Below are 144,179 nucleotides of genomic sequence, written 5' to 3' on the forward strand. Positions count from 1 at the left end.
TTTGGAAGACAAACAAGCCCTACAGTATCGAACTCCCGCGGTTCTGAATCTGATCTCACAAGTGCAATGTGAAATAGATAAATATCAAAGAATCCAAATCCGAAAATCTTTTAGAAAATCAATTTTGAATCAAATTGCCAAAAAAGGGACTGCTTTGCCAAATACAAAGTCGCTACCTAAATATTTTTAGAAAATTTAGGAAACCCGTGACTCGTGCCAAAGGCCACATGTCCGTCATCACCAAGATTGTGTCAGCTCGGGAACTTAGGTATGAGAGAGGAAGGTCATGAATTGAGCACCCCCGCTCGCCCGATCAAAAGATCTGCCTCTACTAATCATAATGTGATTCTTATTTACATTATATGCCCTTGTTCCAATTTATTAGCTATATTACTATGTGACACACACACAAGTATAGACTAACTTGCAAAAATTTAAACATTTGATTTCATGTTTGTTTTTGGAAAGAGTTTGAATATGCCACTTGAAAAAGTGGGCTTAAATGCGCATTAATCAAATTAGTCCAATTCAAGCAACTAGCCTTCATCTACAGGCATTCAAGCAGTTTATCATTTAGGCACTTAGCCTCATGCTAAGCGTGTTAAACATGGCAACAATCACACGCATGCGATATGCTAAAGCGAACAAAGGCTCACCTAGTACTCCAAGGCGAGAAAAATGACAGAGTTAGAATAAATACATGATCCCAACTATGCAAATGACTAATGCAACACATGCTATATGTAACTAATAGGCTTGGCTACTAATTATGGCATATAAATCAATTTAGCATGCAGTCTAAGCACATATTCAAAGAAGCATTAAACTAACAATGTAAGTTAGCATGATAAATCAGGCTCTAGTGCATACAATATAAGTGTATACAAATATGAGATATACTAAACGAAACATGATGCTCTAATCTAACCATCAAAAACAGGTAAATAAAAGGGAGAAAGACGTGGGGTTGGAAGACATACACATTATTACAACATTTGCGCCCTCGTGAAGGAGGGTCCAAATAAATGTCCGAGAGTCTGAATTTAGGCTAACTATTACAACACTGAATGAATGAATACATTAACTAACCATACTAAGCTAATTAATTATTACAACAACGAATTAACTAACTAATTAATTAACTAATCAACTAACTAATTAATTACAACATGAATATACTATGAGAAAAGTACTAAACTAACTGCTTCGCCTCAGGAAACGAGGAATGCTCATGCACGTGCTCGGTGTCCACCTGAAAAGGCCACTATTTTGTTTCCAGAAAGCCTCTGTTGCATAGTAGAACACTTACACTTTTGTCCACCTCCAGACTAGCTCCGTTCTACCTCAGAAATACACTGTTGAATTCTGCATCAGTGGCCGGCCGGCCAGGAGTGATGGCCTGCCGTCCACCAGTGATGGCCTACCGGCTATTTAAAGTGGCCTGCCGGCCACTACTGCTAGGTTCATCTTGCTACAACAGAGAACAAACAGAGCATGCACAGGGTATTCTTAAAGATTGTATGCACACCTCACTCCTCATTATCATTTGAACAACTCAAAGGAGTAGTAGTTTAATTCACAAACCACCAATAGATGCAATTTCATTGCATGATGGCTTATGAATCAAGTGTGCAAATTCAATGAATGCAATAAAACAAGACTCTTAAAACCACCTCCCTATCATGAAAAATCAAGAGAACTAGTTGACTATGAACCTTGAACCGTTTACATCACTAATGAGTATGAAACGACTCAAGACTCAAGGGTTCAATTAACGTCCGATTAAACCTTACTAAATTATTATCTTGCACCCTTTTAGCCTCAATTTTAATTACTCAATTTTAGTTACCTTTCAATTCTTTAATCAATTGAGTGCAATGGTGTGTTTAGCCCTGTAATGGAAAGAGGGCTCAAACCACAAGTTACTTTGGGCATGAAAGAAGTATCACACCATTGGTAATGAACCCCTAAAGGGATTAAACCATCAAGTATGACTCCTGAATCTCGCGTTTTAGCAAACGAGTAGTTTGAAACCACTTTCAAAGCAAAACAAAAGCAAAGAAAAGAGAGAGGTTGTAGAGGTGACTAAAGCTTAAAATAAGTGTGAAAAGCATGAAACAAATACAATCAACTCAAATAAATGGTGTCTAAGACCTAAAACATCAAACTTATGAGGACAATTACACTATAAGCATGCTATACAAAACTCAAATGCAACAACCACTTAGAAATAGTCCTAAAACAATCCTAAATATGTCCTAAAATATGCTAGAATTAAGCTAAAAATAGCTAGAAAAATAAGCTAAAACATGGAGCATGTTAGGCTAGTAAGTAAGACACAAGGAGGGGAGGCTGACCCCTCTAATTTTGGACTTCAAACTATGTTTTTAGCCACTAAAATAACTCTGAAAATCAGTGTTTAAAAGCCCAAAAAAAGACAGTGTAAAGGTGGAAAACACAAGGGTAAAGGCCTTGAGAGCAAGGTGTAAAGAATGGTGAACCACCCCTCAACCTTTATTAGCCTTAAAACCCAAGTTTCAGCTCAAAAATACAAACTTTATACAGCCCAAAATCAGTGGGAAAACAGTGGGAAAAACCCCAACTAAAGCAAAGCAACAAGCAAGGCTTTATACCTCTTTAAAAGAAGACCAATTCTGGGCAACAAGTCAAGGCTTACACACCCCCTAGAGCTCAAACAAGGCTCAAGAGTACCTCAGCTCCAAGATAGTAAGGTTTGGCTTAGAGAGTATAGACAAAAGCTTGCAAGAGCTTAAGAAATTTCAAGAAAGAGAGAGAGAGAGAGTTGTAGAGAGAGAAAAATAATTTGCTTCGAAAATTTCCAACCTTAGAGCGAGAAGGGGAGGTCTTCTATATATAGAAAACCAGCTCTCTCCCTCAGAAATATCTATACATACACGTGTATGGAGATGTAAGCAGCTGTGACAACAGCTGCCGGAGCTGGCAAAAAATATCTGCAAAAAAACATTGGTGGCCGGCAGGCCACTAGCCCTAGCTGGTAGGCCACATCAGTGGACGGCAACCAAGAAAAGTGGCCGGCAACCCACAGGGGTGGCCGGTAGGCCTCCAGGTGTTTCGGGTTTGAAAAGTTAGGGTTTTGGTCCAAAATAAGGCGAGGACTTTCCAGGTGTAGGGTTTTGAGGCTCAAACTGTGGCATTCCACCAAGGACTTTCGAGCACTAACCGAGCTTATACATTCATCATTAGGTGTGCAAGCGATGGCGTCCAAGTCGTAAGGATGGTCAAAAATGGGATGTCTACAATTTCCCCTCTTTAACAGAGCTCAAAGTCATGAAATGATGTGAGTGAATGTCAAAGCCCGAAAACGACCCATTTTGACAATGCCGTAAGACTTAGGCAAACAAACAAAATACAGATGCAGTTGGCTGAACCCGAGGGTTGCCTACGTATCCCTTTGCAAGGAATCAAACCAGTGTAGTTTAGAGACAGGATGCAAAATGATTCACAATGTAATGAATGCAACGAAACAATCAAACCACAAGTAGTGCAAAACACACAAATACCATAAAGGAATAGAGATGCAAATCAAACTACGTTTTATATAGAAAAGCTGCCGGAGCACTCTAACCACAATTCTTGCGGAATAGGCGCATGTACATGCAGAACTATGTTTTTCATAGAAAAAGAAAGAGTACAAGTATTTGGGTGGTATGATATAAGTGAGGCATGATCTGCTAGGAAAAGATAATGATCCTAAATACTGAATACAAAAAAATAAAGTACGATGCAATGGATGCAGTCAATAAAGGGCGCAAGTCGAACTACATCTTACCTAGAAAAGGCATGGACACAAAACAAACCACGTCTAACACAGAAAAGGTGCCAAAATACCCTCCATAATGGCCTCAGCGCAACACGGGTACTTACACATGACAGAACCATGTTTCAACGAAGGAAAGGTATGAGCACATGCCAAACTAACCTTAACATTGAAAGGATGCAGGCGATAAAATGGTATGATGTAGTAAATGCATATAATAGATGTATGTGATTGATGTAATAGATGAATAGGGTGACATACTCCAACCACGCTGAAATCATGAGAGGAGGAAGAGCAAATCCCAAACACGCTGAAATCGTGTGAGGAATGGAACACTCAAACCACGCTGAAATTGTGAGAAGAAAAGAAAGACTGCTCAAGCTCGCATTTCTCACGTCCTGAGATAACTCGACTCACGCTGAAATCATGAGAAAAGAACAAAGACGGCTCAGACTTGCGTTTCTCGCATCCTGAGATTACTCGACTCACGTTAAAATTGTGAGAAGAGAAGAAAGACCGCTCAGACTCGCGTTTCTCGCGTCCTGAGATAACTCGGCTCGTGCTGAAATCATGAAAAGAGAAGAAAGACTGCTCAGACTCGTGTTTCTCACATCCTAAGATAACTTGACTCACGCTGAAATTGTGAGAAGAGAAGAAAGACCACTCAGACTCGCGTTTCTCAGGTCTTGAGATAACTTGACTCGCGCTGAAATCGTGAGAAGAGAAGAAAGACCGCTCAGACTCGCGTTTCCCGTGTCTTGAGACAAAACACGCCCAGGGCCGCACTTCATGTATCTTGAGAAATAAGAGAAAATACTCAGGCTCACGCTTCACGTATCCCAAGATAAGTTCCAAACACACTAAAATCATGTGAGGAAAGGACACTCTAACCACACTAAAATCATGAGAAGAGGTCTAGAGAAAATCGCTCAGGGTCGCATTTCTGCACGCCCTGAGATAAGTTCCAAACACGCTGAAATCGTGTGAGGAAAGGACACTCTAACCACGCTGAAATCGTGAGAAGAGGTCCTAAGATGATGCGATGGATGCAAAGAGTATGATGAGATTGTGCGATAGATATACGATGTAGTATACAATTATGCGATAGATGCACAGTGTGATGATCGTGCGATAGATGCACAAAGTGGTAAGATTTGTACGATAGATGCATGAAGTAATTTGCATGACAAGCAATGTAATGGATGATGTTAAGAAAATACAATAAACCAACAAAGCGGCACTTTAGAAAGTGCCTCACGGGGCGAGTGGCGATGAACCGCCCTACTCTGACAGGGATCTCCCCCTTGTGTTCTTCAAAATTTCCACCTTCAACTCATAGTTCAAAGCTCCTCAAATGCTGACAAGGGGAAAAATCTGCATGCGGAAGCCACAGATGCCGCTTTTCTCCCTGATCATGCTCACAACTTTCCCTATTCTCCAACGAGATGACAGACTAGGTGGATTCAGTATCCAGAATTGAGGCGAACACATGTTATCTCAATCTATGGGGCTGCCATACAGATTTCATGGTGGGGATACACCCCTGGGTATTCAAACAGACTTTAGTCTCAGAAATTCCAAACTTTTGTGTTCTAGTCCTCGGCCATTCGAACTCTAGTTTCCACCGTCATAGTTGATCTCCTAAGAACTCATTGCAAACACAACCAAGACGCCTATGGCAAGGAATGGTGTTCGAGGATAGCACTTTTGATCGCCATTTTGGCTTGAAGCAGGCTTGAGCTTAAGGTCAGGGTTTAATCGCCATTTGGCTTGAAGCAGATTTTGAGCTTGAGATCAAGGTACACTCATACTTCAAAGACATGACAAGGCCTGAAAAGGTGCATTCGGAATGCAATCTCGAAATTTACTGAAGTTTGAAACAAACTCAGATGCTCCAATTTTCCCTCTTTTTCTTTTGCTTTACAGTCCAGAACCTATATAGCTTTAGATAGGTCCTTGTTCTATTACTCTCTCTTTTGATTGGGGTTGAACCCTACACTTTATGAAAGAAAGAATCCTGTTTTGAACACCATGTTGGAAATGGCACAGCACTTTGAGCACAAAAATGACTTGTTTTTGAAATTGAGAATAAGTTCTTAACGGGGTATTGAGCCTACGACTGACCAAAGTCAAAATGACTCAACCAAGGGAAAGACAAAAACAACCTAAACACAAAATGACTTAAAACAAGAATCGAGACAAACAAAAACAACAAAAACAACACTTGAATGTTTTCTTTCCAATGGCGAAAGACCTCTCGATTCACGAGGAGCCCGTTTCTCCAGGCATTATTTCCCACACTTTCTCATTTATGGTTCTCACATCAGTTTGACACTCAATCTCTATTTCTCTGAAAAAGACTTTTCCTTACTTTTTCTCTCAATGCACATCTCTGTATTCTTTAATCTCAATTATTTTTTATCCCTCCCCAGGTGTGGTTGATGGATAAGTTGAACTTGTGGACCCTTGCTCCTAGTATTTTGCTAGATTCTCCTTCTTTCGCTCACAAATAGTGAGTTTCTCTCGCAGAGGGGTTGTGGTGTGGCTGGATGTGCAGCAGATCTACAGCTAACATCGCTTGGAAATGCCCCTGGCTTAATTTGGCCGAGATAAGTTACAACATGTCTCCCCAGTCGAGTGTACAATTGATTAGTACTTCCCATTGCATTTTCTACGTCCTCATTCTAATTTAGACGCCAACTCGGACATGATCAAATCTGTCCAGATGACGGAGGTGGAATACCCAGCTCTATTACCAGTTTGTGCGTCACACTTGACTCGATATCTCACTGCTTGGAGGATGAGAGAGTTTTTTTAGCCTCTGTTGTTAGCTTCAGTTGTGCCCTTTCTAGTGAGTGCGTTGATGACGTGGAAAAGACAAGAAACCTAACTCAACTGTGCGCCCAGTTCATTACTTTGACCATTTTTTTTTTTTTTAGCTTTCTACTAAAACAATTTTAACTAACATGAGAGTTAGATTAACATGCTTGTTCGGCTTTCTGCTTTAAAATCATGTAAGTCAGGCTGTGAGCACTAAAAAGTTTTCTCTTTTTTTGGGTCCAAGGAACGGTCTGATTTTTGACAAAAAATAAAATCATTGTCGAGAAAATTAGTCAACCTCTTTAAAAATCTTCAAAAATTATTTTTGCAAATAGCCACTACCCGACCAACATGGAGTTAACTCTTGACATGCACAACCTCATATCTGAACTTGATTTGTCTTGCAGCTGAACCTTTTAACGGAATAAGACAACCGAATTTGAACGAAGATGAGCCAATTGGACATGGATAAGATGGCCGAGTTGAACAAGGATAAGCCAATCAACATGGATGAGACAAGCAGGTTGAAAATTGTTGGGGACGAACTTCAGGATGAAGTTGCCTACGTATCCCAAATATGGGGATCGGGCCGTACGTAGTTCCCGGTTAAGGTACACTCGGCTATTAACACTCTCCTTTTGCATTCTAACTTTTGCCAAGGCTGCCCTTCTAGGTTTTCAACCTTGCGAGCTCTATTTTTGTTTTCGTTTCATTTTTCCTTTCCTTTTTCTTTTATTTTTTTTTCATTTTTCTTCATTTCCACTTTTTCATTTTTCTTCTTTTTCTTTTTCTTGCTCTAACTTTTGATTGGGTCACCCTTCCAGGTTTTCAGCCCAATGAGCCTCTCAAGGATAGAAAAGTTTAACTTGTCCATGTTGATTGGCCGTGGGATCTCTAAGCCATCTATATCCAGGAGAATGGTCGTTGTTCACTGATGATGTAAATTTGCCCCTAGTGTCATGGGTAGGAACTCGATTGTTCTTCAGCAAAAATTTTCTTCTTTCAATTTTATAGGATTTGGCTTTCTTGCAAGTCTCCATTTGCTTGAGAAATGACCCAATTTTGAATCTTCCAGCACATTTGACATTTTTTGCCCCTAGTTCAAGGGTTGCTTCAAATCCAGACATGCAAGCCTTATATTGTGATTGATTGTTGAACATTCTGCATCAAGGTTTCGAAAGCAAAGGGGTTAAGTCTTTGAGGCCGAGAGTGATCCTATGTTGTACAATCTCAAGATCAATTCCATGCATGTCTTCGTAGGACCACACAAAAATATTTTTGAAATCTTTTAATGAAACGACTAGTCTCTCATGCTCTTCTGAAGACAACGCAGAACCAATCTAGACTAAGCCAGGATCCTTCTCAGTACTCACATTAACAAACATGATCTCATTCATTAAGAGCTTAGCACGCCTCTTCCTCTCAATCGATCAAATTTTGCAAATCCTGAGGAATTCCTTCCTCTTTGTTTTCATCACGGTTTTGGAAAAAATTTTGAAAAATTTTGGTCAATGCAATGATTTAAAGGCACATAGAAGTAGGTGAAAATTACTACAATTCCATTCAGATCTTTTTGGCTCAACTGGCTCCATGATAGAAACAGACTCCTTAAAAAAAGTGCAAAGACAAACATAAAACAAGACAATGATATCCGAGGTAACACCCGCAGAATCACCTGACTCGAACACAACAAGACAGACTCAATACAACGAGACAGACTCAATACAACAAAATAAGATTGACTCAATACCCAAGTCTGAAAGTATAATAAACAACATTTTCAAAGTGCTAGAAAAGTGCATGCCATCCACCATATCTGGAGTAAAACGAGTGCCATCAGCAGGTGGTTCATCCCCGATCACATAATCACACTATCCCCCAAGTTCATTAATCTAGTGCTGATAGACTTTGCAGGATCCGGTGGAGTGATGACCTTATTGTCAATCAGGTCTTGAATTTCATGGCGAAGAAGAAAACAATGATCAGTGTCATGGCCAGTTTGTTGATGGAAGGTGCAGTATTTGGCAGCATTATACCTAGATGGAAGGGGATTAGGGAGAGGCCAAGGGTCAAGGGGTTTGAGATGGCCTTGTCCTACGAGGATTTGGAAAGCTTTGGATAAGGTCATGAAAAGGGAATTGTAGGTGCGGTTACCAATCCTGCAAGGCAGTGTCCCATATACCCAAATCAGATCGTCAGTGTTTCAATTTCCGCTGATCTTTCGCCTGCATAAGACAATGTTGTGTGTATAAAACATAATGTCAGTACATACACATTTGATTACTGAAATGACGATAATGATGATTGAATTTTCATAATGATCACATCTTCTATTAACTGAAATAGTGGGTAAGATAAAGAGACTATGCATAGTGGTGCATAGTGCGTAAGTGGTGTAAATGTACAAAGAAAAATACATACAAACAAAGATTTGCAATGTTATGACATAGAAATGAAAGGCTACCTGAAAACTAAATTGAGGTAAATTGGGTTGTACCCCTCACCGTAGACTAAAATGGGGGTTTATGTGGTTTTTAGTTAAATCAGAATGCTGTAAAATATAACTAAGCCGTAAAATAGAATTACCACGTATGAAGAAGTCTAATCTGAAGGCTATATTTCATCATTGAGGTAAGAATTAAATAAATTGGGCATCAAATGAATACAATGATATATTACTAACCAATACAACATATAATGAATACACTTTCAAGAGTGTAAAGTCCTTTATTTTAAAATTAAAAGTGTCGCTCGACCTATATTAATGTTATTTGTTGTAGTCTAAAATAAGTTAAAAGTTAATAATGTAAACGAAGAAAGTAAAATAGTCAGTTTGTCAATAATTGAAATTGTTTTTGTTCTTATTTTATGAAATTATTTAGGACACTAAAAGTAAAAAATAAGAAATCGTTGGCAAGTAAAAGCCGGCTTATTCGGACCCAGCTAAAGTCTTCACTAATGAACAACTGTTCAGTTGAATTTCACGAGCAATGCCTTTGGACTTCATTATAATTTTGTACGAAACTGCCCTGAAACCTTCTACATATAAACTTTAATTTTTATAACAATTATATAGATTTATATAAATGACTATGCGTGAGACAAGTATTAATATTAAACAACACCTCAGAGATCAATTGAAAATGATTGACAGAAGCCTCATGGTGGGTGGGTAAGTAATAAGGATTATTACAAGTAGACCATCTAAAATTTTAATTTTTTTTATTTGTTGTGTTTACTCTTATTATAAGTGGTGAGGGGGTATGACCACATTCTACGCTGAGACTTATTTGCAGTGTAGATTGCATATCCCCCTACCTTCGATCTACATGTACTCATTAGCAATGAAAATATAACTAAATAAAACAAATTCACTCCGATTAAAAAACACTCTTGTTTTGTTGTATAGATTGAGAACTACAAATGGAGTAGTTGCTATATCTATTTGAAGATGATGCAACTAATAACATTTAACAAAAGCAGTTATATAAAAGAAATTGATATTATGTTTTCCATTTAAACAATTCGGTTTCCAATTTGGCTCGATGGTGATGAATCAATAATGGGATCTCCTCTGGTAAATGAGCCATACACCTGCAAAAGTTTTCATACATGAAATCGATATCCAAAGCAAAGGGAAGTATGAAAATATTACATACATGTCGTGACAAAATATGAATACGAACTAACAGTATATCACGAGTATACAAACTGCCATAAGTTAGGGAAAAAAATTACGAAGGGTTGCATGAAATGACAAATGTTAAAATAAAATCACATGTGTGTGTTCTTCTACAATAACCCCTGATATGAATTATCTATACCATTTCAGATCCTCTACATGCCTATAAATAGCAGTACCCTAACTACGATGATTTTCCAACCCATCTGAATAGTTATTTACAACCTATCTATTTATTTTGACTTCCCTGTATACAAGAAATGTCTTCGAAGGGTGCAGGCAGTACACGCCAGTGAAGGCTTCCAAAAGTGTGGCTACTACCTTGATTTTCTTATGACTACATAAGCGAAAAATACTCAAGCACAAAGGATTATTATGCTGGTATTCAGGCAGAATGGGTGTTCAGGGTAATGGAGCAGGAGAGCTTGTTTAATGATCTACATAACTTAGGGGCACTGGTACCTCATCGTCATTCATTGACCATGCCTAGACGAAATGTCGGTGACTATGAGGAAGCAGTTAGCAAAATTCAAAAGGAGAACAACAGAATGTTGCTGAGTAGATGTCGCCATTTCATGCTTGAACTAGCCATCAAAATGGCGGAAGCAAGCAACAGAGAATTGACTGTGACAGAGAGAAATAACATCTTACACAATGAAAAATATCTCTCTGAGTACTACATGTCAGATGAGGAATGACAAATCAAACATCTAAGTGGTGTTTTTCAATATGTGTATATGTCGTACCGAGTCTATTTTCAACATATGTAACTGTCCAATGCACTATGTGTTGTTGGTGTGTATCAAGTCTATGTTGTTGGTGTGCAACCATCCACTGTGCTGTTGTTGTTCAACTACGTTATTAAATTTCCATTGCACTATGTGTTACTGTTTTATGAAGCCCATGTTTATGAAAAGTGTACATTTATGTTCACTCACCTGTGAACATGCCCTGCAAAATTTCTATTTCCATTGGCAACTTGTGGATAGCCATTACAATGTATCTTATCTATTTTCTTCATACATCCAACTCAAATCTTCTTGATCGATAAAGTCAGTCATTAGAGGGTTGCACTGGAGTAGGAAAAATGGAAATATACATTTTAGGGGAGCAAAATTTTGCATCTTGGTCCTTTTTAGGGAAGACGTAAGACTAGCATAATCACAATCTTCCTAAACCTAAACCAACAACCCTACCAAAATTGTAAACAACCTGTACACATCCTAATCAACCTAGTTTGTCGAATTGGCAAATTTTATTATGGATTATTGTCTTCCAAAGTTAAAAATGGAAATTTTCCAAAAAAAATAATATACAGGAAAAAATAACCCGTCAAGTAGAAAAGAAAACTGTTCAGATAACTGTAGAAAGACCATTCAAATTTCTAAATTTGATGAAGGATGAAAGGTATAGGTCAGGTCATTCAACAGTTAAAAAGAAAGACAGCACAAATTTTCTTCAAATAAAGTTTTATAAGTGCTTGATTACGTAAAATACTCCATATTAATTGAAAGATATTTGAATAAATACAAACTTCCATTGAAAATACGTAAATCTGTAAGTGTGGTCTGATCATTTTTTGTATTAGCATTACAAAGGATGAAGGGTCTACAACAGAATAACATGGCAATATCTTGGCATCACAATGTTCCATAATCTATTTAATGGAAGCAAATATATAATTTTTACACTATAGGGACCAAACATATGCGATTTGTTGGACAGCCACATTTCCCATAAAAGTACAGACCCATTTTATATGTGATTTCAATGGATGTAAATCATAACATAAAATGGTAAACAGTTAGAAGGGACATTACAAGGGACATATGCCATATGATGACCTTTACAATAATGCCATTAGGGAAGTCATAATTGAAATAAAATATGGATAGTTTGTTCGACATTCTAAATTCTCCTTTTATTGATAACTCGTGGGTAAGCATTACAAAGCCATAAAAACATAAATCATTCCTTTAGACATCAAAATAATTTCATTCATTATCATCATCATCTGACATCTAGCATCCATGCTCTAACAGAAATATTGTTGCGCATCATCTATTAACCCATTTTCGACACGCTTGTTCGCGGTCTTCCGAAGTTCAGACCTTTGCAAACATTAGGTCATGCGATTAACTTCATCGTGAATATGATGCAATGTCCTTTGCAGCAACTGTGGAGTGTCAATTGGCATACGCATGGCTAGTCGTCGAGGAAATTTAAAATGACCTTCACGGTATAGCTCAACAAGAACGTTTGCTCGAGTTATGCGAAATTCCCACTCAGCTCTCATGGTATTGACTGTGTGATGTGAGTAACGCAAATTTGGATTTAATAGGTATTCAAATTCATCTCCGTCTGCAACCCAATGGCGACTTATTGCTGAATATAGATCAACCACCGTATATCTCATGATGATATCTTTCAATTTTTCTATAAAGATTTGGGTTTTCTAGGGTGTGATACTTATAACGGTCCCTAGGAACAGTAGTTCCAACATGCAGTACACATAAAATGGAGATGGATGATTTTACTCATGTCTTCGCAATCCGACATGCTGGCAATGAATTGTAATTATAGTAAACTACACATAGGAGTTGTATGAACATAATTGTTGTACGAGTGTTGTCATGTCGACCTTTATGACGTGAAAAAACGTACATCAACTTTATATGAGTTGTCACTTTGACAGGAAGTGACTAGTCAATCTATATTGGAGGGTTTGAAGCTGATATATGATTTAAGTCGTAAAACATTATATAATATTAGTGAATAATGATTCATTCAATATTACATGAACCATCAGATAAGGTTCATGTCTGATCACCCCACATGCCGACAATGACTTGTCACACCAGATAATGTTGACATGGTACCTGTGTTTAAAGTAATATTGAGAGCGTTGTCACGCCAACCTTTATGACATGAAATTATGTGTTTTCACTTTATAAGACTTGTCAATTCGACAGATTTCAAATCCACACAGCTAATTAGGGTTTTTAGGAGATTTGAAATGCACTACTCAAAATTTTTACAACTAAGCATTTGCCAATATGTACTCAATTTAAGAGAAGTGATTAAATTGATAAAAATAACGAATTTTTTTAAAACTGAAAATCAGTTCACCACCTAACAAAATGTGGTAATGCATTGAATAGTTTATTTTAATATTTGTGATTAGTAAATCATTTCAGATTATTATGATAGGAGATAAGGTTCACATGGTACCTACGTACCTATGAGTTTAAAGATATTGTCAGCGCATTGTCACGTCAAACTTTATGACATGAAAACACATGCTTTCACTTTATAGGAATTGCCAATTCGACATATTTAAATTCCACACATCTCAGGAGGGTTTTTAGCAGACTTGAAATCCACTAGTCAAACTTTGTACAATAACTAAGCATTTACCAATGTGTACTAAATTTACGACAAGTAATTGAATTGATAAAATGGCCTTCCCTCACATAATGAATTTTTGGGAACCAAATAAACAATTCACCATGGTTGAAAATGTGGCAACGCATTGATTTTTGCATGCATTTATATTGGTAATTAGTAATTCATTTGACATTATTGTCATAGGAGATATGGTTCACATTGTACCTGTGTGATTAAAGTTATTGTCAATGCGTTGTCACGTCAACCTTTATGACATGAAAAAACGTGCTTTCAATTTCTAGGAGTTGTCACTTCGACAGTAAAGAAGTACGAAGGTTTGAAGAGGGTTTTAAGCAGATTTGAACTACAATACTAAAATTTTTTAGAAGAACTACGCATTTACTAATATCTTCTAAATTTCAGCGAAATTGTTGAATTCATTAAATGGTCTTCCCCCACGTAATGAATTAAAAAAATAAATTAAATAAAAAACAATTGCCCACCTAACAAAATGTGGCAAAACATTGAATATTAACTGCATTTATATGGGTGATTATTAATTAAGTTCACAATATTTGCATTTTTGTAATATTACAACAAGTAAGGTAAGTAAACACATAAACTGGTGTCTGTCGAGGTCAGGACACAATCGACCAGCAACGCACCAAAGTGCACAAAGGAGAGTTGCAACAACTAAAGCAATTAAAGAGATTAGCCACATTTGACCAAACCAATGTCATCATTAATTCCAAAGGTAAATACATTATCAATTTACTGAATACTAATTCATTGAATATTACATTAACTCCAAAACAAAGAATGAAGAAAGTAGTGTGGAACTAATATGTAAACAAGACAAAAAACTACTGTCGAATCGATCGGATTCAAGCTGGACAATTTCTCTTATCATGCCCTCTCTGGAAACACAAACTGCAATGTTGCATTCCACTCTGTCTGGAGGTATCCATTTCATTGTGGATGCGGGTATGTTTAGGATGACCCGTTTAACCTGACGTTGTCGGTTCGGAATAGTGAGCAAACTTGGGTAATCATCATTAGGCCAATATTGCTCGTGCAGCATGGGCCTAAACTTCTACGCAAAGATACACTTGTGGACTTCCAACCTATACTCTGGTGCAACGAAAGGACAAAGGTCCTCGCCCAAGTCTGCTGTCACAGCAAGCATGTGGGAACATGGCAAGCGAAATAATGTGTACTTTCCACATGAACAACTCGGTGGTCGGAGACTAACTATTTAACGAGAACCACCCCCCATCCCATGCGGTGCTTTCCTCACCTCATATTCCCCTATTCCCCTATAGATAAAATGTATGTGCGTGGATTAGTAGGCATATACGTTTAAATATAGACTAACATCAATGATCGACAAGTGCAAAATGTTAATGTGTAGTGAATTCGGTGCATCCAATGAAAATTACCTATTAATCAGTACCAACATATGGACATTCGCTTTAGCTTGGTGCTCGTCAATCCATCTTTGAACACTAGTCATGTACAACTAACCCCGATTACTCGCATTTTCAGCAATGGTCCTGCCTTCATCAAAATATTTCATGAGCCGATAAAAAGATATCTCAACTAATGCTGTAATCGGGACATTACGTGCACCTTTCAGTACACCATTCAAGCCCTCTCTATGGTTTGTCGTCAATAAGCCCCAACAACACCCACCATCGTGGCACAATGTCCAATGAATAGGGTTCATCTGACTAAACCACCGTTCAGCACTCTCCTCGAGCTTGTAGATATCCTCCATAATCTTGTTAAACTTTCGTATTTGCTGTGCAGAACCAGCGCTCCACACAAGATCCTTGGCTAGTGTATTGCCGAATCTTTCATTGAAATTGTTACATACGTGTCACAAGCAATACCTATGGGAGCCTCTTGGTTGCACTGCTGGATTGTCCCAAATTCTAAACAGGACACTAAGCAAAGCTGTGTGTCGATCGAATATCAATGTCAACCCCTCTCGGTCACGGCACACATGTCTCCTAAGCATAGTAATGAACCAACCCCAACTCTCGATCATCTCCTTGTCAACAACGGCAAAGGCAAGAGGTATAACCTTGTCGACAGCAGTCACTGCAGTAGCCGCAACAATCTTGCCTTCGTATTTCCCGTACAAGTGTATGCCGTCAATGCATATCACTAGTCGACAATACTTGAAGCCTTCTATTGCAAGTTTAAATGCCCAGAACACATAGTTCATGTACATTTTAGTTCCGATTGAGGTAGAGTGCAAGTTCAGAATCATGTCCCACATGACAACTGTGCTTGGATTAAATGCCTGCAATGCAGCTATATATCTAGGCAATCGTCGGTATGACTCATCCCAGTCCCCAAACACCATTGCAATAGCTTTTGTCCTTGCAAGCCACGCTTTCATATATGATATCGTGAACTAAAACTTCTTCTCCACGACCTCAATTATGGTTGCAATAGGCAATTCTGGCGATATCTACAAATAGAAATTATATTTACATATACTGCACTCATAATTAAATCCTTACTTACCGCAATCTGTGCCTTGATGAAATGAGTAATGACCGCGGACTTGAGGTTGCAATTTTCCCTATTCATGCTTTCGTACACACACTGATGCGGCGCTTCAAACCTCCTAATTTGAAAGAAATCTTTGTCTTTCAACTTCGTTGCCCGAACCCTCCAGTTGCAGCCTTGCTTGCACTCGGCCACCCAACTGTTTCCTTTGGATTCTACGACCTTGCATTCTTGATGACGCTTCAAATTATACAACTGAACAACGTGCACTAAGCTTTTCTTATTAGTAAAGATCATTCCTTTCGCCAAATGAGCAGTTTCGGAGTCCCACAATGGCCAACGTTCGACAACATCGCGGCTAGTGATAGAACCCACATTGTCGAAATTATCAAAATTCCTATTATGGTAGAAAGGGATATGGATATTTGGGTGTACATCCTGCATACCATCATGCCCTCCAACTTCGTCATCACCAGAGTCAATGTGTTCACTTTCCCTTGCGCCATCGAAATTTTCCATGGAATCCTCATCACTTACTCCATCCTTGTCAACAAATGGCACTATATCATCGGAGGATGCATAAATTTGGGCAGCCGTCTCCGTTGTATTCACCATTGGATTATACATTATCGGAGCACTTGGACCTACTCCAGCACTATAATAAACATCTAGGTTCTCTGATGCATTAAATTTCGTGTATCTCAAAGAATAATTGAATGGAGGGTAATCTTGAGGGAACATGTGTGCAAACTGTATAACTGTATTGTCAGGGGATTGCGATTATGTCAACATCTGCGTGAATGTCCCTCCCACCGAAATTTGCATATGTGTGCCACCCAAACTGCTCTCCTTCTACACATAGATTTCTAACAAAAAATCATAACCTAATTTCTGTGTGAGCTCTAACACATTAGTTAAGGTCTCATTATCATTGATTGGGAGCAACCTATACTTCCCTTGACATAGGAGTCTACATTTAAACTTAATCGCATTATTTCCCCGTATGTACCGACCTTCGGTACCATCATAGCCTCCAACTCACCTAATGTTATCCCCCTATACACATTATACAACCAATGTGGTTCGGTGTCATACGACACATCTTCCTCACGATTTCGCAAAATGTTCTCCCCCAATAGAACATAATGCTCAGAGCTTCCATACCTACACTTTGCAGTCAAACTAAGTCAATATTTTCAAAATAATAAAGTAACCACATTTAGGAAACATATTTTCATGCCTGAACTATTAGTATATGACATTGGATTATAATGCCTCATTGAAAGCCGAAATTATGAAACTCTATATAATCTTCAACATACATATGTCAGCATTAATACATACACAAGATAGGTTTCTAACACTATACCAACTCTATATTTTCAAACGTATACATAAACACGACAATTTTTTTTCACTTTTTACCTTCATTACAATGAAAATGGAAATAAAATCATTTGCAAAGAAAATAAGCTAATGCCCACATTTCAAATAAAATATAAAATATGAAAGAAAAAATTTCGATAATTTTTTTGGAAACAAAAATTCTGTACATCTTTCACAAACGATTATAATGACAACCATTTTATGACAAACGAATATAAATTCATTTTGACAGAAATTAATATAATGACAACCATTTCAAAAAATTACAAAATATGAATAATTAATTTGAAAAAAAAAATTGACAAAAGATTTTGTTCAACATTGGTGAACCTAGATCTTTCCTGCAAAACATATCTTACGAACAACAAAATTTTATCCTTTTCAAAACCCTAGTTTTAGTAATCCATAATTTTGAAATTGAAAATCCCAAATTGCAAATGAAAAGCGTCATTTATGCAATACAAACCTGAATGTGGATGTTTGTTGAAGGTCTTCCTCGTTTGCCGGTAGTGTCACGTTGTCCATTCTTTGTTTGGTTGCTCTTCGTTGTTCGTCTTTCTCCTCAGTTCTATTGAGTGACAATGGGAAATGTGTTGGAGTGTATAAAATGGCTTTTGTAAACACAACTCAAAAATAATGTTTATCATAAAACAGTGTTAGTAAAACCGTATTATAAAATGGTTTTGGTAAAACCTGTTTCTAAATTAAATTATTTTGGCCTATTTATGTTGACAAAATAAATGGGGAAAACAATTAATAAAAAATGGTTTTACGAAAACCGATTTTAATTAACTCAAATTTAATTACACGTTAAGTAAAAACGGCTTTTGAAAAGCCGGTTTTGTAGCGTAAATTTTTATTAATTTTTTATTCATAAAAAAGGGCATTGGCAAAGCCGTTTTACCCTATTTTGAGAATAAAGTAAAAAACACACCTCAAAATGGCACTAAACTTTTGAGAATGCCATAGTCAGGGAAATCAACCCAACTTCCAACAACTTTATTACTTTATCATCAATTTTCTCTATCTTCTAATTACACGAACTCTTTCTCTTCTCAAAAAAAACTCTCTCTTCAATAATGTTTCTCTTAACTGCTCTCTTATTGATGGTATGTCTCTCTTCCCATATCACCCCCTTCGATTTCTCTCTCCATAAGGGCAAACATTCATCTTTGATCTTCCTTCCTAAAACCTTTTTCTCTTGTAATCTCCCTCTATTGCTGGAAATCTTGTAGTAGTGCTAATTCATGGGTCGTGATGATGCCATTCAATACCGGCGATGGTGATGGTGATGGTGATACTCAACAAATGTGGCAGTGGTGTATATCGATGATGGCTGTGAACGATGGTGACTGCCTTCATTTGAGATTTTCATAACACTGACTGAATTGACCGCCGAACTGAAGGTTTTGCCTCAGTCGATTTTGAATGGCTTGTGGGTCGGCATCGAGTGACAATTTCTTCAATCTGATACATTCAGTTCGGTTGCCGGGCTAAGGGTAAATCCAAACCAAACCGACCCGTGCACACCCCTAATCCAAACCTTCTTCTTAGCCTTCTGCCTACAACTGTACCACCAACTTAAACATCATTGACTGAACTTGGCAACACCCATTGAACTCTAAAGGTGGAAAATAACAAACCTCAATGCTTGTTTACTATTGCATAATGAAGAAGTAAATGATCCACCAACTCCCCCGCCTTGTAACACATACAACACTTGCTAGACATTATGTAGCATCGCTTCATCAAATTATCAATTATGAGAATAGAATTTAAAGCTTCCATCTAAAAAATGAATATCACCTTAAATGGAGCTCCTAACTTCCAAACAACCTTTCATGGGAACTATTCCCTTGGTCCTAAAAAATTAATGAGAAATTAGACTTGATTGAGAAAAACCTGTTGCCATGATTCCATCTCAGCTTATCCCGTCTCCCGGGTGATAATTTGTGTCTGTAAATCACCTAAAACAAATATCCATCGACTCCATACAAAGGTCAACAAAGAAGCATTCCACTATATAAGGCACATTGGTTATGAAAAGGCTTTGATAAGTCGTTTGCACCTGCTTCTTTGACACCTAGTTCTTGATAGCTTGAGCATACTGGTGTCTAGATCAGTTTATTTTAAATCTTATTATAGGCTTTATTGCAGAAAGTTGTATCACCAGGATACCCACAGATGTGTTGCTGTCTTTTTCACATTTGTTATTTCCCCATTTTTTTAAGCTTTCTAATGGTCTTTTCACTTGTGTTCCGTGTTGAGAATCATTTTAAGTTGTAGGTTCTATCGTAGCTTACGCTGTAAATGAGTCTTGATGGTAGTCTATAGTAAGCAAAGCTCGGTTTATTTTTAGTAGTTGTCTTATCAAGGACTTTGGTTTTCTCTTATGTGGGAATCCTAAGGAGCCTGAAAACCTATTTTTGAAAAGCTTTGTAAAAGTTTAGTGAACTGGATGAAGTGTTTCATTGCTTTCTGTTGTGACATTGGGCATGGTTATTTGTGCTAGTAAGCGTGCCTTCTTATTCTTTATTTACTTAAATTCTTTGATAATAGCACTGCATGGATTACAAGACGAACTTGATAGGTTGGATGTTTGCTTGTTTTCCTTAGCATAAGTTGCCTAATAAATGATTACTAGACATAAAGCATCAGTAACCTTTGAAGATTTTTGATTCAGTTGTACTCTTCTTGGTGTGCTTTTTCCTTTATATGATTTTCTATTAATTGCTTCAAATACTTTTAGTGTTTTTCAGTGCACTATGATTTTATAAGAATACCTTTCAATTGTGTTGAAATTTGTCTAAAACAACATTAATATTAGGGATGTATTTAATTTTTGTTTGGTTGATTATAATATCTAGTTTTCTTTTTGCTTTATTTTTAACTATTGTCCAGGTTGATTTGGAACATAATCATTATCGATCTTTTCAAGGGTTGATTTGTCTGATGCAAGTCTCAACTAGAACTGAGGATTTTGTTGTTGATACACTAAAGCTTCGCATTCATATTGGTCCTCATCTGAAGGAAGTTTTCAAAGATCCCATGAAGAAAAAGGTAGATCTCTTTCATATGATACATCTCTAAGATTGTGGTAGACTTGCTTCACTGTGATGATACTTTCACTTATCAAGTCATGCATGGAGCGGATCATGATATAATGTGGCTCCAAAGGGACTTTGGCATATATGTCTGCAATATGTTTGACACTGGGTAGGTTTTTATTTGAAACTACTCACTTTCCTGGAATGTGAACTTCACGTGAGCTTTAATTTTGTTTTTATTATTTCTGCAAGAAAGAGGCTATGTCAGTGGGTTAGATTTGGGGATAGAAATACAAGGTTTTTTCACATTATGGCAAGCAGTAGGCAGAGAAAGAACATGTTAGACTCAGTTTTGGTGGAGGGGATGAGATTAGAGGATCCAGTGTTAGTAAAATAGGAAATGGTGTAGACACCCCATTTCTGACCAACCTCAAGACTTTGACATCATCGGTTGTGCACTCGATGATCGCGCATATTTGTGCTTGTTTTCAGTGCCCAAAGTTTTAGGCTGAGTGCCTTGTCTTTGAGCCTCTTAACACTCTGTGTTTTGGCCTTGTTTTTGGGTTAAACCTTGTTGCCTCTTGTCTGAGGGAGAGGAAGGCCTTGCCGGCCAATTTTCTCTCTTGTAGGCCACTTGAAGTGGTCGGCCAGCTAGGGGAAGTTGCCGGCCGGCGGCCAATTTTCTCTTTTTTTAGATATTTTCAGATCTTTTGAGCCAGCTGTGGCTCACTGAGGTTCATCCTCCATACACGTGTGTGGAGGAATGAAGCAAGCTTTTTGGTTGCCTGCTCTATATAAGGGGAGGTCCCTCCCCTTTTAGAGGGGTTACAAAATTTCAGACCTGAAATTTCTCACTCTCTCTCTCTATATATATATATATATTATGCTTAGAAGTGAGTTTTCTTCACATATTTGCAAAGAGACCCTTAGCCAAACACCACTACCTTGGAGCTGAGATTCTTGAAGGTTTGTTTAGAGCTCAAAAAGCTGGTTTTTGGCTCAGAAGTTGCTTGTTTAGCTGTTGTGCTTCAAGGGTAAGCATTTACCCTTTTTAGACTTGTTTTTGTATACTAGTTTGGGCCACCTTTGCATGCTGTTTTGGCCTAGTTATCAACTGCAAAAACCTCTATTTTTAAGTGTTAAAAATGATTGTTTGAGCCCCTTTTGGAGTTAGGGGTGGTCCACCCTCCTTGTAGCTTTATTTGCTAAGCTTTATGCCATCCTTTAAAGCTTTTAAAACAATTCCTTTTTGGCCTTTCTATCACTGAAACTCAGAGGATTTTCAGTGGTAAAAATTTGGTTTTGAGGACCAAAATAGGGGGGGGGGGGGCCTCCTCACATCTTGTTTGCATGTGCTATTGGCCTAGTAGTTGAGCATGTTTTTCTACCATCTCATGGCTTGTTCTCAGCATGTTTTTGTGACTATTTTTACATGCTATAACTCTGTTTTGGGCTGATTGAAGCACCTCTTGTTTGCTTCTTACACTTGCAGTGTAATCTTGCTTGCTAGCCTAGCTTACTTGATGTTGTAGCCTATTATGCTAGCATGTGTTAGCTCCATTCCAGCATGTTTTTGGCCTTGTTTTGACATGTTTAAGCTCTGTTTTTAGTGGTCTTGGTCCCTTGAGACTTGCTTTGTATAACTATAGTGTAGTTGACCTCGACCAGCTTTGAGTTTTGAGGCCCTTAACATATTGTGTATGTGATGATTGCATGTCTTGGCATCATTTAGCATGCAATTTCAATGCATATAGTGTAGATACACTCTCACATATTCCACTCTTTCATCGCTTTTGAGAGTTGTGCTCTATGCCTTGCTTGTGAGCTTACATGCGGACATGTTTTTTTCTTGCTATTCGAGCTTCAATTTCAGCATGTTGTAGTCTCTGATTTGGCATGATTAAGCTCTGTCCAGAGCTGGTTTGGTCGTTTATGCTTGGTATTTCACGTTTCTACAGTGATGCTCTTTACTAGCTTAATGTATTTGGCTTTTGAGCATGCATTAGATGAGTTGTTTGCATTGTTTTTAAGTCACTTAGCATGCTATTTCAGTGCTGAAATATATGTCATGGCACTCCATTGTTTTAAACTTTCATTCACCTTGAAAGTGGCCTTAAGCCCCTTGTTGGCTTGAGCATGAACTTGAGGCATTCATGCCTAATGGTTTTAATCCTCCCTTGAGGATTTCTACTAACCAATAGCATGATACTTTCTTCATGCTCAAGGCACTCGAAGCTTAGGTCATCTTTCAAATTAGTGGACCTTTCACATTGAACTTAACTGGTTAACGAACTAATTGGTAAGTTAAAATGTGTAAACAAGAATTGAGCAAAGTAAAACATGCCAAGATAACATATGTGTGTTGCATTGCATGTGTTTAGATCGACGTTAATCCAAACACAAGAAATGTGGGACGTTTCATACTCAAAGTGATGAAACGTGTCGCATTTCTTGGTCGCCGACACCCTTCATCATGCATGATAGGGTGGAGGAACTTTGAGTCTTATGTGCGCATTCACTAAGCTTGTACAAACTTGGTTCTTCAGCTATCATGCATTGAGATGCTTGATTGGTGGCTTGAGAGCCAAGTACCATACTCCTTTGAGCTTGAGACATGATGAGGAGGGTGGTAGTACATATATTTCTTGCCAAATACATTGTCTTGGCTCTGTTGCTCTCTGTTACAACAAAGGCAGAATTTTGGAAAGAGAAGTGGCCGGCCCGCCACTTGCACTAGCCTACCGACCACTTGCACTGGCCGACCGGCCAGTTGAGGTAGCCTACCGACCAGTTGAGGTGGCTGGCCGGCCACCTACAGGGAAAATTGTCTAAAGTATTCCTGTATTGGGGCAGATACAATCTGGAAGTTCACATGATGTTCTTAGATCACCGTGAGTGCAAACAGAGGCAACTCATGGCAAGGCAATGCATTTTTAGGCGAAGCAAACCGAACATGCATCTCTCCCTCCCTCCCGAGGCCATTTTACTGCTTTACTTAACTAGTTAATTTACCGGTTTTGTAATTAATTAGTTAATGTGTTTAGCTAATTTAATTCATCTTTGTAATATTCTAATTAGCTTAGATTAGCTAGTTATTCAAATTCAATTTGGTTTGTAATAATTAATTAGCTAAGTTAGTTAATTAGTTAGTTTGATTAGCTTAGCTTAGTGTAGCTTAACTTAATTATTCGGACCCTCCTTCGCGATGGCGCATTGTTGTAATAAGCATGCATGTGTGTGTGCACGCCTTCTAATCCCACTTCTTTCTCCCTTTTACTTATCAGCTTTTGATGGTTAGTTTAAGGCATATTTTGATTAGCATACCTTATGCTTTGCATGTTTGCATTCATTCATTTGTCTTGCATGCACCAAGGCTTGGCGCATTATTCAAACTGCGTAGTATTTCAATACCTCTTTGGATACATATATCAAATTGTCGCATTCATATACCATCTTAGATAGCCGAACCTATTTAGTTGCATTATTGCATGAGTTGCATTAGTCATTTTAGCATAGTTAGGATCATGCATATTTCTAACTAGTTCTTGTTTTGGCTTGGAGTACACTGTAAGTGTTGCGCTTTAGCATACTTGGCATAAGTGCAAGTGTTGCCATGATAGCATGCTTGCCATGAGGCTATTTGCTTAAATGCTTAACTGCTTGAATGCCTATGGGTGAAGACTTGATTGCCTGAATTGGAACAACTCGATGATTGTGAGTTTTAAGCCCACTTTGCGAAGTGGCAAAATCATGTTTCTAAGCCCACTTGAGGGTGGCAAATCCGCACTTTAGCCTACTTGCGAGTAGCACTTTCAAACCATTTTCAAAAATAAACATGAGTTGTTTTGCTCCAATTCTCGTGATTGAGTCTATACTTGTATGCTGTGCGCATCACATAGTAAGTTAGATAATAACCGGAATAAGAACACATGGTTTATAAAACAACATATCATGCTTAGTAGAGGCCGATCCTTTGATCGGGTGAGCGGGGGTGCTCATTTCAGGACCTTCCCCTCTCGTACCCAAGTTCCCGAGCCGAGGCAACTTTGGTGATGACGGACACGTGGCCTTTGGCACGAGTTAGGGTTTCCTAAATTTTTCAAAATAAAATATTTAGATGGCGACTCTGTAATTTGGTAAAGCAGTCCATATCAGTCTCACATTGCACTTTGTGAGATTAGATTCAGAACCGTGACAGGAGTCCGAACTGTAGTAAGACCAATTCGTGCCCTCTCCGAAAGGGGGGCACACGAAGAAAGTCGAGTCTAGAGGTGGTTAGGCACTTTAGTCAGCAATTTTCTGCGCATTGGATTCATAGGCCAAAAATGTCAGGCCCTTTTGCTACTATTTGCCCTGAGGTAGCAGTGAGTTTGGAAGATGTTTTTACTGAAGCTGAGATTTGGGAAACAATCCAAGACTGTGATGGGAACAATGCCCCTGGACCTGATGGCTTTAACCTAGCTTGCATTCAAAATTGTTGGAAAATTATGAAAGGGGAAATAATTCAGTTAATGCATGAATTCCACACCAATGGAAAGTTGTCAAAAGGGATCAACAATTCATTTATTGTTCTTATCCCCAAGAAGGGCAACCCTATAGGTTTGGGGGACTACAGACCAATTAGCTTGGTCAGTTCAGTCTATAAAGTCTTGGCCAAGGTGTTATCTAGAAGACTCAAGAAGGTTCTTCCATCTGTGATCAGTGAGGTTCAATCTGCCTTTGTTTGTGGAAGGTACATCCTAGATGGGGTTTTAATAGCAAATGAGGTAGTATATGGGTGGAAGAGATCTAGAAAGAAAGGGATTATTCTCAAGTTAGACTTCGAATAAGCATATGATTCAATTAATTAGGAGTTTCTAGTATCTATGATGAGAAACTTTGGATGTGGAGAAAAATGGATTAGTTGGATGAAGACTTGCATCTCAACTGCTAAGATTTCTGTCCTGGTTAATGGTGCACTGACTAAGGAATTTCAACCACAAAAGGGGCTTAGGCAGGGTGACCCTCTATCACCTTTCTTATTCATTATAGTAGCTGAAGCACTTAATTTGTTACTAGGGAGGGCTACTGCGAAAGGTTTATTCCAAGATGCCATAGTTGGTTCTCAAGAGTTGAGTATATCTCACCTCCAATTTGCAGATAATACTATCATTTTTTGTGAAGGTGATTTGGAGGAAGTGTTGAATTTAAAAAGAGTGTTGAGGTGCTTCGAGGTGATGTCTGGGCTGAAAATCAACTACCACAAGAGTGTTGTTTGTGGGGTGGGCTTTCAAGAGGAACAAACTAAAGAGTTTGCTCAGATCTTGAATTGTCTGACTAAGAGACTACCTTTTAGCTTCTTAGGTCTACCTTTAGGGGCCAATCCAAGAAGGAAGAGCACTTGGGTCCCAGTAGTAGAAAAAGTAAAGAAGAAGTTGTCCTCCTGGAAAAGGAAGTTATTATCTTTTGCAAGTAGATTGTCTTTGATTAAATCTGTTCCGTCAAATTTGCCCATCTATTTCCTCTCATTGTTCAGGATGCCTAAGCGGGTTATAAGGTCTGTAGTGAAACTGCAGTCCTCTTTTTTGTGGGGAGGGTCAGAAAATAAGAGGTAACCAAAAGTAAATGGCAAAGAGGCTTAAGAGTGAGAGATTTAGAAGAGGTGAATGACTGCTTGCTGTTAAAATGGTGGTGGAGGTATGGGAAAGAAGACAAAGCTTTGTGGAAATCTGTGTTATGCTCTAGGCATGGCAGAATTGGTGGGGGTTGGATATCACCAGTGTCTCACACAAGTGGGATGTCTAGTATCTAGCAAGACATTATGAAGTTGCCTGCAGTCAACCAGCATCTACGAGAATTTTATGATGACCATTTTAAAGTATCTGTTGATAATAGGAGGAGAATACTTTTCTGGTCTGATGGCTAGGTATGTAGAGACGGGTTGAAGGTTGAGTTCCCCAAATTATATCACTTATCAACTGAGAAAGAGGAAACACTGTATCAAATTAGTGCTAAGAAGAGCAGTGCAGAGGCGTGGCAGCTGCAGTTTAGAAGAAGGATGTTTGCTTAGGAAGAAGATGAGCTGCAGAGGTTATTAAGCCTGTTAGCTTTATCCCCTACAATCAGATCTGAAATTGAAGATTCTTGCTCATGGTTAGCTAACAACTCAAGTCAGTTTTCAGTGCTCTCTGTGTGGAAGTTGTGGGTGGCAGCAAAAGGACCTGGTTTGAATATTCGTGTAGGGTTATGGGTTAAGTCTGCTCCCTCAAAAATGCAATTTTTTTGTTGGCTGGCTTGGAGGGGGAGGTTGAAGACTTCATCTTTTCTAAAAAGGATTAGGGTCTTAGCTACTTCTGTTAGTTCTTCTTGTGTGTTCTGCAATGCTGTGGAGGAAACTCTAGAACATGTGTTACTCTTTTGTCCACTGATCTAAGAGTGCTGATCAATAATGGTAAGGTGGTGGGATCTGGTATAGGCTATACCTGGTTCAGTTCAGGGGCTGCTGCATTGGTGATCTAGAGGTAAGTTCAAGTCAAAGGAATCCAGAATTTGGCACGTAATTCCGTCTATGGTTTTCTGGTATGTGTGGAAATTAAGAAATTATTGTAAATTCAAGGGAGCTCTACCTGCTGTTGAAGACTTAACTAAAAGAATTAAGATGCATATTGCTTTGTGGGCCAAATGGATATTGAAGGTTGATTACTCTATTCATGATTTTGTTTCTAATTTGTACCAGATTAGGCTATCTGTGTGAGGTTCTTGAGATGTTATTGTGGAAGCTTCAGCCGCTCTGTCTTGCTTCTATGTTTTCTGTTTTGTGTTGTTGTTTTATGCTCTGTTGGTTTCTCACCAACTGGAGCTTGAAGCTTTGTTAGCTCGAAGCTCCTCTTTATTGATGTAATCTTCTTTTCATCAATATAGATCTCTTTTGCCGATCAAAAAAAAAAAAGTTGTTTATGGTGTACCTGTTGGTGTGCTCTGGTAATTAATGTTCAATCACATTTTGTGTCTATTCGTCTTTTTGTCTGAATATTTTAGCTTCTCTTTACTGTGTTTCATCAGAGTTATGATGCACGTACTTGTTGGGTTGCTGTTGTTGGCTGAAAATTAGCTGAAGAGCTTGATGTTGTAATTGTAACTAATATTGTAGCTGCTTTGAAGCTGACTAGTAATGGAAAATTACACATAAAAGCATGACTCACTTAGTGGCAGATTTGTGTGAATTGTGAAATATAATATTAGGGGAGGGAAGTGTTGAGATCTGAGCCATTTTGACTTCTGCAGTTATGAATCTTAATTGTTAGTTTAAGTTTTACTCTCATCTGATATAATGCGTAGGAACTATTTTTCCAGTGAGCAGCAATTACAAGATATTCTTTCTTTATGGACCAAGAATGGATATTTGATCTGATTCCTAAGATCTCTGAGGACAATACCCTATCTTTTTTGCTTGAGATTTCTGGAATATGTTGAGGAAGTATTGAAGTTACAATGATAAAAATGCATCCTGCTGATGTTTGGATTTATCTCCTAAGTGATGGCCATCTAGTGATTGACTCTATATATTATTCTTTGGCTACATATATAATAATAATATTTTTTTGGCATGGCTAGTTGGTGCATCCAATGCACCTTTGCAGTTGCTCAAGAAGTTCAGAGTTGGCCTTTGAGACACCCAAGTATATAAAGTTTTGAGGGTTTAAAATGTGGGTGTGTTGGAGCAACATCAGTCAACTATTTACAAGTCCCCACTAAGACATTGACATAGTGAAAACTAGGATGAGTTGATGATTCTTGTTTACTTGATTTCTTTCTTTCTTTTCAGTGTTTCTTTGATTAGTGAATAGCATCTCAATTATACTGGAGTGAGTTTGGGATAGGGTTTGGGATTGTGTTATCAAAAAATGCTAATCCCTTAGTGAATTACATATTGGTACGCACGTTCCGAAACATGGTACATTTCCATTCCAAAATGATAAATTTAGTGATCCAAAGCGATCTCAAAAGTTTTTTCAATATATTTCCTTAAATGTTACCTTAGGAGGGAAAAAAATCAAATATAATGAATTAAAATCTAAGATGAGTTATGTTTTGACAAGATAAAAACATCAAAAATGAAAAAAAAAAAAAGTAATAATACATTTTATTTGTTTGATAAGCATATCACATCAGCAGTAGCTCAAGCCACATCAGCAGCAGCTCCAACTGCTTTTGGCTCAACTCATACACTTAGGCCATGTTTGTTTGGGCGGACTGGATTAGCATTCCCATGACTAATAGTCCTAGGGGTATAAATCCATTGGATTATGTATCCTATCTTAACTAATAGTCAAGTTTAAAATAATTAGTCCGTACTTCAATTGTTTAATCAAACATTGGATTAGTAATTTTATTGGACTATTAGTCCAATCCCAAGCTCATGTCCACCCAAACAAACATGACCTTAAGAGATAGATTTAGCACATGTTAAATGTCATTGTATACCTGTGTAACTGTATCACCGTATTAGATGGAGTTAGTTAGGTAGGTATGGAGTTAGTTAGGTAGTTATCAGTTTCTGTATAAATACACAAGTGTATCTTCATATTCATTTTAATGAAAAAGAGATCTTCAATAATTCTTCATGGTATCAGAGCATCTCTAAGCTCTCACGAGCATATCAATGGCTTCTTCTTCTTCATCTTCATCTACCTCCTTACCTGCAAATCTCAATCTTTTTATCTCCAATCTAAATTTATTCATCACAGTCAAACTTGATGCAACTAACTTTCTTATATGGCGAAGTCAGTTTCAGAATATCTTGGGTGCTACTGAATTCTTGGATTTTGTAAATGGATTAGTTCCATGTCCACCATTGATGATCAAGGACGACTCTACTGGTCTCGAAGTCTTGAATCCTAATCGAGTCAATTGGAACAAAATTGATGCTCATCTCCTAAGTTGTATCACTGCAACACTTACCTCTCCCATTTTTTCCTCTGTTATTCATCAGCAACACAGCTTTGAGGTATGGACTACACTCTACAAATGCTTTACCACATTATCAAGATCTCACATTCATCAAATGAAAAATCGTTTAAATCATTTGACAAAAGAGTCCAAGTTTATTGAAGAGTATTTGCATCAAATCAAAGATCTTGCTGATCAGTTGGTTCTAGCTGGATCACTTGTTCATGAAGAAGATTTAGTATTACTTACTCTGAATGGTTTACCTGATGAGTTTGACGCATTCAAAACCACTATTCATGCTCGAGTTGAGCCTATTTCCATGGTGGAATTAACCTCTCTACTCTGTTCTAAGTCTCTGCATATAGACTCCAAGCAGAGAAAATTGCATTTTCTAAACAATTCAGTTGCTTATGCTTCTATGCAAAGTTCAGATAACAGTTCTTCTGCATCACGAGGCAAATTCTCTTTTTGAAGTAATAGAGGCAATTTTCGAGGTAATTTTTGTGGAGGAGGAAGACAGTATCGCGGTCGAGGGAGGACGACCTATTTATCCTCACAATTAATCTATCAAATTTGTGGTAAAGGAAATCATACAGCTATGGACTGCTGGCATCGTCTGGATGCCAATTTTCATCAGAACTTGTATCAGCTGCAGAATTCACAGAACCAGAATCAAAATTCACATCAGAATTTGCTTCAGCATTCATCTTCACAGTCTTTTCCACGAGCCTATGTTGCCTCTACTCCCTCTCTATCTCAACATTCTTCTAATGTTTCCCCTTGGTATTTGGATTCTGCTGCCACTGATCACATCACTCATGATCTCTCTAGTCTCAACATGTCTCAGTCCTATACCGGTCTTGATCATATTACTGTTGGTAACAGTAATTCTCTCCTTATTCATCACACAGGTAAAGGTCTTCTTCCTACTCCTCATTTTTCTTTCAAGCTTAATAAAATTCTTCATGCTCCTACCTCTTCTAATCTTCTCTCTGTCTGTCAACTCACAAAAGATAACAATTGTACCATTACTTTTGATGCCTCTTCCTTTGTGGTTCAGGACAAGCACACGAAGGCCATTTTACACAAGGGCTATAATGCTAATGGCTTGTATCATTTTCCACATTTGTTATCCTCTTCTCAGAATTCTGCTACTATGCCTGATCATCTTTCATCTTCACATGCTTTCTTGACATCCACCACTGCATATGCTTCTGAGCATATTTGGCACAAGAGATTGGGTCATCCTTCTCAGCTGAAGTTTACTGCTTTAAAGAAACATTTGTCTGTTCCTTCTGATAAAACAAAGCCTGCTCTTTCTTCTTGTACACATTGTAGTGTAGCTAAAAGTCATCGCCTTCCTTTTAAGCTGTCTAATTCTACTACAAATAAACCTTTGTCTTTAATTCATAGTGATGTGTGGGGACCTTTTCATTCCACAGCTTCCACTTATAAATACTATGTTCTTTTCATTGATGATTATAGTAGATTTACATGGCTTTATCCTCTGTGCTATAAAAGTGAAGTTTTCTATAAATTTGTAGAATTTAAGGCCCATGTTGAAACTCAATTCTCTACCAAACTTCAAGTGTTGAGAACTGATGGTGGTACTGAGTTTGTCAACTCCTCAATGTCAAAATTTTTAAAAACTCAAGGTATACTTCATCAACTCTCTTGTCCATATACTCCACCTCAAAATGGTGTTTCTGAGAAGAAAACACAGACATATCGTTGAAATAACTATTGCTTTACTTCATCATTCTTCTGTTCCAACATAGTTTTGGTTTGATGTAGTTGCTACTGCTACTCATCTCATCAATCGATTGCCTAGTGCCAAACTTTCTCACAAGTCTCCTTATGAGCTTCTTTTTCATACTTTACCTGATTACTCCTTTCTGAAAGTCTTTGGCTGTCAATACTTCTCATGGTTAAAGCCTTACACCACCTCTAAACTGCAGCCTCAGTCTTCCATTTGTGTCTTTCTTGGTTATCTCCCTTCCTACAAATGCTACAGGTGTTTGGATATGACTACAAGTAAGGTCTTTATTTCTAGGCATGTAGAGTTTCATGAAGATGTTTTTCCTTTTTCAACTCATTCTGCTCCTTCTTTGTCAACTCTAACTTCTTTCTTTTGGTCTCCTTCTACTTTTCCTACTACTTCATCTCAACCTAGTTATTCTATCGATCCTCACCTCTGTTCTGCTACAGTCCCAGCTTCTTCTACTGCTTCATCTCAGCCTAGTTCTTCTGCAGATCCTCACCTCTGTTCTGCTACAGTTTTATCTACTGCTTCATCTCAGCCTAGCTTCTCTGCAGATCCTCACATATGTTCTGCTGTAGTTCCATCTCAGATCTGCTCTTCTACAGATCCCTCTCAGATCTGTTCTGCTGAAGTTCCATCTCAGTCTACTCCCCTTACTTTACAACCTCTTTCTTCTGCTCCTTTAACCTTAGTTCCTATTCAATCTATTGTTATTGATTTACCACCTCTTTCTTCCTCGAGTCCTGTCTCTCCTCTTCCCTCTACTAATGTCCATCATATGCTTACCAGGTTTAAAACTCGAGGTCTTGTAGCTTGTAGTTCTTCTTCTTTTGCAAATACTGAACCTCCTTCTTATCAGCAAGCTCTTGCTTCTCCTATTTGGCATTCTTCCATGCTTGAGAAATATAAAGCTTTAATTGATCAAGGCACATGGACTGTTGTTCCTCTTCCTTTTTCTAAGCAGGCCATCGACTGCAAATGGGTTTTCCGCATCAAAAGAAACAGTGATGGCTCTATTGCTCGATATAAGGCTCGATTGGTGGCCAAAGGGTTTTTACAGCAAGAATGTAGTGATTACACAGAAACATCTAGCCCTGTGGCTAAACATCAAACCATTCGAGTTTTGCTGTGTATGGCTTTACACTATCATTGGCCCATAAAGCAACTTGATATCAGTAATGCATTCTTGTATGGCACTTTAGATGAAGAGGTGTATATGCATCAACCACCTAGTTTTATTAGTTCTTCTTCTCCTCATCATGTTTGCAAATTGAAGAAGGCTCTTTATGGCTTAAAACAAGCTCCTCGAGCTTGGTACTCCACTTTTTCCAGATTCTTGCTCTCTCAAGGATTTGTAAATAGTCATTGTGATAATTCCTTGTTCATCCATAAAACCTCCAGTGATATTACTGTCCTTCTTGGGTATGTGGATGACATCCTCTTAACTGGGAGCAATTCTTCTCATATTACCCATCTTATTCATCAGATGCACTCAACCTTTGCCATGAAAGAATTGGGGTCTATTTCTTATTTTTTGGGTATCTCTATTCAATCTATTGGTGATTCCTATTTTTTGTCCCAATACAAATATGCTTCTAATATCCTTCTTAAAGCTGGCATGACCTCCTGCAAACCTTGCAACACTCTTATTTCCTTGAAACCTGATCTTACCCCTGCAGCCTCTCTTCTTTTTGCTCAGCCTCAGTTATATCGTAGTCTAGTTGGAGCTTTACAATATCTTACTATTACTCGTCCCGATCTTTCTTTAGCCGTGAATCAAGCTTGTCAATATATGCATGCCCCTACCAATGCTCATTTTTCTTTAGTCAAGCGCATACTTCAATTTGTTCAGGGCACTATCTCTCATGGCTTGCCTTTTAGTCCTAGTTCTTTTGACCTTCAAGCTTTTTTCGACTCTAATTGGGCTGGCGATGCTATTGATCGCAAATCTATCTCCGGCTACTGTGTTTTTCTTGGATCCAATCTCATCTCCTGGTCTGCTAAGAAACAACCTAGGGTTTCTCGATCAAGCACTGAGGCTGAGTATCGCTCACTTGCTCATGCTACAGCTGAGCTTAGTTGGATGCACATGTTACTGCATGATCTTTCTATTTCCTCTGTTCTTGCCCCTATTCTCTGGTGTGACAACTTATCTACCATAGCTTTGGCTTCCAATCCTGTCTTCCATACTCAGTCTAAGCCTATTGAAGTGGATTGCCACTTCATTTGTGAGAAAGCTGTTGCAAAAAGCTTGCGCTCAAATACATTCCTTCCGTCGATCAAGTAGCTGATATTTTCACTAAGCCTTTATCTGCCTCTCGGTTTCATTATCTCCAAACCAAGCTATTGGTCTGTCACCTCCCATGAGCTTGCCGGGGGATGATAAGCATATCACATCAGCAGCAGCTCCAACTGCTCTTGGCTCAACTCATACACTCAAGAGATAGATTTAGCACATGTTAAATGTCATTGTATACCTGTGTAACTGTATCACCGTATTAGATGGAGTTAGTTCGATAGTTATGGAGTTAGTTAGGTAGTTATCAGTTTCTGTATAAATACACAAATGTATCTTCATATTCATTTTAATGAAAAAGAGATCTTCAATAATTCTTCAATGTCTAATAGTTAAAAGAAAATTACTATAAAAATATCTCAAACTCTTAAGTGTAATATATACAAGTCTACCTCTATCGTACCACATTTTAGAGCATGTGGCATTTCACGTTCTCGTTCCATGTATCGGAACGATCTACGTTCCAGGTAACATAGGTTTGAGAGGAGTTGAATTCACTGATTGCACTTTGATTTATATTACAATATATGAATAGGTTTGGTTTTAGTAAGTGTCTCATGCATGAGATAGTCTAGGTTTGCACAAGTGAAAGATATTTACTTCTTTTCAACTGTTCCTTGTTCTTCTCTTAGATTTTGCTCCGTAAAGTAGTCTAAAAGCATGTGATAGTGATTTCTCTGTATAAAAAGTAGCATGTTGTATAGATAACTGTTCCTGGATGTGAGTTTGATTTCTTTATCAAATTTTTATTGAATAAAATGGCAAGAAACCTCCTTTACAATTATCTTGCTGGCAACTTTCCAGAAAATTTAAATTGATGATTTGGTGATTCACAATAATAAGTATTTCTTGTGGTGGGATCACAGGTTCTCAGGGACCTTCCACTTTTGTTGAATCTATTAGTTCTATCATGTCTCATATCTTAGTCTCACTTGGTCTTCTTGTAAATTATGATGTGATTAATTGGATAGACATGGAAGAGACCCCTACCTCCAAGACCGGCTTGGTCTTGGTTATTTGTTACTTGTTTTTCTTTAGATATAAGATAAATGTTGATTTTTATTTTGGCTATGGTACTGGGGTTGAGTAAATTGAATTTTTGTCTTAATTCTTAGGCCTCAAGAGTATTGAAATTGGAAAGAAATAGTCTGGAGTATCTTCTGTCTCACTTTTGTGGAGTCACCGCTAACAAAGAGTAGGTCTATATATAATTGTGGAAGCATCCACTTATCTGCTGCTTTCTCTTGTTTGACTCCTCCCTACATCCAGTCCCTATATTCTGTAAGATTGACCAGCCAACTCGTTGCAGATACCAGAATGCAGATTGGAGACTTCGCCCTCTCCCTGATGAGATGCTCAGGTACATGTTTGTTTGTGACCAATGATCCTTACTTTCCAAATTTCTTGCCTGCCTTTTTCGTCTTGTTGTTTCTCTTGTTTTATTGTTTTTGGTTAGGAGTTTTCTTTTGTTGTTTTGTTTTGTTTTTGAGATGTGAAGGTACTCTGAATAAGATACGGACAAATGTCTTGTTTGGAACTCCTAATTATTTGTGAGGAAGATAAGTTGGCTATCTTTATTTCTTAAAGGGTGGACAATTGAGTGGTAAAAGGTTCCATGTAATAAAAGGTTCCAAAAGTATATAAGATTATCGTACAATCCACTGACCTCGGAGAAGTTACTGCGCCCTGCATTCTACCATGCTACTTTGCCCATTGGGTTTGAGTTAACATTTTATTTTACTGGACTTTTCCTTATGAATTACACAAAAATTTTGTTTTTCTTTAGCACAATGAAAATACACAAAAGAACAATCAATAAGAGGAATATCAAATTTTATTCTAGATGCTCTAGCAGTGCTTTGAATCTTGCAGTTTTCAAGGTTGGCACTCACACTCTTGCTTCTCAAATTGTGCATTGAGGAAGGATCTTGAGCAGTCTTCATTGTCCCCCATGGTCTTAGAAATTAAATCTGAACCATTTTATGTGAATTGTACGTCGGAATTAAAAAAGATAGCAAGAATATTTCAGTGAGCAAAGTTCTCCGTTCATGTTCCAGGGTGTAGGGCATTCAATTTGACAGATTCTGCCCTCTGTATCATAGCAGTTCATGTTTGAGTATTTTTATTTGATTATTTGTGTTAGTCGTTGTGTCATCCCTAAAGCCAGCATATTGACCCTATGAATTAATTTCAAGTTTCAACAGCTCACAAGAAATGGATTGACAAGTAACATGCGTTTTTTAGTTTTATCTAGGCCTGTGTGTCACCCAAATCATCAAACTTACATATTTTGTTTTTATCAGATATGCCAGAGAAGACACACACTACCTGTTGCGTATTTATGATTTAATGAGAATCAGGTTGCTTTCAGCATCGACTGAGTTTGAAAATTCTGATGAACCGTTGGTGGAGGTATGAGCTTTATAAGCTGTGAACATTCCCTTCTGTATGCAGGTATATTGAAAGAACATAAGGTATTTTAATAACTATTTCACTTTCTAATCTAGATATGACATAGCACCAACATGAAGTGCTCGTAGTGCTTATTTCTATTAAACTCATTTATGTATATTGTAGCTACCTACAACTTGATGAGATCAAGACATAATTGTTGTGCTTGGTTTGATGTACCTTTTCATTGACTCGCTTAATTTTCTTCTTCATATTCTTTGTATTGCTAAAATTTTAGGGTTGAAAATTTCTACCACCATCTTTGTTACTTTGCCTCTTTTCCTTATCAATAAAATTTCTTTTGTTGCTGATCAAAAACGTAAAAAAATTTAATCACCATCTTCATGGTGGAAGCTTATGCTTGGTTATTTTACTTTTTTAATTTTTTTTAATTTTTGAGAGGTTGAGTTGTGATCTTGCTGTTTTTGGTTGTCAAGAAACTTTTCTGTATCTTCCAATGTCTTCGGGGTTGTGCTGATCCTAGGTCTATTGTACTTTGTAATTATGATGCCTACATGTTGAGCTAAAGGATGTTTATAGTTATGGTATATCTTAGAAGGATAGAGGGTCATATTTTTAACTTGATTTGGAATAGATCTCTCTCTATCTCTGTTATGTTTAATTTCACAAACATTTATATTTAAACTAGTTGAAATTTGAAAATGCCCATGCAAGGCATGGGCTTGTAGTGATAAACTTGGACTTAAAAAATACAATACTTTTGGTTATAAGATTGCTTTCAAGAAAGTAAGAAGCTTGGACTCTAAAAAATTAATAATATACAAATTGAAACCGAGTAGTACATAACTTAAAAAAAAAAAGGGGATAAATTACACTTTGCCCTTTTTTATTTTGCCATTTTGGAAAGTTTTTTTCCCCCCACTTTGGCCATTTATGTTTCAAGTTTTTTCTAATTTATTCCTAAAGATAACTTCTACCCAAAATTAGACAAAATGCCATGTGGCATAAAAATATATTATTATATTTAACCCACTGACATAAACCCAAGTTGAAATATAATAATATATTTTTTATGCCACGTGGCAAGCAACGTGGCATTTTTTTTTAATCTAATTTTAGATAGAAGTTAGCTTTAGGAGTAAATAGAGAACTGCACACTCATCTATTCTTCTCTTTCCTAGCTTGCACTAAACATACAGTAGAAAGAGACCTTCTCATCTATTCTTCTCTTTCCTAGCTTGCACTAAACATACAGTAGGAAGAAACCTTCCATCTAACTAATCTATTCAAATCTGTCCTTGTCTGTTATAACCTTTAGGAACCTGGGAGAGAACTACAAAGTAAGTAGCTACTAGGGCTAACAACAAGCTGCAAGTCTTTATGCCACTAACAGAACTTTTGGGAAAAGCGTGAAATGTGAAGGGACAAAGTCGGGAAAAAAAAAATTTGAGGGCAAAGTGGGAAAATGGCAAAACATAAGGGGGGCACAGTGTAATTTACTCAAAAAATGATACGAAGAGAAGTTTACATGAAATTAATACTGAATAAATGTGGTAACTTTTAATTTTATCACTTTAAAGCTAAAAGTCATTAATGTGGTTTGTATTTAAAAAAAAAAAATGTCACTGTCACATTATTCTTGTAAAAAATTTGAATAGTGTTTTTTAATTAAAAATTTTGTTTTTATTATTTATTTTTTCCAGAATGATCTGGTTTAAACACACATTGAATTTGAAGAAAATAACTTCCAATTAGTTTATAAATAGAGCTTTCTAAAATATTTATTAAGGCTTTTTGTTCACATTTCTTTTTCAATATGTACAATGTGGAAAATGATTTTCTTACTATTTTGATATAACATAAGATAAATGTAGTTGTAATGTAAAAAAGGTAATTATTTTATGTATCCGTATAAAAATATATATTTATTTGTTGTTGCATCTCTACCTTGACGTGTCCTTTACTTTTTGAAAAGAGTGGTGGTACAGAGCCCGAATGGGCAACGGCTCGAATGGCTCAAAAAAAAATTTCCTATTTTTTTTTTTTTTTTTTTTTTTTTTCTTTTCAGCCGAAGAAAGGAGGAAGACGAAGGAGGGGGAGGGGGAGGGGGAGGGGGAGGGGGAGGAAGGAATGGAGGGGGCCTAAAAAATGGAGGAGGAGGCGGCGGAGGCGGAGGCGACGAGCGGGGCAGAGCCGACGAGGGGCGGAGGCGACGATCGGGGCAGAGCCGGCGACGATCAGAGCAGAGCAGCGAGGCGGCGAAGGCGGAGGCGCGGCGATCGGCTATCGGCGACGACGACGGCGACGGCCTCTCCCTCTCCCTCTCTTTCTCTCCTCCCTCTCTCTCGCCTCTGCTTCTCAGGTTCAAAACGAAGAAGAAGAAGAAGAAAAGAAAGAAGAGGAAGGAAGAAGAAGAAAAAAAAAAAAAAATCAAAACCCAAAACGACGTCGTTTTGGGTTTTGAGCCAAATTTGAGCCACTAATTTCGGGCCCTCAAACATTATTCTTTTGAAAATTGTCTTGTCAGCATGCTTGTATTGTGTTGTATTTGTGCTTCTTACCTTACCAATCACACAATCTCTCCTTCTTTTGTCACACTTACAACCCAAACAAACAAAGAGAGAGATTTCGAAGGGAGAGTGAGTGAATGTGTGTGCAATTCATGGGGGTGACACACTTAATAGAGCTCTTAACAGCATGCTCACCTCCTGTAAAGCTATCACTGTATCATGGGAGCACAGTTTTACCTTGATTATTAAAAAAAGCTGTTGTGGCTTACAGGTCTACAAGCGCAGTTATGATTTATGCATGCGGCTTTATGAAAAAGAACTTTTGACGGATAGTTCATATCTCTACATATATGGGTACGTTTCTGGTTCAGTTTGTGATACCCTTTACCTGTATGAATTGTAGAATTTAATGTACATCAACAGTGTTTTTTCCTCATTGGGTTTTCTGATAGTTTGATTTCAAATGATCAAACATACATTTTTTGTCATGTTGATACAGTTTGCAGGGCACTGGTTTCAATGCCCAGCAGCTTGCGATTGTTGCAGTAAGTTTATTTTATTTTTCTGCTATCAGCATGATCTTTCTTTATTCCTGAGATAATTTCAATCCTGAAGGGAACCATTGAGGATTTGCTATCTGCATATTTTGGGCTGGTTTGACAAGTGTTTTTTTAGTAACCTTTTTTTCTTCTTTAGGATAAAGTTGTGTTTTGCAAATGCAAAAAAAAAAAAACTGTTTTTGTTATCGGGAAAGTTTGGGTGGGTTTGGAATTTTTTGTTGTTTTTGTTTTTAGTGAACTTTTTTGATTTTTTTTATAAAAAAAAAGGATCCTTCCAGACTAGAAATACCTGAAAAGTAAAATTTTCTAACAAAAACTTGAAAAAAGTTCTCTATAGACAAAAAGGTCCAGGAATTTTTTCTTTAGCACTTGCCAAATTTTTTTTTTTAGCACTTTAATTGTGAGGTTGAAGCCAAACAACCAAATGATGCTTAACCTCCTTACTTGACAATCTGAATGGTTTGCAGGGACTTTGTGAATGGAGAGATGTTGTTGCCCGTGTAGAGGATGAAAGTACTGTCTATGTCTTGCCAAACAAAACTCTTCTTGATATTGGTATTTGGAAAACTACATGAATTTTTATTTGATAATTTTTTTTTAATACTGTCATTTATAAATCACGCAATGACATTTTCATATTTTCTCTCTCTCTCAATAATGGAAAAAGCCAAACAGAAGCCTGTCACCACCAACATGCTACGCCATTTGGTGAAATCAAAGCACCCATACGTAGATCGCAATCTTGGTTCCATTGTCAGCATCATTAGGCATTCAATGCAGAATGCTGCTGCATTTGAAACTACTGCAGAGCTTCTAAAGGAGGTTCGCGTGGAAACGGTAAGACTTGCATAGACAAATTAAGGTCAAAAGTCCTCCATGATTCTTCTAATCAACCCTGAACAGATTGTCAAATTGCTATTTTTAGTTTAGACCATCATGGGCAAGCCCTTGTATGTGGGTCATGATAACGCTGAAAATGAAAAATACTATGTGAATTGCAGGGTGCATTGAATAACTTGTATGTTTCAATTTTATTTATTTATTTATTTATTCACTTTGGGGTTATTTTTTCGTTGTATCATGCTTTGTGTTGTGTGCTGTCCCATCTTGGGGAAAGAGTAATCATATTTAAGATTGATGATTCCATATTGTGCATTTTTTTATTTTTTATTTTTTGATAAGCAAAAAAGAAACTTTATTGATGCAAGAAACAAGTACAAAATTACAAAGCAAATTACATCAGTAAAGAAAGGGGAGTGCAAAGCATCACAATGAGCCAAATCATCCCAACTAAGTTGGCACAAAAAAACCCATCCTATCATTTGCTAGCACCCCCAGTGTTGGTGAGAAACTAACGAGAAAAACAAACCAAACCAAGCAACACCAGCTCAGCTGAGTATCCACAGGAGAACACACCAGAAACACAACAACCCCAATCTGCCAAGAAGATCAACCCCAGCAGCAGCAGCCAACAGCCAAATTAACATGATACACTAGAGAGCACCACAGAAGGCAGAGCACTTAGACAAATATTTTGGGTCCTGGGCTGCAATTTTCTCCAAAGACACAAACATTATAGAAGCCTTTCAACAACAAAACCACACTCAAGGGTGCCCAGCAGAGCAAAGATGAGCACCTTTCCAGCAGAAGCAGCAGAAAACCAAAGCAGGGCAGCACAGCAAATAGCAACACAGTAGCAGCAGCAGCTAAACAAAATAGAGCAGTAGCAACCACTATAGATTGCAGCAGCAAACACACAACAATATAACAACATAGAGCAGTATCAAACAACGAGATGGCAAAGCCCAACTCAAAGAGGCAGCAACAGCAAAACACACAACAGATAGATAGGCAGCCTCAACACAAAGAGATAGATAGACAGCAACAACACAAAGAGGTAGATAGCATCAACACAAAGAGGTAGACAGCATCAACCACACCTCAAAGCCCCCTGATAGATTTCAAATTATAAAGCAAATCATTAACTGAAAAACCAACCCCCTTAGTATGATACTTAACCAAAAAAGCAATGTGCAACTTAATAGACTCACAGACACCACACCCGTTAACATCTGAACCAGCAAACTTGATTTCATTCCTAGCCTTCCACACATACCGCATGACCACAGATGGTACTGGATTCCACATACACTTAAGCATTTTCTTAAATTTATAACCACTCCACCAATCCAGCAGCTAAGTTATATTCTCAGGAACAACCCCCACCAAACTCCACCTCTTTGCCACTACAGACCATGTCCTCCAAGCAAACTGACAATGAAAAAAGACATGACTGACATCTTCAGCACAGGAATGACAGAAGCAACACAAAGAGGAACCACTGGGGTCCAGAACACCAATACTCGGCAGAAACACAGATGTTTTAAGTCTACTTCTCCATGCCAACCAACATGTGAACTGCATTTTTGGAGGAGAGATACCCTTCCATAGCAACCTAGGCACCACTAAACTTGGGCTATCAATGAAGGAAAGCCACTCATAAGCTGATTTTACTGAATGTACCCCTGAGGTACCAAAATTCCACACCAATTTATCCTCCACACCAGGTCTTAACCTTGGTACAAAATTAAGCACATGAATAAGAGCAGATAAATCTACAGATTCCCAAGAATAAAGGTTTCTTCTGAAGTTTAACACCCACCCAGAAGATGAGAACCTTCTACTGAAAATATCAAAAACAGAGGCTTCTTTATCCTGAGAAAGCAAATACAGTCTAGGGAAAGCTAACTTCAAACATCCAACATCAATCCAGGAGTCATTCCAAAAAGAGCATCTAAAGCCATCTCCTAAAACAATACTAATATTGGAGTGCAGGAAATCAAAGAAAATAGGCCTAGAGACAACTACTGACAGTATGTTAGACCAAACTCTAGAGCCACTACTTTGAAGATCAGATGGAGGCAACCAAGACTTTGGAGCATACTTATGTTTATTGCAAATAATGTCTTTCCAAAGGGCCTTCTCCATACACCCAAACCTCCACCACCACTTAGCCAGCAGACATAGATTCACATCTCTAATCCTCCTAATACCAACACCACCGACTCTCAAATCTTTAGTAACTTCAGACCATTTAACCAGATGCACCTTTTTCTTAAGGTCAGATCCCCCCCATAAAAAGGAAGCTTGAATACGATCAAGTTCTTTAGCGACTCCTCCAGGAATCTTAAACAAAGATAAATAATAGACAAGAAGGTTGCTCAAAACATATTTAATTAAAGATAATCTCCCACCAAAAGACAGATGCCTTCTCTTCCAACTTGTAAGCTTAACTTTAAACATCCTAATAACAGGGGCCTATGTTGATTTAAGTCTAGGACTAGCACCAAGAGGTAACCCCAAGAAAGAAATAGGAAGCACACCTTTAGAACAATTGAGTATATCAGCAAATTGATCCAGAATGTCCTCCTCCACTCCAACTCCAATAACTGAACTTTTGTTGTAGTTAATCTTAAGACCAGAAACAATTTCAAAGCAACGAAGCAACCTCTTGATACAAAGAATTTCTTCCTGATTGGCCTCACTGAACAAGATGGTGTCATCTGCAAATTGAAGATGTGACACCTTTACCAAATCAGTCCCAATAACAGCCCCAGTGAAAATACCCAACTCTCTAGCCCTCAAAATAAAAATATTAAGACTTTCCACAACCATATTAAATAAAAAAAGGGAGAGAGGATCCCCTTGACTTAAACCCCTTTCTATAATAAACTCCTCTGTAGGGCTACCATTAACTAAAACAGAGATTCTAGCATTAGTAACACAGCTTTTAATCCAATTCCTCCATTTGAGACCGAATTCAAAACTTTCTATCAAATTAAATAAGAAATTCCAATTGACATAGTCATACGCTTTCTCAAAGTCGATTTTAATAATCACCCCTTTTTCTTTTTACTCTTCCACCATTCCAACACCTCATTTGCTACAAGCACCCATCAAGAATGGATCTCCCCCCAAAAAAAGCTGACTGGGAAGGGCTAATAATGGATGGAAGAACTAACTTCAACCTTCTAGAAAGCACTTTGGCAAGAATCTTGTACACAGAGCCAATAAGACTAATAGGTCTGTAATCATTGAGGCTACTAGGATTATCAATTTTGGGGATAAGAGCAATAAATGAAGAAATAAGACCAGAGGCCAAGTTTCCATTAGCAAAACACTCTTTGAAAAATAGCATGATATCCCCTTTCATAAAGTTCCAACACTTCCTAATAGCCAAAAGATTAAAACCATCTGGCCCAGGGGCCTTATTCCGATCACAGACCTTCAGAGCACTCCATACCTCAGACTCTGTGAACTCCTTTTTCCAGATCAAAAGCTTGGGAACCAACTAAAGTCTGGAATACACCCCAGAGCACTCCATATTGTGCATTTTAATGTGAAGATTAAGAAATCTGCAACTGGCTTGTTATATTTATCTAGAACTTGTACGGTCCAATAATGAGATTATGTAAACATTTGAACATAAAGAAGAAACCGATACTTGTCCCTACTCATATATCTGTTACTTTAATTTTCAGTGATCCCAACTTCCTTTATGCATTAAAGAATATGGAAAAAAAGTACTTGGAGTGTCAACGCTTGTTAAAGGAAAACATTTCATAATTAATGAAAAACAAGCATATATGGGCAAAAAATGTTCTTTTACTTTTTTAAGGTGGAAAATGTTTTCCTGGACTACAGCCTTATCACCACCATCACTGAGTCCCTTGGTTTATGTTATCCGCATATGATAGTGTTCTAGTGGATGAAACTAGAGAAGGAATTAAAACTAAAATAAAAATCTGGAGAGAAGTACTCGAGTCAAGGTTTTAAAAAGCATCCGCAACCGTTACGTAACGGTTGTAGTTGTTATTGCTACCCGTTACGGCTGCTATAGCGGTATGACATAAATTCACGACTATAACAGCCGCCACCGTTACGTAAAGGCTGCAACGGCTGTTACATTGCCGCTACAACACCGTTATGGACCGTTACGCTTCTATTTTTTATTTTTTGTATTATAAATTTTTTATATATTGCTATTTTCTCCTTTTGTTTTCTAGTTATAAAACTTAAGTAAAAATCTTATCTATACATATTTTGAATGTCCAATCTTTAAGTTCTACAAAATTTCTTTATTTTTTTACTTAATAATATTTGAATATGAACTTGTATCTATTTCTCTTATGTTAAATTTATTGAATAAAATTTAGATTTTATGTTATTGTAGACACCCCATTTTTGACCGTCCTCAGGACTTGGACGTCACCGCTTGAACACCCGGTGATCATCCTTGTTTGTGTTTGTCTTGAGTTCCCGGAGGTCTCGGCTACGCGCCTTACCTCAGGATCTCTCGACTCGATTGTTTTGTGTCTGATTTTGCACTAAACACTTGTGTTTTTACTTTGGAGGGCAAGGAATGGCTTATTGGCCATCCCCACACATCACCGGCCATGGCTTGAGGCCACCGGCTGTGTTTTGTTGCCACCGGCCAAATGTTTAGCCGGCCGGCACTATAGATGGTCGACCGGCCATCTTTTTTGGTCAAATTGCATTTTTGGCCGGCCGACCACTGTGCATCTGCTTTTGTAGGGATCTCCCTCTTGGCTAGCTTGTCTTGTAAGCTTGCAAGATTGAACCTTCTATAAGAGGAGGCCTCTTCTCCCTCTTGTAGGTTAGACAAGATTTTGATAGAGAGCTCTGGTTTTAGGGTTTGAGTTGTATACCTATCCTATATATATATATATATATATATATCTTTCTTTGCCTTGTGTGTGTTTTAGTCTTACTATTGCACACAAACACCTAGTCTTACACCTTTTCTTGGTTGCTGAGGGGCCAGAGGTCTGTTCTTGGTGTTCTTGGGTGGTTTTGAGCTCAAAGAAGCAGCTGGTCCACCATTTGTGAAGAGGGTCTTCAAGGGTAACATTTTTGCTTTTTTTTACCCCATTTTTGCATAGCTTTTTCGACTACCTTGCAACTGTTTTTAGACTTGGTGTATAACATATAAAAGTTTTTTTTTTTTTGCCTACTCTAAATATTTGGTTAAGAGTGTTTTGAGTTTTGAGGTTGTTTGACCCCTCTTAAGCCTTGTTAGGCTCCATTTTTGTGAATTTTTGGTGAGCTCCGGGACCATTGTGTTTGGGCCTCCTCACCACTAAAATCTTGAGGGATTTCAGTGGTGAGGATGGTGCCTTGAGGTCCTAAGAAGGAGAGGACCATCCCCTCTCCTTGTTGTCCTTGAAAAGGGCCATTTAGCCTCTTGAGGGAGCATCTAGTTTAGGTCCATGTTGATCATGCCTTAATTGATTTTTATGCTTATTATGTCATAATATAGCTCTTTTTTTACTTGGTTTAGACACACCATGCTTGCTTAGCATACTTGTTTTGTAATGCCATCTTTAGGTCTTAACATGCTTTAGGTTTTGATCCTTGTTCTAGCATGATTTTGGCCAAGCTTTGTGAAGCTTTTGTGTTTGTTTTAGCATGCTTAAGTTCTGTTCTTGGTTGTTTTGGTCGACCATAGCATGCTTAGTAGAGCCACCTTGCATTTTGGCTTGTTAGCCTTAGGTGTGTGAGTGTGTAGCATGCATTACTTGCATTATTTCAGTGGTTTGGAACCACTTACCATGTTATTTCAGTCCTTATAACATGCTTGCATACTTGCATTTGATACTCCTTTGTTGCTTTAAAAGGTTGTTGCCTCATGCTCCATGAATGTGCTCCTTTGTATGCTTGCATGTTTAAGCCACTTAGATGCCATGTAGGTGTTCCCTTAGCATTGTCTGGGTCTGCCTTGAACCTGTTTTAAGTCCTCTTGGCCTTGAGAGGCTAGGTTGACTTAGCCATGGTTTAAGTCTCCTTGGCTTGCCTCAAGTACTTGGACTAATTGCATGCCATGTTTGTCTTGTTTAAATTGGTTTGGCACCATCATTAACATGATTTCCAGAGTTTACATTGCATGCTAATTACCCATGTTTAGGCTCTTTTAAGTGTGCTTAAAGGTTTCTTGTTTGATGCTTAAGTGTTGGCCCATCAACATGTGCATGTGTGTGTGTGTGTAGGCCCTCATTTCCATAGCGTTGGCCACTGTTTTAGGCTTGTTTGAGGGCTGCCTAAATTATTTTAAGTCCACCCCTTTGCATGTTGTTGCATGCTCACCTTGTGTGTTGTTGCATACTAGTGTATTGTTGCATGATTGAATGAAGTCACATGCTTGCTTGCATGCTTGAACATCCATATTGTGTCTTGCATACTTGTAGGTTGCATTGCTTCATGCCTTACATGCTTCTTTACTTAGGTTGTGTGCCTAACTTACATTACATTGCATTGCCATGTTGCATACTAGCCTCCATACCTAAGATGCATTGCATTGGCATGCATGCTTCACCTCTTGAGTTGAGTATGATAGAGATTGAGCCCCCTTTGCTTGATTATGTGCATTGCATTCCATATCAAAATGCATACTTGGTTCCTTGGATCATCATGCATGGAAATGCGCGATTGGTGGTCCAAGAATCGAGAATCATATCCCTTTGAGTCATGAATATGATAAGGGGTGTGATTGGTGCATACATTGCTTGAAATGCATTGCCATGCTATGTTTTGCCCTCTGCTGCTGTCAAAAACAGATTCTGCAGGAAGATTTGGCCGGCCGGCCATCTGCAGTGCTGATCGACCATCCATAAGTGGCTGATGGATTAATTTGTGGTCGGTGACCATTCTCCATGGCCGGTGACCAATTTCCTCAACCGGTGGTGTTCCACAGCATTCAGGGAAGCAACCCTGAGATTTGTGCAATCTTCAGAGAAGGATAACAGTCAAAGTAGAGGCAACTTGTGCATAGCAGTGGCTTTCCGAGCAGAGCCGAGCGCGCATTGCATTGAGCCCTCTTCCCGAGGCTATTTACTACTTTCATTAGATTAGTTAATTTGTTAATTAATTACTTGGTCTGTAATATTTAATTAGCTTGTAGGTTAATTAATTTGTATTATTCTTTCGGTCCCTCTGAGCGAGGGCAAATTTATAATAAGTGTGGGTGCGTGTGTGCATGTCTTCCAACCCCCACTTCTTTCTCCCTTTTGCTTACCTGCTTTTGATGGTTAGTATTAGGACATGTTTACTTTAGCACACCTTATGCTATGCATGCGTGCATCGTTCATTAGTCTTGCATGCACCAAGCTCAGCGCATCATGTTAACTACATAAAGTATTTCAAATCTAACTTGAATACATGCTATCTGTGCATTTTCACATGTTACCTTAGATTAGCCGAACCTATTCTAGATTGCATTCTGTATGCGTTGCATTAGCCACTTAACATGGACTTGGATCATGCATTGATTGCTAACATGTTCTTGTCTTGGCTCGGAGTACATTGTAAGTATTTTTATGTTTTAGCATCTCGCATGAGTGTAAATGTCAACATGACAGCATGCTTACCATGTGGCTAGATTCTTATGTGATATAAACTGCTTGATATAAACTGCTTGAATGCCTGTGGGTGAAGGTTGGATTGATTGAGTTGGAACAACTCGTTGAAATCGGTGCTTTAGCCTACTTGTGAGTAGCAAATTTCAAACAAACGGATATGCAATACTTCGTTCCAAATTAGGCGATCTAGTCTATATTTTTGTGTTGTGCACATCACATAGTAATTCTAGCTAATTAACTAGAATAAGAACACATAACGTTTTCAAAATCGGATATCATGGTTAGTAGAGGCCGATCTTCGGATCGGGCGAGAGGGGGTACTCATAGCTGACCTTCCCCAATCATGCCCAAGTTCCCGAACCGAGGTAACTTTGGTGATGACGGACACGTGGCCTTTGGCACCGAGTCAGGGTTTCCTAAATTTCCCTATAAAAAATATTTAGGTGGCGACTCTATATCTGGCAAAGCAGTCCATGTTTAGCACTTCTTTTCAAAAATCTGTTTCTCAAAACGATTTGCCGGATTTGGACTCTTTGATTCAGATTAAGAACCGTAACAAATCGAGTCCGAACTGTGGTAGCATAAGTCCCTCGGGGCGCGTCTACAGTTATGTACTTTCACATTATTATGTTGACATTTTGTATTTTGAATTTCTGTTTATGAGACTATTGTTTTTAATATTAAGCGTACTTGATTTTTTTTTTAACAAATTGAAAAAGCTATCTATCATTATAATTAGTGAAGTAAAGAAAATTAAATAAATCCAACAATAGGAAAATTCTCCATAGCGACTTAGAACTAATATAAAAATTAGTATATATATTAGATCATGTTTTAAAACTAAACAAAAATATTGAAAATCATTTTGAACCTCACTAAATGTGATTCTGAAATAAAAACATGTGTGTTGGTATATTTTCCTAAAGTTGTGCAAATAATTAAAAAATTCACGGCTCCAGTTGCCACCACCGTTACGCTATGACTATTACACCCCACAATTGCGTCAGCTTTACTACTACCGTTACGGTTTATTGCCACCGTTATTTAAAACCTTGACTCGAGGTAAAAGGGTTTAAGTTAGTAGAACTAAACTTAATATATAAAATGTAACCCATGTTACATAAACTCGGGTACAAATATCAAGTGTGGGTGCATGTCCAAGTGAAACATTCCTAAACCTAAACCTAAGTATTGGGATATGTATCCAAAGGTTGGTTATGAGTATGGTACATGTCCTGAACACACAAACACACGTACATATATGGCATATTCTATAATATACTAATTTAATTCGGCACATAGGTCTTTGTTTTGGTGAATGTATCCTATTTGAAAATGCAGGCATCTGAAGAAAACACGGTGTCTGCAGATGGAAATGAAACCCAACTTCATGAATCTGCTGCAAGAGTAACCACAATAGTGACAGAAAGTATAGGTGGTGGCATTTCAATAAATGATAGCATGACTAGAAACCCTCCAGGTTATGTGCATGTTAAGGAGTCTTTGGAACTTGGAAGCCGAACTGTTGGAATTTGTAGAAATGGACAAGAAAATTCTTCACATTCAGTAAGTTGTTGATTAACTTCAAAAGATATGATGTTATTTATTATTTATGTTTAGTGGAGACTATTGAACTAAGTCTTTGGACCATTAATTTTTTAGGGTGCTCAAGTAACTATTCAGGTGCTAAAGAAGCCAAGCCGTGCTTTTGGGGCAATGCTGGGGAGAGTTCGGATCATCGGTCGCACTTTCCTGCGGCCGTTCCAGCGGCCCATCCAAAACAGCGTCATTTTACTTAGTTTTTTTTTTTCCCTTCAAATTTTAAGTTTTCCCTTTTTTTTTTGTTCATCTCTTTCATCTGTGTTTAGCCCTAACACAGAAACGAACTGAGAGACGCGAGACAAAGAGAGAGAGAGTGGCGGAGAGACGAACTGAGAGAGACGGAGGAACGCGACGGCGGCAAGGCGAGATTGGCCATGACGAGGTCCACTTCATCATCATTGTCATTTCTTGCTATTATGTACAAGTGAATGAACATATATATATATACATACATATATGTGAGTGCGAATGTGGAAAAATGGAGAATTGAAGGACTGACCATTCGCGGCAAAATTTCATGGTACTCATTTTGAAAGTCCGAGATTGAGAGAAAGATATGGAGACTTGGGTTCTCTTCTCTACCTTTGTTCAAACCTCACTTGCTTTGCTTGTGCTTTTTCTTCTCTCTCTCTCTCTCTCTCTCTCTCTCTCTCTAATGGCAGTTCTTCTAGAGAGGGTATGAAAGTGCTTTTATAGACCCTTTTTTTTTTTTTTACTGAAATTTCTATTTTGCATTTTGGAAGCATTTCTTGTGATTTGTATTACATTTTGTGTTGCAAACCAACTGTTTGATAAATGTCTTGAGAGATAATCTTGATATACAATGATCTTGAAGAATTTTTGTTGCAAACTAAAATTTTCTTTCTGACTTAATTGGTTTTCAATAAACAGACTATTATTCTTAAATTGATCCTTGTTAACTTCATTTATATTTTTTATTTGTCAGGTTATTAATCTAAACACTTGTGATATAACTGGAGGTTTGGAGACAAGTCAACAATTTAGGTGGAGGTTTGGGTAGATGCTATCAACTTGTGACCAGTTGCAAGAAGAAGATGATGTTTGATGCTTTAAACTATTAGATTGGCTACTAATTGATGGATGGGAATTCAACCAAGCTAATTAGTTTTTGGTTTGTTAGAATTAATGTTTAGGTGGTGTTGTTTATTCTGTTTTTCTTTTGTTTTTTTTTTTTTTTTTTGTTATGTATGGTAATTGATATGTTGCCTTCTGGCCAACTGGCCCTTTCCTCCAATGAAATTTTTATTTGGGTGATCTTTTTATTTTCTTTCCCTTTTGTAATTTTTATTCTCTTAAAAAAATCTACACTGTTTTATTTACGAATCAAGTGTATTGCTTGTGGATTGTAGTGGGCAAAGGGCTAGAAATATAGAGAACACAAAATAAAACAAAATTTACAAAGTGCTTAATGCTTAATGTAGAAACAAGTTCAGCGCTGTGTTTCATGCATTGGGATTGAACATCAATCTGTTATGATTTTGTTTGGCTATTCATGAAGATATAACTTAAACGTAGTTTGCCATGTTAAATTTACATTCAACTTTCGTATAGAGAGACGGAGGGAGGAAGGGAAGAAGGGAATGAGTAGTAGAACTCTCTGCTTGTGAAGTGAACTATTACTACATTTTCATCTTCCTAGGAATTGATTTTGGTTGTGTTTGGATTATAAATTTAAATTTGAATTTGAGTAAGAAGTTCAATTTTCAATTAAAGAAAGAAAAAGAAAAAGAAACTATTTCTCCAAATGAAATGGCTATCGAAAACAGATTCAATCACAATGTTGTAAGAAACACACATGAATCAAGACACAACTATATTACTATACTTGTCTACCATTGGGCTACAAATGTTATCAGGTATTTGGTCTAACCAAGAGAGTAAATGATAGCAAGTACCAACCTATATAAAATTTCTTAAGCTTTCAAATTAAAACAAAATAAAATTTTATGTCAATTGAAAACCATTTCTTGACTAGATAGGCTTCATTATAAAAACTAATACTATACAAGTACAAGTACATGAGACCCCATACAAATACAAAGAAAGAAAGATAGAAGGTTGTTTTGTACAAATAAAAACTACATGAGACCCCATACAAATACAAGCACCCCCAAAAGTGATCTCAGGTGTCAACTTCATCTCCTTTGGAGGTAGTATCTTCATTTTTTTTGGCCTATTGGTGTTGTGCCTCAGTTTCTTTCTCCGATCAATGCTATTCCTTGAAGCCTTGAAAACATCTGTGCTCCTCCGAGGCTGCTCAAACTAGTCTACTCCTCCGAGGCTATAATATCAAGAAGCATATAATGATTAGCATGTATTTCAAACATAATATCACTAAAAAATACATTCTTGAAACACGGGAGTAGTTAATCATGAGGAAATTTTGGTTTACCAATATTTTTTTCTCCTAGGAACTACTTACCTTCAGTGTTTGTAGCCAAATTGATTGACTAATTTATGCTTCTGCACTTTGAATTTTGTTATATTAGTTTCTTTTTGCAGAGTTGTAGCTCAAAGAAATGATTTTGTAGGTTAATTGATTTTTCATGGAGCTTGCAATCCCCTATTCCATCCATCCATACATATATACCTGTTGAATTTCATAACAAATGAAAACTCAGAAAACAGAGAAAAGAAAATGAGAGAGAGAGAGAGAGAGAGAGAGAGAATCATAGTACAATTTCAACAACCTTGAAAAATCTAGAAATCCCCTAGATGTTGATTTGTGATTATGTATCAATTTTAAGTAGTATATAACAATCCCAATCAAACAATCAAGACAAATCAATACAACGATTTTACGTAGAAAAACCACAATTGGACACCTCCAATTGTGATAAAAAAATCACGGGCAACAATCACAAAACAATCCACTAAGAAGATATAAAGGAATTACACAGGTATACTCTCAATTACTTAGCGAATCCACGCCCGAATTGAACCAACCCCTATGTGCCTCTTCCAACCCGGTCTTCACCTCGGAATTGTCTTGACGATGAGCCACCCCAGAATCTACCAAAGCTTCAAACTCGAATTCTTCTGAATCCACCGAAAAACAACTCTCTCTTTTGTGTAGAACAAACAAATAATCCTTTGATGTATACTCTGTAAACCATGAGTTGAATACTCAATCAAAACATCAAAGAAAACTAGCAAAATATCCCCAGATATAAACCTTAATATCCAAAAAGAAGATCTAGAGGAGTAATCCTAGACTTGGATTGAAACACGTATTTATAGAAAGTTGTCCCGCGATCTTCGCTCGAGCATCAAATTGGCCGCTCGAGATCCCCGTCATAGTCAGCGAAGTGGCAACCTTGAAAGAATTAAACACCACAAACTTCTCTACAAGGCATGATTCGGGTTGGATTCGCATCTAATAAACTCATAACCTCACTGAAATAAAAGTGCGAAAACAAATACAACTGAAAGGAGTTTTGTCAAACGGGATTGCCAAGAATAAAAACCTAAAAAACCTCCTAGTTCAATTCAACATCGATACTATTTTTACAATCTTACCCCAACATGAAGAAAAAAATTGAAAAGAAAATTTGAAAAACTGATGGGAATCAATTGTCAATTAAAGAGTACATCTTAAGATTATTGTTTAGTTGTGTTGGGTGAAGATTAAAAACAAGAGTAACAATCCTTTACTTGAGATTTTTTGGACTTTTTGAGGCATCTGTAGTTGGGTCACTGGATGCTTTGATTACTTTAGATTCTAAGGTTTTAGTTTTGGTGGGCGGCATACATACATGGATTTTGGCCACCTTTTTGGCATTGAATTCCTATTTATCAAAAAAAGAAATTCCAATAATAAAATTATTTTTTTCTCATAAAGAAATGAAAATAAATGATACTCCAACAATGAAATTACAACTTAAAAGGGACTGCAGTACTGAAACTATAATAAAACACAAAGATGGAATCTCTAGTTCCAATTAAAAATAGGGGAATCAATTGAAAGAAATTGAAAGAAAAATTTCATAAAAAGTATATAGTAAGATCTAAATGATCCAACCTGGTTCAATATGTATGGGCATGTGGTTAGCCACACTTGGTTAGGTCTTCTATATCCCCAAATTAATCTGGTTATCCCTTTATTTTAGAACACTTGCAATCACTAGATCATCACTGGTGGGCTGCTGGTATCCAACATAAAAGAAACAAAGAAATGGAAGAAAAAGGAAAGAAAAGAGAATGATAATGAAGACAATATATATATATATATATATATCATTAAGAAAATATCCACAAACGAACCTCGTTGTAGCTGCCTCTCTTCGCCTTGCCACCGTTGCCTCATTACAGAAGTCACGTTGGTCGGTCGCCTCGCCCTCTCTGTTAGTCTCTCAGCGCCTCCCTCACCTCAACACCACCTCTCCTCGCCTAGCCTCCGTCGCCTAGCTGTGGGAACCAGGTCGCCTGCCTCCGTTCGTCATCTCTCTCTCCCTCTGTCACCTTTCTGAATAGGGGTTAGGGTTCAAAAGTTCAAATGAGACTGAAAAGCAAAAGAAGAAAAGCAAAAAAAAGAAAAAAAAAAGTCCAAAGCGATGTTGTTTTGGACAACTGCAGGAGGGCCGCAGGAAAGTGCAACCGATGATCCAGACTCATGCTGGAGAATTCTGCAACAAAGAGGAAGTTTGATCCCGATAAAAAGGTGAATTCTTTGACTTTGCTTTTTCTGCAGTCTTTTGGTGCTTTTATTAGAGATGTTTTGGTCTAGACATAGTAATCAGTGCATATTGGATGGGCAATAGTACTTAGACTTTGAATTTGAATATTTGACCAACAACTATGGGGTTTTATTTTGTGCAGCTAATGATTGAGGTTCATTCGTTGCAAGTTCTCTCCCTCTCTCTGAAATCTCTCTAAAACCCTAATTTGTTCATTGATCAAATAGTAATTCTTTATTGTGAATTATGAATTGTATCTGTTGACAACAATGAAGATTGTTTTATTTTATTTTGAAACTAGTATTGGAGGTTCATCCATTTCAATATTGTTACAAAAGTACAGACTTTTTGATTTGGAGCTTATTAGATGGGTGGCCAATTAAGGCCTGTTGAATTGCAGCCTCTACTAAAACTGTTTTTATATTTAAGTTTTATTTGTTAGGTTTAGCTCTACTTTTCACTTAAAAAATACTTAGGGGTTATTTGGGGTACCCTAAATAAGTGCATTTTTTGTCTTTTTGGACTAAAAAATTGAGGAAAAAAATATGGATATTTGGGTTAACTTTTTGACTTTTTATGGAGAAATGTGTATTAAAAAATTGTATAAATTAGTGTGTAGAGGAAAATTGGGATTGAGAGTTGTGCAGCCGTAATTTTTGACTTTTGGTGAATAGTGGTATCTTTTTAACTTTTTGAGTAACTTTTTGATTTTTTTTTTTTTTTTTTTTTTAACTTGCCAAACTTGGCCTTAATTCGCTTTTATCCATAGGAAGAGGAGCTCAAGTTGGGGCAGATCAAATCTTCAGTAAGCCTTCCATTTCATTCATTTGTGGCCAGTGCAGAGCAGTCACAACTAGTTGTAAAAGAGCCTGCTAAAGTATTGGAAAGTATGCTTCACGAAGAACCTTCTTCCGTCAAAGCCACAAGCTCTAACTCGAATTATGTTATACTGATTGGCAATGACGCAAGTATGAATCATGATGAACCTTCTGCTTTTCCCCCCTCAAGCTCTAATTTGGATGATTTTATATTGATAGAAGATGACAAAAATGTTGAGGAAACAATAACTGGTGAAACCAAAAATGAACAGTTAGAGGACATAGAAGACAAAACTCTGGGGTCTGATCCTGAAATGAGCGAGGAAGATAATGAGACCATGTCTCTCTGCAATATATCCTCCAGCTTTCAGGAGTGTTTCAAGTCAACAAATCAAACAAGTAAACCTAAGCAAGCAGAGAAGTCCAAAGAATCTGGTTGGTTTTCACCTATGAAGCACGGGTACTCAAAAAATAATGCCGTACACGTATCGGGTACTTACCGGGTGCGGGTGTGGGTGCGGATACGGGTACCGGTACAACTGCACGAGTACCGGGTATGAAAAAAAGGAGTCTGATACGTTTGGTTCAATTGGTTACGGCTTGGGTACGACATGGGTATGTCTTTGGTACGTTTCAGGTACGCTGGAGCAAAAATCAAAATTCCAGGAAAATTGAGGGGCACCGGAGCAATATTAAAAAAAATTCAGAAAAAAAAAAGAAGGTATGGCCTAGGTTTTGCCCTAATCTCTTCACGTCAAAGAGGCGACCCATCCTTCGAAGGCCTCCGGCGACGGCGACTCCTTCGTCTTATATATTTTTTGTTTTGCAAATCAGCAAGCAACTGGTTTTGTTCCGTCTTGCATCTCTTCGTCTTCTCTCCTGTGAGAAACTGGTCAGAATTTTCGGGTGCCCCTGCATATCAGCAAGCAACTGGTCAGCATTTTTTTCTTCATCTCCTTGTTTCTTCATCTCTTAGTCTTATATTTTTTCGTCTTTATCTTTTCTTTTTTTGTTTTTTTCTTCTTTCTTCTTTCTTCTTCAGAGAGGTAGAACCTGGTCAGAATGTATAGTAGAACCAAAAAAAAATTAGAACAAAAAAAATTAATAATCAATCATACTTACAGAATGTTAATAGTCAAAAAAATTAATTAGAATAAAGTTATTCCTCAACAGAAGAATGTTAATCAAAAAAATTAATTAGAAGTTTAGAACAAAGTTATTCCTCAGCAGAATGTTAATAATCACAAATATTATTTTTTATGCTTATAGAAAAATGAGTTCATCAAGCGGGTTGGGTCCTTTAACCATAATAATAAATAAAATAAATAGAAAATGGGCGAACTGCAGGCGTACCCGTATCATACTTTTTTTGAGTTTTGCCGTATCGGCGTACCCGCACTTGTACCTGTACCGTACTCATACCTGCACCCGTGGTTCATAGGTTTTTGCAGTTGAACCAATTTGATTATGAAGCTGCAAGGAAAGAGTTTAGGTTTGGGGAAGATCGAAAAGGGAAAAAGGGGGAAGAGGGCGATGAGGGTCATAGGAATAATAGTTGTAGGAGAGGGTTCAAGAAAGGAGTTGGAAAATTCGAAGATCTTCAAAGATCCTTGAAGAACAACTTCGAATTCTCTAGAATATGATGAGAGGCTTAGATTCTTCAATAATCTCAACTTAGGAACACAACAACAAAGGAGATGATGGAGATAAGAGATTGGGTGAAGAAGAAGGCAAAATGGCTAGAGAATAGAATAATGGCAAGGCTCTCCCATTGATCTCCCACTTTCACTCTCAAGGTTGATAATGGAGAAGGGAAATTAGTTCTTTCCCAAGAGTTAAAAAATCTCCAAAATCCATCCCTTGTAAAGCTATGGGTGGGTGCTATTTATAGGCACCTCATGATATAGGATGGAGCCCATGTGCAAGGCACATAGGGGATATTCTCTCTAACCACCTTGTCCGAGGAGGTGACCTCTCCGAGGAGGTGACTTCTCCGAGGATGAGAAAACCCCGAAGAGGAGATCAATCCCTTGGCGAACCCTTCTTCTTAGCCACACCTAACCAATGATCCCCAATCATCCCAAAGGGTCAGGGGTAGTCCCAGAGGACGTCCTGCCGCAAAATATTGCCGAGTCTCATGGACCCCCCGGGATCGTGCCACCTCGACCCGGGTATAGGCTAGTTTAACCGAAGAGTGAATTTGTCTCCACTCACCGTCCTCGGGATCGGGTCCTTTGTTCGAACTCCATTACGCCCATGGTTCTGGTGCGTAGATCCCGGAAAGCTCCGAGCCCGCAAGTGTTCTGGGACTCATTAACGGAGCGACTTCTAGATTGCGTCTGAATCCGTTCGAAGCCAAGTATTTCGGACCTCTAGGTTCGTGGATCCGAACCCTTTCGAGTCCGAGTGCCTCGGATCTCTAGGCTTGCCTAATACCCTTTCGAGTTCCGGGCCTGAGTAAGTCTCTAGGTTCGTGGACCCGAACCCTTTCGAGGCTTACAGCGATTCAATCCGTTTGATGGCGATAAATCTGGGCCCACCGATTCTTGGACTTGCGATAAATTCGGGCCCACTAATCTTGGGCTATTGGGCCTAAATAATTTAGTGGGCTCAAATTAGCCCCTCTTACATTTGCTCCTTGCGTGTATGAGAAATTGTAATTTTCTCGGACATGCATAATTTCACCTTGTCAGTCATGCTTCACATTATGTCTTCGAGAATATTAGTCTTGATAGAGTCTAAAGATAAAGCTGAAAATTCACCGTAATTTACAGATAAAATCGACAAGTAACATAAAAAAAATAAATAAGTAAATAACTTTTTTTTTTCTTCTTTTTTTTTTTCTTTTTTTTTTTAACTCTTTTTTTTTTTTTTTTTTAACATCTAAGAAAATATTTTTCCACTTATCATCAATCATTTTTTTTATTCTTAAAGAGATAAAAGACCTGCATTTTTTTTTTTTCATAGTCAAACTTAACTTGCCTTCACTCAATGTACACAAATTCAACTTTGTAGATTCTCCAGGAAGCATATTCGATGTCACATTATATAAATAAATATATATATATATAGAGAGAGAGAGAGAGAGAGTATATTGGCTTGAGAGGCCATAAACCAAGCAAGCTTCTTTTTTTTTCTTTCTAAAAGATTATAACCCTTCAACTTTTTGTAAATTCACTCCAGGTGCTGTTTTTTTTTCATACCCAAAACATGTTCTCTCTCTAGCAACGTGAATGAACCCATTTTATGGCAGCCAAACAAATCTTAGCAAACCGTTATAGAGAGAGAGAAAAATTTTTTTTTTTAGAGGCTACCCCAAACCACACCTTTCCTTTTCTGGTTAGGCAACCCAACGGATCCATCCACATATAGATATATGTATATATATAAATAATACATTCTGAGAATAATCTAGCATCACGCCTCCCTTTTTTTTTTTATTCTATTTAAAGAGAAGAATGGCAACCCTAATCAATACATTTCCCTTCTTTTTTGCCTCCAGCCGCCAAGCTCCCTAAACAATAAGCCGTCCCTCTCTCTCTAAAACAGAGACCAAGCTTCTTCATTTTCAAGAAAAGCTTTGCTTCTATAATATTAGACGCCACTGTCGTGCTCTGTTTCTTTAACAAAGAGAGACCCAACTTTCTTCTTCTTTTTTTTTTTTTTTTTTTTTGGTCTTCGGCAACCCAGTGGCACAATCTCACTAATGATTTTTTTTTTTAATTTATTTGCAGGAGATCAAACTCCAAGGACCCATTTCGGCACAATTTCCCCCCAAACTGAGATCACCCAGCTTTCTTCTTCAACGTTCCTCAACTGCCAAACCAAATCGTGACCAGCTTGCTTTGCAACTACTGAAGACCACCGATGTTAGTACGCCGGCCGTCGTCACAATTTCCAGGCACCGTCTTCAGCCGTGATCTGGCCAACGCCGACCACGCCCGCCCTTTCAACGCGGCGTCGGTCTGCCCAACTACTTCGTCGCTTGCACACCGCCTGCTGCCTCCGGCTTCGGATTGTCCGACACTGACCATACACGTCCGCCCACTCAACGCGACGTGTGTGGTCTTGCCTAGCACTGCACAGCTCGTGCCACCGCTGACCTACTGTCTTCAATTGTGATCTAGCCAACGCCGACCATGCCGCCCTCTCAACGCGGCATCGGTCATCGGCCCATCCTCTTTGTGTTGTTATTTCAGATTAACAAGTGCTCGCTAAAACCCTCTTCTCATTCTTCTTATATTTTTGGATCTGTGGGTAAGCTTCTGAAATTCCTCTGCCTCAGGTTTGTAAATATAAGCTCAAAATCTTCTTCTCTTGATTTTTTTTTTTTTTTTTTGACGCTTGCAGAACTTGATTTATACACTGAGAATTTGCAATTTCAGCTTGAGGTAGATAATACAGGATTTGTATAATTTTAATTTTATATTTCGACCCCAGATCTGGATTCTGAACTCCTATTGTTGAACTTGTTCTAAAATAGAAACAAGGCTTGAAGCACTTTTGGTTGACTCAAAATCTGATGTTGCTAAAATCACAATATTGAATGTTTGAATATTGTAATTCCGGAATTTGAAACTTTACTGAGAAGCTTGGTTTGAATGTAGACAAAATGACACTTTGCTCTGTTGATGAGAAAGGAACAAATGTGCCGTTGTTGTTGATGATATCCACATTGATATTGCTATTTGTTGAACCCCTCCGATTGGATCTTGAACTTATGATAAAAGGTAGTCTTGAAATTCATGTTTTGGAGCTGGATCTTGTGTTGATAAATCTGGTATAGATGGGGTATTAATGTTTCCAAGATTAATTGGTGTAGAGAGATATAATTTGAACCCTTCGAGTTTTGTTGATGCCGCTACTGAAAATTTTCTTAGGCTTGCTCGTCTTGAAATTTGTAGAGTAAATAAATGTTGTTGCAAAAGAAATCCGAGGAAATAAGTCTCTCATATTGTATATATATCTTCTTATCGGATAATTGATTGTTGTGGCTCCGAGAATAGTGAAATCCGATATTGAACTTTATATATTTGATGAATGAATTTCGATATCCATATTCGGTGAATGTTTCGCTTGGAAGAATAAACTAATGTAACAGAGAATAAGAACATATATTGATATGTGCTGATTTTGTGGACACTCAGAGAAAATAAAATGTTGATGCCGAACTTTTGTTGGAACATTGTTGCTTTATGTCGGTTTGAGAGGAACCGGCCCGAAGAGACAAGAACTTGATTGTTGCATTTTCATGAACTTGTTCGGAGGAGTAAAATTGTTGTAGCTTAAATAGATCGATATTATTTGTTGATGTTGCCCCATTCTGATAATGCTTGAATCATATTCTGAACTCAATATTGCTCATCTCATTTGTCGGTTTTACTATTTCAGGCAAATAAATTCTTGATTGAGATCCACGACCTCGGGGCCCTTAGAACCCACACTAATGAGATCAAGGGCTGTTCCTCGGAAGTCCGAACAGAAGCAAGACTGTCCCTCGGGAGTCCGAAAGTAGCACACACCCTACTTTGGCAAGAAAGATTCCTCTGGAAGATAACCGAGTCTACCAAGCTTCTACCAGCAGAAGTAAAGACTGTCTCTCAGAAGTCCGAGCAGAAACAAGGCTGTCCCTCAGAAGTCCGAGCAGAAACAAGGCTGTCCCTCGGGAGTCCGAGTGGATGCGCACTTCTACTTCGGCAGCTAATGGAAGCAAAGGCTATCTCTCGGGAGTTCGAGCAGGAGACAAGGCTCTCCCTCAGAAGTCTAAGCAGAAACAAGGCTATCCCTCGGAAGTCCGAGTGGATGCGCACTTCTATTTCGGTAGCTAATGGAAGCAAAGGCTATCCCTCGGGAGTTCGAGTAAGAGTCCACTCTACTTTGAAAAGAAAGATCCTCAGAGCTCGTATTGATGAAATCAAGGGCTGTTCTTCAGACCCGCACTAATGAGAGCAAGAGTTGTCCCTCGGAAGGCTCTCCTTCAGAAGTCCGAGCAGAAACAAGTCTATCTCTCGGAAGTCCGAGTGGAAGTATACTTCTATTATGTCAAGAAAACTCCCTTCAGGTTGGTAACTGAGTCTACTATTTCTCTTTCTTCTTTGAGGGGCAACAAAAAATTGAAAACTGTTTCAAGCAACATAACACAATGAAGATATACAATGTAGAGAAAATAACTTTTAATGGAGATACATAATATAGAGGAAATAAATTTCTTCATAACATAAGAAAGATAGAACTTCATGCACAATGCAGTAAATGCAAACTGTAAATGTCATAGGTAGACTTCTTTCACGGAATGTTGAAATTTGCCCCTAGAGTTGCAAGATCATTTGGAAAGCTTTCACCAGCTGCTCGGGTTGTGGCCATCATGCATCATCATAGCTATGTCTTTGGATCTTTCTGTACAGACTGATATCCACATCCCCGCAAGACTTTTCATGGATCTGTTGTAGTCGGAAACTTGCTTCTTGTTGGCCAACACACCAGGCTAGGAATCCGGTACCTCCTCGGAAATAAAGTTCACCTTGAATAATTATGAATTGGGCAAGCTTGGCCATAGTCAATTTTCCAACTTTGCTTCTGAGTTGTTCGAGGACTTCTCCTCTCCAGTCCTCCGGAAGGCCTTTGTCTTCAGGTATTATCGAAGGCTCTATTCTCTTCTTGATAATAATTGTCGCCTCCTCCTCTGGGATATCAACTCCTGCCCTTAATGTAGCGAGGGCGTCTGAAAACTTGTTGTCGGAACAAGGCATATGCTCTATTTTGACCTTCTGAAATTTGTCAAGAAGCCTTCGGACTGTTGTTCGATATGTGGCCAAGGCAGGCTCCTTTAAGACGAACTGTCCTGAAACTTGTTTCACTATCAACTTTGAGTCCCCCCGAATCCGAATCTTCTTGATACTGTGCTTCTCAGCTGCTATCAAGCCTAACATAAGAGCCTCATACTCGGCTTCATTATTCGAACAATGGAAATCCAGTTTATAAGACAAATATAACTTTTCCCCATTTTTGCTTGTAAGGACTATCCCGGTTCCTCCTTTACCTCCGGCTGCTGCTCCGTCAAAGCTCAATGTCCAAAAGCTTTCCTTGGAAGCCATAGCTGCATGTACCTCTCCTCTTACTTCTTCATTCACTGGTTCATAGTCACCACTTGGAATTTGAGCAAGGAGGTCAGCTAAGGCTTGGCTTTTAATCGCCTTGGGGGCTACACATGTGATCTCGAATTCACCCAGTGCTAGCAACCATCTTGCCACCTTCCCGGTTATAGCAGGCCTGCTGATGAGGTATCGGATTGGATCACTCCTAGTAACAATCTGAATCTGATGTGCTAAGAAGTAATGTCTGAGCTTTTGGGCGGTGAATACCAAAGCTAAGCAGTGTCTCTCTATCGGAGTATATCGGACTTCTGCTCCTCGAATCTTCTGGCTGATGTAATACACCGGGCGTTCTGCTCCATCTACATCTTGGACCAATAATGCCCCTATGGACTTGGGGGTTGAAGTTAAGTACAACATTAGAGGCACCCCGGGCTGCGGGGCTATCATGGTCTGAGGCGAGGTCAAGGCCGCCTTGATTCTCTCAAAGGCCTTTTGGTGCTCCTGGTTCCACTCGAACTTGGCATCTCCTTTTAACAATGAGCCGAAAGGGGCAGAGATCTCTGCAAGTGATGGGATAAACCTCCGAATATAAGACATCTTCCTGAGGAACTTCTTTAACTCCTTCTGAGAATTTGGGGGAGGCATTGCTTTGATAGATTTGACCTTGTCTTCATCTGCCTCGATACCATGCCTATGTACAAGAAACCCGAGGAACTTCCCGGCCGTCACCCCGAAAGCACATTTGAGAAGATTCATCCTCATTTTGAATTTCTGGCACCTCTTGAATACCTTCTCAAGGTCTCGGAGATGGTCTTCTTCTTTCTTGGATTTTACCACTAGATCATCAACATAATCTTCCACCTCATGATGGATCATGTCATGAAAGATTGCAGTCATAGCCCTTTTGTAAGTTGCACCGGCATTCTTGAGTCCGAAAGGCATGACTGTATAGAAGAAGTTTTCAAGAGGTGTTCTAAAAGCAGTCTTTTCTGCGTCCTCTTCAGCCATCTTAATCTGATTGTATTCACTGAATCCATCCATGAGTGAGAACATCTGGTGTCCCGAGGTAGTATCTACGAGGGTGTCGATGTGAGGAAGAGGGAATTCATCATTCGGGCAAGATTTGTTCAAATCTCGAAAGTCTACACATACTCTGATTTGGCCATTCTTCTTCTTTACTGGCACGATGTTTGCTAACCACGTGGGGTACTGTATTGGCCGGATGAAACCAGCCTGTTGAAGTTTTTCAATCTCCTCCTTAATCTTCTCTTCGAGATCTGGATGATACTTTCGAGCAGCTTGCTTAATTGGCTTGGAGTTTGGGAACACATCAAGATAGTGGGAGACTAGGTCAGGATCTAGTCCGGGCATTTCCTTATATGACCAAGCAAACACATCTGAGTATCGGCTTATCAACTTTAACAACTGTTCCCGCTTCTCTGGGCTAAGGCTCGAACTTACGAATACCGGCCTCGGTGCATCTTGTCCATCACTCAAATCTACTTCAATAAGTTGTTCAGGCTGAGGCTTCGGCCCATGTTGCATGCATTCTGGAGCCACTTCAGGCTTTATTACTATATCATTGTCAGGAGGCTCTTCTTTTGACTCGGAGTCGGTGACTGAAGAAACCGACTCCCCGCACCTTCATAAATAGTACACCATCTTGCCTCCTTCTCGGACTTTCATCACCTTCCGAGGAATAGGCGGACTTTCTGGTCTGGACATCGCCCGCTTACTTGACTCTGCCATTGGCTCCTTGTCATCTTTGATATCCTCCCAACGAGGAATTTTGATCCCTCGAGGCTTAGAGGTAGTGGGAACTTCTTCGACAGCCAGTTCGGTGAAGTAGATGGCATCAGAATAATGAGCTTCATGGATCTCGAAAGGCCTTTCTGTAGCCTGAATTGTCACCGTCTTCTTTCCCCATTTAGCCTTAACACACTGATGATAACTCGATGGTACAGCCCCATATCTATGCATCCAGGTCCTCCCTAGAATGATGTGATAATTTGCCTCAGAATCGATAATATGGAACTTGGTGGCCGAGCGAATCTCTCCAACGGCTAAATCAACTGTTACGCATCCGATAGTAACTCTCCTTTCTCCACCGAAGCCAGTGATGACTATCGGCTGCTTCACAATGCGTTCTTCAGAGATTCCGGCTTTTTCTAGAGTAGCGCGAGTCATAATGTTGATAGAGGCTCCACTATCTAGAAAGGCCCTTTTGAACTCAACCCCGTTAATAAAAACAGTCACATAAAGCGGGCGATTGTGAGAAAAAGGATATTTTCGATCAGCCTCGAAAGTAATGGCACTAGATTGCTCTTTTGCCTTCCTTGGGATAGACCCCTCAGTCGACATGCATTCCTCATGGTGTGCCTCGGCTATATTAATGATAGACTTGGTGATTTCCGTTCTTGCCTCCTTGGAAAGTCCAAGCTGGTCAAAGAACTGCTTGAACTTTACACAGTCTTGCAGGGTTTTGGCATAGTGATCCGGATCTTTTTCCACTCTTGGAGGCTCGTAGTTAACCATCTCCTCGGTCTCCTCAAAATAAGATGCCACATAAACATGGTGTCCTCCTCTTCCATAGTATTCTTCTCCTCCTTCTGGATCAAAGGGATCTTCGCCATGAGTCATAAATGTTCTGCCCTCTGGATCGAGAGCACTTCCATAGTAAACTTGCTCACCCTCTGGCTCGAGGATGTTGTCCAGATAACAGTCATCGTCATCGAGATTAGCGATAGCCTCGATCATTGGGCCTTCATAAGCTATCATAGCAACATTCTTGCCCTTGTCTCGGTGTTGAGGATATGGTTGTTCTCGGATGTCTTGAGTCCCTCGCTTTTTGAACCTCAATTCGTCTGCCTCGACTTTATCTCTGAAGATTTTCCTGAGAGTCCAACACTTCTCTGTCGGATGTTTCAATGTACGATGGTAGACACAAAATTCAGGGCTCTCACGGTCCTTTTTTGATGGCATTTCTTCAACATAAGGCAATTTTAGCTCTCCGTCAGCCACCCATTCCTTAACTAGAGCTTTCACTTCCTCGATTCCACATGGATAAGAAACATTCCCCTTTTCACCATTATATTGCTTTCTTTTCTGGCCTCTATGACCTCCTCCTTGTGAATTTCGGGTATCCGGGGCAGAGGCAGCAGCAACGATAGGTCCACGAGATGACTTGAAACTAGTCTTGTAACTGGCTTTGAATCCGGACTCCTGAGCCTGAGGAATGCTAATGTTTCGAGCTGCTTCTATTAATGCCGAGAAGGTGGGTAGCTTGTGGTTAACTAGAAACATTTTGTACCTGCTCAATGCCCCTTCTAGACAAATTTGAACCAGATAACTCTCCTCAACTGCTTCATGACAATCCACGGCCTTGTCCTGAAACCTTTTGACGTAGTCAAAGATGTCTTCACTTTCTTGTTGCTTCTCTTTACACAATGTAAGTGTGGTCACCTTCTCCGCCACTTGAAAGAACTTGGAGTGGAATTTGTTAACCATTTCCTCCCAACTTCGGACAGAGTTTGGGGCCAAATTAACATACCAACTATATGCTCGGTCGGTGAGGGACTTAGAGAATTCTCTCAGTCGGAGGACGTGGTTTGAACCATGAATACCTAGAGTCTCGATGAATCGCACAACATGTTCTCGGGCATTTCCTTGTTTGCCGTCGAACTTGATGAACTTCAGCACTGTATACCCCTCAGGGTATGGATAACTCAGCATCTCAATGGGGTAAGGCGGCTTGACGTCTGGATCAGGCAAAGAGGGTAAGGTCCTCTTGCCCCGTTCGAGATCGAACATGGCCTGCACATCGGCGAGAGTGAGAAACTGTTGAGGGAGAGAGTTTGATGGTGGTATTCCCGGGACTTGGCTTATGTACCCGAAGACTGAGCTAGGGGCGTCTTGGCCATTCTGGTGCTGCGAATTCATCATTGGTGAGGACATTTGACGATACTGGCCATCAGCGCCTATAGACAAGCCAGTTGGTGATGGGATATTGAATTGAGGCCCATAGAGTCCACCGCACGGCGCCGCTATACCGGGTTGTGCTTGCAGATTTGTTGTCGGCACCAAAGGAGGCCCGCTTGGTGCTTGGGTAACATTTACTGGTGGCGTGGCAAGATTAGATACGGGCAGAGCTCCCTTTTGCGCCATCATGCTCCTTATGCTTTCCTGGACACCAACAGTCGCCGGAGCACCATTCATTACACCAGAAACTCCCCTAGTCACCATTGGATCTTGGCTTGGCATGCCATGGAGCCCGGGTATGGGCAAACTGCCGCCGCCTACTGTGGTTTGAGCATGTGTTACTGTGGCCGTGTTGCCATGAGCCATAGGCTGATTGGGGCCTACTTCTCCTTGGATTTGATTTTGCGCTCCGGCGGGAATAACTCCACCACCAGTTTGATTTCCGTTTGGCGCCGGTGCAAAGTTAGAACTCATCACCAACATGGTGTGAGTGAGATTCTAAAGAGTGGTAAGAATCTCTTGCTGAGTATTCTGAAGTCCTTGAATGGCTTCAAGCAAAAGTGGTTGATCTGGAGCCATGGTTCTGTCATCACCACCATTAGAGGATCCTTGTTGGTGAACTTCATCTTCTCCCGCCATCCTTGTTGGAGTTGTGTGGATTCCAGATCTCGTTGAGACCATTAACCAATCCGCCTCCCCAGCGGAGTCGCCAAAATGTAGGAGAGAGTTCAAGAAAGGAGTTGGAAAATTCGAAGATCTTCAAAGATCCTTGAAGAACAACTTCGAATTCTCTAGAATATGATGAGAGGCTTAGATTCTTCAATAATCTCAACTTAGGAACACAACAACAAAGGAGATGATGGAGATAAGAGATTGGGTGAAGAAGAAGGCAAAATGGCTAGAGAATAGAATAATGGCAAGGCTCTCCCATTGATCTCCCACTTTCACTCTCAAGGTTGATAATGGAGAAGGGAAATTAGTTCTTTCCCAAGAGTTAAAAAATCTCCAAAATCCATCCCTTGTAAAGCTATGGGTGGGTGCTATTTATAGGCACCTCATGATATAGGATGGAGCCCATGTGCAAGGCACATGGGGGATATTCTCTCTAACCACCTTGTCCGAGGAGGTGACCTCTCCGAGGAGGTGACTTCTCCGAGGATGAGAAAACCCCGAAGAGGAGATCAATCCCTCGGCGAACCCTTCTTCTTAGCCACACCTAACCAATGATCCCCAATCATCCCAAAGGGTCAGGGGTAGTCCCAGAGGACGTCCTGCCGCAAAATATTGCCGAGTCTCATGGACCCCCCGGGATCGTGCCACCTCGACCCGGGTATAGGCTAGTTTAACCGAAGAGTGAATTTGTCTCCACTCACCGTCCTCGGGATCGGGTCCTTTGTTCGAACTCCATTACGCCCATGGTTCTGGTGCGTAGATCCCGGAAAGCTCCGAGCCCGCAAGTGTTCTGGGACTCATTAACGGAGCGACTTCTAGATTGCGTCTGAATCCGTTCGAAGCCAAGTATTTCGGACCTCTAGGTTCGTGGATCCGAACCCTTTCGAGTCCGAGTGCCTCGGATCTCTAGGCTTGCCTAATACCCTTTCGAGTTCCGGGCCTGAGTAAGTCTCTAGGTTCGTGGACCCGAACCCTTTCGAGGCTTACAGCGATTCAATCCGTTTGATGGCGATAAATCTGGGCCCACCGATTCTTGGACTTGCGATAAATTCGGGCCCACTAATCTTGGGCTATTGGGCCTAAATAATTTAGTGGGCTCAAATTAGCCCCTCTTACAATAGTAGGCTTGATAAAGTGGATAGGAAAAAGAGTTCAGTTGCCTGTCATTCCCATAATGATGAACGAACTGGAGATTTTGCGCAAGGTAGAAGGCGCCAGACTTTTCCAGCAACAGGGAACCGAAGTGCGACTTTTTGTAGCAGCAGGTCGTAGTTAGTTTCATGTTAATCACTCGTCAGAAAAAGAAAAAGGATCAGTATGTTTTGTTGATTCATTGTTGCAAAATGAAAATTGAAATCCTTTTTAAGACCTGTTGAGCAGTTTATGCACTTCAATGAATCAAAAGAATTTAAGCTTGTGCACTGGTAACCATTTAATTAGCGTTAATGGTCATAATGTTGCTTATGTGGAGATGAGAATTTTGTAAAGGCACTAAAGTTCTCTTGCCACGAGGCAGCTTGCATTTCTTGGATTCTGAAATTGAGATGTGGTGAAGCTGTTTCTTGTTTGAGTCCTCTGATGTCCATGTTTGATGACAGTTTTTCCAGTAGGCAAACAACCCAAAAAAACATATTGATTGGGTGTGGCATGCCAAACCCAATATGATATTTTTAAGGCTTGGTTGGGTTTGGTACTTGGGAAAATTGGCTTGAACACAATACCATGCCTACCCCTTCTTATATAAATATTTTTTGAGAAAGATATAAAGTAGATATATTAAAATAAAAGTAAACAACATACTGATCTAGAAAAATAAAAAATAACAAAACTTGAAAAGGCTAAACAAACAACAAAAAAACAAAGCTGGAAAAAAAAAAAAAAAAGGAAAACAAACGATGAAGGAAAAATCAACGATTTTCTCACTGATGTGGTTTGAAAAAGTAAGATTTGTATCAGACCCGCATTGCCACTAACCTTGTCATTGTCGCTGCTGCCACAGTACTTTGGTTGTTGTTAGAAGTTAGAGTTGAAGAGTAAGAGCACTCACAACAGTATGTATGAGAGGAGAATTGAGAGAAGATGGAAACATTGTAGATGTTGCAAAATGCAAAAATTTATGCTGAAATCAAAGGAGAAACTCTCAAACTCCTCTTGTTGGATATAAGCAATCCAGATCTACGCTTTGAAAGTGTTTTGGAACCTCGGCGGAGACACGTTAGAAAGTCATCGGAGGGATGCCGAAAATTACCTAGAGAGAGAGAGGCTCTCCAACGCTCCCTTTTGGGTCTTTCTCTTTTTTTTTTTTTTCTCTTAATATTTTTTTTATACTTGTATTGGGTCGGTTTGGTTCTTGAAAACTTGATGATATATATATACTTTATGGATAATTTATGCTAGTTTCCTGGAGATTTTTTACTAATATATTAGTATTTATCATGTAATTTTAAAAATTATGTATCAATGTTTCAAATTATGTTAGAAAATAAATTGAAAATGCTAAGGTTATATATAATTTTTCAATTGATCATATCAATCTCTTAAAATACAAATGAGATTGAAAGTAGTCTAGTTCATTGCAAATATATTTTCACCAGAAAGCCCATTTTAGTCACTAATGATTAGGGGTGTTCGCAGATCAGTTTTGTGCGGTTTGCGGTTCGGTTTTGACCCGCCCGCATCTATGCGGTTTAGGAAAAAGTCAACCCGTAACCGCCCGCAGTGCGGTTTGCGATTTGTGCGGATAGGGTTTGTAAATGTGCGGGCGGTTGCGGGCGGTTTGCGGTTTACACTTTTTTCTTTAAAAATTAATTTTTAAGTTTTTTTTTCCCACCGAATTTAGGCATTAGATTCATTTTATATATTTGTGATCAATTGATAACAATTTTCTGATGAGTTTACAAATAAAAATTGAATATCACTAGTATTTTTGTCATGAAAAAAATGTGTATCAATGCATTAAAGGTTGTACTCAATTAGAATTGTCAATTCAGTAATCAATAATCAAACTAGAAGCTTCATCGATCACCATAAGAAAATTTTTATTAGAAAAAAGTGAATGAGACATCAATGAAAATCATATAAGAAACCAAGTTTAGGACTTGATAATTCTACGACATTAAGAAAGTTGAGAAATACTTAAAAATAAGGATCCTAGTGTCATAGAGAATATAATGGTGCTCCTGTTAAAGTTACAAAGTTGGTATATAAAAAATAATATTAATAATACTAATTAAAGTGCGGGCGGTTTTTGCGGGTTGCGATTTTAACCCTCGACCCGCCCGCAACCCGCAAATTTGTCATATTTCAAACCGCATCCACCCGCATTATGTTTGCGAAACCGCCCATTTATATGCGGGTTGGGCGGTTTGAGCGGTTCGGATAAACCGTTGCCCACCCCTACTAATGATTTATTTTTATCAAAAAGTCAATCATATTCTTTATAATGAATTATTATTATGGGTAAAAAAAAATAATTTAAAGTTTTCTGTTAACAAGTCAAACACCAATGGAGGAAATTTACCACATATATATATATTTTTTTATGTTTCTATATTTTAATATACAATGCCACATTATAATAATAATTTTTTTTCTTCTAGTGATATCTTCATAGTTATAGTGGAATTTGGACTTCGACAATTTCATTATAAAAACAAATTTTCTAAAATTGTTTTGTAATGTGTATATATGTAAAAGAAAAAAAAAAATTTAATGTGTGATCATGGTTTCCATCAAAGTTTACTCCAGTTAGATTAGTTTAATTTCAACATATAAGTAATTCAATTTCAAGTTCAAAAATTTAGAACTGATCAAAGATTAGTTTGATTTTGGATTTGAGTGTAACAAGAACCAACTCCCTTTTTGGCTCACTTAGCCTTGTTGAAACAAATTGTTTATGTGCTGGTGTTCTATTTTGAGGGAGTAACTCATGAACCAAAATATGGGGAGAGAGAATTTTTATGAGAAAATAAGAGAAATAACCCCTTTGTTCCACCACCAACCACCTCCCACCAGTGGCAATTACATTTGACAGCCAATAATCAGTATTATTGTCAACTCATGAACCAAAATATGGAGAGAGAATTTTGATGAGAAAATAAGAGAAACCCTTTTGGTATCGCCAACCACCTCTTATCAGTGACAATCATATTTGGTGGTCAATAATCACTTTTGATCACCATCTCTAATTGTCTACAACCACCTTCCATTGGCCATCTGTTTCACGTATTTTTAAAATAAGTTTTTAAAACATGTTATTGTAACAAACATTAGAGGTGCTCATAGGTTAGGTTTAGGCGGATTGCATGTCATACACCACCCAACCAATTGGGGTTCGGGTTGAGAAAATCAGATTTATGGTTTCAAAATCGACCGAGTGAGTTGGGCAGATTGGCCAAAGGATACGGATCAGGTTAGTAGATTGAAGAAATCTTAATTTTACAAAAAAAAAAAAAAAAAAATTCTAATTTTTTAAACTGAACAATGAGGAGTAAAAGTTTTGCTTTTCTAATATGTGAAAAGAATACCTTTGAAGTTTCAATACTTTATTTATGCACATATACAAATGTTTATAAGAATTCCTAATTCCATATGGTCAAGTCAGATTTCGCGAATTGAAATTTATATATCTGCTATTCGATTGAAACTTGACTTCTTTAAAATTGTTAGATTTGCATTTGTTCGCTCGCTATATTAAAATTGCTCATTTGTGATAAGGTTGGACAGATTGATTAGATGTTTTCAAACACACTTATTCGTTATTTTTTGATTTACCACAAATGAATCTAAAATATTTTTAATATTTTTCTTATAAACTAAAATCAGTAAATGTAAACTTTACCAAACACACTTAAGTAAACAAAATGTGAAACTTTAATTTTCAAAGGGCAATTTTCACTCGGATGTGGATTATTCCTGACATCTGAAAATCGCCATATAACCTCCACGTGATTTGTGGATCAAAGTGCACCGTCTACTTTCCCATCCAAATTAAAAGGCTATGAAGTTCACACACCCATAAAAAGAATAAACTATAGTTTAAAACCGAAATACTTTTTACATATCTTTAAATTTATAAAAATTTGCCATTCTTCCTCCTCTGTCTACCATTTTTCCTGCTCACTATTTCTACTCCATTTTCTCTCTCTTCTGTTAGAAAAGTAATTTTCATTTAATTATAATAATAATTATAATATATATACATATATATATACATATATATATAGCTATCATGGGTTAGAAGTTAGGAGAGAACAACAACAGAGAGCAGTGGTGGTGGAATCAATGTTCACAGATTTATTGATGAATTCGTATTTGAATTGATATCAATGTTCACAAATTTGTTTGTAGTATTTGTGTGTTGATTTAATTGTTTTGCTTGATTCATTTTGCCATTCTTCTTCCTCCTCTCTATACTCTCTCTCTATTCCCTCACTCTAACCCACTGTACTGCGTCAATTTCCGAGGCTTTTCCCAAACTAAGCCCTTTTTGCATGGTATTTCCCAAACTAGGTCACCTTTTGACGGATTTTTCAAACTAAGCTAAAGCGCTATTACAAATCGCGCTTTTACTGTTAGGAGGCCAAAATTTGATGAATAGTGAAATCGCTATTCAAAATCGCGATTTTAATTAAAAAAACGCTATTTCAAATCGCGCTTTTAATATAAAAAAATTTTGTGAAAAAAACGCTATTTAAAATCGCACTTTCACTGTGTATATAATTTTTTTTTTTTTTTTTTTTTAGAAAACGCGAATTCAAATCGCGTTTTTACTGTTGAGCCCACCCACACTCTGACACACACACACCAATGGGGGCACCCACAACACTCAAGTATCATTGAAATAATATAATTTTTATATATAATAATAATTTATAATAATCAATTATATAATTTTTATAATTTTCATAAATATAAATCATTTTTAGGTTATGAATAGTTTGATTTATAATACGTATGTAAAGATAAAAAATTTTATAATCAAAAATAATTTTTATAATTTTTATAATCAAAAATAATTTATAATACGTATGTATTATAAAATTTGTTGTAATAATTTATAATACGTATGTATTTAAATCTTTACATTTTTTATTTAAATTTTTTTACAGTAAACTCATCTTCACATTTTATAATACGTATGTATTATTCAAAAATAATTTATAAAAATTTATAATTAATACGTATGTAAATAATTTAATACGTATCTTCACATTTACATTTACAGTAAACTCATCTTCACATTTACATACGTATGGTTTAAGGGTAAATTTTTTGATAAATGACTTAAATAATAAATCAAACCATCCATAACCTAAATTTTTTTACCTTTGCATACGTGTGGTTTAAATAATTTATAAAAATTATTGTCATACGTATGTAAAAATCGATTATAAAAATTACAAAAATTATTTATAAATTGATTATAAATTATTTAAAAATTATTATCAAAAATTATTTATAAATTGCAATTTTTAAACCATACGTATGGCTTGGTATAGGCGCGGGTTCAATCCACGCCAACTCCTATTTTTTTTTTTTTTTCACTCACTCTATACTTTATATATTTATTATATAATTTTTTTATCAAAAAAAAGTAAAACAATTGTTTGGTTAACTAAAATTTTTTTCTATAAAATACAATTTTTTTCAAAATGTCAACATAATTGTTTAAAAAGTATTCAGTATATTTGGTTTGAGTTTTTTGGATTTACTTATTTGAAAACTGAGTTTTTTTATTTTCGTTTTTTTTTTATTTTTATTTTAAACATTTTTTTTTTACTTTTTTAGATGCACCTTAGTTATTTCTATCTAAAAAGTAAAAAATTTTAGTACTGATAAATAATTTTTGATAATAATTTTTAAATAATTTATAAATAATTTTTGTAATTTTTATAATCGATTTTTACATACGTATGGCAATAATTTTTATAAATTATTTAAACCATACGTATGTAAGTGTAAAAAAATTTAGGTTATGGATGGTTTGATTTATCATTTAAGTCATTTATCAAAAAATTTACCCTTAAACCATACGTATGTAAATGTGAAGATGGGTTTACTGTAAATGTAAATGTGAAGATACGTATTAAATTATTTATATACGTATTAATTATAAATTTTTATAATTATTTTTTAATAATACATACGTATTATAAAATGTGAAGATGGGTTTATTGTAAAAAAATCTAAATAAAAAATGTAAAGATTTAAATAATACATACGTATTATAAATTATTTTTGATTATAAAAATTGTAAAAATTATTTTTGATTATAAAATTTTTTATCCTTGCATACGTATTATAAATCAAACCATTCATAACCTAAAAATAATTTATATTTACGAAAATTATAAAAATTATATAATTAATTATTATAAATTATTATTATATATAAAAATTATATTATTTCAATGATGCTTGAGTGTTGTGGGTGCCCCATTGATGTGTGTGTGTCAGAGTGTGGGTTGGCTTTGGTTTGTGGCTCAACAGTAGAAACGCGATTTGAATTCGCGTTTTCTAAAAAAAAAAAAAAAAATTATATACACAGTGAAAGCGCGATTTTAAATAACGTTCTTTTCACAAATTTTTTTTATGTTAAAAGCGGGATTTGAAACAGCGCTTTCTTAATTAAAATCGCGATTTTGAATAGCGATTTCACTATTCATCAAATTTTGGCCTCCTAACAGTAAAAGCGCGATTTGTAATAGCGCTTTAGCTTAGTTTAGGAAATCCGTCAAAAGGTGACCTAGTTTGGGAAATACCATGCAAAAAGGGCTTAGTTTGGGAAAAGCCTCTCAATTTCCTCTTCCCCTAGTTTTTCTCTCACCAAACCCACTTCCACACTCACTTTTTGGTATGTAAGAAAAATCGAAAAAATCAATCAAATCAGTTATATTTGGTCTGTGTTTTTAACAAGAATCGGTCTGTGTAGTTTTTAAATTTGATTTTTTTGAATTTTCGGTTCGATATCAGTTTAAGCACCTTATGCACCGATCTAAATCGAAACCGACCGCTTCAACATATATTGTATTTATAATATATATATATATATATATAAAATGATATTAATAAGTATAATAAATTATTAACCTTAATTAATTAACCTTATCATCTTTATAACCTAAGTTTGTAAACTCTTATTATATATAATTTTGACTCTAACTCATTATTCTTAAAACCTTAGTATTTTTAAACTTTTTTATTTATTTTTATTTTTGTTAATTTAGAAATTGAAAAGTATATATTAAATAGATGGATTGGATATGTTTGAAATGGTAGACAAATAACTAATTTAATATTTTTATATAGATTAATGATTATATTTAAAAGTGGCTCAAGTTTGAAAAATCCTAAACCGATTAAACCGCACTAAACCAAACCGTTTCAATTGGTTTGGTTCGGTTCGGTACGGTTTGATGGGATAAACGATCTGTATCGGTGTTCAAAATAATAAAACCGACATTATCAATTCAGTATAATTTTTTACTTAAATATCGAGCATACTGAACCGAACCGAACCGATTGCTTCCTTACCCACCTTAACACTGCCACACACCGACTGCAACCAATTTTAAATTGATGGGCACCATAAATTTAGGTCAATCTCAGCACAAAATTCTCTGTCCAAAATTCTTTGTCCAAATATGATTATATAAACAACCTAAAAAATTCTTCTTTTGTAACAGTTATATACATATATATAGCGATCCCGGTTTCCCTTTTTCTTTAACTGTTGTACCCGGACTTAGGTTCCGTGGAGTTGGTTGTTGTTTGTGCCTTGTTTACATCCTTTAATCCTTTTATTGAGTCTCAGGTTGGTTGAGCTTAGGAACCAAGTCTAGTTACCCAGATTTTGGCTTGTACGCTCGAGCGGGGGTTTGGGCGCTCGAGCGGGGAATACACCCATCCAGTATGTCCTGTATAGTGTTGGACGCTCGAGCGGGGGATTGGCCGCTCGAGCGGGAGGTTGTGAGTGACGCTCGAGCAGGGAGTTGGGTGCTCAAGCAGGGACCTGTCTGCAAAAAAAACTTCTGGGAGTGTGCATTCGCCGCTCGAGCGGGAGTTTGGTCGCTCGAGCAGGAGTCTGTGAGTGGCGCTCGAGCGGGGCAACTGTTATAAAAATCTGAGATCCAACTTTCTGGATCATTTTTCATCTCCCGTTTGATTCTAAAACCCTAGAACCGACTTCTCTCTCTCTCTACTCACCTTCTCTTAGGTTTGATCTATTTAGAGTGTGTTTCTACCCCAGATCCTTTATTAAAAAGATAGAGTGAGTCGAGGGCTTCCATTTAATCTGAACGTTTGGTGGTTTTGAGCACTTTGGAATTTAGGTCTTCATCTCCGTCTTCTCCATTCGGGTTATTTTCTTCGAGGTAGGGATTTCCTACTCCATTTTATAAGTTTTGTTCTAAGTTTTGGTATTTTGATATGTTGGGAGTACTTTGGTAATTTTGGGAAAACCCTAGTTGTATTAATAAATTAATTTGTATAATTAATTTAAGGAAATTGGGGCATTTGGTTAAATTCATGAAATTGAGGAATTCATTGATTAAATGGTGTAGTTGGATAATTTAAATTACTCGCCTATTCAATTGTTGATATATTTATTTCCAGTCTAGAAATAACTGTTTTGGGCTATCGGTGGAGAATAGTCGTGTTTGTTGTAGACATTGCATGTGGATTAGGGAAAATTGAAACTAATCAATTTGTTTAAGTCGTAAATTTAGACTATTGAATTAATACAGAAAATACATGTATTGATTGAGCATTGCATATGCATATTGTTTGGGAGGAGATAGGGGATGGACTCCATTAGCATCACTGTTATGTGTGCTTATTATATTGAAGTGTTTTTACATGTTATTGATACAGCACTACAATGTGTATTAAACGGGAAGTATGAAGTGTTTTGATATGAACCTGAGTCTCATCTGTGTTGTTGACATTGGAAGTAATGGGATATTGGAAGTAATGTGAATATGATATATAGTTCACTGTTGTAAGTTTGGCCAGGTTCTGAGCCATATTGATAATAATGGGAATTGAAACATGTCATTGACATTAGTGTCATGAGACTGTATTAAGTTATAACTGATTATCTTGGTTAACCATCTATTGAATGCTATAGCTTTATTCAATGCTTATATTTGGTTTAGTATTTTTCTACTGGGCTGTGCCTCACCCTTTACGGGAACATCATTTTCAGGTTCAGGTGATAAGCTACCTCAAAGGACTTAGCTTGGGAGGATTTGGCTTTTGGAGTTTGAAGACTATCTTTAGTTAATTGTTTTTATTTGTTAGTACATGTAAACATTCAAGCCTAGGGCTTTACTTGTATTTGAGTTAAAACTCATGTTTTTGTGTCCAAGTGTTGGCTTGGAATGATGTTAGCCCGTAGGGCATTGAATTTGATGTTACATGGAATGCTTTTATTTAGTAATACTCTGATGAATGAATTAATGAATTGTTTTATTTAAATATTGCATGTCAATGATATTTATATAATGGGTTTATTTTGATGGCATGATAACATATATATATATATATATATAGTATATGAAGAGTTTATTCACAAAACACATTAGGTGATCAAATCATTCAATTAATGAGAAGAGAATTGATAAAAGACATTTATATATATACAAATTGTTAAACTTGGGCAATCAATATATCAGGTAATGATTTATGTTTGTATCTTTATGTATATAAATATACATATATAGTTTATATATATTTGTAGGTTTAATTTAAAGAGAAAATATCAAAAAGATGAGAGTATAATGGTTAATTTACATATTTTGTTAATAAAAGTTAACGTGCATATTAATTTACAAATCACGTGAAGGTTATGTAGTGATTTTTAAATGTAAAATCCGCACCCAACTCAAAATATTGGATAAAATTTTACCCATTTTCAAATTTTCATTTATTTGCAGTGACATGGCAAGATTATATTGCATTGATGATGTGGAGTGGAACATTGGTACCACCTTAAGATTAACGATTTGATTCTTAATTACGAAACATATAAGTAATTATTAAAAAAATAATATAATACGTTACTTTATAAACTTTATATGTCAATTCTATTAATAGAAAAAAATAATATATAATAAAGTAATTTTTTGTGATGCTTTCATTTTTAATTAAAAATCTATTATTATTCTTATAAATTTTACAAATATACATTATTTTAGATATATTTTTTTATTGAGTTAATTATACTCTTCACCCTTGTAATTTGACCAAAATTTTAATTTAGTTTTTATAATTTTAATTTGAATAATTTAATCTTTACACTTTAACTCTAGTTTCAATTTGACCATTCTGTCTAAATTTTTGTTAATTTTGTTTATGTGTACACTTTAGAAAATTGAAAAGTATTCTAAAATTGTTAATTTTAATCGTTAATTTAGATGAACAAGGCAAATTAAAATTAGATTTAAAGTGTAGAGATCAAATTGTTACGTGAAATTATCAAAAAAAAGATTATTTTAATCATTAAACTCAATATAGATATATATAAAATATTTAAAATACCTTCTTTTTTTTTTAATTGAGTTCAATGACTAAAATATATATTTTTTTTGGATCAATTTTATTTAATAAAAATAGACAAATTAATTTAGATTGAAAATAAATTAAAATTTAATATTTAACTTGACAAAATTAAAAGTCTAAGGTTTAATTTGTTACAAAAGTCAAATCTTATTTTTTTTAATTTATAATTTTCCCTAATTTTTTTTTGATGATTTTGTAATTAAGACCTCATTTGGAGATTAAGGGGTTGTTTAGAAGGATCTAAATAAGTACATTGTTTAATATTTTATAAAAAGATATAAAAAAAAAATAGAAAAATGATATGAGCTGAATAAATATATTTATTTAATTTATGCTGACTAAATATTTTAATCAAAAAATAAAATAATCACTGTAGATTATCACAGCACCATCATTATTTCGTTACATATATTTTTTTTTAAAATAAAAAACTAAATAAAATTACTGTGGTTCCTTGCCTAAGTTGTGAAATCAAGTAATTTGTCTTTGGCTATGGAAGGAGGTGGAGGTGGGACGTTGTCGGAGTTATACCAGAGCTCGAAGAGGTTGCTATTGAGAACTAGGGACAGCCTCGAGAGGCTCGAGCGCCTCGAGTTCTCCTCCTCATCCAATGGCGCCGCGGTGGACTCCCCGGAACTCTCTTTCGCAATCAAGCGTGACATCTCTCAGATCCAATCCCTCTGCACCGAGATGGACCGCCTCTGGCGTTCCGTCTCTGCCAAATCCCAGCGCGATCTCTGGAAAAGGTTGCAATTCTCTCCCTCTCTCGAAATCAACATTTTTTATTTGATCTGTATGTTATTTGTTTGATTAATTTGCGTTTTGATTGTTTTTCTATTCCTAGGGTTTGAAATTAGTCTTGTATTGATGATATTCAGTAGGAAATGTTTTTGCAATTAATCTCAATTTTTTTTTTTTAAACTGATTTGTAATTTGGTTTCTCCGTCTCATGAATTTTAGGAACTGTGTAATTCTGTTGTATGTGTTTGTATGTACTAGAGGGTTATCACATGTCATGCGAGTGAGATGAAGCTTTGAAGAATAAACAAACAAAATATTGATAGCATAATTAGTATTAGATAAGAATATATCTAAATTATATAGGTTCGCCAACCCTAAGATTTTTTTTGAAAATCTAATACTCGCCTCCCTAAGATATTTTTATGTTTGTAACCGAAAATCCGTAGTTATGCATGTGAAGAAAATCATTTAGAGCGAACATTTGAAAAACAAGAGGCTGCTAAAACTACTTCCATCAACTTGGATCTTCATTTTCAAGTTGTAATCTTCACACGCTACCTACGTGTATTTCTTTCTCTCTACCTCTCTATTATTGTTTTTGTTCTTTTTTGTTTAAGTTCTACCCCGTCTCTTCTTATTCTTCTTTCATTTCAATTTTTTCTTGTTTCGGTTCTCTCTTCAACTCGATCTTTATTTTTGGTTACCTCTTCATTTTCTCAATGCTTCTTTGAAAATTTCTTCTTTTGCATCCTTTCTTCCTCTTTCTTAATGCTATTTCAGATCTTAAGAATAGTTGCAAGTCTTTCAAAATTGAAGATATTTGCGAACTTATAAATAAATTTTTATCCCAATGACTTCACAAAGTAAGAAAATTGGATTTAAAATTTCAATTGCAAAACTATGTGATTAATATCCTTAAACATCCCCAATTTTAAAAGTTGTCAACAATTCACATCGATCTATACATGAATTGTTAATCAAATTATGGAACGTAAGATTATGATAATAGATATTTGTTTGGATAAGGGTAAACTTGTCATTCTAGATGGATGACGTCATACATTTCCATCAATGTAATTGATGGGTCATTAATGGAGGGGCAGTTCCCATGTATTGTCGGAAAGACTGAGGAGTTTTTAGTGTAATTTCAGAAATCATAGGGGAGCGTTATGTAATTGTTAGAAATCTCATGGCAGATCTGTATAATTATCCCAAGATAATATGATGTCAATGATGATGATCAATTTTATGTGCTTTCTATTTGGTATGATCTTTATTACTGCTGGGTTTGTTCACTACATTTTCTGAGTGTTACGTGTTCATTATGGGCGCCTTTTGGAGATGGTGGCTAGACTGTAGGATTATTTGTTTTCATTATTGCTTGACTTGTTTATTCATACTTGTAGTTATTCATCCTTTCATATGCAATAAATTTGGTGGTGCCACTCTTTGGATTCTTTGGATAGTTGATGGAATTTGATTTTGTTCGTTTCTCTCGTAGCTTTTGACGAGTCAAAAATCCATTCCTCGATGTAGAGCCACTATAGTACATAAACCATTCACAAAATGATCATGATGTGGAGTTAAACTTAAAAAAAAATTTACTTGCTTATATGGAGGATTTGAATATGCAATCTTCAAGTCATGGGCTTGATGAGTCGACCAATTTCTCTACCTGTTGACTTGATTGGATTCCCCCATGTGTTGTAGTTTGGGTCTCGGGTGTGGAACACCCTTCCATGCCACATAATCCAATTGAATGGTTTCGTTTTTTACTCCAATCTTTACGCAATTGATTGGATTATATAGATACCCCTTCAACAAGTATAGGTCATCGATACTATTAAGGGCATTTGGAACCTTCTTCTTTCTACATGATGCAATCAATTTTACCTTTTTATTGGGAAAAGGCTTGCCATCTAGAAAGATAGAAAGGAAAAGCGAAAGAATTGTATTTTGAATCTTTGATATGCAAGAGCTCCACTAAAAATGTAAATCAACACGACACACGTATACTAGATGTATAGCAAAAAAGGGTCGAGCCTAGTGTACAAGGCTCTCGCTTACAACAAAGTTTGAGAGAGGTAACAGGTAGGTAGTCTTCCCTCGATTTATTTGGGAGAGGTATGGGTAGGTAGCCGTCCCTCCATTTGTTTGTGGAGGGGCTGATTCCCATTACACAAACCGACACCATACTGCTGGGATATACAACTGACTGAAAGACACAAGGCTTAAGAATATAAAAAAACAAATTGGAGTAGCTCTTTTAGGGAATTGGGTCCAAAACCAACTTTTTCTGTACGCAAGAAACCGGAGAAATTGCATACATAATCCCACTTCTACACAGCTGCAGATTCTGGAAAAGAATCTTGCCAAACATGATTCACCAAGGCCCTATCAATCCTACTCTTTTTATCCCCCAAACACCACTCCTACTAGACCATGTAAACCAAAATCCTTTGGCAGTCAAATCATCAACTTCAATTGTATCTAAACAAGCATTAATCTCAGCAGCAGCCCTGCTATCAAACCCTTCGGAAGCAAATTTCTCATTACCCAATAAAATCTAAGAAACAGTGTTCGCCCTAGGATGTAGCTCCCTCAATCCAGACCAAAGCAGCCTCCTATCAGAAGTAGAATTCATACCATAAACCATAGAAACCACAAATACCTTCAAGGAAGTGGCATGCTCAACCTTGGAAGTAATGTGTTGCATAGAAGAGGAGAGCAAAGTGACATTAATCAACAGAGAATTTGAAGTAAAAATAACCCTAGCCACAACACCAAGCCCAATATTATGAAGGTAATCCCAATTGGAAGGCAAACAAGACCTACAAGTAATCTCCAAATTCTCCAACCTAACCTTAATTTCAACAAGACCCATTAGAGACAATTATGATCATGAATGAGCTTCCTAACGTCAAGCTGCTTAACGGGATCATTAAGACCCCTAATATTCCAAGAATCGATCATTAAGAACCCTAAAGGTTTCTGTAAAATCTAAACCTGCTTCTTGTTGACTGCCATTGGCTACTGATCTTGCCTTGTACCTGGATGTAGAGCCATCTGAATGCTTCTTAACTTTAAAATCCAATGACAAGGAATAACATTGCCTTGATACGGAGGTGGTACTAAAGTCCAAGTACCTTGTTTGATTAAAGCAGCAAACTCTTCTTGCATGGCAGAAATCCAAACCTGAGACCTAGATGCTTTGTGAAAAGGCTTGGGTTCAGTGGTTGGAAGAGAGGTAATAGAATGGAAGGAGACAGAAACCTTAGACTTGATGATGCCACGTTTAGACCTGGTCATCATGAGATGAGCAGAAATAGGAGGAATAGATGGAGGTGAATTCGAAATACACACAGGAGAGGAAGAGGAAACAACTGCAGAAGGAATATTAGACTGAAAAGTAGCAGTAGGAGAAGGAATAGTAGGCACGATATGTTGGAGAGAAGGATCACAAAGAGCTAAAGGAACAACAAAAGATTGAGAAATAGGAAAAGATTGAGAAAGAGGTGAAGATGGAGGAATAGATGAAGATTGGGAGATAAGTTCAGAGTAGGGAAAATCATGTTCTAAAAATTTGACATGTTGAGACACACAAACTTTATGTAGAAGGATCATAGCATCTATAACCTTTGGTAGTAGAACAATAACCAAAAAAAACACAGGGTTTAGACTTAGGAATGAGTTTATGAGAAGCATAAGGCTTAAGCCAAGGAAAACAACACCACCGAAAGGGCTTGAGAAAAGAATAATCGGGTGATTTCTGAAAAAGAAGATGAAATGGAACCTGAAAATTATTGGTAGAACAAGGGAGTCTATTAACAAGATATACAGCAGTCAGCAAAGCTTCCAACCAAAATTTGACAGGAAGAGTAGCATGATCTAAAAGAGTGATAGTTTTCTCAATCAAGTGTCTATGTTTGCGCTCAGCAGTACCATTTTGTTCAGGAGTATCGGGACATGAAGTTTGGTGAATAATACCAAAATGAGCAAACAAATGAGAAAGACAAGTGTTGACAAACTCTCCCCCGTTATCAGACCTGAAGGTCTTAATGAGTGCACCAGACTGAGTGTAAACAAAGGATTTAAAATCAGTAACAATACGTGAAACTTCAAACTTATAATGCATAGGAAAAAAACCAAACAAACTTGGTATAGTCATCCATTATTAAGAGATAGTATTTTCATCCGCTAAAAGATTCAATAGCAGCAGGTACCCAAACATCCATATGCACTACTTCAAAAGGAGCAGAAGTAGAAGAATCAGAGGAAAGAAAAGGAAGCTTATGACTTTTAGCCTTAATATAACTGTAACAATCAAAATGAAATGATGAAATAGGCAAATGATACTGATTGACTAAAGACTGAAGCAAACCAGAACTTGGATGGCCAAGTTTTTGATGCCAGAGAAATGCATTTTGAGCTGCAGTATGCAAGACAGTAGGTGAAGCAGAGTTAAAACAAGTATGAAGGGGATACAGACCCTTGTGGCAAGGACCCTGAAGAAGAACCTGGTTGGTGTGAATATCCTGAATGAGAAATCCAGATGAGTCAGAAATGAGCCGACAGTGATTATCAGTAGCAAACTGATAGACAGAAAGCAAGTTATGAGAAATAGAAGGAACATGAAGCATTTGAGAGAGAAGAGAATTACCAGAAGGTGTGGGAAGGAGACCCTGACCAGAATGAGAGATAGGAAGACTGGAACCATTGCCAACAAGGATGCCATCAGTGCCCTCATAAGGCAACTGCACAGAAAGTTTAGACAAGTCATTAGTAACATGACTAGTAGCATCACTATCTAAATACCAAGTAGGATCCATTGGTGGTGAAGTGAACTGAGTAACATTGACCTGAGGAGGAGCATAATGTCTGTATGAAGGAGTATTGGAAAAAATGGATGATTGAGGCTGATAAACCGAGGCAGAAGATGGACTTGGACTGAACTGAGATGGGATGGAAACTGGAGAATAACTCAGATTCAGTCTGTGGAAACAATTTGCTGCAATATGATTAGTTCTGCCACAAATCTGACAAGACACCTTTTGACCTCCTGAAAACCAATTCCCTTGTGGACTAAAATTGGATAACAAGAGGAGGCCAATTTCCTAGTCTTGAACCCGTCTTTGTTCTTCTTAAATGCTCTTCCTCCTCCACCAGAGAAATGAAATTGTGAGACGAGGCCAGGCTGAAATTGATTCTGGTAAGACTGATTTTGATTTGAAGGAAATTGAGACTGATTTGGATTCTGATGAGACAGCAGCTGAGAAGAACTAGAAGAATTCTGATTATGAGTAGAAAGTAACACTGAAGTATGATCAAGTGGTGACTTAGACACAATCTGATCCTTATTAATGTGCATTTCCTCATCACCAAGAAGTGAAGCTAGCTCTTCAAAACGTATAGGCTCACTCGTGCCCTAATGGCAGTTTTGAGGGAATTAAACTCTGATGGTAAACCATTCAGAGCAATGAAAACTAGATTCTCTTCATCAACAGTACAATCAGCTACAGCAAGCTTCTGAGAATATTCTTTAAGAGAATCTATATACACATCTATTGTGGTACTTTTACAGAGATCAAATAGCTTCCGCTTAAGATCATGTTTGCGAGATCTAGACAAAGAAATAAATCGAGCCTCAAGTGTTTGCCAAACAAGATGAGTACTGGGCAGTCCCAAAACATGAGGTAACACAGATAAAGAGATTGTAGCAGTCACACAAGACAACAGATGACCATCAATCAATTTCCACATCAGAAAATCAGATTTGGAACACGATTTATAGTTGAATCAACAATCTCAGATTCAGGACATGAAATTGAACCATCTAGATATCCAAAATAACCACTTGGCTTAAGAGCATTTTGAATCCGCGATCTCCAAAGAATATAAGTAGTTGAATCTAGCTTGATTGTGACGAAGAAGTGAAAATTCGAAATAAGAAACACTAAATTTGCAGGTATGGTTACCACAGTGGAAGCCATTGATGATGAACTTGAAGATGAAGTTGAAAACGAAGTCTGCATTTGTGTGATGAATCTCTTCAATTCTTCGAATTATTGATTAGATCCAGGATCAAGATCTTTTTGATACAGGTCACAGGTTGCTGTGATACCATAAAGAAATAGAAGACCCAGGCACAATCAAGAGAGAGAAGAAAGAGGAGAGAGAAAAAAATGTAAATCAGTTTATTATATTTCCTCAATCAATCCCCAATGTACAGATTATCATTTATTTATATGAATCTCAATCTTCTAACCGACTCTTCTCCAGTTCCACTATCTACAAGTTACACTATCTAATACAGTTGCAAAACTAATCTACTCACTTAGCCAGCTCTGCAGCCACTAACCTAACCCTTCTCCTTAACAAACCATTCCCAAATCATTTGTCGATTCAAACTCCACTAAATGAGCAGCATCCAACACAACAAACTGATTGCGAGCCAAATCACAAGCTCTAGTCCCACCATCAGAAGGCAACCCAACCTCACCATTAGCAGCCTTAGATGATTCAGCTTTGGTAACAAACATATCCTCAGTACCCGGATGATCAGAGACATCCAAAACAACAACCTTAGGTTTAACCACCCAAACTTTCTCCTTAACTGCAACTGTGTCAGCAGGCCTTTTTGGGCAGGAAACCTCACCATGCCCAAACACCAAACATGTAGCACAATTAGATGGCTTCCAAGGATACCTCACCCCAATCTCAATATGACCTCCATTACCCACCATTAAATCAGTAGACTGGGGCAATTTAGCATGAACATCAATCTCAACACAAATACTAGCAAAACTAATTCTAGTACGAGATTCAGTCATATTATCAGCATAAAGAGGCCTCCTCACAGCACTAGTTATATAACTCGGACTCTGCTCAGTCCAAAACTCCAAAGGAATGTTATAGAACTCAGCCCAAATAGGAATTTTTGATAGCTGATCCTTCTCTGAATTCAGCAAACGTTCCCACTTCTTAAGAATAAAGAGTTTACCCCCAAAGTGCCAAGGACCTGAAACAAAAAGAAGAAAAACCCCTTGTCACTAGAAAGTAGGTAAACCAACCCAAATTTAGCTCATATCCACAGCAGGAAATGACAGCCTCTTATCAAGGAAATAACCAACAGCACAATTTTTCCATTTTTGCAATCCATATGCTTCCACCTCAGGTGGAGGAACAACCCTAATTCGATCCTCAGACTCAACAGGGGAAAAAAAACTGCAAATTCATATGAGATGTGGCCACATTATCCTTCATTGACATTGCCTTCCAAGGAGAAGAAGCAATAGGATCTATTACCTGATCAAGAGGGACCTTCCAAGGAGAAGAAACAATAGAATCTGAAACCTTCACACGAGAATCAGAAGGATTACAACTAGAAGAAACCTTACCATTGGCCAAAGCTCTGGTAGCTGGAGGACCTCAGATGATAACATTTTGATCGATTTAGCACTAGGAACATCAGAATCAGCAACCCTAAGATGATCAGAGTTCGCCTTAGTTGCACCTTCCAGCACATCAAAGACATTGATACCAGACTGATGTTGAATATGAGAAGAAGCAGATCTCGACAATGGAGAATCAGATCGAGAAACACCACAAAGAGCATTCAAACTAGGAAAATCCAGAGCAGAAACACTATTAACAGCAAGCAGTGACATATTAGAGGAAGAAGAAACACAGAAAATTGAAATCAGTGAAGAAAATTGAAAAATCACTTTTCCTGCCAAAATCGCTTATCTGGGGACATTCTCTCTCTAAAAAGCACATACATATAAGTGGTGTGATTTTGCTGTTTCTTAATTGATAAATACATGAAAAGGCCCAATTTGCAAATGTATTTTGTCAACTTGCCGAACCTGCTAGTATGAAACCACTTCAAAACATTAACCATGACATTTGGCAGTTCTGCAGCACTTAATCTGCCAAGGGAGGGTTGGTTGGAGAAATTTATCCAATCTACTCTGTGCCCAACTGTGCACGACCATACCTTTCCCTTCATGGACTGATTTTACCTCTAACCTCACCTTCAAATATTTTAAACTCGTGTTTACATGCTTCTCTAACCACCACCAAAAGCATGACTGGTTAGTTCAAAATGAATTATATGGCATAATGGACTGACTGAATTCAAATGAGATGACTAGCACCCTATCCAAAAATTAACTTTTCTGCATTGTAAATGCATGCAAAGAAAGTGAAAGCATAAATTATTATGCTTTTCTTCACCTTAAATTGAAAGGTACAATTAGATGCAACCACTGCATGGGTTATTTTCATGCAAATGATGTCACCAAGCAAGTCTAGGCTTTAGGAGAGAAAAACCTAATAAAGTTACCTTTCACTTGCATGAATACACTAATTATAATTAGTTGGTTTCTTACGAAGTTATTTATTGTTTCCTTTGACAAGGATTTATAGTTCTTAGGAACTTGGCCTTATATTCTAACTGCTGTTACAATTTGATGGCTGTATACTGTTGCTCAATGCATTTATATTCTTTTGTTGACACAGGAAAGTTGAACAAGTTGCTGAAGAGGCTGACTCATTGAAAGAAAGTTTGGATAAGTACTTCTTACGGAATCAGAGACGGACACAAGAAGCTAGAGAGAGGGCTGAACTGCTTGAAAGAGCTGTGAGTGATATTTTATCTCTTTGATATATTTGGTTGTCAGTTTTTATCTGTTGGTCTTCACACATTATTAAACCTCACCATCTAATTTGTTTGCTATATGTTTCAGAATGGGGAATCATCTCATGTATTGAGAATTTTTGATGACGAAGCGCAAGCTATGCAATCTGCCCGTTCCTCAGCCAGAATGCTGGAAGAGTCTTATGCAACTGGAGTGGCCATTCTTTCCCAATATGCTGGCCAAAGGGAGCGTTTGAAGGTATCTGTAACAAAGCAATTGCTATACATGCACCACACTCGCACATATATTAATGAGTATCCGTTTTGATATTAATATCACAAGAACATCCAACTGTAGGGTCTGTATTTGTGTACTATTAATTGTCACAAAGAATCTAAAGGCTACAAACTCGCAAGAAGGTACTTCTTGGGATTGGAACCAACAATTTATCTTGTGGTTGAATGGCTGTTTGTACACCTCCTTTACAAGGTTGAAAGCATGGGGGTAGGGAACCAAGGTGTCCAATGAAAATTTCTTCTGAATGATTTCTACAGTTTTTAAGTCGAAAGCTAATAAAAACTTTTGCATTAAAATGCCGCGTAAATATGGTTTGCTAATTCGGAATGCATCCAGTTCTCCACGTGCATAGTTAGTAAATGAAAGTTGGATCAATTTTTGTTTTTCAAAGATTATATTCAGTCTGTTGTAATGATTCTAAATTGTGGAATGGAGGCTGAGTGCATAATTCTCAAAACAATTTTATTTTTTATTTTTTAGACAAGTTGATTCATAGCATAAATTCAATTTTGTGAAGCTAAACTAAAATTTTAAGTTCTGGAAGGGAGTTTTGAACTAGGAAAATGATGGCCCAATTCTGGAGGGTATTTTTATGCTTTATATTCTTTAGTTTTGCTGGTGCTCTTTTATAAGGCCCCGTTTGGGGACTTACTTTTTTAGCCAATTAGACAAAAAAGTTACTAAATTAGCCAAAAAGCCAACAACTCATACCAAAAAGTCAAAGATTCTCTTTTCTCTCTACTTTTTGCACATCTTTTCGTAATTAGTCAAAAAGTCATCCCAAACATACAAGTTTTTTTTATCTATCTTTTTAGCCAAATAGTCAAAAAGTTACTAAATTAGCCTGTTCCCAAACGAGGCCTAAGAGTGACTTGATCTGTAGAAGCTTGGTTTTGTTTTGAGTTTGTTCTGTTTGTTCTATTGCCTTGGAGCTATCAACTCTGAACCATGTTTGGGAAAGGATTTTTTTAGCTTTTTGGGCTAAAATCCACAAAAAAGACAAAATAGGCTAAAATAGCCAATAAGATAAAATGTCACATCAAACCTATAATCATTTCACTTTTTCTTTCACAAACATCACATCCAATTACAAAAAAATCTAACCCTCTTCCTAAACACAAATATTTTAGCCTTTTAAAATAGCTAACTTTCCAAACGAGGCCTTTATATCTAGCCTTTTACCCTAATATCCTTGTCACATTCTGGTAATGCTTCAAGCTCTTGATGCACTTTCGTGAAGCACTTTCTATGACATGTTCTCTTTACTGCTGGTGACTTTGTTGTCTTCCTCTGCTGCTGATTCAGGGTTATGTTAGATTATTTTTATCAAAAAGTCTATGCACACAGACAATAGCTGACAAAATGTTCAACAGCTATAGATGTGAACATTCGGGTCACATCTATGTCCCATTCTGTGCGAAATTCTTTCTGTGAGCATAGCATAGCTGTGTTTCTATTGCTACCTGTTTTCCTTCTCCTGTGTGCCTTGCTGTTATAGATGGTGAAGATGAATGGTATCCACTCCCTTTGTTTTTAGTTTAAGGCTGTGTTTGGATTCTTCACTTTTCCTTCCCTTTTTCTTTGAACAGTCTTACAAGTTTTTATAGAAATACATGCTGAAGAATGGCAGGAAGAGTTGGTTTTGTCCCGTGTTCTGCAGTGATGTTTCTGCGTTATGGCACTTGTTATTGCATTCAGTTCAGTGAATGAATTGGATGTTAAACACCTGACTAATGTAAACTTGTATTTTTGGGTGCAGGGAGCACAACGAAAGGCACTGGATGTACTCAACACAATCGGATTATCAAATTCTGTGTTAAGGGTGATTGAGAGGCGTCTTCGGGTTGATACATGGATCAAATTCGTCGGCATGGCTTTGACAATCATCATCATGATTGCCTTGTGGAGGTGGAAACAACAGTAGTAGTCCTTGTGATTCATGTCTGTTCTTTTTGAAAGGTTAATGAGGCTGTGAGATGCATTTTAATTGACAGGGATACCATACATAGCACATCATCCACTATGGGTGGTGGTGGATCTTATGATGACACATTCATAGACAACAACGGCTTGCATGGGGAGTTGATCCATAAGATAATTAATTGAGAGATATAATAATCAACTTTGTGAAATCAAAAGTGGTGTATACAGAAGCAATAGTTTCATACATGTTCATTTTCATTTACATTTACAATGCTAATGGTATTATTATTGTTTTTGTAATTTTGAGTTACAGTAAAAGGATTATAAAAATGCATATATCATTGTGTAAAATTGTAAATGGGCCAGGCTGAGTTGAGTTTTGCGATACTCGTGCTTGGCTCATTTGTTTATCGAGTTTGAAAATTCTGCTCAAGTGTAGTTCGAAAGTTCATTCGCTTGTTAACACTAATCAAGCTCTAGCTCGGATTGAAATTTGATAATTTATTATTATTGTTTATATTATTTAAATAAATAATAAATGAGCTTGATTTATTTGAACTTGAACTCAACTCATTTATTAAATGAACTAAGCCAAGCTCATGAATAGTTTCAATTTATTTACAATTTTAATTGTGTGCAATTGTTTTATACAATTTGTTTTATTGACAAATTTATTTGTAGTTTTTACTATTTTTCCAAGCAAAACAAAAGTTTGAATTTATTTTTACAATTATGTAAAGTGAACAGTTATGTTGATGTGACCACTTTTTTTGCTTTTTCAAAAATATTTACAACAATTGATAAGTATGAAAATTTGTCGTATGAAAATATCAACCTGACTTAGATATTTAAAACTCTTGAAACATATGCTGTTTTTATTCATCTTTTTTATTCATAAACTGCAAACTTTTGCACACATGATCATAAAATAAATATTAATTATAAAGTAAATATTTTATTAGATTATATGTACATTTCCTTTTTATGTGACATGTTTTTTATCTCACATAATTACAGTGAGTTTGAGCTTAACATGTCTTGATCATGTGATGATCAAGTGAAGTTTCAAGCAATCCATCAACTCTAACACTTTTGGGTAGTAATTTGTGGAGGAAAATAAAAATAAAAAAAAAATGCAAATTATTTTTCTTCTTCTATATTTTATCTATAAATCATTATTCAAATCTTAGATATAAATCCAATCTTTAAAAAAAAAAATCTTAAATACAAGCACAACTAAGAGATTTTAGATAAGAAATTTTAAAATTATTTTAGGAATCACTTAACTTCATCATAAGAGCATCCCAACAGTTTACTTAAATTTTATCTTAAAATATTAATAAAAAATTCATTCTCTATTTTAAGAATCACTTTTTCATTTACTTTTCCCATCAAACTCCTTATTCTTTCTCTATTTTATTAAAATAATCTTTTCAATTGCTTTTAAATTTGAATACTTTTTTAATAATAAAATAATGAATGAGAAAAATAATATTTTCTGGTATATTGAGTAGAGGAAGAAGAATGTTTTATGAAGGAAGAAGAATACACACCACCACAAGTGTATTGAAGGAATACACTGTGTGGATTCTCAATCACCAGTGTATTCTCAATCACCACAGTGTGTATCCTTAGCCTCTAAATCACCGTTGAATCGAACGCAGTGTGTATCCTCTATTTCAATATATTGAAGGAAAAAGAATACCAGAAAATGCGTAACCTTCTCAAACGAAGAATACCAGAACACAGTGTGAAGAATATCAAAAGAAGAATACTGTTATATTAAATAGAGGTCATCTGACCGGACTTTCGGCCGGTCAATCCCGTGAACATCCAGCCCCTTGTCTGGCCTGCTGTGTTCGTGCCTTCAACGAAATAAAATATGAATTTATCATATATGAGGAAGCTACAGTGATTCCGTACAAATAAGGAGTCGCTGCAGCAATTCTCAATTTAAGGAATCATATAAGGGATCTGATGGAGTTGGATTTTTGAAGAATCAATCTCTTATAATAGCAAAAAGTTATTTTAAAGCATCTGTTGGGAATGCTCTAAGAGACAATATTGTATTATAAAAATAAAATTATATCTCACACGAACTACTATAAATTATTTAATTAACTTTATTATTTGAATCATGATAAAAAAAAGAATAATTGGTGATAAGTTAATTTTTATGGGAATATAACATTTAGTTCAATAGTTAATCCTTTATGAAAATAAGTATATGATTAATAAAATTGTTTGACGAGAAAGACATTATTATTTTGAAATTTTTCTTCTTCTCACTTTTGTCTCAGTGTTGCTAGATCATTGTCAAACTATTACTGCTATCAAAAAAGTTACCTAAAAATTCACCGATAGTGGTGACTGTTAGTGATAGTAATATGGACAAATAGACAGATTAAGTAGACAAAAAAGTAACATGTGAATAAATAAGAGATTACACATGTGACGAAAATAGATAGGTAGGCAGTTAGTGGACAAACATGTAGAAATAATATAATGTTTTCAAATTATTTTATCATTCTAACCCTTAAAAAATAAACTTTAACACTATTGCTTTAAAATTTTTAAAATTAGACGTATGTCTCGAAAAATTTTAAAAAACTGTATATTTTTTAATATATATTTTTATGTACAAAATTTTAAACTGCTTTTTAACAGATATTTTGGGGAGTTGCCAAGGGAACAAGGTGTACACGTGTAAAGACGAGGAGGCGATCACTTAGAAGTGAGGAAAGCCAAGTAGTCCACGTGAGTGACACGTGAAGATCAGCTCTATGTGAAATGTCTGAACTACCCTTGTCTCTAATCACAATGCTCTGGAATTGACCTGCTCTCGCTTTACCTTCCTTAAATCCACAGCTGGCACTTTGCTTCCCAACAGCTAAAGTTCTTTCAATCAAAAAAAAAAAAAAAAAAAAAAAACCAGCTAAAATTAAAAAAATTTAAATTGTTTTATCAACATAATTCCATTATATCTATCTATACACTTCAAATATTAATTTTCTAAATAAAATAAAATAATAATGACAACAAATTCAACAATTATATTGGCCGCAACATATACTATTGTTTAAGAAAAATAGTTGAGAAATTTCATTATTATTGAGAATTTTCAGTAAAAATATATTAAATTGAGTGAAAAGTGTCGTGTGTTTTTTATTTTTTTTTATTTTTTACTTGTTAGCAATACCCATTTAAGAAAGTCAAATTTAAGACAATCAACAATCAAGATGTTAATTTTGCTAATTATTTACTGCTAAATAATATTAATATATATCAACAATTTCTTGAGTAGTTCAAATATTTTTACCCTCCTCCATACAAAATGCTTTAAATTGATAATTAAATAGACTATGTGGGTGTTTGAGAAGTTGTTAGTATTTTAGTAGGTTATTTTAGTTTTTGTCTATTTTAGTAGGTTAAAATTTGTGTGTTTGGGAAGATAGTTAGATTTTTTTGTAATTTGATGTGATGTTTGCGAGAAAAAAAATAAAATGATTATAAATTTGATGTGACATTTTATTTTATTGACTATTTTAGTCTATTTTATCATTTTATAAATTCTAACCCACAAAACGCATTTGCCAAGAGTATAATTGTAACATATTATTGGAGCTACTTGCAAAAAGGAGCTTTGAGATACCACATACATGGTAGTTTATTTTATATTTACCACGTTTCAACTTACATTCATTTATAAATGGGTAGAGTTTTTTTTGTTTTTTTGTTTTTTTAATGTAGTAAACAATAATTTGTGTTTTCGATAACTATGTTAATCTTTCACGAGAGGGGTTGATTTGATGGATGAATCGCTCTTTTACTAGGTGATATATTCAGGCTGGTTTGGGATATTTTAAAAAAATATATTTTTTGATTTATTAGTTTATATGAGTTGGGTTTGGGTTAGGTTTGATGTGATGTGTTAGAGAGGTGATGTGATTTAAATAAGATGATGCGACTTAAATAAGATAGTGACTTTTAATTTTTTGTATTATTTAGGTCATGCCAAACTTGGCCTCAGATTTAAGTCTCATTCAGTGTGTTTGATTTAAGTTTTTTGGATTAAGTTTTTTGAAAATTGAATTTTTTGGTTTTCGTATTCTTTTGTTTTTAGTGCATATTTTTTAAATTTTAAACATTTTTTTTTTACTTTTTTAGATGCACCTTAGTTAGATGTATCTAAAAAGTAAAAAATTTGTGAAAAAATATTTTAAAAAATTAATAAATACATAGAAATACAAAAAATATACTGAATTTTTGTATTTTTTTATATTTTTAGTATTTAGTGAATTTTTAAAAGATTTTTTTTACAATTTTTTTACTTTTTAGGTGTATTTATGTTAGGTGTGTCTAAAAAGTAAAATAATTGCTTAAAATATTAAAAAAATTCAGTAAAAATAAAAAAATATGAAAAATAAAAAAGTAGAATTTTCTGAAAAATGAAAACAAGCAAGCTGATTATTGTTGTAATTTTGCTTTCTCTTATTTTTATCTTATTTGACTGTTTTAAAAAAAAAAAAAGAAGGTGAATAACACTAATAGTTCTTATAGTTTAAGACTTGTGTCATTTTAGTTCCTGACTTTTCAATTGTAACACATTTGATCTTGAATTTTGATTCTTGTTCCAAATAAAAACAATTGAAGATATCATTAGATTTTTCAAGGGTAAAATCGTCAATTTGATAAAATATAAACTAATTTGACAAAAATAAATGTCAACCAAATATTTTTGAATTTTTAAAAATTATTTCTACCAACTAAAAATAAAATTATATAAAATTGATAAATCTTTTAGACATTTATTTATTTTTTTACCAAATTAATTTTTATTATGTGTTTGGATAATGATTAAATAAAATTAATTTTTAAAAATGTATCATGTAATTTTTATTAATTTTTATCAATTTTACATAATTTTATCAATGGTGGATAAAAATATTTTTTTGACATTTATTTTTGTCAAATTAGTTTATATTTTATTAAATTGACGATTTTGCCCTTAAAATTAAACAATGATATTTTCAATTGTCCTTATTTGGAACAAAATTCATAATTCAAGGTCAAATGTATCACAATTAAAAAGGCAATGACCAAAGTGACACGAGTCTCAAACTATGGGGACTATTAGTGTAATTTACCCCCCAAAAAAAAAAAAAAAAATTAGTTGAGAGTTTTCACATTTTGATGTAGAATAAAGATTTTTTCATATCACACATTGATTGACAAATGAGTGAATGAATAGAAAGATTGTTAGAAATCATCATTTTTACTTCTTGTGAGTGTAAATTTTTTCGCACAGTTGTGAACAATATACAATACTTGAGTGGTTCATTTTGAAGTTTCAATAAGATCACCTTAATTATTGGTTTAACCAATAAGATATTGTGTATTGGTCAATTCTTGTTAGAAGCCTTTCCTGTTATCTTTTTATCCAAGAATTCAATAAAAAACTTTAACCACTAAACCAATTGGTTTGGTGGATGTGGACATGGTTAATTATTATTTTTTATAATTACTATGGTCTAAATCTTATTAACTATAAAATATCACCTTTTTTATTGTTTTTTTTAATAATTTTTCGTTCATGTAAGCACAATAATAATATTAATGACAATCACTATGCTAGGGTAGAAAAAAAGGTAAATCACATTAATCACTCTTGAGGTTTAGAAAAGATATAATAAGTTTTATAAGTTTGATATAATTATACTGTAAAACTCAAGTTGTGTATAGGATTATTTTATTGGATAGATTAGTAATTTAATTAACTTATATGAGTCATTTATTAATATCAAAGAATTAATTATGAGATGACATTATATTTCTTATTACTTAGATGGGTAATTTTGTAACTTTGAAAAATTAGGTTAATAAGCCCACCTATTGTAGCTTTAAGTCTTGGAAAACAAACAAAACAGAGGTTATGAATTGCTCCATAGGCGGCTAGGGTTTGAGAAGGTAAAAGAAAAAAAAAGAAAAGAAAAAGAGAAGAGAGGCTTGTGCTGCAGAAAGGGTTTGGAAGAGTTAGAGGTGAAGGCAGCAAGCAAGGGTTTGGAAAAGTTTAAAATTAAAGAAAAGAAACCCAAACCAAGGAAGAGGGAGGATTCATAAGAGTGGTAGTTTTGCTTTATTCATCACTTAGGTAAGATTTATTTTATTGTATTCTTATCTATGATTTTAGTGTTAATATATCAATAGATGATTTTATGGGCATAAATGATTAAATAGATATATTGATGTAGTCTATGTTGGGGGTCTCAATTTTGCTCAATTTTAGAGTGTATTTTGCATCCCATTTGGGTGGTTCATGTTTTGAGATTGATATGTGATGGGTTAAGTTTAATGGTGGTGTACTTGTGGGATACACGATTGACGACAAGCAATTACAAATTTTTACATGTATATAAACAACAAGAGAATAATATGGGTTGAGAATTTCTGAAGCCGTGATGGCTTTGTTTTGATGCTAAATCGTGGGAGTTCCTAATAGACTATTGGGTTAATTTATTTTATTGTTGTTACAAGAAGAGATGGATGGATGCACATAATAATTGTTTATGCGGTGTAATATTTTATTAGGTTTGTGAGATTGAGGTGGATCTTGGTAAATTTGTATCCATCCATCTCAATCTCACCAAGATCCACCTCAATCTCACAAACCTAATAAAATATTACACCGCATAAACAATTATTATGTGCATCCATCCATCTCTTCTTGTAACAACAATAGAATAAATTAACCCAATAGTCTATTAGGAACTCCCACGATTTAGCATCAAAACAAAGCCATCACGGCTTCAGAAATTCTCAACCCATATTATTCTCTTGTTGTTTATATACATGTCAAAATTTGTAATTGCTTGAAGTCAATCGTGTATCCCACAAATACACCACCATTAAACTTAACCCATCACATATCAATCTCAAAATATGAACCACCCAAATGGGATGCAAAATACACTCTAAAATTGAGCAAAATTGAGACCCCCAACATAGACTATATCAATATATCTATTTAATCATATATGCCCATAAAATCATCTATTGATATATTAACACTAAAATCATATATAGGAATACAATAAAATAAATCTTACCTAAGTGATGAATAAAGCAAAACCACCACTCTTATGAATCCTCCCTCTTCCTTGGTTTGGGTTTCTTTTCTTTAATTTTAAACTTTTCCAAACCCTTGTTTGCTGCCTTCACCTTTAACTCTTCCAAACCCTTTCTGCAGCACAAGCCTCTCTTCTCTTTTTCTTTTCTTTTTTTTTTCTTTTACCTTCTCAAACCCTAGCCGCCTATGGAGCAATTCATAGCCTCTGTTTTGTTTGTTTTCTAAGACTTAAAGCCACAATAGGTGGGCTTATTAACCTAATTTCTCAAAGTTACAAAATTACCCATCTAAGTAATAGGAAATATAATGCCATCTCATAACTAATTCTTTGATATAAATAAATGACTCATATAAGTTAATTAAATTACTAATCTATCCAATAAAATAATCCTACACAACTTGGGTTTTACATCCTTCCCTCCTTAAAAGAAATTTCGTCCTCGAAATTTGACATACCTTAAGTCTCAAAAAGTTGTGGATACTTTTGTTTTATTTCATCCTCGAGTTCCAAAGTTGCTTCTCTTTCTGAGTGATTACTCCATTGAACCTTAACATAGTGGATGACTCGACGCCTCAAAACCTGATCCTTCCTATCAACAATTCGTATAGGGAGTTCCTCATATGTCAAATCCTCCTTAAACTGCAACGATGCATAATCAATCACATGACTAGGATCTGGTATATACTTCCTTAACATTGAAACATGAAAAACATTATGAACTCCAGCTAGTGAAGGTGGTAGGGCAAGTCTGTAAGCTACCTCACCAATTCGATCTAAAACCTCAAATGGCCCAACAAATCTAGGACTCAGTTTACCACGAACACCAAACCTCATTACTCCTTTCATAGGGGACACCTTAAGGAACACATGGTCTCCAACCCCAAACACCAAATCGCGTCTCCTGTTATCTGCATAACTTTTCTGTCCACTCTGTGCCGTGCGAAGTCGCTCTCTAATAAGATTGATCTTGTCCACTGTTTGTTGCACAATCTCAGGCCCTAACAACTTCCTTTCACCGACATCATCCCAACACATAGGTGATCTACACTTTCGTCCATATAAAGCCTCATATGGTGCCATCTGAATACTCGCATGATAACTGTTATTATAAGAGAATTCCACTAAGGCCAAATGCTCATCCCAAAAACCTCCAAGATCGATAACACAAGCCCTCAACATGTCTTCCAAGGTTTGAATAGTTCTCTCTGACTGTCCATCAGTTTAAGGATGAAAGGCAGTGCTAAAATTCAAACTAGTGCCCAAAGCTGTATGCAAACTCCTCCAAAACATAGATACAAATCTGCTATCTCTATCAGACATTATGGTCACCGGAATACCATGCAACTTCACAATCTCCTTGATATACAATTTTGCAAACTTCTCTAAGGAGAACCCTACCTTAAAAGCTAGAAAGTGAGCGAATTTGGTCAATCGATCAACGATAACCCAAATAGCATTGTTACCACCTTGGGTCCTAGGCAACCCTGTCACAAAATCCATGGTAATATGTTTCCACTTCCACTCGGGAATAGGAAGAGGTTGTAACTTACCTGCAGGTCTCTGATGTTCAACTTTCACTTGTTGACATACCAAACATTGAGCAACATACTGAGCAATTTCCCTCTTCATATTATTCCACCAAAAGTTCCTCTTCAAGTTTTTATACATTTTAGTGCTCCCTGGATGTACAGTATATCCTGAACTGTGAGCTTCTCTCAGGATTTCTCTCTTGAGCTCTAAATCATTAGGCATGCACAACCTCTCTCCAAATCTCAAGGTTCCATCTTTATGCATACAAAATTCCATCTGTAGCCCTATTTCGATTTCAGCCTTAAGTTTTTGCAACTGAGGATCTCTTCCCTGAGCATCTTTGATTCTATCAATCAATGTGGGTTGAACTCTAAGGTTTGCCAACTGCACTCCATGGCTATGTCATCTAATCTCAATATTCAACCTTTGTAAGTCCTCCAAGATATTCTTTTGGTCAGTGATTAAGGTAGCCAAATTACTCGGGGTCTTTCTACTCAAGGCATCCGCTACTGCATTGGCTTTTCCTGGATGATAATTGATAGTCAAATCATAGTCCTTTAATAGCTCCAACCATCGCCTTTGCCTCATTTTTTGAGTGAAAATATACTTCAAACTTTTATGATCAGTGAATATCTCACATTTCACCCCATACAAATAGTGCCTCCAGATTTTCAATGCAAACACCACGACAGCCAACTCCAAATCATGCGTAGGATAATTTTGCTCATATGGCTTCAATTGCCTAGACGCATATGCCACTACCTTATCATTCTGCATTAGGACACAACCCAAGCCCATCTTCGATGCATCACTATAGATGGTAAAACCTTCATCTTCGGACGGAACTACAAGTACTGGAGCAGACACCAATCGACTCTTTAGATCCTAGAAACTCTTCTCACAATCATCAGACCATTCAAATTCAACCCTTTTTTTGTGTTAACCGAGTCAAAGGCATAGAAATTCGGGAAAATTCCTCAACAAACCTTCTATAATAACCTGCTAAATCCAAAAAGCTACGAATTTCAGTGACACTAGTAGGCCTATTCCACTCTACCACCGCCTCCACTTTCTTGGGGTCAACAGACACCCCATCTCTAGATATCACATGACCCAAAAATGATACACTCTCCAGCCAAAATTCACACTTCTTTAATTTAGCAAATAATTTCTTCTCCCTTAATATCTGCAACACTATTCTCAGATGTTCTTCGTGCTGCTCTTTACACTTTGAGTACACAAGAATGTCATCAATAAAAACTACCACAAACTGATCTAAGAAGGGTTTATACTCTATTCATTAAATCCATAAAAGTTACAGGCGCATTGGTCAACCCAAACGGCATCACTAAAAATTCATAATGCCCATACCTAGTTCGGAAAGCTGTCTTAGGTATATCTTCCGCCTTAGCCTTCAACTGATGATAGTCAGAACGAAGGTCAATCTTAGAAAAGACTTGTGCTCCTTGCAACTGATCAAATAGGTCATCTATCCTAGGCAAAGGATATTTATTTCGGATTGTCACCTTGTTCAACTCTCGATAATCAATGCAAAGGCGAAAACTACCATCCTTCTTTTTCACAAATAAAACGGGCGCACCCTAAGGAGAAACACTAGGCCTAATAAAGCCCTTATCTAGTAACTCTTGTAACTGTTCCTTCAACTCTTTCAACTCTGCTGGGGCCATCCGATACGAAGCCTTGGAGATAGGACCCGTGCCAGGTATCAATTCAATGGCAAACTCAATCTCTCTATCTAGTGGCAACCCCGGTAACTCTTCAAGAAAAACATCAGAAAATTCCTTCACAACTAGAATATCCTCTAACTTCAATTCAGTCTCACGGGTATCTCTCACAGAAGCTAAATAGCCCTCGCAACCATTCCTTAACAACTGTCTAGCTTGCAAAGCTGAGATTACCAGAAGAGGAGTGTTAACTCCACTACCCACAAAGCAAAATTCTGGTTGATTAGGAATCTGAAATACTACCCTTTTGCCTCAACAATCAACAGAAGCATAATTGGTTGCCAACCAATTCGTTCCAAGAATTATGTCAAAGTCCCGCATATCTAAAATAGTTAAGTCTACAAGCAATTTCCTGTCATCTATACTAACCACACGAGATTTGCAAATTAAGTCAGCAACTATAACCCCTCCTATCGGGGTTTCAACACATAAGTCGATCTCTCTAGAGACACATTTCCATCCATGTTTCTTAACAAATCCCATAAACACAAATGAATTTGTAACGCCAGAATCAAATAACACATGTGCATAAACAAAAGACACTAAAACAGTACCTGACACCACCGTGTTGGAAGTCTGAACATCTTGTTGCGTGAGTGCGTGCACTCGACCCTGAGTCTTTGGCTTATGACCTCTATTTTTCTTTTGACTTCCTGAAGACCCTTTGTCTGTTGATGCTCCTTTATTTGTCCTTGCTTTCTGTTCAATCTCATGCTCCTTCCGATTAGGGCAATCAGCTATCATGTGCTCCTGTTGCCCGCAAGAGAAACAAGCCCCAGTATTCCAACGACACTCACTATCCCGATGGAATCCATTACACCTAGTGCATTGTACCCGATCATTCTTCTTATCAACACTACTACCCATAGTTCGACTTCCCCAACTCCCAACCGAAGAAGTGTTTTGTCTCTTAGCATTGCCCTTCGAATTGTTAGTTTGGAAGTTAGAAGAACTAGGCCTCTTCTTATAATTCTCTTATTTCTCTTCTTGGGCTCTAGTGAGGCCACTCTCAACCAGCAAAGCCTTATTCAACACTACTCCAAAAGTAGGTAACTCGAAAGGAACCACCTGTTGCATAATGTTCGTTCTTAGTCCACCTTCAAACTTTCGTGCTCTGCTATCCTCATCTGCTTCAAATGCTGATGCAAATTTAGACAACTTCGTAAACTCAGCTTCATATTCTGCAACCGTCTTATTCCCTTGCTCTAACTTCAAAAATTCCCTCTGTTTTTGTAGACGAACACTCCTAGGGAAGTATTTCTCATTGAATGCCTTCTTAAACCTTTCCCATGTATAGGGGTTGGCATCATGCTCGTGTATGCGCTTCTCCATCTGCCACCAATCATTAGCTATCCCTTGTAGCATAAACGTAGCATAGGTCACCTTCTGATCATCCGTACACTCAAAAACGGGAAACAACTTCTCCATTTCTGTCAACCATTTTTCAGCCTCCAAAGGGTCTGTGGCTCCGTCAAATGCCAAGGCTATCTTCTTAAACTCGGTAATGTTACAACGTGGCCTTGGTTGTGGCCCAACACCTGGTTGCATCCGCTGTTGTTGCTCCATAAGTCTAGTCAAGTTATTCCCTATGGTGGTTTGTTGTTGTACCACCCCGGCCAACGTTTGAAGCACTTGAACCATTTCAATTGGATTGGGGATTGCAGCTTGTTCTTGGTGTCCCAACTCTTGCCCCTGATTTCCTCCAACTGCTTGAGAACCACTACCATTATTAGTCACATTCCCTCGCTGATTACTATTACCAGTCCGTCGATTCGTTTGACCCTGGCGTGTATTCCTAGCCATATTTGCCAATGTCTCCTCATGTTCCATTGCAACCTAAATGCATCAATAATAAAATCTCATCTTATTCTATTCTCAAGTCCCTATGACAAGTAAATAAAAATAACATTATATCAAATTATAAGCGTTCCCAATCCTACATCTACCCAATCTCACCACTATTTTATACCAGCCTTTAAAATTACAACTTGGCTCTGATACCATAAAATTGTCACGTCCCAAGCTCTGTGACAACGCCGCACACTCATATAAGTGAGCATGCAAGGCTAAGTATCCAATCACATAACCCACAAAATGAAATACTCAAATTAAATCCTTAGTTGTCATAATGCCAAAATTCATAAAAATAAATAGTTCTCATATGAAAATGTCCACCAAATTCACCAATTTAATCCACTAACAAAACAATAATCCAAGTACTTAAATCATGGTCCTACTCTCGGCATTCCCACATGTAAAAAAAAGATCCCGTGCAGCTCTACTCTTCAGAATCTGAAAAAAAAAAATAAGAGTAAGCTAGATAGCCCAGTAAATAACCAACAATCACTGCTAGCTGGATCAAGTATACAAAAATAAATAAATAAATCGATAACCAATAAATATAATTTTTTTTCTACAGTTCAATAAATGAACAATTATTTGTAAGACGATTTCATAGCTAAAAATAAACAATGTACAATACATTTTAATTGAAAATCCAACAAGATAATTCAAAGGAAATTCGTTGTTCAAATCGATGGTTCGATATTCAGATGATTCAATGATTTGATTCAAAAAACCAAAGTCTTAATGACTACGGTCACTTAGCCCGTGACAAGGCCCAGAACCACACATAGGCCGGTGGTAAAGCCCCAAAAGAAACTAGTTTCTGTGCCAATAAATAACCCCCATTGGCTAGGGTCCAAATCATAGTCAAACTAGAGTGATGTTCAAAATTCAAACAATACACAACTTTTAAATAAAATATTCGATATATTCGGAATAAACATTTGGTACAATTTTCAGAATAGTTTCACAAAATATTCAAATAATTTTCATAATAATATTCGATGTTGTTTTATATTTGACCCATATTTTATTTTAAGAGAACATGAAAGCTATAAATAAATATTTATAATTTTAAACGATTCAGTAGGAATAAAAATGAACCAACAGTGATAGAGGGTTACTTACCTTCGAACAGCTAAAATAATATTTTCCAAGCTAATCTCAATTTACCAAGATCTACCTCAATCTCATAAACCTAATAAAATATTACACCGCATAAACAATTATTATGTGCATCCATCCATCTCTTCTTGTAACAACAATAGAATAAATTAACCCAATAGTCTATTAGGAACTCCCACGATTTAGCATCAAAACAAAGCCATCACGGCTTCAGAAATTCTCAACCCATATTATTCTCTTGTTGTTTATATACATGTCAAAATTTGTAATTGCTTGTAGTCAATCGTGTATCCCACAAATACACCACCATTAAACTTAACCCATCACATATCAATCTCAAAATATGAACCACCCAAATGGGATGCAAAATACACTCTAAAATTGAGCAAAATTGAGACCCCCAACATAGACTACATCAATATATCTATTTAATCATATATGCCCATAAAATCATCTATTGATATATTAACACTAAAATCATAGATAGGAATACAATAAAATAAATCTTACCTAAGTGATGAATAAAGCAAAACCACCACTCTTATGAATCCTCCCTCTTCCTTGGTTTGGGTTTCTTTTCTTTAATTTTAAACTTTTCCAAACCCTTGCTTGCTGCCTTCACCTTTTAACTCTTCCAAACCCTTTCTGCAGCATAAGCCTCTCTTCTCTTTTTCTTTTCTTTTTTTTTCTTTTACCTTCTCAAACCCTAGCCGCCTATGGAGCAATTCATAGCCTTTGTTTTGTTTTTTTCCCAAGACTTAAAGCCACAATAGGTGGGCTTATTAACCTAATTTCTCAAAGTTACAAAATTACCCATCTAAGTAATAGGAAATATAATGCCATCTCATAACTAATTCTTTGATATTAATAAATGACTCATATAAGTTAATTAAATTACTAATCTATCCAATAAAATAATCCTACACACAACTTGGGTTCTACATGTTGTGCTTCGGTTCGGCCCTTTGCGAGGCTACTGTTGCGATGGGATGGCCCATTTAGATATTTGTGTATGGGCTCGGCCCACTTTGGTTTTGATGATGGGTTCACACATCAGTTCGGTCCATAGAATGAGTCCTGCAGCTCGACCTTAGCCCAGTATCGCTGCTGGATTGGCATTTCCACTGCGAGTTAGGCCCAAGTGTTTAAGGACTTGGGTAGACTATTTGTTATAGAGTTGGGCTTAGTTGGGTTGCCCACATTCTCATCTGACCCATTTAGATTTGGGCTTAAGGGATTGAATCGGCCCAAGGCTTGGGTCCGACCCATTACTTATTTAGCCCCTTCAATATTTGTAGTGTTGATCATCATAAATCACCTCAAATATTATAACTGAATATTTTTTTAGTCGTAACTGATATAATAATAATAATAATAATAATAATAATAATAATAATAATAATAATAATAATAATAATAAAAATGATACCAAATATTATATAAGGTATAATCAAAGATTTTTTTGATCGTAACTAAAATAATAATTGTAATAAATCATAAGTAATATCATAATGAGTTATATGTAACACCAGCCATAATCAAATATTACAAATATAATAATTGGGGCATATAAGGCACACCCCATATAGCGATCCCGATTGTCCCTTTATTGTTCTGTTGTATTCCGGACTCGGTTCCGTGGAGTTAGTAGTTGTATCTATCTTGTTGTCATCCTTTAATTCCATTTGTTTGAATTCTAGGATGTGTTGGGCATGTTTTGAACAGGTGAGTTGAACCTTGGTCTAAAATCTTGTTGCCAGGTTTTTGGTCGTTCCGCTCGAGCGGGTCTTATTGCGCTCGAGCGGAGATTGCACACTCCCAATTTTTCGTGTCCCTGCAAAACTTCTGCAGGTGTGATTTTTACGCTCGAGTGGGTTTCTTTACGCTCGAGCGGTCGCGCTCGAGCGGGTACTCTGGCGCTCGAGCGGGTTGTACTTTTTGATGTAAGTTCTGGGAAAGGGAAATCTACGCTCGAGCGGACTGGTTTTCGCGCTCGAGCGGATGTACTTTATTCTTGTGTCTTGGTGCTCGAGCGGGCCTTCTTGCGCTCGAGCGTACCTAGTTTTTTGTTCTTGACGCTCGAGCGTTGTGTTCTCCGCTCGAGCGGGAATGTCGTATATCAGTTGGCAGCTGGGCATTTTAAAATCACTTTTTACATTCTCTCTCTCTCTCTTACTTTCTAAAAAGCTATTTTGAGAGCTCCTCTCTCTAGAAACTCCCTTCTCTTTAGGGTTTGATCTAGTTAGAGTGTCTCTCTATCCTCCGGCCTTTGTAAAAAGTGTGTTGATCGTCAAGGGCTTCATTTTGATTCGAGAATCGTGGTGTTTGGAGCATTTTCACTTTCTTCTCCTTCCCCATTTGAGCTCTAATTTCAAGGTAGGGATATCCTACTCCTTCTCATGAGTTTTGTCTTTGAATTTTAGTATTTTGATGAGTTGGGGTTGTTGGGTAATTTTGAAAAAGTTTGGGCCTTTGTGTAATTTTACAAAAGTTGGGGTTTTGTTTATATAAACGTATATGCATGTTTGGCATAGAGAAATGAGATCAATATTGGTCTATTGGTAAAGAAATGGAACCTTAGGGTTGTGATGTTAATTATGAGAAATGTTCTAATTACATTAATGAATTAATTGGTATAATTAATTTGAAGAAAAGAGAAATTAAGTTGAGAATGTTGGAATTGGAGGTGTATGGGATTAAAGGGTGTAGTTAGATTCGTTTATCGCTCACCTAGTTGAAATGTTGATTATATATCCATTTGGTGCATTTATTTTCAGTATAGAAATAACTGTTTTGGGCTATCGGTGGAGGATAGTCTTGATTGTTGTAGACACTGCATGATGATTAGGCAAACTAAAACTAATCGATTGAGTATGCTATTGAATTTAGCAAGTGGAATAATACATAAATTCTATGTATTGATTGATTGTATATGATCTATGTTTATATACATGTGTTGTGTGGGAGGAGATGGGGGATGTACTCTACGGTTTAGGGGAAGATAGGGAATGGACCTCTAAACCGAATTTTGTGTGACAGTGATACAGCACTACAATGTGTATCAGGCTGCGAATTAGAAGTATTTTTGTTTCATTAATACAGCACTACAATGTGTATTATTTGAGACTTATAGAAGTGTTTGAATTGATTTGATATAGCACTAAAATGCATATCGTTATCAATTGTAAAGTATAGAAGTGATTCTATGTTATGTTGATACAGTACCGAAATGTGTATCTTTCGCAAAGTGTGGGAATGGTTTATGTGTTATTGATGCAGCATTAAAATGTGTATCCCTCATGAATTTTGAAAGTGTTTTAAAGATGAGTCTAAACCTCATTAAGTTATTTGGCTAGGTATTGAGCCTTGGTTTCAAACTCAAAGTTGGAAAAAGATATGAGAAATGAAATGTAACATGGACTTAATGTCATGAAATCGAAATGTGATATATGTGAATGTATCTGTGTTGACCATCTATCAACTGCTAATCTTTTAGTCATTGTTCATGGCTGGTTTAGTGTATTTCTATTGGGCTGTGGCTCACCCTTTATGGGACATCATTTTCAGGTACAGGTAGCATGCCACCTCCAAGGACATAGCTTGGGAGGCTAGAGGCAGACAGATTGTTTTGTTTACTTTCTTTTGATGTATTACATGTAAATTCAAGCCAAGGACTTAATATGTATTGAGTTAGCACTCTTCTTTTGTAACCAAGTGTTAACTTGGAAAGTTGTAAGCCCATAGGGCATTTGCTTTTGTTGTTAATATGTAATACTTTTGTAAGGAACTCCTCTGATGAATAGAAGAATATTTATCTTTTATACCAATGCATGTCTATGTTGTTGGGTTTTAATGTTATTATTTTAAGGGCGTTACACCCCATTTTTGGACGTGTATTATAAAATTTTCAAACGTAACCACACAATTTTATATAAGGATTTTATGTACAATTTTTTTTTTTTTTTTAATACAAAGAGTAAAGAAATTTCACAACACATGCTGACTGGGAGGCAAATATGGTCATGGATGATATTATCTATGTTGTTTTTTCCAATTCTTAGTTATTATTAAAGTTAATCGTTTTGCAATTAAATCAACGCATACATTATCTAAATTGAATAACATTTCTCACCAAAAGATCAGTGCAATAATACCAATTACTGATAAATAGCGCAATATTTCTTCGTGAATCTCCGCTATTTGAATATGAAACATCACAACAATGAATAAAAATGAAATGATTCTCTAATATGCTCAATCTCTCTCTTCCCACAAAAAGAAAAAAAAAAAAAAGGAAAAGAGAAAAAGTATAATAACCACATTTTTGTTTTAATTTTTTAATTTTTATTTTTTACGTATCCATTTGAACAACTTATCTAGTGGGACTAGTATTCTTGCAATAGTAGTTTAAGTAAATTATTTTAGTTCAAATCACAAATAATGGTTGTTTATGTAAATAATTTAGGTCCAAAATATAATTAATTTTAACTATTAAAAGATTATTATAAGAAAAATATTGCAGAAAATTCTATTTTTATCCTGTGGTTGCCTTTCATATCCGGTAAGTCTGAATACAGACAAATATGATTTTTTTTAAAAAAAAAATTATAAATACAGTTTATATTGTTGACTCTAAAATATTGAGGTTTACTAGAGTTGGGTTTGGTTTTTTTATTTGTTGATTATTTATTGCTTACATATATGGGTTAGAACATCTCCAATTAAATTTAAATTTAATAAAAAATTTAATATAAATTACCTTTAATTATTTTTACAAAAATGCGACAGATGCCCAGCCCCCATGACCCCAGTGACCCCAGCCCCACATGGCTGTGGGTGATTGAAAAAAAAAAAAAAAAAAAAAAAAAAAAAAAAAATCGACCAATGGAAAAAAATTGGGGATGTTGGGGGTGCCCCCACTGGGGTCCCTAGCACCGTTGTTATTTTTATTAATCTTGTATCAAATCAAGGAAAAAATAATTTTTTTTTGACAAAAGAAACTTTTGGGGATAAGTAAGTGATAAGGATTGGAGCATTCAAAATATTCACCAAAAGAAGCATTTAGTTAAAAAGGAGCATTCTATATCAAATCAAATTTCTAATCAAATTTTTACTCAATTTTGATTTTAAAAAAAAAAAAAAAAAAAACAATCAGAGGTGCTCTTAACATATACATATAATGCATGAATAGATTCATATATATATATATATATACTATAAGGATTGGAGCATTCAAAATTTTCACCAAAAAAGCATTCAGTCATAAGGAGCATTCTATATCAAATCAAATTTCTAATCAAATTTTTACTCAACTTTAATTTGAAAGAAATAAAAAATCTCTTAACATATACATATAATGCACGAATAGATTCATATATATATATATATATATATTATTTACGGAAAATTACACTAAAAAAAAAAAAAAAAAAACTTATGGTTTGATCTTTGTAACAAAATAAATTTCAAATTTTTAATTTTGTTAATTTAAATTTTTAATTTTTAATTTGTTTTCAATCTAAACTATTTGTCAATTCTCCCAAAGTAAAACTGAAGAAAAAATATTTTAGTTATAAAACTTAATGAAAATGATACTTTAAACATTTTATGTACATTTACAATGAGTTCAGTGTAAAAAATATTATTTTTTGTTAGTTTTGCTGAATGAAAATAAGCAAATTGTTAAATTGAAAATGGATAAAAATTTAAAATTTAAATTGATAAAATTAAAATTTTATTTTATTATAAAGATTAAATTATGAGGTTTTATTTGTAATTTTCCCTATTATTTATTTGTTGTTTATATATGCATGACAACTTGCTCAAATTGGCATGCACATCAAAAAAAGTACACCGTTTCATATATTTCTACTTATGTCTCATCCTGTTTGGCTTTTAATTCATGAGTCAAGCAAACGATCGTTCATCTATATCTATCTCTACAATATATTAAACAAAAGGAATTTTTTAACCCTAAGTTTTATGGAAGTTTCAATCTCTCAATCTAAATTTTTTAATTTTTTGATTTAAAAAAAAAATCTTAGAATTTATTCATTTCTCCGAACCCCCAAGTCTTACTCTCATAATAACATTTTAATACATTAAGAACAAGCATAAAAAAAAATCATTTGAAATCCAATACATATGAATTCTTTGAAAAGTTTTAACACATATGATTATTATCTCTCATAATAACACTTTAATGCATTAAGAACAAGCATAAAAAAAATTTCTTGAAAAGTCCAACACATATGATTATTATCAAAATATTAAAATTTAATATAATATAATAAAAAAAGAAGACATTTAATTCCTTGAAAAGTCCAACACATATGATTATTATCAAAATATTAAACTTTAGTATATATATAAAAAATGAAAAAAAGAAAACATTAAAAAAAAAGACATTTAAAAATCGCAATTCGTATATATAGATAACTAGCCTATCATCCGTGCTATGCACGAGATAATTATAGATATTTATATTTTTTTAGATTTTTTTTAATATATAAATTATGTTTTTTAAGATTTTTTATAAAAATAATTTAATAATCTCATCACTAATGATAGTGTATGGGAGAAGTTAAAAAGGGTACTGTAGTAACTATACACAGATTGTGTTTATAATTATTTGTATGAGGGGATTTTAAATGTTAATCAGGAAATTGTATCAATAAATGCAGGCATGTGGAAAGATATGTGGGTTGAAAAAAGTTAATAAATGCTGATCAGGAGATTTTGACCAAATCAATAAATGTTGAGTTTTTTTTTTAATAAAAAATTTAGAAAATTCATATTGGAATATTGAAGCTTTCACAGACCTTGGAGGTTAAAAACTCTTTTTTGCTTAATATATAGTATAGATAGATAGATGTGTTAAAATTTTCAAGAAATTTTATTTATGTTGGTCTTTAATGCATTAAAGTTTAATTATGAGGACCAAATCTCCCAAAAGGCATGGGGATGCAGATAAATTAATAAATGCTGAGGTTTTTTTTTTTAAATAAAAAATATAGAAAATTAGGATTATGATATTTGAGCTCCTACAAGCCTTTGGGGGTTAAAAACCCCCATTTTGCTTAATATATAGTATAGATTGTAAATATATTAAGAAAAAAGGGGTTTCTAAACCCCAAGGCTTGTGGGAGCTCCAATCTGTTAATCTTAATTTTCTAAATTTTTGATTTTAAAAAAAAAAATCTTAGCATTTATTGATTTGGTCAAAATCTCCTGATCAACATTTATTAACTTTTTTCAATCTACATGCTTGCATTTATTGATTTTGTCAAAATTCCTGATTAGCATTTAAAATTCTCTTATACAAATAATTATAGATATAGCCCATGCATAATTACTGCAATAGCCTTTTTAATTTCTCCTATCCACTATGATTAGCCTTTTTAATTTCTCCTATCCACTATGATTAGTGATAAGATTGTTAAATTATTTTTATAAAAAAATTTAAAAAACATAATTTATATATTAAAAAGAATTAAAACAAATATAATTATCCCGTGCATTATTTATATATTAAAAAGAATTAAAACAAATATAATTAACCTCCAGCCTTGTGGGAACTTCAATATCTCAATCTTAATTTTAAAAATTTTTGATTTTAAAATAAAAAACTCAGCATTTATTAATTTTTTTCAATCTCTATGCCTTTTCATATGCCTGCATTTATTGATTTGGTCAAAATCCTCTGATCAACATTTATTAACTTTTTCTAATCTACATGCCTTTTGAGAGCTTTTGTCAGAATCCTCTCATACAAACAATTATAGATACAACCCGTGTATAGTTACTGTAGCACCCTTTTCAACTTCTCTCATACACTATGGTTAGTGATAAGATTGTAAAAATCTAAAAAAAAATAATTTACATATTAAAAAAATTTAAAATAAATAAAAATATTTATAATTATAATTATATGTATATAGCACAGGTAATAGGCTAATTAAGTATTAATTAAAAAATGGGGAAATTATCAGAAAGTCCTATTTACTAATCTATTACTCCATCTGGTCCCACATTCATTCTCTTGGATTGACAAGTCCTGTTTGGTATGTTTTGTGGACAATCAGGTCCCGTTTTAAATTTATGTGGTGTGTGTGGACGGGTTTGACCCTCTTTTGTTTTTTCTTTACAGATGTATATTGGGATTGAATGCAGATTTTGTGGGATACGTTTCCTGATCCACGTTTGGTAATTCAGATCCATGTTTTTGGGTTATGGCGTCCCACAACACTGCGTGGACCAACAAATGTGAACCCAACAAATCAACAATTTTCGTGAACCATAAGCACATCGGACGGTGGAAGCGCTGTTAAAACCCCAAATGTATCCAAGACGTCGGCGATTTCTTCAGTTTTCGGATGATATAAGCTCTGTGCAGTTTCTTCACCATTTCAAAGAGGAAGCTAATCCAGAACCTCGAAATCAATTGCACTGCAAGAATCAACGCCTGGGTTGACTCAATGAGAGCTTCCTCACCAACCCATTTCAAATCCACCACCCCTTCTTCTCTCTCTGAAGACCAAAGTTCTTGGATTGTGAGTACTCTCTCTCTCTCTCTCTCTCTCTCTCTCTCTGTGTTCATAAATTGTACAGGTACTAAGAAATAAAAGAAAAGAAAAGAAAGCAAATACCTTGTCTCTACACCTCCCACTCACAATAGCAGTGGGAAAATATCTAGCACGTTTTCTCACTGTAGTTCTCATCTGTGATATCAAAGTCATAAAATCATGTTAGCAAAAATAGAGAAATTTGTGGATAAAATACAAGATTGGGCACGAGGAGGAGAAGAACTGACCGCATCGGACATGTACGCTCGATCAGGGTCTTCAACTATGGGCGAAAGCGTGCCATCGTAGTCTAGAAACATCACTATTTTCTTCCCCTTTGAAGCGTTTGTTATCTGCTCGAACATTTCCAGTGCTGATGGGTGTACCATCTCGATTGAGTCTTCAGATCCGCGTTGATGACTCCATAGGAGGGCGAGAGATTGAGAGCTGAGACGAGAATCGGTGGGATTGGCTGAAGCATCACCCGTCGTACCCTACCGGAACAGGTGGTCGGAATCTGCGTGAACCCAACCAATGGCTTCGGTTCACGTCGAAATGTCACAAATGGCAATTGGAAAACAAAGGGTTAAACTGTGGAAAAGACGAAACGTGACACAACCCACGTCACCGAAAAAAAAAAAAAAAAAGGGTCAAATTATTTGTGTTCACAGCACAACCCACGTCTCATGTTTTGAGTGTTACACACTTACTAAATTAAAAAAAAAAATATTAGTGTGCTTTTTCGATTAACGTGACATACAAACACCCATTCACCTTATCCCATACAAACCCACACCAAATGTCAATCAATAATACTAGTAGTGGCAAAACTGTCAACAAACAAATTAAGGGACCATCCAATCATTAAGAAAACATTCAGGACCTTATGGATTACAAATTCACAAAATGGGATTTACTAGTCAATTCCCTTAAAAAAAATCCTAGTTTCATTTTCACATTTAATATAATTTGGCATTTCTCTTTCATTCATTTCTTTGATTCTTTCAACCAAAAAATGATTGGTTACTTGGAAAGAAACAACCATCAGTCGCACTACATGAAACATTGACGTAAAACCACACCACTTAAAAGCCTTAAAGTGGTATTGACTGAACAAAAATATCTCCTGACCCAACTTTACCATGTGCAAAAGTTATAATAAAATTTGGGTAAATTACGGTTATATTTTATGAAATTTGTTTAAAATATAAATTATTTTTTATAATTTTAAAAATTAAATTATGTTTTTTTAAGTTTTTAATTATATAAAAATAATCCATTTTATAACTATATTTTAATTAATAATTTATTATTATATAAAAGAATAGTTAATTTTTTTTTTGTTAAATAAATTTTTTTAATAAGAAGGTATTTGTAATTTTTGAAATACAGAGAGTAATTCGTATTTTAAATAAATCTTAAAAATGTATTTATAATTTATCCATAATATATAGCCATCAAAATCACTTCCATCAGCAAGAAGTTATTTAGTAATCTTGGGTTATGTTTGATTCAAAAGACTAATAGTGAAATATTAATAATCCTATTAAATTAGTGTAGTATTCACTATCTAATTGGATTAATATCCATTAGATTAATAATCTCACCCCTACCTTACTAATAATCCTACAAGTTTGTTAGATTAATTATCTATTGGATTAATAATCCTAAACTAAAATGTTAAAACAAATATAGGGTAATTGTACCCACGGATTAATAATCTCAATCCCATACTCTAATCCACCCAATCAAATATGTATTATTTTAAACTATTTTTTTTTTTTTATAAGTGTCTTCTCTCCTCAAAAGGAGACACTAAATGATGGTAAAATTTATTATTTTAACCAATAATATTTAAGTTAGAATACCACCTACATTTGCCCTAGATCAAATTACTAATTATTTCCTTGCATCACCACCAAGAAAGGACCAAGCCAAAACCTATGAAACAAAAATATGATTCCATTTCTATTCCGATGTACCTAAAAAAAAAATATGATTCCATTTAATAAAATACCTATTGAAATTACCTTTTGTTTAACATGTTATGTGTCATTATTTTATTGGTTTTAGTGAGATGTATACAATTAATATAAGAGTAATTTTAAAATTAATTGATATTTTGCATAACAAAAATATATATAAAAAATAAAAATATATTATGCCTAAGGTGTATTTCAACAACATTCTACTTAGGAGTAGGTGCGGGTCGGTTGCAGCTATGGAACCTCCAATCTGCCATCGTCCGTCAGATTGGCGGATTGGAGAAAATCAATCCGCATCCATCCGTCAATCCAGCGGATGTGGATTGAGTAGATTGGTGGTTTGGCGGATGGATGTGAATCGGTTTGGCGGTTTGAAATTTTATAAATTTTTAAGATAGTTCAACTTATGCACTTTCTCAAAAAAAAAAAAATAAAATAAAATAAAATTACAGTCAATGACTTAAAAAAGTATTACAATTACTGCATATCTCATTCAAAGAAAGAAAGTTTGAAATTTTAGAATATCACAATTACTGCATGCATCATCCACATATTACAATCACAGCATGCCTCATCCACATAAAATATTACAATATGTGGTTCTTAAAATATAAAAACAGTTCAAACCACCAAAACCATAAACAGAGCAGTAGAAGAGATTGTATATCTATGTATTGTTACATTTATATATGTTTTTGAAAACAAAAACCAACCAGCATATATCATATTTTCTATTTATTACTTTTAGAGTTAGATTTAAAAACTAAAAAATATAGATAAATAATACGTTTATTTTTTTCAATTCAAAAAATATATTCAAATTGAAACTTTTTTTCAACAGAATATTGAAACTCTTTTTTGAGTGAAAACACAAACAAAATATTTAAATAAATTAAAAACACAAAGTTTTATAAACTACTAAGAGTGCTCGCGGTTTGGTGGTTCGGTTGCGGCCAAAGGAACCTCAAATCCGCCATCCGTCCACCAAATTGGCGGATTGGAGAAAATCAATCCGCAACCATCTGCTCGTCATCACGCATCCGTTCAAAATGTAACGGATCGATTCGGTTCGGTCGATTCTGACGGATCAATATATCCGCTGCTCACCCCTAACTCTACTTTTAAAATTTGATTGTCTAGTTTTAATAACTCTTCAAATGTAACTAGCCGAAATGTTGCCTATCCCATCAGATCTCCATTTTGTGATGAAATTAGGTAAAATAATTAAAATGTTCTATATGCCTCTCATATTAATGATGGCATGTGAAATAGTAAACAAAGCATGATTATCATAAAATTACTTTTCATTTCAACTAACAATGATATTACCATGATTAAATTTGATTATTAATTTTTAAATATAAATGCATTGATATAAGACATAAAAAAAGGAAGCTTGCTATTTACCCAAAAAAAAAAAGAAAAAAAAAAGAAGGAAGCTTGCTACCAAATTAAATTACTACTTAACAAAAGGCTAACCCAAAGAGCATAGAGGATGGCTTAGTGATAGGACCTTTCACTCCACTGTAAGCTTATTCCTGAAAAAAAACACACAAAGAAATTAGAACTAGAAATAATAAATAAATTATCTTAAGAAAATAACCAAAAATTAAAATATCTAAATTACAAAAATAAAACTACCAAAAATTGCAAAAAATTAAAACAAATCTTCTAAATAAATAAATAAGCAACAAATGTATTAAAAGTTTTCACAAAAATGCCAAGAAATCAAATTTTGAAGACACTATCTAACAAAGTAATCTAAGATCAACATCGTTATAAAAGTCATGATCTTCGTGTGGTGAGAATTGATCATTGTGAAAGAGATCGCTTTTACCTTCATGCGGTTGGGAAATTTCTCACAAGTGGCATCGATGTTTATCTCCGAAATCACAAGAGTGGCAAATAGAAAGTTGATTGTGATCAGTGTTTAGAGAGAAAAAGAAAGTCAATTGTGAAAGTACGTTAGTCGTTAAGAGAGTGGGTGTTGGGTAATAGAGACGACAAATAGACATTTTAGGGCTTTGTGAGATTAAATTAGAGTCGCGTGTAAGGAAATGTCTATCTAATAAGATTAAGGCTTTGAGATTTGCCATCTAGAGCATTCAACAATCACATTGAGCCAATCAAATGGCTACAAATTGTGGTTGAAAACATTTTTAAGGATCACAATATCAACCAACAATCAATTAGGCCATATCAAACGACAAATTGTGAAAAAAGAACACACAATAGTTGAAAAAGGATGTTGGGTAAGAGAGATGACAAAGGCACATTTTAGGATTTTATGAGATTAAATTAGAGTCATGTGTGAGAGAGAATGTCTTTCTCATCAGAGTAGGATTTTGAGATACGCCATTTGGAATGTTCAACAATCACATTAGGCCAATCAAATGGTTACAAATTGTGATTGAAAACACTTTTAAGGATTACAATATCAACCGACAATCATATTAAGCCATACCAAATAATGACAAATTGTGAAAAAAAAACAAATGATAGTTAAAAAAAGAGTAAATGTTGGCTAGGAGAGACAACAAAGGCATATTTTTAGATTTTATGAGATTAAATTAGAGTCGTATGAGAGAGAATGTCTCTCTCATCAGTTTAGGGCTTTGAGGTACACCATCTAGAACATTCAACAATTACATTGTGCCAATCAAATGGTTACAAATTGTAGTTGAAAACATTTTCAGAAATTACAATTACAATATCAACTGACAATTACATTAAACCATATCAAATGATGACAAATTGTGAAAAAAAGAACAAGCGATAGTTGAAAAAAATACATAATGATAATTATGCCAAAATAACATTTATAATTACCATTTTGAAAATAAAAGTAGAGTTGCTAAAATGACTATGGTGATTCTTAAATGAAAAAAAGGACTAACCCAAAAAATCTCCCAACAAAATAGTAGTGTAGCGTTTGGTTTAGTAACCGAGTGTCCGGGCCAGCAGCCCTTCGGAGTATCACATCTCGACTAATGTTAAGTATATTGTATAAATTTAAATGAGTAAATTACACTAATCTTGAAATTAAAAACAATACATTTAGTTCCATAAGTTAAGGATAATTTTTACATTGTGCTTCTTTAAAATGTTAACACACATTTTGGATGAGTTTGGGGTTAATTTATTTATTTATTTTTTTGACTTTTTTAGTGATTTTTTTTTTTTTAATTTACGTTTGGGATTTGTTAAAAAGGTACTTTTTGCTGAGTGAAAAAAATTAATTTGACATTTAATTTTTTTAGCTGATGACAAACAACTTGATAATTTTTGATTTTTTAACAAAAAAATTACTTTTTAGGCTTTGTTTGGAATATGGATTGGTTTTTTGGCTATTTTAATCTGGGACTAAAAAATCTCGTTTGGGATGGACTTTTTGACTTTTTTTGACATTTGTGAGAGAAAAAATAAAATAATTATAATTTACATGTCATATTTTATTTTATTGACTTTTTAATTTATTTTGTCTTTTTATGACTATTTTAGCCCAAAAAATTTATGCCAAACGAGGGCTTAGTAGGTTGCCAAGAGCCCACTTTGCTTCTATTTTATCAATCATTTGTCAGCTGTAATAATAATAATAAAAAAATGATTTTACACTAAAATATATGCTTTACACTTAATTAAATATATCATTCATATTAGTTTGGATTTTTTAGTTTTATTAAAAGAAAATCAATATAATTATATTAAATTTATGCGACGTATTTTATTTTTTAAAAAATATTTCGAAATAATTAAGAGAAATTTGTTGAAAAATCTAATCTAACAATTGCGTAAGGTGTTCAGTAGATTTTCTTTGTTGGTGAAAAGTCCAACTTTTAAAAAATAATTTAGTGAGAAATCTTTTTATTGTTTTGAATAACATTTTATTTTCAATTTTACCCCTTAATCTATCTGATAATTTTTTTAACTACCTGTTTAATTTTTTTGACTATATATTCAAATATTTTTTATTATCTATTTAATTTTTTGACTATTTGTTCAATTTTTTTTTTGCCGATTTCTATTTGTTTATTTTTTGTGTTCAAATCTTTGTTATTGAAATACACCAAGCCACTATCTGTTCAAATGTTGAACAGATATGTTACAGATTTGTTCAACAACAACAACAACAACAACAACAACAAAAAAATTTATCTGTTCAGTCTCAAATTTTTGTGTCCCTATCTGTACAAATTCTTCCTTCTCAACATTCCCACCCCCTTTACACACTCTCTCTTGATCTATTTCTTTGCAATCCACACCATTATTGGAAGTTGATTCAAGCAAGTTTTTAGACCATTGTTGGGAGTTGATTAAGCAATCTCAAGGCCATTGTTGGATGCGTGACCTTGCTCAAGCTTGTGCCTATTAATGTTAAAAAGGGTTACAATCATATTCATAGTGATCAACTAATAAACATAACACTAAAGTAGTTAAAACTAATTACATAGAAATTGATCTTCAATTTGATATATAAATGTTGAGTTTTATCTCTGTTTGGTCTAATCAATAATGATAGTTAGATTTATTTGACAGAAATGGCACCCACGAGAGCATAATTTCATAGGCAAAATGGTAAATTCAAACAGCACCCGAAACCATATATTATCTACAGAATAGTTCCAAAGCAAGCACCAAGACAACTACACAAGTCCAAATTATGCAATTTTTTGACGAAACAAAACATACCTAAAACCATAAATTTAACAAAAAGCAAAAAAAAAAAAAAAAAAAAAAAAAGAAGAAGAAGAAGAAGAAGAGAGAAAAGTTACTTGCAATGCAAGTGTGCATGCGTGTGAATTATTAAAACACCACATACTCTACAAGTAACTTAAAAAATAAAACTATGGCTATAAGAAGCATAAATAGAATTGATTTTAGAAGTGTGAAAGAGATGGAGAAATCGATCAATCATGAAAAGAAAGAGGCAGTTAGCTTATGCCAAAAATCGATTGTGAGAGAGAGAGAGAAAGAGAGAGAGAGAGAGAGAGAGTTAAGGCTTTCCCATAAATCGATTAAGAAAGAGAGAGAAAGGTTATTGTTGCAGATGGATGGATTTTGGGTTGAGCGAATCGAAGAGGGGTTAAAGTTAGGATGAGGATTTGGTTGAGGGAAAATCGTTGTAGTACTCTGAGTTTTTCTTCATCGCTCGAGTAGTCTTTCAAGTCTTCCAGTACTTTTGTTGGTCTGTGATTTTGAGAGCTGTTGATCTTCGCTTGAGCGCAGGTTTGGTCACTCAAGCGAATTACCTTGTGTGGTTTGAACTTCTAGGAGGTGTCATTGTGCGCTCAAGCGGTTACTTTGTTTGCTCGAGTGACATTTCTTGCGCTCGAGCAATCTGTCTAAATTCAGCAACTATAAAAGTCACTTTTGGTCACATCTGGGTCATGTTTCTCTCTCCCTTCTCTCTCCTTCTGCCATTGTTGAGCTCTCAAGCTCTTTTTACCTAGTTTTCATCTACTTTTATACATCTTTGACCCCTAATTCCATATACCAAAATGTAGAGCTCGACGAACACTTCCATTTAATCTGAGCGGATCGTGTTTTTTTTGAAGATGGATTTTCGGGCTTTCTTCTCTTCATTGCTTGAGGTAGGGATTCTTTTGCTCATTTTCAATACTCCGTCTATAGATACACATGTGGTAGATTTTGTTATGTAAAAATCACATCTATTGTGGATCTAGGGTTTGATCTTTGGGTTTCAAATTGATTAAATTGGTTGTCATTTGATTAGTTGGGGAGTGGTTTAATGTGTTTATGGTAAGAGGAAGAGAAAGCCCTAATTTTGATAATTTGATCTAACGAACTAAAAAGGGTAAAGTTGATTAAAGAGTTGCGATTATTGTGTTGCTAGTATAAAGGGTGAATAAATTATGGTATTGGGAACTTATTTGGATAATCATGTTAAGTTAAGTTGGGATTTGGCTTGGAAATCCTTAGATGTGGTTCTATTGAAATGTTGAAATTTGTTTTCGGAAAATAAAATAGTTGATTTTGAAAAGAGAAATAAACCATGGTGCATTGAAAATCTAGATTTGAACTTGAGGTTGGATTTTAAAATTTTTGAATATTGTAATTATTATTGTTGTTGGACTTAAAGTCAAGGGAGTATCGATTTATCATATTACGTGTATTTAAATACTTATGCCTAGAGGTTTTGTCCTTGGTCATCGGTGGAGGATGACATTGTGATGTTGAATAGATTATGTATATGTAGTACACTCGGATTATCTATGTTTGTTGAATTATATGAGGGTTAGAATTGTGCTTGCGCTAAGAATAAGGGGTACTATTACCTCCCAACTAGTGCTTGGAGAATTGGTCGTGCTGAGAATGTGGTGTGCCAGTACCTTTCATGTGAGACCCCTAACTTTTGTAAACCTCATTAGGTCGCTAAATTATGAGTTATTATAATAAAGCCCTTAATTCGTTGATTGCTCGCAAATTAAACCCTAGAATTGAAAACGCATCACGGACGAACCCATACAAACCTTAATCGACCCTGGAAGCTTAAAAATCATTTCTAACACTCTAATATTAATTATTTAACTCTCAAATTTTAGATTAATCGCTCTAAACCTTAACTTTTGGTTTTCACAGTCTTCGTTCGGTTATTTACCTTTAAATTCAAAGCAAGATAATACAAACCGAATTATTTTTCCTAACACTAATTTATTAACTCTACACTTGAAATAGATACTTTAATTGAGCCCAAGCCCTCACATTTTTATTAAATCACAAATTGACCCCAAACAAGTACCATTATATATTTATATATACATTTGTACCCTAAAATATTTTTTTAACATTATATTTTATAATTTCCAAGATTTGTACACAAAAAAAAAATATATATATATATATATATAAAACAAGTCCATCAATTCACCATCACATGGCTAGCCATCATACCTCCTGGGCTATAATCATTGTACTTTAGTACAAACAAATCCCTTGAAATTTTGGGGCAATAATGACCTTGGTACCTATAAAGATTTGCTATATATATGAGTGTACTTCTAACTAGAAGGTATTTAAATTAGTCCTAAATCTAAGTAGATCATAATTAAATACATAATTAAGGTTCTAATCCTCCTTCATTCACTACAACAAAATACACCTTTGGCGACTAAATTTTTAGTCGCCAAAGGTCCTTTTTTAGTCGCCAAAGGTCGAATTTTTACTTTCCCCGACAAAAACTTTTAGTCGCCACTGTTGTCGCGAATCCATGGTCGGCAATGCCTTTGGCGACTAAAAACCTGTTAGTCGCCAATTCACAGGTCTTCAGCGACGAAACAAATTGTCGCCAAATGCAATTCCATTTTTTGAAATTATACATTTAGCGACTAAATTTTTAGTCGCCAATAGTGATTTTTTAATTTATTATTTAAACATTTCCCGACTAAGATTTTCGTCGCCAAAAGGTACACTTTCGGCGACTAAACTCTTTTAGTCGCCAAAAGACTATTTCAGAAAAAAAAAAAATTCCCTCTGCTGGATTCCCCAAGGTTCGAACCTGTGTCCCAACACTTGCACCCACTGCGCCTTTACCAACACATGCTCACCCACTACGCCACTCCCAATTCACATGAATATTATTGCAACAAATATTATTTATATACTATATTCATTGGTATTAATACAAAATTGTATATATGAAAATAATTTTTTTTATTTAATATATTTTATGTAAAAAATAAAATATTTACAAAAAAAAATAGGGTAAGCACTTTTGGCGACTAAAGTCAGTTTTAGTCGGCAAAACCTCTACTTTTAGCTACTAATTTTTTTTTAGTAGCCAAAAACAGCCACTTTTGGCGACTAAAGTCAGGTTTAGTAGCCAAAACTCCTCCTTTTAGCTACTAATTTTTTTTTAGTAGCCAAAAACAGCACTTTTGGCGACTAAAGTCAGGTTTAGTAGCCAAAACTCCTCCTTTTAGCTACTAATTTTTTTTAGTAGCCAAAAACAGAACTTTTGGCGACTAAAGTCGGGTTTAGTCGGCAAAACCCCTCCTTTTAGCTACTAATTTTTTTTAGTAGCAAAAAATCTGCACTGTTGGCGACTAAACTGAATTTTAGTCGCCAAAACCCTTACTTTTGGCTACGAAATTGATTTTAGTCGCCAATAACTATGCATTTGGCTACTAAATTGTCTTAGTCGCCAAAAGTGAACACTTTTGGCGACTAATTCCATTTTAGTCGCCGATTGTCCTACTTTCAGCGACGAAAATTCATTTTTTAGTCGCCAAAGCTGGATTTTCTTGTAGTGATTCCATTACATTTAAACTAAATCAAGGCACTATTCAATTGAATTGGAACCAATGGGCATTTGGGACTTTTCACACCAAATTCTCTATAAATACCACTCATCCCCATTTGTTGAACACATATACACACCCACAAACACACCCACACTATATTCAAGTGAGAGAAGAGAGGGAGGAGAGTGAGCTTGGTGAAAGATAGGAGAAGAAGTTTGCTAGCAATTCCAACAACCCTCAAGTAAGCCGCAACACAACTCTCTTTTTTATTTTTCTTTTTCAAACACATGTTCTTAGAAGTTTTAAACAGTCATTTTAGATGTGTTTTGATGGTATTCTTGTGTTAGAAATGAAAGAAGTTGAGCCTTGATTCTACCGTTCTTGTATTTCTCTTAATCGGTATAAGACTACATTTTTCCATATCAAACTCTCAAAATTTCCAAAGGGCACACCTTCACCTTAAATTTCTGAGTTCAATACATATTATTTAGCAAGTTTTCATCACAAGATAAGTGGAAAATTTTTCCTAGTTGACCTCTTTTCTCACCAAATTTCTATTTTCAAGAACTGTGCCAAAAAAAATCTATTTTTCATCCAACTTTTGAAATTTATACAAAAATGTATAAAAATCTTCTGGACCTCCATTTTATGTCAATTTCTTCCTTAAGGAGTTGTCTTTCAACTAAAATTTGTTTCATTGAAAACTAGTGAGCGGTTAGTGAGAAAATCTGATTTTCGTAACGATCGACGAATTTAGACAGCGCTGGAGCATTTCTTAAATAACTAAAAAAGTAGAAAACCTGTCACATTTCCGAAACATGTTTTGAAAACTAGATTGAAATCTCTACGAACCATAGGAAGGCTAGGTTCGGGAAATATCTAAAATAGCCCTTTTGATTTTAATCTTTAAATGGTATTGAATCTGGAAATTTAGTATTGCATGGGTGTTTTATGCTCTTATGTACATAAATATGCTTATTAGTTTATGATCATGTCTTGGTATGGTATTTCATGTGTTATGGTTATGTTCCTTATCTTCTTCATTTTAATGATGCTCATGCTTATGTAGATATTACTATCTTGTTGAGTTTGTTCTAACTTGACTTAAAACATTGATCCAAACGAAAAACTTAATTGGGGTGATATTGGGTTTTCGATCACTTGAATATTGAAGAAATGATAATGTGTTATGTATGGATTGATGGGATGTGCTCCCTAATTGAAGTTTAAGTCTTGCATAAGCAGTTGTCGCGTAAACCCTAGAATGGAACAGACGTATTCAAACTCTTTGCGATGGTTTGATTGGTGAGATAAGGTTGGGTCCGGATGAGACATTCAGGAGGATAAAACTTTTTTTGAAGGATAAGGTTGGATTCAGGAGATAAAACCTTTTTCTTTTCGCTGTCCCTTTTGAGGCCCTGCGGTTGGCGCTACGTGGTATATAACCGTTAGTAGGCATCCGAGATTAGTTCTGCAACAAAGCAGCAAAATGGGGAGTTTCGAATAGTCCGCTGTCCAATTCTTGTTGTTGGGAGGATGAAATCTTTTTGGGGGATTTCTATAATACTAACCACTAACGTTATAACCTTTGTTATCTATTTGAATGACATGTTCCTTTCCTCTATTACTGAAATTGTTGTTATTGACTTGAATATCATGCTTCACTACTTGCTTGCTATAAATGTGATGGTGTATTGGATTGGGAAAAAAGGACGGGGTGTGTGTGCGTTTACTGGGCATTCAAAGCTCATGGCATTTTATGCTAGGTACTAAAGACTATTAGACTGGTCGAAGGCAAAGCTGAAGCATTTGAGGACGTACGGCTGCCCCTAGGAGGATTAGAAACTAGTTTGTAAATGTGTTTGAGATTGTAAGGGATAGATCCCATGTTGTATTTAAGACATGATTTGTAATTTGTATACATATAACATTTGTAACCTATCCTTATACCCCGTCAACTCATGTCGGCCTTGTGTTAATACCTAGTCGAGATCTGTCAAAAAGGTAGCTTTGCTATCTAAGGTGGTTGGACTTTGAAGGGAGGCTATTTTGACTCCTCCGACCTTCTTGGGATCTTGCTTGGTTATTATCCAAATGACTTATTAGTGACGTTTCTTACTTTTATAACCTTAGATAAATCCTATATTTAATGGTTAATGTATTATCTGATGTTCCTGACTTTTGGGGCGTCACAACTTGGTGTCAGAGCCTAGGTTCAACCCTTACCCATGCGTTTCGACCTGCGGTTAGAGATTTCCCTGCCTCCACTATGCGATATTATTACAACACTATTTACTCTATCAACTGAAAGACATTAAAAATCAAATTTTGCTTAACCGACCTTAGGACGTTTCTTCGAATTTCAGGCATGGCAACGTCGGCTCGTGAAGCTGTATAGTGGTGCTCTAGTTGGAATCAAGGAGCTGAAGAAAGCATCTGAATATAAGACCAACAGAACCAAACTTTCATAATGAAGAAGGAGAACCTTGATCAATAAATCAAGACATGTAGTTTGTCCAAAATGATTAAGAATGGCGACGGAATCGGTAGTTGAGTAGGACAATGTTAGGAAGCATAATATGAATTACTTGAATTAGAAGCATTTCACCTTAGTAATTCCCTTAACTAACCGCGTTAGTAAAACCCTAACCTGCACCTAACTGTACGTTGGCAGATGGAGAACCACACACATGCAAACAATGACATTGGTACCAACGACAACACTAACCACAACGATGACGTCAATATTAATAGGAACGGGACAACTGGGATCAATAATCACATTCCTACACCCACAACCAACCTACCCGGGAATATCAAAAATCGAATTTTGGAAGAATTAGAAAGGCTGAAGAGCACACGTCAGAATGAGAGGACACATCTATTTTCTGAATTTCGCAAACAGAGACCGCCGATCTTCACTGGTGAGCCTGATCCTAAGATCGCTGAAAATTGGATTCGACAAATTGAGAAGATGCTGGAGACAATGGGAATAGTCGAGCATACAGACAAGATCGCTCTAGCCGTTTACCAGTTGGAAGGTGAGGCAGACCATTGGTGGACATTAATCAACGAATCTAGGGACATCACGACTATGACTTGGGTGCAATTTAAAGAATCATTTCTGAGGAAGTATTTCCCACACATTGTTAGACAGGAAAGAATTCGTGAGTTTCAATTGCTAGAGCAAGACACGATGACGGTGACCCAATACGTGGCGAAGTTTGAGGAATTAGCTCGTTATGCAACTCGATACGTAGCCGATGACAAAGAAAAAACACGAAAATTTGAGTGGGGTCTAGACCCTATAATCAGAGGAAGGGTTTTGCCCTTGCAACTTCCTACTTTTGCAGATGTAATGGACACAGCACTAGACGCAGAACAGGAGATAGTAGATACCAGACAGATTTGGAGCTTAAAGAAAGAAAGTCAATTCGATGTAGGACCAGAAAGAAACAGCCGAAGACATGCAGTACAAAAACCGTACTCTAGGGCACCACCACAACAACAACAACTACAACAACAACTGCAACAGCAGTACCAGAAGGAAAGCTTTCAAACAAGATCAGCTTGGCCGATCTAGTGTTACTATTGTCAACAACTGGGGCACAAGAAGAATGAGTGTCTCCAACTCGTCCAGTCAGGAAATCAAGGAAAAGGTACGAAAACAAATGCACAAGGGATTGACGAGCAGAAGACATGGAAGAACAAGCTAGGTCCAGCCAGTCAACAATACCAGATGGAATGAGGCAACAAGAGGCCTGGGCTCAATAATAATTAGAGGCCAACTGGCAGGATATTTACACTACAAGGAGAAGAAGATGAAGACCTCACTAAGCAGTACCCTGAGAGCGAGAAATACAACACATATGAACCCGAGGAACTGCAATACGAGCCTTGGTTAACCTAGAAAAATGTAACTAAGCAGTTAGAACTCCTTTGGAATGACTTTTTGTAACCTGAACGTAGATGGTGTAAATTTTCTTTATTTAATCCAGTCTTAGAACTTTTGGGTACACATTTTATTTGTCGTATTCCTTCATATCTGCAATATGTGTTAGGACATAGGAATTATTTGTGCAATTTTCGAGGCACCCGACTCCGACCTCATCTTAGAAATAGATTCATTACTCGTACCTTAGCAATTATCGATAGTTACCAAAAGAAGGAGATGACTTACCTATCCAATGGAATGCTTTTACTATTTAAGGGGGATAGATTAATGATTCAACAAATCAACAAACACAATGGAAAGTGTAGATCGCCACATCAGGAAATTAACAGTACAAGCCCTCACACTGGAGCAACAACGTCATTACCTATATAGTGAATAGTTCAAGAAGCGCGGGAGATTAGCTTATCTCATAACGTCATTAATTGGGGAGAAATTTGATTCAAAACACCATTATTAGAACGAGACCAATGGTGGCTTGGACAAAGGAAGAAGAACTTGAGAGAACAAGATAATCCGGCTAATTGCCCACAACATTTGAGACATGAAGAATGCTTGAAATTTCGAGGACGAAATTTATTTTAAGGGGGATAGGTTGTGAGACCCCTAAATTTTGTAAACCTTATTAGGTCCCTAAATTTTGAGTTATTATAATAAAGCTCTTAATTCATTGATTGTTCGCAAATTTAACCCTAGAACCGAAAACGCATCACGGACGAACCCATACAAACCCTAATCGACCCTGGAAGCTTAGAAATCATTTCTAACATTCTAATATTAATTATTTAACTCTCAAATTTTAGATTAATCGCTCTAAACCTTAACTTCTGGTTTTCACAATCTTCGTTCGGTTATTTACCTTTAAATTCAAAGCAAGATAATACAAATCGAATTATTTTTCCTAACACTAATTTATTAACTCTACACTTGAAATAGATACTTTAATTGAGCCCAAGCCCTCACATTTTTATTAAATCACAAATTGACCCGAAACAAGTAACCATTATATATTTATATATACACTTGTACCCTAAAATCTTTTTTTAACATTATATTTTATAATTTCCAAGATTTGTACACAAAATATATATATATATATATATATAAAACAAGTCCATCAATTCACCATCACATAGCTAACCATCATACCTCCTAGGCTATAATCATTGTACTTTAGTACAAACAATCCCTTGAAATCTTGGGGCAATAATGACCTTGGTACCTATAAAGATTTTCTATCTATATGAGTGTACTTCTAACTAGAAGGTATTTAAATTAGCCCTAAAACTAACTAGATCATAATTAAATACATAATTAAGGTTCTAATCCTCCCTCATTCCATTACATTTAAACTAAATCAAGGCACTATTCAATTGAATTGGAACCAATGAGCATTTGGGACTTTTCACACCAAATTCTCTATAAATACCACTCATCCCCATTTGTTGAGCACATATACACACCCACACACGCACCCACACTATATTCAAGTGAGAGAAGATAGGAGAAGAAGTTTGCTAGTAATTCCAACAACCCTCAAGTAAGCCATAGCACAATTCTCTCTTTTATTTTTCTTTTTCAAATACATGCTCTTGGAAGTTTTAAACATTCATTTCAGATGTGGTTGATGGTATTCTTGTGTTAGAAATGAAAGAACTTAAGCCTTGATTCTACCCTTCTTGTATTCCTCTTAATCGGTATAAGACTATATTTTCTATATCAAACTCTCAAAATTTCCAAAGGGCACACCTTCACCTTATATTTCTGAGTTCAATACATATTATTTAGCAAGTTTTCATCACAAGATAAGTGAAAAATTTGCCCTAGTTGACCTCTTTCCTTACCAAATTTCTATTTTCAAGAACTGTGCCAGAAAAATCAGTTTTTCATCCAACTTTTGAAATTTCTACAAAAATGTATAAAAATCTTTTGGACCTCCATTTTATGTCAATATCTTCCTTAAGGATTTATCTTTTAACTAAAATTGGTTTCATTGAAAACGAGTGAGCGGTTAGTGAGAAAAATCTGATTTTTGTAACGATCGACGAATCTGGACAGCGCTGGAGTATTTCTTAAATAACTAAAAATCTAGAAAAGCTATCACATTTCCGAAACATGTTCTGAAAACTAGATTGAAATCTCTACGAACCATTGGAAGGCTAGGTTCGGGAAATATCTGAAATAGCCCTTTTGATTTTAATCTTTAAATGGTATTGAATCTGGAAATTTAGTGTTGCATTGGTGTTTTGTGCTCTTGTGTACATGAATATGCTTATTAGTTTATGATCATGTCTTGGTATGGTATTTCATGTGTTATGGTTATGTTCCTTATCTTCTTCATTTTAATGATACTCATGCTTATGTGGATTGTTGAGTTTGTTCTAACTTGACTTAAAACATTGATCCAAACGAAAAACTTAATTGGGGTGGTATTAGGTTTTTGATCACTTGAATATTGAAAAAATGATAATGTGTTATTTATGGATTGATGAGATGTGCTCTCTAATTGAAGTTTAAGTCTTGCGCAAGCAGTTCTCGCGTAAACCCTAGAATGGAACGGACGTATTCAGACTCTTTGCGATGGTTTGATTGGTGAGAGGTGGTAGTGATTGAGGTGGAGGTGGAGGTGGAGGTGGAGACTTGGGTTGTGGTGGCAGTGGTGGTGGTGGTGGTGGTAGTGATTCAATTGGTAGAAGGGTAGACCAGGGAGGTAGAGAAGGTTGTGAACGGGGTGGTGGTGGTGGAGGCGAAGATTGAGGTAGTGGAAGAGGCGGAGATTAGGGTGGTTGTGGAGGCAGAGATCGAGGTGGTAGAGGAGGCGGCGAATATCAGGGTGGTAGTGGTGGGGGTGACCGAGGAGGTGGAGATGGAGGTGGGAGAGGTGGTGGAGACCGAGGTGGTTAGGGTTCTAGAGAAGGTGATGGCCAGGGTGGTAGAGGTGTGGGCGACAAAGGTGGTGGACAGGGCGACGGTGAAGGTGAAGGAGAAAACCTAGGAGGTGGAGGAGGTGGAGAAGGTAGAGACTTGGGTGGGGGAGGTGGTGGTGATTGAGTTAGTGAAGGGACAGACTATGGAGGTGGAGGAGTTGATGAACGGGGTAGTAGTGGAGGCGGAGATTGAGGTGGTAGAGGAGGCGAAGATTGGAGTGGTGATGGTGGAGGTAACTGTGGAGGTGGAGATGGAGGTAGAGGAGGTGGTGGTGATCGGGATGGTGGAGGTGGGGGAGACAGAGCTAGTAGACGGGGTAACAGTGGAGGTGAAGGAGGTTGAAAAGGTGGAGACTTGAGTAGGGGAGGTGGTGGTGATCGGGGTGGAGGAGGTGGCAGAGACTTGGGTTGGGAAGGTGGTGGTGATTGAGTTGGTAGAGGGGGAGACCGGGAAGGTGGAAGAGGTGGTGAACAGGGTGGTAGTGGAGGCGGAGATCGAGGTGGTGGAGGAGTCGGAGATCGGGGTGGTAGTGGAAGCGGAGATCGAGGTGGTGAAGGAGGCAGAGATCGAAATGGTGGTGGTGGAGGTGAATGAGGAGGTGGAGGAGGCAGTAGAAACCGGAGAGGTGGGGGTGGTAGAGAAGGTAATGATCAGGGTGGTGGAGGTAGGGGCGACGAGGGTAGTGGACGGGGCGATAGTAGAGGTGGAGGAGAAAACCTACCTAGGAGGTGGAAACTTGGGTGAGGGAGTTGGTGGTGATTAAGTTTGTGGAGGGGGAGACTGGGGAGGTGGAGGAGGTGGTGAACAGGGTGGTAGTGGAGACGGAGATCGAGGTGTTGGAAAAGCCAAAAATCGAGGCAGTGGTAGAAGCGAAGATCGGAGTGGTGGTGGTGGGGGTGACCAGGGAGGTGGAGATACAAGTGGAGGTGGAGGAGACAGTAGGGATTGAAGAGGTAGGGGTGGTGGAGAAGGTGGTGACCGGGGTGATGGAGTTGGTGATGACGATGGTGGTGGACGGGGTAACGGTGGAGGTGGAGGAGAAGACCTAGGAGGTGGCGGAGGTAGAGACTTGAGTGGGGGAAGTGGTGGTGATTGAGTTGGTGAAGGAGGAGATTGGGGAGATGGAGGAGGTGGTGAACGAGGTGGTGGTGGAGGCGGAGATTGTGGTGGTGGAAGAGGTGGAGGTCGGGGTTGTGGTGGTAGAGGTGAATGTTGAGGTGGAGGTGGAGGTGGAAGAGGCGATAAAGACCGCAGAGGTGGGGGTGAAGGTGGTGGAAGAATTGGTGACTGGGGTGGTGAAGGTGGTGTCGACAGAGCTGGTGAACGAGGTGACAGTGGAGGTGGAGGAAAAGACCTAAGAGGTGGAGGAAGTTGAGAAGATTGAGACTTTGGTGGGGGAGGTGGTAGTGATCGGGGTGGAGATGGAGGTGGAGATTTTGGTTACGGAGGTGGTGGTCGTTGAATTGGTAGAGGGGGAGACTGAGGAGGTGGAGAAGGTGGTGAACGGAATGGTGGGGGAGGTAGAGATCGGGGTGGTGGTGGAGACGGAGATCGAGGTGATGGAGGAGGCAGAGATTGGGGTGGTGGTGTTAGGGGTGACCGAGGAGGTGGAGAAGATGGTGGAGACCTGGGAGGTGGAGGTAATGAAGAAGGTGGTGACCGGGATGGTGGAGGTATGGGCAACGGGAGTGGTGGACGGGGCGATGGTGGAGGTGAAAGAGAAGACCTAGGAGGTGGAGGAGGTGGAGAGTTGGGTAGGGGAGGTGGTGGTGATTGAGTTATTGGAGGGAGACACTTGGGAGGTGGAGGAGGCAGTGAACGGGTTGGTAGTGAAGGCGGAGATCGGGGTGGTGGTGGAGGCAAAGATCGGAGTGGTGATGGTGGGGGTGACTAGGGAGATGGAGATGGAGGTGGAGGTGAAGGTGGAGACTGGGGAGGTGGGGATGGCAGAGAAGGTGGTGACCAGGGTAGTGGAGGTGGTAGTGACAAGGATGGTGGATGGGGTGACGGTGGAGGTGGAGGGGAAGACCTAGGAAGTGGCAGAGGTGAAGACTTGGGTGGTGGAGGTGGTGGTGGTGATTGAGTTTGTTGAGGGGGAGACTAGGGGGGTGGAGGAGGTGTTAAACGGGGTGGTGGTGGAGGCGGAGATCAAGGTGGTGGTGGTAGAGGTGACTGGGGAGGTAGAGGTGGATATTGAGGTTAAGGTGGAGGTGGAGGTAGAGGTAGAGGAGGCAGTAGAGATCGCGGTGGTGGAGATGGTGAAGGACGTGGTGACTGGGGCAGTGGAGGTGGTGGCGACAGAGCTGGTGAACGGGGCGACGGTGGAGGTAGAGGTGGAGGTGGAGGAAGTTGAATGGGGTAGTGGTGGAGGCGGAAACTGGGGAGGTGGAGGAGTGGTGAATGGAGTGGTGGTGGAGGCAAAGATCGAGGTGGTGGGGGAGGCGGAGATCGAGGTGGTGGTGGTGCAGTTGACTGGGTAGGTGGAGATGGAGGAGGCAGTCGAGACCGGGGAGGTGGTGGTGGTGGAGGAGGTGGTGACCGTGGTGGTGGAGGTTGTGGCGACGGGGGTGGTGGACGGGGCGACGGTAAAGGTGGTAGAGGTGAGTTGTGGAATATCGATGGCCAGGGGAATATTTGAGGATGTGGTAATTTAGGTGGAAGGATAACTAGAGGAAGGTGTAATTTAGGTGGAAGGATATAGGGAGGATGGAAGCGGTATATACAGTCGTTGTCATCATAGCAATGAAGATTGCTAGCACAACCCATAACTGTGTTTCTTTTTGTTGCCTTGTCATTTCAGCAAACAAACAGTGACAAAGTTTTGCTTTGATATCTTCAATATCTCATTGAAGTAAAATCAAACTTCGACAATATCAACTACTAATGTTTTTAGTTCACCTTATGGCAAGACCTTTTTATTTCTTTTACACTGTGTTTGGTTAAGAGATTTAAAAAAAGATTTAGAAAAAGAAAGAGAAAATGTGTGAAATTAAGTGAAATGTAGGTATATTTTTTCACATTTCACATTCATTTTCCATTTTCCTTTGCAAATCTTTCTTCAACTCCCCCAATCAAACACAAATTTAACTTATTTGATACCGAGATATATTTGCTTAGGCCTCATTTATAATTTGTCCTTGAGAGATCTTTTGAAAGTAGTTAATTTTGTGCCTAATTTGTTACCAAAATATGACTTTTTTTTTTTAATACCATAAATGTCATTGGGGCAAATTTGTGCATGCAAAAAAAGCCCCACTGTACAAGCGCCACACCCAAAGTTTCATCCCCCACCCTTAAACCCATAAAAATTTTAATTTTACGAAATTAAGATAAATATTTTTTTATAATAAAATTGTAACAATACTACAAAATACATAAAATTACTATAAAAATACATAATTTCATTTATGAACTATAAATAGTCATAATTCTTATAAAAAAAATACGTAATATTTATCATAAAAATACGTAATATACACTACAAAAACACATAACAAAATACATATAGTACACACTTTTCATAAAATTTCCCATAATTTTATTTCTTTATCTTTCCCATCGTAGAAAGTAAAAGCAACATGTATTTTTTTTTCTTCTTTTGTCATGCATATAAAAATCTTTAATAAAAATTATAGGGTACATTACACTCATTTCTATTGAGGTTTAAAAAAATACAATTAGTCTCACATTTTTTTTATATAGTCATACTATTTTCTTTCTAGATTTTAATTTATATAACACGTATGTCCTTTTTATTAGCAACTCGTGAGTCATCTAGATGTAAAAATAATATTGTCATGTCTATTTTACTAAAATATATATTCACTATTTGCATTAGTTTTGATTGCTTAATCCTAACTAAAAAGAATATTAATATAATTATGTTAAATTTGTGAAATTAATTATATTTTTATCAAAATTTCAAGAAAAATGAGTATAATTACACAAAATTATAATATAATTTTTAAAAACAAATAAATAAATATATATATATAAATTGACAAACCGCCCAATTAAAATTTTTGCGATAGAACTAAAATAGAGTCGAGCTGCCTCCGTGTAATTAGGATATCCTTAAAAAAGTTTTTTGTAGATCATTATTACCCTTTATTTCAAAGTGTAATGAGAAAAATGGGTCGAGTCAAATTAAATTTTAAAATATTTAGACTTGTTTATTAAAATTTTAATATATTCGAGTTTGAGCTCGAGTGCAACAAAAATTTAACGAACTGAGTTCAAACCGAATTGGTTTAGGCTTGACTTTCGTTTGAACTTGTTCACGAGTTTTAACGAGACAAAAAAAATTTAAATTTGTATTTGCATATTTGACTAAAGTTGCAATTAAAACTTTAATTATACAATTATATATATAATATATACAAACATACTAAACGAAAAGTTAATATTTTACTTTACTAATAATATCTACTACCACTATTATATAAAGGTATTATCAGTAGTTAGCTATTATTTACATTTACATTTTTAAATATATAAATAACATATTTATCTTATTTTTTATACATATTTTTACATTATTAATATATAAATAACAAATATTAAATGAGCTAGCTAACTAGCTGAGTTGTAGTATGCTTGGATTTATTTATTAAGATTTTAACGAGTTCGAACTCAAACGCAAAAAAAAAAAAAACAAAAAACAAAAAACAAAAAAACAAAACAAAACAAAAAAATGAATAAATAAATAAATAAATAACAAACCAAGCTCAAACAAGCCCTTATTGAACTAAGTTGGAGTTTGTTCATGAACAATTTTGTTCATTTGCAATCCTAATGTAGCGTAATTAGAAATTTGATTTAGTAGTGTGATTCAGTGTCTTCATTTGAATTAAGACGCTGCTTTATAATCGGATGAGAAGAAAGAGTGAAAAAAGATTAAAAAAACTATAAAAAAAAAAATTAAGGCGCCGTGTTAAAATATTAAAAGAAAAATTATAAACATTTAAAACTTCATGCTTAAAAAAAGGTTAAAAAAAATAATAATGATGTACAAATAAAATTTTATATAGAATTATGTGACTTATTACTATCTTTCACTTTCAATCAAAATAGGCACCATTACCCTTGTAATTCAAAATTACATCTTGGATAATTTTTTTTATATAAATGTTTAAAAATTACTCCTCTTATATATATTTGTGATTGATAAAAAAAAATAGCGTTACGTGATGTCTTATTAACATATAAAAATTTATCGTATAAGAGAGAATACGAGAAAAATCATAATGGCTGACTTTTAACCTTCTATATATGAAACTTTGATTATTAGACCCTCCTTATAAGGTTTTATTATCAAAATGATAAGTTTATACCAGTTTTGTTTCTACAAGGACATAGATAAGGAGCACACAATCTGTAAGTTATTTATGAAAATATTTTTAATTCATTTTTTTAAGTTTAAAATTGTGCATCCTTTTTGATAGATGTTTATTTTTGTAAAATTTGTATTTTTTTAAATCCTCCTCGATATATAAATAACAAAAGATCCATGTTAACTATTAAATTTTGAAAGAAAAAAAATACGCTGGTGAAATTTAATTGTCCAACCTAACACATTAAAATTTCACAATGTTAAAGTTAGTTTGGCTAGTGCAAGTCCAACACTCCCACTACAATGGGGGTGTTTGTTTCAGCTTTTCAGAGGTAATTTATGGCTTTTAGCTTTGAAAAAATTATTTTAGACTGTTTAGTTAAACTTATTTCAAACAGCTTCTGATTCTAACAGCTTATTTTAACTCAAAAAAGCTGATTGTGAGAAGCTGCTCACCCCTTGCTTCTGATTATCAGTTTCTGCTATGGACATGTTAATTTATGGTTATACTCTTAAATTTTTTTTATTTTTTATTTTTTTAAAAATAGAAAAAGATTCAAATAGACTATAGATTATTATTATTATTTTTTATGAGAAATGTAGACAAACAAAAAATAAAAATTAATTGAAAAAGTTATTTCACAGCTTATTTAACAAACACTATTCAGCAACTTAAATTTATAATCCAACAGCTACACCAAACAGATTAACAACTTCTAATTAAAGTCATAATCTATAATCTGTTAAGCTATAATCTATAAACTGTTTTAACAGCTACACCAAACGGGGCCAATGATCCCGACTGCTGATTTTCCATATCAAATTTATTATTATTTTTAAATATAAACATCAAATAAACAAGACTTGAAAGTAATTAAAAGAAATTCAACTTGTTCTAAAAATCATAAAAAAAAAAAAAAAATCTATTGACATTCCTAAATATATTTCTAAAATGCATATGAAAGAAAATTTCAAAAATTCAATTCTATATTGAGTAAATAAAAATATTCATACAATAAAATTTCACTATTTAAATATAAAAATATCTTCACTAACCTTCAACTTGCTTAAAAATGATTAAATTAATTTTGAAGTTCCGAAATATATGTCTAATATGATATGAAATAGTTTTAGAAAATTCAATTCAGTAGATTGGATAATCGAAAATAAAAATAAAAAATTGAACAGTGGAATTTTCACTTTGTTTTTTAAGAAAATATAATTCGGGAAAAATCTTCAAAACAATCACGGCTGGAAATGAGGGTTTTGGCGGCGTTTAAAAAACGCCGCTATAAGTTCCAAAAACGCCATCTAAAACTTTTGTGACGTTTTTCACCAAGCGCCGAAGATGCGGCCGTCGCTATAACTTTATGACGCTTTAGAAACGTCGCTATATTATTATAGGCGGCGTTTGCTAAAAATTCCACCATGACATCACCATGCTATTTAGCGACCTTTTTAAAACGCCATCGTACTCTTTTTGAAAAATCTAACCGTTGAAATAATATTTAGCGACGTTTTTAGAAACGCCATGATAGCCTCTTTTTTTTATAAAAAAAATTATACTAATTTTATATGATTGAACTAAAAAAACGAAAAAATAACACTATTATGAAATAATAACTCTCATTCAAATATCAAATACAACATTAGTTCACTTTCCCATTCAATTTAATATCCAATCACCATTAATCACAAAATAACATATTCACAAATCATGTTTTAACAAAGACATTAACCGAGAAAGAAGAAATAGCAAATTACTAACATATTCACAATTTAATGATTGATCCAACTATACAAGAGATGGCAAATTACTACCAAGAAAATTATCCCCAACTCAAGATATCACCAAAGTTAGAGACTATTGAACTTTACTAAATTGCATTTCAAAAATCTATTCCTGCCTGTAACATAAATTTCAAGTTTGGATGAGTTAAATTCAAATTGATGAGAGAGTTCACTATTAGTCTTCATTGGTCTACATACCTGCATCAGAACATAAATTACAATCAGATTCACCAAAATAAACATAAATTGAAGAATTTGTAAACTTAATTTTCTTAATCACTTGATTGCATTTATTTATTTTTAATTGTTTAATTTTTTTGGTAGAGGTGGTTAGAGTTTTGCTCCTGACACAAATCTATGATTTAAGTTACAACTTTACTCCTTCAATGGTATTTAAACAAAAACTAGGACTAAAATTTTTGTTTTCGTCCAGAATTGAAAAGAAGCTTTAAAAACAATTTAGGTTTTAACAGAAAGCTCTGTTTAAGGGATTTATTACATTTCTTTATTTATTATTTTTCCAAAAAAGACTAAAGCCCATCAATATAAACTTTAAGCCTATTGTTGGCAACTGTAATTGAGCTCTATATTCCCTTTCTTAATTGGAATCCCAATTTTGTGCATTAACAAACAAAAGTTCATATGCCAGAATCCTCACCTTAAAGAGGACCTACAAAAATTTTGTTGTGTTATAGAAATTAGGCTATCAAATCCCAAGGATTTTAACAACAGCAAATTATTTTCACAAGCCCATCAGCAAATCAGTAAGTCTTGCCCTGGCATCTACATAAAGATTCTTTGTGCACATCAAATATTTTGTCATCACCACCATGGATTTTAGGAAGGAGAAAATGTTGGAAATAAACATGTTCCAAGTTTACTGAAATTTCAGTTGACTTTTGAACATTTGGAAACTAGTAACTTAACACTCTGTTCATTCATAATTATCTTTATAAAAGACATAAGTTATTATGATATCACTCTCCGTCCACTAAGCCAGGCAATTCACACAAAGCTTTAACCCGATCCTGTCGTGGCATTGAACAATTTATGTTTTCAAACAACACATGCCAATTTCCACACTAGAAGTTTTTTATTGCATTAAAAAAAAAATACTGTTCTGTCTAAGGAGACATTGCCATGAGGATCTTCAGGCTGTGGCATTTGAATGAAAGTTCTATTCAGATCAAGTTTGACCAAGACAGTCATAATTTCATGTTTACCAAGCACTATAAGCAGATTATGGAAGGTGATGCACCTTTAGTAATAGACAAAAAAATACCTCTATGGAAGTATCTCTTCTCTCAGCTGCTGCAACAAGTGTTTCAATGTTCAAAGCAGAACCAAACCCTGTAGTAGATGAATGTTGCATGCCTACATAGATGGGATGCTCAAGAAATCAACACTAGAAAGGAAAAGTAAGGGATTTCATGGTGAAATGAGGATTTAATATCGAAAATGGCAAGCATGATAAAATAACTTACTCGAAGTAATTGCCCTGGAAGAATGTAGAAACCCAGAAGAAGAAGATAATACAGCTGCTGGAACGCCAGTTGCATTCTATGATGAGATCATTTGTAAAGACCGAGAGACAATTGGAGGCAAAGAACATCTTAGATGTGTAAATTAAAATAAATAAATAAAACCAATAAAAGAGTAATTTTATTGAAAACAATACATACAATGCCTTCTAAGGATGTACAGACGTCTATAAAGCTTACTTCAATCCGATTTATTCATTTTTGGAGAAGACTTTTTATTTTTTGGTAGATATTGTAGGAGTTACATTTTAGGGAAGGGATTTAGTTTTGGGGTTCTTGTGTCTAATTAATTTTTTTTTCTTTTGCTGTACAGGGGTGACACCCCCTTGGTGTCCATCTGATACAGTTCCGTACTTATTCATAAAAAATAAAATACAATGTAATACCTTCTGAGGATTAGGAATATCACTCAAGGAAACATTTGAAGAATTCCCAGGAGGTAAAATTGGTTTTGAGAAAATGCCTGAAGTGGAATGTGCTTTATGCCTGTCACCGGGAGGGAAGAAGAGAGTTGTTTCCCATGCTGTGAGGACCTAGGTCCCACTAACTGCCACAAGGAATCAGGCATCTAATGTAATAAAAACAAAAAATAAAAACAAAAACATGAACCGCTAGAGAATGCTTCGCTTAATAAACTAAAGCAGCTCAAGCACAGAAAATGAGAATACAGAACACAGAGGCACTATCTTCTAAAAGTAAGAATACATGCAACCAGACATATCCGAGGCAAAAAACTATACACAGAAAATGGGGTCACTGAAAACAACTTGGTGATCAAAAACAATTAAATGTTCTCAATAAATTTTCATTTTATGCAAAAACAATTAAAAGTTCTAAGACAATAAATTTTCATTCTATGCATTTTTGTTTCCATGTTCTCAATAAATTTTCATTTTATGCATTTTCATTTCCAACTATTCAATCACTAATGTGATCAAAAACTCAAAATGTACATATTCAACTCCATGAGACATCCAAATCAAACACCAGTTTCGAGCTAGAGAGAAACTATAGCCAAACTAATAGCATGTACAAATGCAGTCAAACGAAAGGACAATTTGTCGATATGAACAAACCGAGAAGAGAGAGAGAGAGAGAGAGAGAGAGTAATTTGGACATGAACATTTTAAGGCTTAAATGATACACACAAACACACGAATGCACAAACATTTTGTGAATATGTAACAGACATTAACGTACAACGCGTAAAAGAAATGGCTACTTACCAAACAAAGCATCACCCTTCTCAACATGATCAAATTCGGAAAGGGGCAGCAATATAGAGTGTAGTTTCACTCTTCCTCCGCGTTTGTTCTAATTTTAATCAAAAGAAGTAACAGTGTTATACAAGTAATTAGAATTTTTTTTAGATGATTTGAACATAAAGGAAAAATGAGAAGGAAACACATGATATTAGACAAACACCTGGTATTTCATGAACTTTTCAGCGTGTTCCCTTTCTTCTTTAATTTGTTGACACTTAATTTGTTCGTTCTTGAAGGAATATACATCATCAGTAGAGTGGCATGCGATGCAAGATCATACTTGCAATCCTGGCTCTTGACAAGCCTCTGCAAATTTAGCTGCTGAAAGAGCTGCATTTCTTTTCATATCAGCTTCCTTGCGCTCTAGTTCAGCCAGTTGCTGTTAAGTCCTTTGGACCTGATTTTTCTGATATGGTCTTCAAATATGAAATACAATTGATCAATAATATAAGCCGCACTAACATCAAGCAAATATTATTATTTAGCATTAACCAAGTAGACAATCACGAGAGCACTCACATTTCATAATTAACATTCTGGACCACTAGCTGAGCAGCCTCACCAAGGTAAATATGATCTTTCTCAAAAGATTGCATGATTGACTCCCAAACACCCTGCCAAAGGTTAAAATTTAAATAAGAATTATATGTAGAAAAATGGTAAGTCAGGGGAGGGGCAGAGAGAGAGAGAGAGGACTGTTTTTGAAGATCTTACAGCAGCACCTGAAAGCTGGCCAAAAATATTATGGCTTTCTGGAGTCAACTTCAAAAGAATACCATATATTTGTTTGGCTTCCAAGTAACCAATCCCTGGAAAGAGAATGTGAATTGACATAAAACACCTAAATAGTAAGTAAAAAAGAAAAAATCCACACTGCTGAGTATAATTCCTTGAGTTTCAGTGCAACAAATTAATAAGCAAAAATTCCTCCATGAATAGAACATATATTCCATGGCTTGTGAGCATGTCTATCCAAGTACTTGTATACACATATACTTATGTATGTGAACATATATCCACATGTTAAAGAAATATTAAATCAACAACATGTCGGAAAGTACCTACAACCTTTAGATCTTTGAATCGCACCCAGTTCAGCATTTAGATCTTTGGAGCTCCTTCATATATATATATATATATATATTTGTGAGTGAAAGACAAATCGGCCAAGTTTGGTTTTACTCCGCTATCACACATTTGCATACAGCACAAACCAAAACAAAAGAAAAGGTGTTTAAAAAACGTCTTCCTTTGTGCACTGGCAGCATAAGCAACTCCTTCCATTTTTGAGACAACAAATAAAGATCCAACTATACCAGCATAGAGAGATTACCCATTAATAAGTTTAAACCTTTCTGACCCTCTTACAAAAACATAAAGCATATTTGACATTATGAAAATCTGCATACCAGGTGCATATAACCTGAAGTAGCAAATAGCAAGGTAATAACCACATACCAGAAATCCCTTGTGCACTGGCAGCATAAGCAAGAATCATTTTCTCATTTGCATCATCAATACAATACAAGTGAGGAACCTAATGGTAGAAGTATTGTTTCAAGAACCAGTTGCAAAACCATACAGAAAATTATGTTCATGACGGAATCTATAGATAACAAACCAGGTTGCCATTTGCGTCAATAACTTGCATACGCTCATCTACTAGAACAAAACCCCGTTGTGATAAATGCCGCATCTACCTGTAGCAAAACAACCGAATTTTTTGATAAAGGGTGCAGTACAACAAACTAGATAAATAAAAAAGCATGGACAGACAGTAAGGTAGAAAAGTCAGTTGTTGTCTCAAATTGTCTTCATTAACCAACTAATTTAGACATTGGAAGGGCGTTGGCTAGCACAACACCCAAGTCAAATCTCATTTTTTGGCAGGTTTTCTCATTTTTGCAAAGAATTTATTCATCGCAATATTTTACCAATGAAGTAAAAAAAAAAAACTGAATAATTTTTAACAATTGGTAAAGTAAAGCTATTTTGAGGATGCCTTGTGTTATCTAAATTTCAAACTAATCCATCATTTTTTTATATATTTTTTTTTATTGGCAAAAATAACTCAATCACTCCATATGAAAGAAAACAATACAAAAGTACTCCCCTTAATCATACACAAATACTCACCCATTGCCTTTCAACCCCATTAACTTCACAACACAAGTAAAGAAAAAAAAAAATGTTGGCAAGATACCAACAGATGGAACACAACAACAACAAAATGAAGGAACAAAGAAACAGGGGCAGCACTACAATCATATTCCAAAACTGACCCACAGATTGCTCAAATTAAACATGAGTCATCTTCCACAAACTCCTTCCCAATTGTTAATCAAATCATTAAAGCTCATGAGCAGTATCACTACTGGTATGTGCTTTCACCCAAGTCACCATTCAATTACCTCTTTTTAAACATAATCCACCAAATAGTTGTGGATTTTTTATTTATTTATTTATTTTTTTTTTTTTTTGATAGCCGTATTACAAATATGAAAAATAAATGGAAAACAAATTTGTTTGATCCCATAAATCTCATTCCCCTCCACCAATCAAAAAATATGGAAAACAAATTTGTTTACATACTTTTGATGTTTGTGAACAAAACACAATTTATGATTGGTGTAGACTGTGGGTCATTCTTATCAAGAAGTGTATTGATCCCATAAATCTCATTCCCCTCCACCAATCAAAAAATATATTTTGTTCCAATTTATAAATTTCATAAAAATCATTACATCAAACTGAATAACACCAAGCCCAAAAAAATAAACAACCATCTAAAATTGTCATATTTGGCAGAGAAAATAAATCACCAAGAAGATATAGTTTTGTTGCTCAATTAAGCTTATGAAGGAGATGCTTGATTTTGAAATATTGATTTTCTTCTTAAGTAGATGGTAAAGTCTAATTATAGATAGATAATGTTTAATTATCAACATGAAAAGAAAATAATCTATTTAATTTTTGTAAAGACAGTATATGTATTGTAGTAAGCAAGCTGAATCTCTGAATCACAGAGCTGAACTGACATGGTTAAGTCTGAAATGGCTCTGATGAATCACCGATCTGATGAATCACCGATCTGTTTCGCTGAGACCGAGCTGAATCTCTGAATCACAGAGCTGAACTGACAGAGATAATTAGGGTTTAGACAGCAGAGAGAGAGAGAGAGAGAGAGAGAGAGTCGCTCACCAATCTGAATCGATTCACCGATCTGAATCGATTTGGAGAGAGAACTTCGAAATGGCTCTGATGAATCACCGATGTAAGATCTTGGAAATGGCTCTGATGAACTTCGAACTTCGAAGAGGCTCTGATGAACGCTTACCGATTTGAATCGATCTCGATTTTGAGAGCGAGAGCGAGCGCGAGTGTGAGTGAGAGTCAGAGTGAGAGCGAGAGTGAGATTCAAAATAAAGATGAAACAGGGAGAGGGAGCGTGTAGGACAAAACCATTTCAAGTCGTTTATAAACGTCTTCTATGCATAAAACGGCGCTGTTTTGATTAGAGAAAAATACGACGTTTATGAAACGCCGTTAAATATTACAAACAGTGGCGTTTTAAAAAACGCCGTTAAAAATACGCCTCAAAAACTGATATTTCCTGTAGTGAATTTTTTTAAGCTGTGCTATGTTAAAAAAAAATTTAAAAAAATGAATAACTTAATAAGGTTACACGTCGAAATTTATCAAAATCTATCTCAATAGTTGTGATTTATATCTATGTCAATTATAAAAGTCAGATGAAATTGCTCAAAAAATACAATATTATAATTATTGTAAAAAATAAATTATAATCAAATTACTCACTAAGAAAGTATATTCAAATTGGATTTATCACCAAATATTTTCAGTGATTTTCATGTATTGAACAAGTAAAAAAAATAGTAATTTTAGGCCATGTTTGTTTGGGTGGACATGAGTTTGGGATTGGACTAATAGTCCAATAAAATTATTAATCCGATGTTTGGTTAAACAATTGAAGTTACGGACTAATTATTTTAAACTTGACTATTAGTTAAAATAGGATACATAATCTAACGAATTCGTAGTCCTAGGACTATTAGTCATGGGAATGCTAATCCAGTCCGCCCAAACAAACATGGCCTTAGTATTTATATATGCAACTGAATTTTGTGGGGATATGAGAGGGGGGGGGGAAGAAAAGAAAAAAAGCGACATATATATATATATATATTATTGGTTAAAATTTTATTTATCCTCTTGTTATTTGGATTTGGAGCAATTTATCCTCTTATGATTTAAATATAAATAGAAAATTCTCTTATAATTTTAGACTAAAGTGTAAAAGTTACTCTCTTCCTCTAAGTTAACAGGATGTGTACCACAAATGCCAAATTTGAGAGACGGGTTGTTTTTTTTTTTTTTTTTAGATAAAAAAAATAAAATAATAATAATAATAATAATAATTTGAAATTAAAATGAAAATAACATTTTCACCTTCATCTCCATCATCTTCATCTAAAACCTAAACCTAACTCAAACCAGTCACACCCACCTCCTCCCTCCCCAACAACTTCAGCCACTGTATCTCCCTTCCCAAGCTCCGTATCATTCCCGTCTCTTCCCTCCTAACCGTCGCCGACGTCTCCTTTCTATCTCCAACTACCATCGCTCCCTAATCTCCTCTGCCAGCCATTGCCACCACGCCTTCTTCGACCATCGTCACCACTCCTCTTCCCAAAAGTGGAGAGATTGGGAGAGAAAAGAAATCAATATTTTTATAATACCAATTTTGTCTCTGTAAAAATAAAAGAAATAAAATGATTGAAAATATAAAAAGGTTATTTTGGTAATATAACATAAAATAATTCATTTTCTTTTCTCTTATATAATCTAACCAAATAAGAAGGAGAAAAATCATAATCATTTCTTTTTTTTTTATTACTTTCTTATCCAAATAAGAAGGAGAGAAATTACAACTATTTATTTTAATTTCTTTTCTCTTATAACTTAAGTAATCATTTCTTTTCTTTTCTTTTCTCTTTTACGTTCCCAAACATAGAGGAAGAACAGCCTAGGAAAAAAATTGGAGAATTACGTGCATTGTGAGGTAAATATCACTTGTATTCTTTCATGTGTTGATAATTTTTTTTTCCTATTTCCACCTACACCTAATTTCCCAAAAACAAATATTATAAAAGAAGATCATGCTGTTGGATTCAGAAGAAAATTATTCTGCAATAAATAGAATAAAGGAAGAAATCTCTATCAACCTAAGTTCATCAAATCAACCTCTTCAATGTTTCTATCTGAAACTGGTTAATTTTTGTCATTGTTGTCGTCGTTGTCCACCAAACATCCGTGGCTGTACTCTAGATAATGGGTGATTGATTTATATGTTCTAGCTGGAAGAGATCTTCTTTACTCGTATTATGGCAAATGAATTTTCAAAAAATCAGAAAACTATATTTATACGTGTTAAAATTTCAAGTTGGAATTCAAAATTGGAAGTGCATCTTGAAAGAAATTCATGTGAAGAGAGAGAAAAAATATGTTGCTGCGTTTGTATAGAAAGATAGAGAAATAGCAAACAATAGTTAAGGGTCTCTTGGGTAACGTTTACGTTTTTAATTTATATTTACAAAAAT

General features: G+C 35.9%; 5 protein-coding genes and 1 pseudogene across 6 annotated transcripts; 2 read left to right on the forward strand and 4 right to left on the reverse strand.

The window, feature by feature from the left end:
• Positions 1-15,207: 15,207 nt before the first annotated feature.
• Positions 15,208-16,095, reverse strand: LOC145823799 (uncharacterized). The gene is made up of 2 exons (XM_082923319.1): positions 15,629-16,095; positions 15,208-15,541 (listed from the first exon to the last, which is right to left on the reverse strand). The coding sequence occupies exons 1-2, from the start codon at positions 16,093-16,095 to the stop codon at positions 15,208-15,210; spliced, it is 801 nt and encodes a 266-aa protein (XP_082779445.1).
• A 2,578-nt stretch (positions 16,096-18,673) lies between these two features.
• On the forward strand, positions 18,674-68,298 carry LOC114298145 (protein RRP6-like 2; annotated as a pseudogene). The gene is made up of 17 exons (XR_014365897.1): positions 18,674-18,703; positions 20,496-20,652; positions 20,729-20,814; positions 34,743-34,822; positions 34,937-34,987; positions 35,931-36,039; positions 38,821-38,903; positions 39,049-39,094; positions 39,577-39,664; positions 39,777-39,946; positions 48,886-49,110; positions 49,207-49,272; positions 53,789-53,827; positions 54,613-55,121; positions 55,169-55,594; positions 56,103-56,228; positions 67,512-68,298. The product of XR_014365897.1 is annotated as a protein RRP6-like 2 (transcript).
• Positions 68,299-78,368: 10,070 nt separating this feature from the next.
• Positions 78,369-89,918, forward strand: LOC114298141 (membrin-11). Its single transcript, XM_028242644.2, has 4 exons — positions 78,369-78,713; positions 87,229-87,349; positions 87,456-87,605; positions 89,404-89,918. The coding sequence occupies exons 1-4, from the start codon at positions 78,460-78,462 to the stop codon at positions 89,566-89,568; spliced, it is 690 nt and encodes a 229-aa protein (XP_028098445.2). The 5' UTR covers positions 78,369-78,459; the 3' UTR covers positions 89,569-89,918.
• A 7,232-nt stretch (positions 89,919-97,150) lies between these two features.
• LOC145823800 (uncharacterized) lies at positions 97,151-97,729 on the reverse strand. The gene is made up of 2 exons (XM_082923321.1): positions 97,475-97,729; positions 97,151-97,333 (listed from the first exon to the last, which is right to left on the reverse strand). Exons 1-2 carry the CDS (start codon positions 97,727-97,729, stop codon positions 97,151-97,153), a joined length of 438 nt encoding a protein of 145 aa, XP_082779447.1.
• Positions 97,730-99,825: 2,096 nt separating this feature from the next.
• LOC145823801 (uncharacterized) lies at positions 99,826-100,836 on the reverse strand. Its single transcript, XM_082923322.1, has 2 exons — positions 100,256-100,836; positions 99,826-100,165 (listed from the first exon to the last, which is right to left on the reverse strand). Exons 1-2 carry the CDS (start codon positions 100,834-100,836, stop codon positions 99,826-99,828), a joined length of 921 nt encoding a protein of 306 aa, XP_082779448.1.
• Positions 100,837-135,818: 34,982 nt separating this feature from the next.
• LOC145789166 (uncharacterized) lies at positions 135,819-139,198 on the reverse strand. Its single transcript, XM_082923323.1, has 6 exons — positions 139,078-139,198; positions 138,719-138,974; positions 138,520-138,607; positions 137,237-137,312; positions 137,035-137,126; positions 135,819-135,950 (listed from the first exon to the last, which is right to left on the reverse strand). Exons 3-6 carry the CDS (start codon positions 138,544-138,546, stop codon positions 135,819-135,821), a joined length of 327 nt encoding a protein of 108 aa, XP_082779449.1. The 5' UTR covers positions 138,547-138,607; positions 138,719-138,974; positions 139,078-139,198.
• Between the last annotated feature and the right edge of the window lie 4,981 nt (positions 139,199-144,179).

The sequence above is a fragment of the Camellia sinensis genome, chromosome 4, assembly GCF_055761805.1.
Source record: "Camellia sinensis isolate YWXY chromosome 4, ASM5576180v1, whole genome shotgun sequence".
NCBI classification, from domain to species: domain Eukaryota; kingdom Viridiplantae; phylum Streptophyta; class Magnoliopsida; order Ericales; family Theaceae; genus Camellia; species Camellia sinensis.

Bases quoted from the DNA above. Each gene is read 5' to 3' on its own strand.
- LOC145823799 (XM_082923319.1), bottom strand. From the start codon at position 16,095: ATGAAAGCGTGGCTTGCAAGGACAAAAGCTATTGCAATGGTGTTTGGG. The intron at 15,542-15,628 runs GTTTAGAATTTG...TTTCAATGAAAG, and splicing joins ACAGCTTTGCTTAGTGTCCT to ATTCGGCAATACACTAGCCA.
- LOC114298141 (XM_028242644.2), top strand. From the start codon at position 78,460: ATGGAAGGAGGTGGAGGTGGGACGTTGTCGGAGTTATACCAGAGCTCG. The intron at 78,714-87,228 runs GTTGCAATTCTC...TTGTTGACACAG, and splicing joins CAGCGCGATCTCTGGAAAAG to GAAAGTTGAACAAGTTGCTG. The intron at 87,350-87,455 runs GTGAGTGATATT...TATATGTTTCAG, and splicing joins CTGAACTGCTTGAAAGAGCT to AATGGGGAATCATCTCATGT.
- LOC145823800 (XM_082923321.1), bottom strand. From the start codon at position 97,729: ATGTGTTGGGATGATGTCGGTGAAAGGAAGTTGTTAGGGCCTGAGATT. The intron at 97,334-97,474 runs GTTTTAGATCGA...GCATCGTTGCAG, and splicing joins GATTTGTTGGGCCATTTGAG to TTTAAGGAGGATTTGACATA.
- LOC145823801 (XM_082923322.1), bottom strand. From the start codon at position 100,836: ATGGGTAGTAGTGTTGATAAGAAGAATGATCGGGTACAATGCACTAGG. The intron at 100,166-100,255 runs GTTGGCAACCAA...CTTTGTGGGTAG, and splicing joins ATAATTCTTGGAACGAATTG to TGGAGTTAACACTCCTCTTC.
- LOC145789166 (XM_082923323.1), bottom strand. From the start codon at position 138,546: ATGTTGAGAAGGGTGATGCTTTGTTTG. The intron at 137,313-138,519 runs GTAAGTAGCCAT...ATCTCATCATAG, and splicing joins GAAGGGTGATGCTTTGTTTG to AATGCAACTGGCGTTCCAGC. The intron at 137,127-137,236 runs GTAAGTTATTTT...CCATCTATGTAG, and splicing joins TTCCAGGGCAATTACTTCGA to GCATGCAACATTCATCTACT.